This window comes from Uloborus diversus, chromosome 4 (genome assembly GCF_026930045.1).
Source record: "Uloborus diversus isolate 005 chromosome 4, Udiv.v.3.1, whole genome shotgun sequence".
In the NCBI taxonomy this organism is placed as follows: Eukaryota; Metazoa; Arthropoda; class Arachnida; order Araneae; family Uloboridae; genus Uloborus; species Uloborus diversus.
In genome coordinates, this window is record NC_072734.1 from 134,874,661 (window position 1) to 135,018,839 (window position 144,179).

The window sequence follows — 144,179 nt, forward strand, 5'->3', positions numbered from 1 at the left end:
CCTGACGGAATTTCCTTTTCTTACATTAAATTGGGTGCGTCATTACCCTTGATAGGATGGGCAATGAGGTATAACACTGATGGCCATTGAAACTTGATTCCAATAACAAAAATTTCTGGATCCGCCTCTGATCATAATTAACAATAACAATCAATTTATATACTACTAGTGGTACCCGCACGGCTTTGACCGTAGTTGAAAATTGAAAGGTCATTCGATTCGCCTGTATATTTACAAATAATGGATGACGAATTTCTCGCCAATTGGCTATGTTCATTCGCTCTCCCATACCACGTCATGATAATTTCGTAATTTACTCGTCCATCTTATGATAATTTTGCTCCGAATTTTCGAAAAATCGCTTCGAGGTGCACACCCCATGCCACAAACTAACTTTGTGCCAAATTTCATGAAAATCGGCTGAACGGTCAAGGCGCTATGCGCGTCACAGACATCCAGACATCCAGACAGAGAGACTTTCCGCTTTATTATTAGTAAAGATTATTATTTAATATCTTAACAATACAATTATACTTTACCATAATTTAATTACAAATGTTAATTTTAATGAACTCAGAATTCGTATACATTACATTGATGGCAACATATCTGTGTAACGGTATAAATGTTTCGTTTTTCATTTGGTACTTAGTGAGGGATACTTAGTAAGGTTGATTGAAGCCCACCACAGAATAATCACTCTTTATTATTATTTTTTTTCTTTTTTGGTGAATTTGTTTTGCATTCATTTGTTAGCGATCATTTTTGTTCGTAGCAATATTTGTAATTCTTCATTTTGCAATGAGGTGGTTTCCTTCAGTCAAAAGTACTACTTTTAATCATTGAAATGGATAGAATGAGCAAAAAAACAATTACATGGACCCAGAAAATACTTTTATTTTCCTAACACTTTTTTTTAAATTAATGTTTTAAAATGTCCGATATTTCAAACAAGGCGTGGTCTTGATGACATCACAAATGATGCACTTTGCCGCATCTTTCAACTACGTTTCCACGTTATGATAATCAAGCAGCGAATTAAAATTTCGCTCTACGCTTGCTATCAACCATAGCGTTGCCAATGCACGTGAGTAAAATGCGAATTAAATATTTTGTTCTGTGAATGGTAATATTCAATGGCATTTCATCATTTGTGATGTCACACGACAGATAAGTGCAAACAATGAAAACGCACCGATTTAAGTAATTTTTAAAAATTATTAAACTTAAATAAATTATTTAAAAAATGGTCGGATCCTATGTTTTTAAGCATGCTCTTTCAGAAAAAAAATACTTTTAAAATTTTGGAAACGAGCCCATTCTTTTATTACAGGAAAAAAAATATTTACAGAAATCGCAAATATAACTGGCACTTTCGACCTCGGCGCAATCTAAGTGTGCCCACAATGGGGTTGTTTCCTTCAGTCAAAAGTATGACTTTTAGTCACTGAAATTGATAGAATGAGTAAAATAAAATAACATGTATCCAGAAAATACTTTCAACAGTTATTTTTTAATTAATTTTTTAAAATGTCCGATTTTGAAAACAAGGCGTGGTCTTTATAACGTCACAAATGATGCAATTTGGCGCATCTTTCTACCGCATTTCCACGTTATGATAATCAAGCAGCGAATTAAAATTTCGCTCTACGCTTGCTATCAACCATATCGTTGCCAATACACGTGAGTAAAGATGCGAATTAAATATTTTGGACCGTGAATGGCAACGCTGAATGGCATTTCATCATTCGTGATGTTATCAGCAGAAGCGTTAAACGGTAAAAAAGCACCGATTTAAGTTTTTTTTTTTTTAAATATTAAACTTAAAGAAATTATTTTAAAAATGGTCCGATTCTATGTTTTCAAGCATGCTCTTTCAGAAAAAAATACTTTTAAAATTTTGGAAACGACCCCATTGGCACATAACACTTTTCTGACATTCATAACAATGTCTTCAGAAAACTTTTCATCAAGAGACATGCAATTTGCATCGCTTGAATCTGGTTTATCCCCACCGTAGACATCTAGATTGTTGTAATTATGGGCATCCTTTGAATGAGGGCCAATATTTAAGCCAACTTCACCTAAGAAATATGGCTACTATCACATGCGACGTAAAAGCGTTCGTGACTATATTCCAGGCCCCACAATGTATGCCCGTAAAAATTTTTAGGTCCAGAGATTTTCTCTTTAGAATCTTGATCTGTAGGTGTTCTAATGTGAGAATATCTTGGGTAGACATGTTGAATCCTGCGCGAAATAATTTTACAGGCCATCAAAGATAGCGGCCATTTTGGTTCACTTGCTCATTACGTTTTTCGCAACGTGCGTACCTATAAATTTATTTTTAGTTTTGAACTGAAATTTTTGGGCTTTAGAAAGTCAATTAATGTAATAGTTATGTCATAAAAACCGCTCTGGCTTTTTCTACAATTTTTACGTGAGGTATCTCTAACGTTTTTTGTTTAACATTCTAGTTACTTAAAAGTGTACAAAAATTAATAACTCTTAATGAAACCAAACGATTTTAAAAAATAAAACCTTTTGTGTAAAACAATATTTTTCAAGGTCACCAGCGTAGCCAGCAATATCTTCTGTAGGGGTTTTTTTGGTCAAAAATACCTTCTAAAGGGGGGTTTTTTAATAAAAAAACCTTCTGAATGGATTTTTTTCGATAAAAAATACCTTCTGGAGGGGATTCTTTGATTGAAAATACCTTCTGAAGGAGATTTTTTGATCAAAAATACCTTATGAAGGGGATTTTTTGATCAAAACAGCCCTTTCATATGCATAAGGTACTGTATTAAAACTTGCATTCATGTTAAAACCAGTGGCTATAGGGATTCCCCCCCCCCTCGGTCCACGCTGTTCAAGGTTATTTATCGTCTGCTATCAAAGTAATTGTTTTCGAGTAAAAATGTTCCACAGTTCCAAAAACTTTTTGTTTCATGTTTTTCTGTGACAATAACTATTTTAGCAATGGCTGATATTTCTAAACTGAGTTCAGAAAGTTTTGGTAGGCAATTGAAGACATCTTGAAGACAGTTTTAACAAACGAATATGTAGTTTGTCAAAAGGAATCAAGAGAAAAATTATGTTCTTCGACCAAAAACGAGTTCGGGAAGCTGCTGAAATACGCAAAGACGCAATATTGAAAAACGCGGCAAGAAAATATAGTGTGTCATTGCAGCAACTAGTGCTATAAGAAATACACGAGAGGAAAAACGCTAAAAAAAATGGTAGAAAAAAATGCTCAGACAAGTTATTTTGAAAGTGAAAACAATATTTAAGAAAAATCAGAAAGTACTGAAGGAGGTCCAAATCAAGACGAAGTTTTTGACAGAGTAGCAGATCTTAACAGCGATATGAATGTTTCTGCTGCGAATTCATATGCACATCCAAACTGTATAAGTTCTTATGTTCGAAAGTATGAGCGAGAAACCAATACACAGTCTGCGCAACATCTATCCTCAAAATTTGAACTGTTTAAAAAGGCAAATGAAATATTAAAGCCTCTGTTAAATGCTGGGCATGGATTTATTCTTTCAGAAATAAAAGAGTTGATGCTTAATGCTCAATGTAGATGAAAATGCATTGGTTTTTATAAATGAAACAAAACTATTTCTCGTAACAACGTATAATGAAAGGATTCTTTTCTGTGCTTCCAAAAGAAAGAATGACCCTTTGTTGGTTTTTTGTGTAGTCATTTATCTCCAAAAGTACTTGCTGCTGCTTTTAGCTCACAAGAGGCTGTGAAGACTGCAGAAAATCATTGATAATCTTGAGAAAATCATTATAAGGTGTTGATTTTAGACTACAAGAGAAGTTCTGCTAAGCGAGTAAAGACGGTTCATGCTGCTCTTGGCTCAATGGATGGGGAAAAAAGTCAAATAATGATTCAATCGCTACGCACAAATATTGAAAGCTTGAAAACAGAGATTGAGTTTTTGTTAAAGGATGTAGTGACAAATCGGAACTGTGCAAGTGTTGGGAAGTGTTTCGTTCACTGGTATCACTTGTAAAACACTTGATTATTGCTGATCGCGAAGAAAATTACAAATTATACGTTCAAACTGTTGAATTACTGTTTCCAGTCTTTCGTGTATTTGATTGCATCATTTATCTACTACATGAAACATGGTACGTAGAGAGGATAAGGGTGCTAGAAAATGAGTGTCCCTACCTGTAAGAAAAATTCATTCAAGGTAAATTTGTTGTTAAAATTCAATGCTGTGAAGCCAGAGATGAAATTGGAACAAACGATTCAACGGCCACAGAAAAGTGCCGGAGAAATTGCAGAGCAGACGAGAAAAAGTATGTTGCCGAGTGGCATTTAGAGTATCATGAAATTTTAATGATATGCAATGTGTTTCGTGGTCTTACTAGTTCTCATTTAATGGATCACTGTGAGAGTGTCCCGCATCCTTATTTTTATAGGCAATCGTAGCCAGTATTTTGATGAAAATGTCAAAAGACTTGTTGATTTTATCCATCAACATGTAAATCCCTATGATATTTCTGAAACAGAGCAACTTTACAGCTTTCTCACTAAACAACTTGTGAATGGTAGTGTCAAGATTCGCCTTCTCAGCATCATGAATCATTGATCAGAACAGTACCGCCAGTTTAGACTGGATACATTTTGTTTCAAAAATTGTCTGATTTACTTTCCAAAGTCAACCTACCATGCTTTGAGGCATACAGTTCTTCATAAAATATCACTTCTAAGCTAATGGGGAAGAATCAACTTTAACAAGGGTACAGAGACATGGAAATAGCGAAAGAAAGGGGAGAATGCATTAAAAATATTTTAGCTCATGACTTGTTTCCAACGAACACATTATGTGATGGTCAGTGGCGTGCACAGAAAATTTGGGGCCCGTCACAAATGCCCACAAATGTTTCGGCCGCCCTTCCATATTGTTTAAGCACATATTTCATCCCTAGTTTTAAAAATAATAGGCCCCCTTCAGGCTCAGGCCCGGGCAAACAGGTTTCTCTTATCCCCCCCCCCCCGGTGCTCGCCCCTGGCGGTGGTGATTCACCTACCAAGCTAGATTGCAGAAATATCCGTTCCCAGAACATTTTTTATTTAGCAAAGTATCCCCAATAAAAACTGCCCTCGTTATATATTTCATGTCACAAGTCCGCCAAATAAAGAAAACTTTTGGCGAAGTTATCAGCAATGTTCTGCACGGATTCGTTCCTGTATGCTCTTTTCATGACCTTCATCCTGTGTTCGATAGTTATTTGCAGCATGTTGTGAAATAATTCGAAAAGATGAGAAGAGAATTAACTAAGGACAGAACAAACATTGCTGTAATTGACAGAAAAACACTAGTACCTATGCAGGTAGAAAAATTCTGGTGTTCAGTATCAAATAAGGAAAATTTACAGTAACTAGCACGCAAGGAAATAGAAGAAATGTCAAAAATGCTACATTTTCAGCTATTGCTAGTGGTTTAACAGTTAATGAAGAAGCAATCTGCAATACTTTTCATAGCAGATTTGAGACACATCATTGAAGAGCTTAATTAGAATAACTCAAAAGAAGATGCAGATCTACAAATTTTTCCACACATAGACTGGGCTGATAAAAATTGCTCAAAAAGAGTGGCTGCGGCATCAAGTGATACAGACGTCCGTCGTAGTGCATTAACATGCAATGCAAAAACACATCGTAACCTTTTTTAAAAGTAACTAATCTTGTATTTTTCGTTTATTGTGTTGTTGAAGAAACATGTATGTGATAAACAGGAGTTTAAAATGAGCATTTTGGATTATTTATTAATTTTTGTACCCTTTTTAGTAACCAGAATATTCAACAACAAATGTCGGAGATATCTCCACGTAAAATTGAAGAAACAGCTAGACCGGATTTTATGACATAATTAATACATTAATTGACTTCCTTAACTCCAAAAACTGCAGTTCAAAACTAAAAATAAATTTGTAGGTACGCCCGTTGCGAAAAACGTAATGAGCAAGTGAACCAAAATGGCCGCTATCTTTGATGGCCTGTAAAATTATTTCGCGCAGGATTCAACATGTCTACCCAAGATATTCTCACATTAGAACACCTACAGATCAAGATTCTAAAGAGAAAATCTCTGGACCTAAAAATTTTTACGGGACTACATTGTGGGGCCAGGACTAACTAAAGGTGTGCTTGAAAAAGTAGATTAGAATCTCCACTTTCCGGATATAATTTTAAAATTATTTTTAACTACACATAAGAACATGAAATGAAAACGGTTTCACATACCTCTTAAAAGGTTGCAGTCCAGAACAAACACACCCAATTTTCACAATAACTTGCATTTACACTACTTGAAAGCATCTTTAACTGCTCTCTACAGTCCTCGCCGCCAGTCTTTAGTACCTTCCATAGCCACTAGGGAAGGGTGCCCATATTTACACCTGTGCCCGTTTTTTCACCCTCTTCTCTACCGACCACCATGTTATCACATTTAGAGACTTTATTTTCGTCCTTGTTATGAACTCATCAGTCTGGAATAGTGAATAACCGAGCTGGAGGCAGATTTCATCTCAATGAACTGAGAGTGCCAACTAACTGGTTGTTAAATAAATTTAGCTCACCAGAAAAAGAGTCCGAGTAATGGTGTGGTTCAACTCGTAAATGTAAGGCAAATTTTGGGTATTTATCAGTAATTTACCGCCCTTTGTTGGTATATTGCATGTGTTTTTGTCTTAACTCGGTCTTAAGGGCGGTAGCTTAAGGAAGCAGTTGTTGACACTCATGAAAAAAAAAAAAAAAAAAACCTGGATGGTAAAGAATAAGCTGAGTGGTTAACAGTGCTAATTTAAACACCATTTTATAGTTTTGATTAAAAAGTACTTAGTTCTTTGTTTTATGCCATTTTAATCAAAGATATAAAATGGTGTTTTAATTTGCAATGCTTACTTTTCACCTTATCATTAACTAGTGGTACCCGCACGGCTTTACCCGTAGTAGAATATTAAAAGGTCATTTGATTCACCTGTATATTTACAGGTAACGTCCATCCGCTATGCGTTAAGTATTTTTTTTTTTTAAATCTCTTCACATTTTTGGCAGATTTGAAAACTTAGCGTGTAGTTTAACAGAAACCAGCAAAAGCCTTTAAAATATTTTAAAAGTGGAAGGAAGTTACCCTGCCTTGCTTAAAACGCAAAATAAGACATTTTTCCTAAATTAAATAAACGTAATTCCATAAAAACTAAAAAATAAAAGCAGACGAATTTTTCTTAACAGTTGAAATATTTTAATTTAAATCCTTTTCAATAAAAGAAAAGGATTGGTCGCCAAAATAAGCACGTTCTTAAAATTGTTTAAAGCAAAAAAAAAAAAAAAGTAACGAAACAATCAACGGGAGTAAAAGACGTAACCATGGTAACATACAAATTTAATTTCCTCTTCGAAAATAATTTCCATTTATCTTTAATTTTAATCATTTAGAATCGTTTGACTTGCTTAAGCCTTGGACGTTGGTTTCCTCTTAACGAATCCTACAGCTCTCTTAATATTCGTAGAAACTTCAAACAAACTTCGTTTTAAGCAGAAAATTCCAAGCTTTCGAATACCTAAAACTTAAAAATGTGAATGACATATTTCTTCCCCATATTATCAAATTTATGTGAAAAATGAACTTGCAATTGCAATAGAAAAAGAACAAAATGGAATTTTCGAAAAATCACTTCAAGGTGCCAGTTTTCCCCGTCCCTACGCTACAAACTAATTTTACTTCAAATTTCATGAAAATCGGTTGAACCGTCTTGGCGCTATGCGCATCACAGAGATCCAGATATCCAGACATCCTGACATTCAGCTTTAGTAGTAACTAGCGATACCCGCACGGCTTTGTCGTAGTAGAAAATTAAAAGGTCATTTGGTACGCCTGTATATTTACAGATAATGGATGATGAATTTCTCGCCAATTTGCTCGCCCCTGTTATGGCAATTTGCTCGGCCCCATTATGGTAATTTGCTCATCCACGTTACGGTAATTTAGTCATTCATGTTATGATATTTGCTCGATAAAATGTTCCTAAAAATTGAAATAGAAAAAGAACGAAATAGAATTTTCGTAAAATCGCTTCGAGGTGCACATCCTCATGCTGCAAACTAAATTTGTACCAAATTTCATGAAAAGCGGCATAACGGTTTAGGCGCTATGCGCGTCACAGAGATCCAGACAGATATCCAGATATCCAGACAAGCTTAGTACTTTATTATTAGTAAAGATAAAGAAGAAGAAGATAAGTGCTAAATAGTAAATACTACTGCAGCGTCAACTACTAGTGGTTTTTATCTAAAGGCACGGTTAGAGGAATTTTCATAATTAAGAAGCATTCTGATTCTGGCTCACACCGGAAAAGTAACAAATGGTTAAATTTTTCTATGCAAACCCTTTATTCACGAAGTGTATTAACCTCGTCTATAACTTATCATTATTTAACGAATCATTAGTCATTACAATTCTAACTCTGTTCTCTTACCGTTCGACTGTTATAGTGGAATCTGCATTAATAAAGGAGCTTTTCGCTAACGTTGTTTCAGTGTAGAAGTTCCTAAGAAGGTTCTTCCGGTCTTCTCTTTCTCTTTGAAATTATTTTCCGTTTCGTTGAGAATTTCAGTCCATCTGTTTCCGGATGATTAAAGAAAGAAACTGCAACTGCTTCGGAATACTTATTTGTTTATTTTCTCTAGAATTGAATTTAAGTTATGGAAAGTAACAAAGGCTTAAAAATCTGAAATCATTTTGCTTAAAAAGCATTAAATATTAAAAACGCAATGAAACATTTCATTATAAATTCAAATATTTTTGACACATTAGAATAATTCTTATTTTATCCATAAGATTAGAGCCCTTTAAAGATTGCAAGCACCACATCTTAGGAGTTGGAGTGTTTTTCCCATTTTTCAAATATATTTTTTTTTCTGAAAGAACTGGTTCAAAAACATGAGTTGAGTTGCCTTTTTTTCTTAATTTTGACTTATTTTCTCTCTTAAAAAATTTTCTTAAAGGAGGTTCAGTGGCTGTTTCCATTTTCACTGCTAGCCTCATGCGTCACAAGCGAACAAGTCGCTAGGATTATCAGAACGAAGTTTCAAAACGTTGCCAAACTTCGCCAAATGAGTATTTTATTCAACTAACAATTCTCGAATCTCTTAATAATTGCTCGCAGTGAAAAGTCACCAAAAGGCGATGTCTTGCCAGAAAAGAAAACCACGCACTCCGATTCAAGATGGCTGTCTTCACTCGTGACGTCACACGATGAAACAGTTTTCTTTTTTTAGAAATCTGACACTTTAAGAAAATAATTAAGAATTAAATTTTGGGAAAATAAAAGTATTTTTTGTCACCCTGCGCTTTTTTTTTTGCTTATTCTATCAATTTTAGTGACTAAAATTAGAACGTTTGACGCAGGGGCGTGCACAAGGGAGGAGAAGGGACACCTGTTAGTCCGCGCCCGAGCCTGATGGGGGCCCGAGATTTTTAAAATGAGTGGTGAAATATGTATAGGGACGTAGGAGTGAACAATATGGAGAGTGGTCTGTAAAAGTCAATTGTGACCAGCCCCAAAATTTCTGTGCACGCCCCTGGTTTGACTGAAGGAAACACCCCCATTGATGTTTGTATATTGATGTAGCAGAGTGGGGCTCGTTCAGATCCTGATGAAATTCCTGTTGCATTCAACAAAATAGCCTTGCGTTTGCATAATGATGTGACGAGGTTGTTGCATCGTTTGACTTACACGTTTCTGCTTCATTAGTAAGCGGATCTGTAAATACGATGGAAAGAAAAACATGTCATTTCAGATCACATTATTTAAAATTACCCGTGAACCTCTGGAAACGAGAAAGAAAAACAGAGCTCCCCCTCCCACAAACTTCCGAGGCAAGTGTTCTCCGTCAGAATCTTCAAGAGCGGAAGATATTTCTCACCTGTTTACTGAAGACGAATGTCGGAAATGTCAACAGGAAACTTTTCTCAAAGTAGAAACTGTTTATTGAATGCTTCACTCCCCCCCAACTTTCGCCAGAGGATTTATCGTCGCGAGTCCCGTTTCAGAATTTACTTCCATGGAGCGTTTGATCGTTCCATACTCTGTCAGGGATCTACAACCTACGACCCGCAAGCCACAACCGACCCACAAGTAAATTTTGCCAGGCACATAAACGTTTACAAAAAAAAACACACATTTTTTAAATTTGATGATATGTATTTTCTTTTTAGCATTTTTAAAGTAAACTAAGCTCAGAATGTTTTTAAAGACCACGACTGAGTGCTCATTTAAACAAAAAAAAATCGTGCGATTACGAGAGGAGGGGGGTTGGCTAGCGTAAACTAGACCATATGGACTGATATACAATTGAATTCTTGACCCGCCTCGCCTAGAAAAATTTATGTTATGAAGTATCCTAAAATTTTCATTATTTTACAACATATTTTTGTAGAAAAAGGGGAAGTTCTTGCTTAATCGGTTCAAGCTTTTTCTTTTCTAGCATGTGCACTTGTGTGTGGTTGAAATCATTTTTCCTTCAAGAACTGAACATGCTATGATCCAGTGGATTTGTCACTGTGATATGAGCATGCGCATAAGAAATGCAGAACGGTAGACTTGAAAATTGAAAATTTTAATTAATTGGTGCTCAACTGAGTAAAAACAAAATTCTCTTTATTAGTAGTCACTTTATCCAGGACTTAATTCTCTTTAATGGGAAAAAAGGCAATCCTAAGGTCATAGTACTGCACTAAATGGTATAGTGTGAGGAAAAGTACACCCTATAAGACCAGTTACTACATAAAATACATTACAGCAAAATGGAAAAAGGAAACTCATAATTAAAAATTGATTCAAGCATTATATATATATATATATATATATATATATATATATATATATATATATATATATATATATATATATATATATATATATATATATATATATATATATAAAGGGTACCCATAAATTAAAAAAAAAAAAAAAACAGATAATACTTTTAAAAATATGTAGCAAGAGAAAAAGTTTTAAGTTACATGCAAATTGTGAAATGCATACTGCAATGGTATGTATAATCAATGGATTTCCGAACTTTCCCGAATCCGAACAAACCTCAGTACCAGTTAGTTCGGATTTCTAATAGATAAATAGTGAGAGGGGGAAAAAAGATTTGTTCTTTTCAGAGTATTCCATCTGAAGTTATTTTTCGGAGAAGACACATTTCACCATTTCATTCACTATTTCTCCTGGAAAGCTTTGTTTTTGATATTCCATTGAAATAACTTGGCTTTTTCCGAATTGCTTCTGATTTTCCTTTCAGGGAGGAAAAAACAGCAAATAGCTTTTTCATTTTCCTGATATGTTTGTAGGGAGGGGGGAGGGGGCAGCCATTTAGATTTTGTTTTGCAAAACCCAAGATTGAGCTTATAAAATTCCCAAGACCGAGAATGAAAACAGCAGATCATGTAAATAAGAGTTCTTATTCCCTTTTTTGTAAGCTGGTTAATTATTGATCTTAAATGTGATAGATGAAAAAATTGTGATTAAAAATACCAAAACTGGTCTCACAGTAATTATTTATTCGTAACGATTTCTTAAAAAAAATTGTGTAAAAATCATCTACATCAACAAAAAGGTTTTTTTTTTTTTAATGTCTTGACACAACCACACACACACACAAACATTCAGGTAGCGAAAGATAGGCAAAAAAGTTATACGCTATAGAGAACTAACAGGCTTAAAGCGAAGGTGTTTTTTTTTTCTTTTTTGTTCCTGCGACGCCACCATTTTCGAAATATTAAGCATATGCATTCTAGATTGCATAACAGAAAAACTATATTAGCAACTTAGTGTAAATGCTATGTTTTGTCGGTAAAATATTTAATAAATGTGTCTGTTTTGTGAATAAATCCAAAACCCAAGAATTTCGAGCAATATTCCCAAGGTCGGTCTTTATTGAAAACCCAAGCCCTGGTGTGCGTGAGGGTGAGGGAGGCAATCCATATCGGAAGTAGCAAAAATAAAACATATAAGAGAAACACACCAGTTGTGGCCAGTGCTTCAGTAGTAGCCACTTCAAGGTTTAAAACACACTAGTAGTAGCCACAGTGAAGTATATTTTTAAACTGGGAATCTACAACTTGAAATACCTCTCTTGAAACTCAATGAGCGTATTGTAACCCAAGTCTTCCTTAATCGTCCCATTTTCTAAAAATGCCAAAATTTCAGTTTTTTCAATTTTTATCCATTTTTCCCCAAACCTCAAATTTGACCCAGTAGTGGCCACTCCAAAATCTGAAAATTTCAGCAGTGGCCATCTGAAATTCTCCCATCCAAAGAATTTACATTACTTACTTTAATTCAAATAACTGAAGAATAAAATTGGTTTAATATGATACTTACATTAAGTACCAACAAAAAATCACATTACTATTCGTGAAATACACCGCCAGCTCAGTCATTTCCAACCGAGGACTGCAGTTTCGTGCTTATTAGCACTCATCAGCCCGGCATAGGAAAGTGACTGAGCTGGAGATGGAAAACCTCTTAAGGAAGCCAAGAGTGCCAAACAAACTGGTAGCTGACTGAGCTGGCGGTGTATTTCACGTATTTCTGCTTTAGCCCTGGCTAATGGGCGGTAATTTACTGAATATCACATTACTATTGTTCATTTCTTTCTTCAAAGTTATTTGAAGTGTCCACTACTGAAGCTGATGCCACTACTGTTGTTTTACCACTTAAAATAGCAGTGTTCATTTTTGTTAATATTTATTGTCCTGGAAATATCCTAAAGTTCGATCGAAATTGTCTCCCAATTTTTCTTAAATCCAGGCTTCGACCCCCGAGTTGCAGAAAAAGGGAGAGAAACATGTAATGCAAAGCCAACATATTATGAATTAATTCTAAAAAAAGATAAATAAATGCATTTTCCTTTTCTGAACAAAGATATTATCGTGGTAAGAGCACACATGAGTTAAATTTAACTATGCGACTTCTAGTTCAACTGTATATTCTTGGTGGCACTCGGGATACACTGTGATAATAAATAAGTAAATTAATTAACTAAGAGCGAATTTTATGCAAGTAGTACTGTGGCATTAAATTCTTTAATTTTCTATGAGAAAGTTTTTTAATCATTTGCAAAAAAGATAAAAAATGTAAAATGAAAAGTTCATTTAAGTAAATCGTTATTAAAAATAAAACCCTTTAAAACTCTTTCTTTTGTGTGGAAATATGAAGCAATACTTTAGGCGTGTGTAAAATCGTAATTAATGTTAATTATTTTAAGAAGTAATTCTTACTTTTTAGATTACAGTCATTCAGCTTAACTTTGAGCCAATCTAATTAATGCAGCACTCTGCTGTCAACGTTGTTAATTCAGTTTTATCCTCTTTCGTTTAGAAGAAAATAACTTAGAAACACTTTCTTCCGGAAGTAGTTCCGATGGGGTGTTTAATTGTGGAGAAAAAGTGAAAAATTTCGTTTAGAAAATACCTTTTGCAATAAAGCAAAATGACAATAAGAAACGCTAGTTGACAATTTTAATCATGAAATTATCCGGAAACAGTTCGGTTTACGATGACTTTCATGGCGGGTTATTTCTCCGTCTCTTCGCTTTTTAACCCATTTTAAAAAGAAAATCTGTCAATATATTATTTTAAACGCTGTGTTTTATTTAGAATGACATAGAGATGATGAAAATATTGATATTCGAATTCAGTTCCAGCGGATTTTGGTTTTACTACACGTTTTTAAAGTGTACTAGCACTTTTGGGAGCCACCGCAAATTAAATGTTACATTTACTTATAACCGAATGAACTTTATAAACCGCAGTTATTTTCTGCTGTGTTGCAGAAAATAACTTGCAACACTGCAAATTGTAAAATAGTACAACAAACCTAAAGTGACACACTTTGGAAGCTATTTTCTTAGCGCCGAATCGAAGTTGTTGAAATCCTATTGGTCTTTTAAAGTAAGTAATATTATCAGGTATTCTATTTTCTATGTGTGGTGGTTTTTTCAGTCTCTATGTTTGTTTGGTAAAATTTAGTAAAAAAACGAAAAGTAAGACATTATAATTAGTTTCTCTTCCGTTTTAAGGGAAACTTTAAGCCAGTTCCACTTTAATCTAAGATTTATTGTTTAACTACTATGATACATTCTATTTACAAACTAAAATGTTAGTTTTTTGGATATGAGTTCCAAAACTTTCTTTGTTTCGTTTTACGACTAATAAACACAGCCCAAACAATTTTTGAACTACAAACTTAAACACACGTAAAAAATTCTAGCGTAGCTATAGTAACTCAAACGATAAATATTCTTTGATGAATAGATGTCAAGTGAAAAACTTTGAGCCTTAAAATTAGCGGTACCCTCAGGGCTTTACCCATGGTAGAAAATTATTAGGTTATTTGGTTCACCTGCATATTTACAGTTAACGTCTATTATGCGCTTATTATTATATTTTCCCAAGATCTCTACATATTTTTGGCAGATTTGAAAACTATGACTACCAGATGAGTAGCCGCTATTACGACAACAACTGTATAGTTTCGAAAATACTGTAAAAGAAAATAAAAACAAGGTTGCATGGGCTTATGTACGGTAGCCACTGAATTTGGAGCATCATTTTCGGCTTCAAGTTTTTCAATGTCTCTAAAGCCTTGGTTTCCCAGGAGCAAACACGCCGATCGTCGACGTCGCTCCTCGCTGTGGGGAAAACTTGATTCTTCTGCGCACGCGCTCCCGAGCTAAATCGACGTCGTGCATGGCCACGCCGGAATCCACTTGACTTTGATTTCAGCGTCACGGCGAGGAGCGACGTCAAAGATCGGCGATTCGCTCCTAGGAAACCAGGCCTTCAGCTGTAGTCAAATGCTCGCCCATTTATGGCGTCACTTCCGTCCCATTACTTCTGTGATTTTGCCACCGATATAGGTTGAAATTTTACCTTCATCGGGCGATAAGTAGTACAATTTTGTAGTAGATTTGGGAACTTGAAAAACTTTTGCTTTGTTTATTTCATTAAAATGCGATAGAATAGTTCGGTTATAAGTAAATGCAACATTTGATATACAGGAGCTCCCTAAAGTGTTCGTTCACTTTAAAAGCTTGTAGTAAAACCAAAATCCCCAGGAAATGAATTGAATTCTAATATTTTACTCATCTCTATGTCATTCTAATTAAAACCCAGCGTTTAAAAAATATATGTGCTGATTTTCATTTTTAAAGAGAATCAAAAAGCAAAGCGACAGAAAAAACAGACCACAAAAGTCATCGTACACCGAAAGATTTTTTAATAATTCCATGATTAAAATTGTCAACTACCATTTTTACTTATTATTGCATTGTGTTGACACTTTAAAATCATTTTGCTTTATTTTTGTACTATTTCACTCCATAATATTCTACTTGTTATTTAAAAATGGCTCATCTTCGTAAAAAACAATAAACACCATTCTAAATGTGATTTTTTTTTATCATAGTAGCGGGAAATGGGTTCAACATCTAGCTAAATTAGTTAAAGTACACCATTCTACAGTGCAGTATGTGATAAAATGCTTTTAAGGAAAACAATCGGATCAAAACCAAGGTAATACATAATCAACGAGCAAGTCAACAAAACGTGATTTATGCAGTAAAACCTGTAAAGTTGACCACCTTTGTAAGTTGACCACCTGTCTATGTTGACCGCTTTTGTCAGGAACGGAACTAGCCCTATCTCATATAATGAAGGAAAACCTCTGTAACTTGACCACCTCTCTATCTTGACCACCTGTCTATCTTGACCACTAATGAACACCAAATTTGGTCTGAAGTATTGTAAAAAAACCCTTTGTAAGTTGACCACTTGGTTTATTTTTTAAAATTTTATTTAGCAAATTATTTTCTTTATTATTATTTTTTATAGCTTTCCAAGAATATTTTTGATGTCAGACCAGCATTTCACCAACTAAATGAAACAGCAGCATAACTAAACCTCCTTTTGAGTTTGAGTAGATTATCATGGGGTTATAAATGTATATGAGGAAAAAATTAAGCGAAAAATTTGTAATTTTTGATTAGCTATGAATTTTTAGGAACTATTAATATCAAATGAGTAACTTTTCATGAACAATAAGACTTTTTTTTTTGATCAATTTACTGAAATTTTAAATTTGCATGACACATTATATGTCATTCTGGGAAAATAATCTCTAAAAATATTTAAATAACATTTTAAATTATTGTTTCAAAGTAATGCTAAACAACGAAAGTGAGTTGAACAGAAAGAATAAGTGTCAATTAGTCAAAAAATGAATACATGGTGCAAGAAATGACGAAAAAAAAATCATTACCCCCTTTATAAGTTGACCACCTGTCTAAGTTGACCACCTAAGTACTGCACTGCAAGTGGTCAACTTACACAGGTTTCACTGTATTCCGAAAAACTATGAAAAAACTAGTTTTGAGTTCTATAAAGGTTCGCGCAGAATTTAATAAAACGTTTTGTGTTTCAATTTTACCTAAAACTGTTCCAGAGCTCTGCGGTATATTTGCGGACACCCAGACATCCAAACAAACTTTCTGTTTTTTTATTAGTACAGAAAATGTAATTTTAATGTTAAATGTTTATGTTTTTTTTTCTTCTGTGTTATCAACTTTACCAATATAGTTCTGTAAAAAGAGACGTATTTTTTAGTTGTAAAAATTTTTTTCTTCTGCATTTTCATTTCCTGAACCAATATTCAAATGTTTTTTTCCCACCAGCTCCTGATTCTTTTTTTCTTCCACTCTTCCTGCATGTAATATTTCATGCAATATAATAACTTATATAAAGTGTTTGATGCTACAGAGCAAAAATCAGGAGTTTTAAGTATATAGTTTGAGGAATGTGGGGCAAAATGAAATAGTTAGGTTGACTGAGGTTTTTCAAAATGAAGAAATTGAAAATTGGTTTTGAAAACTACAGTATATAAGAAAGAACATTGTATTTTTTCATAAAACTTGAATTGAAGCAGTATTTTTAATTTTTAGCAAATAATTTGTGCCTTCAAAAAACATAAAATTTTCTTCTTCTACTCCTTTTTTTTATGGGGCAAAGTGAAAAATGAAATATTTTCTAATGAAATATTTTCTATCCGATTTAAAAAATATGAATTAGTAAACAAAAGGTTAATTGAGTAATCGAAAAGGTAATGAAACAATAAACGAATAATTTAATTAATTAATTATTATCTGAAAAAAAATTAAATGATTGAGTAAAAGAGTGAATTAATAAGAAAATGAATAAATAAGTGAATTATGAAATGAAGGAATGTAAATGAATTAATTAATTAATGAAAAAGTAAGTGATTTAGTAAATGACTGAGTGAGCAAACGAAATAAATTATTTCACTTCGCCCGCATGTACTTGACTAATTGTACAAAATAATTAAGACACAAATTCCTTTAATATTAACTAAATTAATGCTGCACCGAATTTTTGCCGGAATCAGTTAATATATAAAATACTAATAACAAGAATGTTATCATTTTATAGTAACAAAAATAATTTTTGACTTACAACAAAATATTGCAATACGAGTATCATCACTCTTTTAAAATTGCCTGTATTATCGTATGCTTTAACTTTCGGCGGTATTTTTTCCTGACTGGAATAGACTACACGTGCTACTACATAATTGAAATATTTCCAGATAGGAGGCTAAAAGCAGAGTAAATATTTTATCATTTCACTTTGCCCTACATTCCCCTACTTCTGGTTTATAGATCAACAATTACAATACCTTTTTTAATAATTTATTTTTTCAACACATTTCTTCATTAGACTCAAAGTTACCCTGAGTGTTAGGCAAACTTTGGGTAAGGTTAATAATTTTTTTAAATGGTTTTAATAGTAGTTTTTTCGCAATTTTCGATAACTAAGCAATACTTTAGGAGATTTTATTTCGTTTAATGTCAATAGATGCAACAACCCTATTAAAATATGCGTGCGGTTGTTAAAAGTAGAGGCAATTGGGTGAAAAATTACCTTGCAACTGTACTCATTATGTTTTCCCATAAATATGAAGGGCTTTTTTTCCCCAGCTATTAATGCTTTAATATCTCGAACATTCTTCACTAATTTCACTTCATTATCAGTTTCCGTACTTCAAAACGTGGCTCTGAAAAATTCCCCGAGAAATTGTTGAAACGTTAAAATAATTCTTAAACATTTAGAAATAAAATTCTTAAAAAGGGTCACAAGACATATAGGTATTTTGCCACATCGAAGTTCCTGTCCCTGTAAAACAGCTTTTCTTTAAATAGCGATAGCTTGACTGCATGGTTAACATTTAGGGTAAATTACTGGCGTTCTAATGATGGGAATACAGATTTTAGATAAAGTATTCGATTATGTAGAAACTCTTTTCGCGGGAAAATTTGGAGACCATCATTAACCGTTTCAGTGATTAATCATTAATTAAAAAATTTTTTTTTTTAACTTCTTGTGCGAAAGATTATACTTGATGGGTGAAAAAAAATCGTTCGTTTTGTTAACAATTTTTGTTTTGGGTTTCACACTTTTTTCTTTCTAAGAATATGAGCAATTTATAGTCAAGAGTGAATTCAGTTTTTTACTTGCATTCAAGTGAAAAATAAATATTTTCGTGTAAAGAGTTAAACATGTAGAGAGCAACATTAAGGAAGGAATACATTTGCAAAAAAAAATTCGGACAAATCTTTCAGAATTGCATCAGACAAAATCTTGGTTGAATGTTCAGAGACTCCCTCTTTTTTTGCACCTAATACTTTAAATGCATTCCTTGTTATTCCAAAACACGAATATGATTTTTTTTTTGCAAAGGTATTCTTTTTTTATATATTGTCGTATATACTTTTAGTTATATATAAAGTACTGCACATTTTTTTTCAGTGTAAGATCCCACGATATTAGTCAAACTTTTGTCACAATTAAGGTTTAGCATTATCAATATAATTTTTATGCTTTTTAATAGTTAACTACATTCCCGAAAGGGTACGATTGCCACTGCTCAAAAGTTATTATTTTTGGTTATTGAAAATATTTGTTGTAACTTTTAGTACTACTTTTTTTCGAGTGTGCGTGGGGGGGGGGCGTTTGGAGCATTTTTCTCGTATTTTAACATTGATATTACGCAGCTTAGAAATGCATTGAATAATTAGAGAATGTGTTTGTTTTTTGTTTATTATGGACCTTAAACATTTGTTGTACTTGAGCGGAAGTTATTTCTCACAACCGTATAAAGTGTTAATTAGTATCTTTATCTTTTAATCATATAAAATGTACCTTTGAATGTAAAGTAATTTTAGGCAAAAATGTCTATTGAGAAAAATCTAATAACAGTTAATTTATCATTTTTAAATAAATAAATAATTAGAGTAGAATATCGTTTATCCGGCCTCCGTTTTATCCGAATATCTGGTTTATCCGGAACAAGTTTGTAGAGTTAAAAAAACTATATTCACTTAAATAATAACTCTAAATTGTGATAGAAAGAACGGAGCTTAAATACGCTAAATAATCTCTTTTTATTTTGATTAAATGTAAAACTCCCGCATTGATCGTGCAACTATTTATAGTAATAAAAAACAACAGGGCGTAATTTAGGTAGTCAATCCAACACCGCTGCAGCAGAACTTTAAATGATAAAGGGCCATTCCACAAAAAACTAATTTTGTCCCGCACGTGACGCTCCATATATTTCATAAAAAATAATAATTTAAAAGGATGATGAACAAAATTTTGTTGCTTAAGATATCACCAACACATGTGTGACTTCTTAAGCAAAAACTTTCTTCAAAAATTACTTCTTTTTTTTAATGAAATATAGGAACTGTCACGTGCGGGACAAAATGACCATTTTCAATGGAATGGGCATATACATTTTTTCTGTGGTTTAAATAATTATTTCTAAACGTTCCCTGTAACGCTGAAACACGTGACTGCTGTAATCTGCAATTTGAGATTTTTTGACGTTGTTTTTTCTTACTTTAATGAAACTTTTTTTTTTACGTCAGAACCATAGCTTACAAAATTTACAATTTGTTTCGTCATTGTTGTATTAATAGAGCAAAAATATTAGCTTATTCATAAGCAAGTTACCAGTAGTTGACTTTGGATGTCCCGCACGTGACGCATGTAAATGAATTTTGTTTTAAATAACAAAATTGTTTAATAAAAATATAATTGTGTCAGGAGTATCTTTTCTATCAAATGTAAAGATTAAAAAAATTGCTTACCCCTGTTTCATTAAAATATTAAGAGAAATGACAAAATGTCAATGAAATTTAAGCGTATTTTAGTCCCGCACGTGACGGTGAAATGGCCCTAAAGCGTTAGCGAGAAACGATCAAAGCATTGCTTTCTGCTGTAATAAAAGATCTCATCAAAAACAACCCTGTTGTAAAAATTTCCCCGCCAAGAAAACCTTTAACTTTTCTGCACAAAAAAGAAGGCCTTCATCCTAAACCCCAAAACCCTCAGCCTTAAAAAGTTATGATATCTAGTTTGCCCGCCAAGTATCTGCCAAATTATCATCCTCCCTGTTCTCCTCTTTCATCACATCTACTTCCGTTAGAACCTACTCCCACCTTCAACTCTTCAGAAATATGGATAGATCCTTTAATTTGTTTATCTTGTTTGGCGAAAAGCTTTTCAAAGTGAAGTGGTTAATTGGTAAGCAAAAAGCTTCCCCTCATCATCATCTTTACAGTGAAATAGTATTGTAAGTAAAACAAAATAAAAAAATAACAATTAAGGGGTTTTTTTTCTGAAAAAAAAAATCTTATCAACCCGGCGAAATCTTTTTTAAAGTTTTGCCGGCCTGCAAGCTAAAAAAGGTTAAGAAACATTGAATCAGAACATTTGATGTCAGAAAAGGGAAGAGTGATAATCAATGAGAAATTTTAAAAATTTTTATAACATTCACCAATGACCGATTTCGTTTTAAATGCATATTTGACAATCAAGGAAAAACTATGAAGTTTGAATCAAAATCACTTGCAATCTTTATCATTATCTTCACTAATAATAAATCTGAAAGTCTTTCTGTCTGTCAGGATCTCTCTCTGTCCGGATCTCTGTCTGTCTGTCAGGATCTCTGTGACGCGCATAGCGCCTAGACCGTTCGGCCGATTTTCATGAAATGTGGCACATAGTTAGTTTGTAGCATGGGGGTGCGCACCTCGAAGCGATTTTTCGAAAATTCGATGTGGTTCTTTTTCTATTCCAATTTTAAGAACAAAATTATCATAAGATGAACAAGTAAATTACGATATTGTCATAGCGTGGAACCGTAACATGGGCACAAGCCAATTGGCGAGATACGAAATTATCATAACGTGGAACCGTAACATGGGTACAAGCCAATTGGCGAGAAAATTCACCACACATTATTTGTAAATATGTATACAGGAGAACCAAAAGACCTTTTAATTTTTCTATTACGGGCAAAGCCGTGCGGGTACCATTAGTGAGCAATAAAAGTAGTATGTTGTGGCATCAGGAAACCTTCTCCAAAAAATATCTGATTTTTGGATCTAACGTAAAATTGCTCATGCAATCACTACCACAAAATTATGTTATTCGCAAAAACGGAAAGATTTTCATAGTTGAGAAATTGGAGATCTTAATTCATAGCCTTTAAATTTTTCGCACCAATGCCTGATCGAGGAATGTTTTTCCTTTGCATGCGTAAACAAAGACAAGGGAAATATTTATTTGCATAGAGTTACCACAAAACAGCAGGTCTACTAAAATAAAGTTACGCACTCAAAAATCTGACTACAGTGCCAATTTCAGAATCATCCCAATATCATGGCAAAAGCAGAAGCAAAGAGCCAAAGTTGAAAATTACTATAAAAGCCTTGCTTAAATTTACGACAAACATTTTATTTTTTGGCAAATAGAAGATGGTAACAAATAAAAATTTTAAGTCATAGAGATTTTTCCGATCATTTGCCAACAATTTAATAGCGAGAAATGCACAGATGACATTTTAAAATGATTTATCTTTCTTATTGTTGCACTAATTAAGCTACTTTTATTCGCATAAAAAATAGCAAAAATCAATACCCCTTGAACCGATTGGCGCCAAAGTTGAATCATCTCTTTTTTAACCGACTTCAAAAAGGAGGCGGCTATCAATTCATACCGTATGTATGTATTTTTTTTTTGTTTGTCCACTCATAGCGTCTCACCTAGTGAACCGATTTTGATGATTCTTTTTTTAATGGATAGGGGATGACTCAACTTAGGTCCCATTACTTTGTTTGACCATATTTGTTCTTTAGAAAAAAAAATATGGGCAAAAAACAGTAAATTTTATGCAATTTCCCTATTAAATGATATTGTAGCGAAGTTCGCACTTTTCATCCGTGGATGACGGTGGCTCAGTGGTAGAATTCTCGCCTCCCACACGAGCGACCCGGGTTCAAATCCCGACTAGGACAAAGTGAATTTTACTAAAATTTCGTTTCTACTGTTTCCCGTATTTTCTCGAATCTTCTACTAATTTCTGTATCTTTCCAAGTCTGGAAAGTTCCAGCACTTTCTCAAGTTGTATATAAGGAGATGTAACGTTCATTCGTGGTTCTGAATAAAGATCTCGAGTTGAGACTAACGAGTATTTGCTTCATTTGGCTTTCACATTGTCTTCGCTATCTTCATCTACGCGACAATATGAAACTCATTGTTATAAAAGTTTGGTGCCATATAACAGTAACATTAATAGTAATTGTAATGATAATTTTGAATGAAGGCTTCTCTGAAGCAAGCATCAAATTTCTTCGAGGGATATTTCGATCATAGGGAATCTGGCGTTGTCGTCTCATTTTTGGCGTAAATAATTTTATTTTAGTAATCCTGTTGATTTATAGTAACCCTATGTGAATTATCAAAATCTTCCTTTCTTCAGTAATATTGTTCCATAGTAGGGGTAAACCTAACCTGGAAGCGAGGTGATGCAGTGATTAGGATCTGCTTAGCCTTTACAATGCTACCATTAGGTTTGACTCAACTACTCTGTAGTATTTTTATCGTTATCATCTATGCCGATAACAGATGATCGGGGCTAAGTAAGAAAATACAGGATTGCATCATGAGCAACTTAGATGCTGTGGAATGTAAATTAGTTAGGAAAAACGTAATACTTAAATGGTTATAGTTAAATTAACTACGCATGATTTCCAGAGAGGAACAAAGATAAGTTTTTAGTGCCAATCGCTTAAAGTTTAACGCGTGTCAATAGTTTTTTTTTTTTTTAGTATGGAGCATTTTTAAGAAAAAAATGTGAAGTTTCGTGGTGGTAACTTCTTATTATTTCTGAAATACTTACATTTACACTAAAAAGAATGAAATAAAAAAATTTTGAAAAAAAAAATAGAACCGACTTCAAAATTGCTCTAAAAAGTGAAAAATAATTTTATTCTTTAAACACCATCGATAATGCTTTTAAACATAATTTTTGAAGTTGGCGCAAAAACGATAGATAAAATCATTCACAGCCATAACTCAAATACAACTATAAATTTAAACAGGACCAGTTTCTTCACTATCACATACATTATGCATTGATGACAGCATATTTGAATAGCGATATAAATGTTTCGTTCGTAATTTTGGATGCTTTTCTTAAAAAAAAAAAAAAAAAAATATGAACGAAGCATGGTTACACTGGATTTTACGTTTTGTTTTTGCGCCAACTTCAAAAATTATGTTTAAAAGCATTATCGATGGTGTTTAAAGAATAAAATTATTTTTCACTTTTTAGAGCATTTTTGAAGTCGGTTCTATTTTTTTTTTTCAAAATTTTTTTTCGTATAGGCTCACATTTATTCCAATTTCATCTAAAACGTAGCATTACTTTTTGAGATATCGCAGCTGTAAATGAACAAGAAAGATCGTTCGGTTGCACCACCCACTTTTTGAGCAATTGACGCCAAAATAGAATCAACTCTTGTACGCTCTAAGACCTACCTTTTGATCAATTTTTGATTGATTCCTTTCATTACCTTTTGAGATATAGCTGTTACCAAGAATCAAGAAAACACGTTCGATGTTCACCCTTCTTTCAGCTATTGGCATCAAAGTTGAATCAGCACCTGTACTTTTTAAGGTCAATATATGGACTAAATTTTGTTTGGTTCCGCCAGTTACTTTTTGAATTATAGCATCACGCATAACGGAGAAAACTTTCGAATGCTCCCCCCCCCCTAGAGCAATTGGCGCCCAAAAGTAATGGGCACCAATTCACATAGGGACACATTTGCAGTGGTTTACATAACATGGATGACACCCAGGGTAGCAATTTGTGGTGTCATCCCATCCCCCTACTAAAGCAAAAAAAAAAAAAATGTTGTAATGATTTATAAAAGCATGAATTTCAGAATTTCATAAAATTCTCAGACACAGGGATAAATAATGAGTTTCAGTTTTTTGGTTTTAGAGGAAGTCATTAATAGGTCTAAGTTTTGGCAATATGATCCTAATTTTGAGTATGACATTCACTCCATGATGTGGGGTGGGGGTGGGGAGGATTCCCCCACCTCAGGAAAATTTTCAAATTTATAGTCTTAAAAAATGGATTTAGCGTCATATTTCCCAAAAACTTGCATTTCCTCTTTGGGCGCCATCCCCTTGACGCGTGACCCCCCCCCCCCTCACTCAGAGCCGAATTTTCCTCCACGCCGCCCCTTGGCAGATTTCAAACCTGCCGCCCTCTCCCTCCCCCCTCCTCCCTCAGCATATTTCAAAACGGGTAACTGCGTCAAAATTCGAAAAATTTCACGAAACCAATACTTTCTTCTGTATATTAGGTATAGAAGAAAGTAAAAAGAAAAGAAAATGCAATTCCCCTATAAACGTCAACTTGATCTGTCTTCTCGTACATCTTTTTAAATCGGTCCAACAAATATGCAAAACCGAAATTCCCTTGCATTTTGCAAAACACATTTCATCCAGTAGTGTTTTAAATTGTTCAACTGTGCGGCATTTTTTCTTGTACCTTTTTTTTTTTTTTTTTTTTTGTCCCCCTTCTTTCTTTGTCTTCTAGGCACTAGGATCTGTCGACATCTCATTGTTGCGAGGAGGCATTCTATTTAAAATTTTGGTCAGTAGAAAAGTTTTTATATTTTTAAATCCTGCCTACGTCAATCCTTCGCCTAATGAGTCGCTCGATGCCTTTCCCTTTTGGGAGCTCGCAGCAGACCTTGAGAGAAAGAAGAAAAGAAATTAAAAGAAGCTGTGGAGAGGATCGGGGGAAAAAAGCCCTACAACAATTCCTCCGGCTCGCTCGGATTGTCGCCGCCGGGGACCGCCAGGTGTCGCTGCGTTCGCACCATATAGCGAGCTCGTGTTATCCGTAGGCCCAGACCTCGCAGTGAGCACGAAAGAGGCCTGTGTTATGTGTGTTCGTGTCAACAATTTATCGTGATGTTTCGGCACTAATCAAAACAAGAAAAAATCCACGATCGAATACGAACTGAGAGGACTTTTTTAAACTTTTTTTTTCTCCGTTTTATTTTTTTATATACTTTTTATCTGTGCTGAAAAGGATTTCGTCGGGACCACTATCAAGGTAGGTTTAGAGATATTTTAATTAATTATTTTTTAATTAAACTGATTGACATCTCGATGGGGATGGATTTTTGGAGTTCGTTATCGAAAATAAGCAAAAGAGCAACATGTGATTTTAAAATGTGAAGGGAAATCTTCAATCAAAAGTAAATGTCAGTTTGCACGCTGGTGCCGGGGGGAAAAAAAACTTTTTCAATCTAGTTTTGCATAGCAAACCCGCAATATACATTTTTTTTCTTTTTTTTTAAATTGATATAACTTAATTGCATTGACTACACTCTTCAATTTAGCATTAAAAAAACCCCTTCACATCTACGATTTTCAAGCCGGTTTTTGTAACAATTAATTTTTTGAGTTTAAAATCAATTTGTCTTTTGAAATACCTTAATAGTATACTTAACTAGTAGAACAATAAAGCAAAGAGAAAAAAAAATTCAGTACTTCAAACTAAATCTTCAAATTTAAAACTTCCACATGATAACTATAGTGATGATTTTATATTTTACTTGCAGTGTTATAGACTTACGTTTTAGAATCAAATTTAAGTTGTGAATGTTTTGAAGTAGAAATTTATTTACCATAGATTTAATGACTGTGTAATGAACGAGTAAGTTCATAATAGATTTTAAACAATGCAAAATATTTTCAGCAATTCATGAAATTGCATGTACTATAGCCACAAATGAAAATGCATTTAATATATTTTCACTAAACATTATTTTATGGATTTGTCATCGATTTTAATTTTTTGCTTGCACAAAATTATTAAAAAAATTTTCAATTACTGTATTCTGCGCAGCTTCTTTTGCTTTTCATACAACGTGATAGGTAGTTAAACTAAATTATATTCACTTCTATATTTTACGCACTGAATTTGTTCTGAAAAATATACTAAAAGAAAAAGCATTTCTCTAGCAGAGCAATATTTACTACTCAAATGATACAAAACTGATAATGACTCAGTTTAAAATATTAAAAATCAATTAACATCAGTTTTGAATAAAATGCCCTATTTCGTAACGTAACTGATATCGTTTCTGAACGAGTTATCAAAGAGGAGGAAGGGGAAAAGTCGAGTACTCCCCGTGTCAGATGGATACTTGTTGGAATCCTTGAGCTTTCTAAAAGTGGGAGGCCTTTGGCTGAGGTTGGATCGTCCTCGTCTAAAATAGATCTTGTAAAAGCTCCTTCCGAATGTGTAACAAAAGCTCTTTATTTAGTTGAGAATCGGTACTTCGGCTTCGAGAAAGTAGTTGGTACTTTATAGAACTAGGGTACGAAAGACAATTAGCGTAAGTAAAAAGTTTTTTTTGAATAGTGATTATTAGTAGCGATGGGATTAAGTTCTCGGATTACAATCACTTTACCGTTAGAGAATATTTTTGGATATGAGAAATTTTTTTGATTGCTCATACTTTTTAGAATTAGGGAACTAAAGGTTGTTTTTGTAAATTAAACAATTAATTGAATTGTGTTTGTTAGTAATGATGGGATAAAGTAAACGAATTACTACAACTTAATCAACGAAGAATATTGTTATGTATGATCATTGTTGGAATCAATAATATTTTTGAGTGTTAGTCCATTTTTTGAACTAGAGAACTCAGGACTTAATATAACGATTATTGAATTGCGTTTATTAGTAATCATGAGATAAAGTAATTGGATTACTATTTTTCACACAATCGAGAATATTGTTAAACATGAGTTTCGTTGAGTGTTAGGTGATACTTTTTAGAATTAGGGAACTAAAGGTTATTTTTGTAAATTAAGCAATAAACTGAAATGTGTTTGTTAGTAATGATGAGATACACTAATAGAAGTGGAGAACTAAAGACAATGTAAGTAAAACTGCTATTTGAATTGCGTTTATTAGTAATCATGGGATAAAGTAATTGGATTACTATCACTTACTCAATAGAGAATATTGTTGGGTGTGATTATTAACGGAATCGATAATATTCTTGAGTGTTGGTTGGTACTTTTTTTTTTCGGAATTGGAGCACTCTGGACTTAATGTAAGTAAGACGATCATTTGAATTGCGTTTATTAGTAAACATTGGATAAAGTAAAGTAATTGGGTTACTATTCCCAATCGAGAATACTGTCGGATATGAGAGTTTTGTTGAGTGTTATTTGATATTTTTTAGAACTACCGAGCTAAACACAGTATAAGTGAAACTGACATTCGAATAGTGTTCATTAGCATTATGGGACAAAGTAATCGGATTACTAATACCCAATCGAGCATATTTTGGGTATGAGAGTTTTGCTGAGTAATAGTTGATTCTTTTTAGAACAAATTAACTAAAGAGACAATCAATCTAAGTAAAACGACTGCTCGAATTGTATTTATTAGTAATAATAGAATGAAGCAATCTGCTTACTAACTCTAACCATTTGAGACTACTGTTAAGCATTATTTGAAACATTTAGAAGTGGGTTTAATTAGTAATGATGGGGGGGGGGATAAAGTAGTCGGATTACAATGACTTTACCAGTCGAGAATATTGTTGGGTATGAGAATATTGTTGACTGTGTTCATTGATACTTTTTAGATTTAGGGCAAAGAAGACATTTAATGCAAATAAAACGATGAATTGAATTTTGTTTATTATAGTAATGAGATAAAGTTATCTAATTACTTTCACTTACCCAATTAAGAATACTTTTGAAGGTTAGTTGATACTTTATAGAACTAGGACATTATAGTTAACGTAAAGCATTGGATTAATGCAATTTCGCCAATTGATAATACGTTAACTCATTTTAATTGTTTCATTTATTTTAAACAAATGATACTTGTGTGATAAAATTTAAAATGATAAAATACATACGAGGAAAGTTAATTTGTTATGCCTTAATTAAACTAAGTTCTGAAATTGATTTTGCATGATTCCAGTCTGAATATTTTTTAATACATCAGTTATTTATTTTCAGAATGTTTTATTGCATTTTTATTTTGTTTAGAGATCAGAAATTTATTTAAAGCTGCAACAAAATTAGCATTAGATGTATTGTACACCCTTCATAAAATACTTTGGCCTATTTCTCCCATTAAAGGAAGTTCAGAGTGATTTTCGTAACGCCAATATATTTTCATTCAGGATTTCACTTTTTGTTCAGCAAACAAACAGAATATAAATTTACTAGGCTATTATTCTTATTGACGTAACTGCATTTTTCTTACAATACAATAATTGCTAACATAAAGTAATTGTGTCTCTATCACTTCAAAATGCATAAAATTATGTTAAGTAGCTAATGGAACATAAATATCGTTACTCACTATTATTTTATGAAAGGTATTATTATTTCAAAATGTCAATCATGAATGAATATCGTATGCCCTTGCATAAATGATTCATTTTTATTTTCAGTAGGATTAATATGAAAATTTTCTTAATTCAAATTGCTCAGACTCAACGATATTAAACAAATTTGACAGAATGAAAGTAAAATGCGCAGCAACAATTGCCATATTTTTTGCAATTAGAAATTCTTATCGCAGTTGAATTGAAAGTATTAAAAACTTAGTGCTTTAATGTTAAAAACTTTTCCTTTAGACAATTCATGAATTTATATTAAATTAAAAGTTAGAAAACAGTGATTTAAAAGTCTTGCCGTTCCTACTATTCATTACAAACAAGCATTAAAGTCTTTCGAAAAAGAATTCTTAAAAGCACTTATAGGAAAAACTTCAAAATAAAATTGTTTTTTACTAAAGTTGGATGGAAGCAGGCCATTTTATTCATTTGTTTATTTAGTTTTACTTTTTAAAAATGATTTGATAGTTGCGTTTTTGGTTGACATTTACTTTATTCTTGAAGCATTTCGGTCTATACTGTAGTTCTTAATTACGTTTTTAACAAATATTTTAGCCGGCCTGAAGGATAAAACCCAAGTTATGCGATTAATTTAATTTAAACTATTATGAAGCAGCATATTACAGAAAGCCGAAGTCGTAAAAATACGTGTATTTTCTCAATTCTTAGCGCAGCTAAAGTTGAATATGTTTTAAGTAACTTCTTACTTGAAATGTTGTATTCAACGTCCAGACATGATTATAGCTCATCAATAAGTCACATAACAAACAAATACGGTTCAGCAGAAAACATAGCGTTTCAGTTTGACGAGTCTTCATAATATTGGTTTTGAATAAAATATTCCCCTTCCTGACAACTCTTATTCAACAAAACGCTTTGAAATGCTTTTAATTAGATGTTATTAATTTCAACGGCAAATGTTTTACATAGGACTTTCCTTGTTTTAAGTGCTCTACATACGGCTGGTAAATAAGTTTGCAATGAAATTTAATATAAATTATTTAAGTTTTTTTTGCAAGATGTACCCAACCTATGTCTAGCCCGAAAATACTATTCGCAACTCCATAGCTCTAATCCGCTACCTTCCGGTGATTAACAATACTAAAGAAAAAGGTAAAACATTCCACTCCACGTGTTTTCTTTGGGGTAAATTACAGGCTTCAGACCGATTGTGGTGTGATGTAGTTTCAGAAGAATATAAAAGAAAACTTCCTCCAAACACGATGAAAAATTACTGTCATTCACTAAGCGTCAAAGCAAGATATAAGTTACGACATTTGCTTGCTTTACCCTTTTCATCCACCATTAGACTGTGACTGTAGCGCCCCCTATAGTTTATTGGAGTTGCGAACTGATGAAATGTCAAGAATGTGAAATGTGCGAGCGACACAAAAAGTATTTTTAAATAGTGACAAGTATTGTTGAAACTTTCCAAAAAATGTCAGGTTTCATAAAATTTCAAATCAACTATTTCACATGCAAATTTTCATGCCATTCCATGTCCACCGCATGAATACGACATGTCTTCTAAATTTAAACATCTTAGAATCGTACGCAAGATCGTTCTTTTCAACTCTTTGGGCCACCGTACTGGAAATTCAAAAAACTTTTAAAACTGAAGAATGCATTTCTTTTTCGATAACTAAAATGTATTTAAATTAATTTTTAAGTAATTTTCTGATGAATTATTTTAAAAAAACTAATAAATTTGTGATAGAGGATTTGTGATTACATTTGGAAAGTAGTTTAAAATCTCAAATTTCCTTAAGTCAGCTTTTAAAACTTGCTTAAGTTATGTTTAAAACCACTACTAATACTTAGTCCGATTTTTTATTTTTTATTTATTATTGCACGTTACACGGTGTACCCGTGCAATTATATGCCCGTGAACGGGACTCGTTTGTGTCCCGTTCCGTCACAGGTTTTACTGCATGTCGTTCAATTATTTTCTTGAAACTGACTAACTTTTGATGTTCTACATAGTTCTTACTGTGACAATTCTTACTGTTGCATCAAAAGAGAAATTTCTAGCTTGCATAATTTGTTTTTATGAAACAAAATCTTATGACGAAACTACTCAAAATGTCCCGTTCCGTCAAATGGAATGGCCCTACTATGTCTTCAGAACTGATGCTAAACACTTGGTGACCGAAGTGTCCCTCCAATGGCAATGACAATTTCATTATGGGAATTCTGTACAATATTATAAAATTCAAACGTACAGAAATTAGCATAGGATTTTTTAAAAAGTATAAGTTGAAAAAGATTAGATTTTCTTTCTCAATTACGAGAGTATGCAATGCTTTTGATAATTTGGGCTCCTAGTGATTTGTTTTACTTCAGAAAAAGCGCTAAAATCCTTCACATTTGCAATAATTGAAAACGTCAGGGCTCAAGTCAGATTTTTACAAATAGTTTCAGAAAAGAGCATTTTAAAATCTCATTTGGCACGTTTTTGCTACATCTAAATGCTTCTTATCTTCTTTTCTTTAAACAGGTCTGATTAAACAATTTGATTTACATTCAGTATTTCGAATGGGGTTGTTTCCATCAGTCGAAAATACTACTTTCAGTCACTGAAGTTGATAGAATGAGCAAAAAATAAATAAATAACATGGATCGGGGAAAAACTTTTTTCAAAACCTTTAATTTTTAAAATGTCCGATTTTTCAAATAAGGCGTAGTCTTTATAACGTCACAAGTGCTGAACTTTGGCGCGCTATTCCACTGGTTTGCTGATTACTTACGCTTACTGTCTATCGTGTTTCCACGATATAATAACCAAGAAGCGAATTAAATTTTGCACTCGGCGCTTGCTGTCATCCATATCGTTGCCAGAACATGTGAATAAAAAAGCGAATTAAATATTGCGCTTTACGCTAATGGCATCAGTGAATGGCATTTCAGCACTTGTGATGTCATGTACCGAAGCGTAAGAAATGAAATTTAATCTGCGCACCAATTAAAATAACTGTTACAAAATATTAAACTTTGTCAAATTATTTTTTAAATGGCCAAATCCTATGTTTTTAAACATGCTCTTTCAGAAAAAAAAAACAATTTTAAAATTTCGGAAATGACCCAATTGAAAACGTCAGGGCTCAAGTCAGATTTTTACGAATAGTTTCAGAAAAGAGCATTTTAAAATCTCATTTGGCATGTTTTAAACTACATCTTTGCTTTTTTTTGGGGGGGGGGGAGAGGGGTAAACAGGTCTCTTTAAACAATTTTATTTACATTCAGTACTATTTCAAACTATGCAACATCTAACAAAAATTAGTTTCTTACCTTTTCATAGCAATGTAATATTTCCTTTGAAGCAATCAATATTGTTTATTGGTGTTATGGTTCGTCGTTGTTTCACTGTCTATTGTCTCTTATTGGTAGCTAGGGTATTGCAGGATCCAATACTTTGTGGTCTTTTTTTTATAGTTACATTTTTTGCAGACGATTTTTTTTTACATCTTATTTAAATTTTTTGTCTTTTAAGTTTGAAATTTTTTTCGAATTAGAATTTTTTTGGGGTTATTATATATTATTATTTTACTTTAAATACTTATATACGGTAGTTATGAATAATTATTGTTTCAAGAATATCAAAATAAGAATTTATTTTACCAAAGGTAGATACATGCAGGATTTTAGAATAAAATTTTCCTCTTTATCTTGTCTGCTTTTAAAACAAATATTCGTTTATTTTTCAAAAAATGCCATCATTTTTTAACAGTATCTTTATTTAACATTACAATTCTATAACAGTCACCTCTTACTGCGTAAATAATTTTGTATTTGTTTCATGTATTACAGCACAAAATATTAATATTCTATAGTGTTCTTTTCATATATCAATTATAAAATAAACAGTCAGAAAACATAGACGGACATTCGCACAAAATTACAATAAATTTAAGAAAGAGAAAAATCTTGCTGTAATCTTTGGTTGCGAAAACTTAAATTTGTCAGAAACAAATTCAATTATTTGGATTGTTTTTCCCAGCGTAAAAATGCAATTGTTAGGAAATTTTGAGTTTGTCTTCAGATTCTCATTTTTGTAATCGAAGACTTCGGCAAATCAAATTGATGTTTCGCAATGCAGTTTTTGTGAAAGAGTTTTTTTTCCCCCTAAATATAGCAGTAACGTAAAGCTTTAATCTGTCCTACTCTCGATTCAGTGTGGGAAAAGTGATAAAAGGCGCGGTGAGTACAATTCGCTTATCAAATGAAAGCAGTGAAAACACTGGCACATAACAGCTCTCAAGATTTGTCCCTATCACTTATTGTTTCATCTGAAGAAAGCTATTATCTCGTTTTTTCTGATATCTCTTTACTGATTCTGCGTTAGTTTAAGTGAGATCTTTTGAAGATATTTTTTTCAATCTCTCAATTAAGTTTTTGCATAGGACATTGAATTTTAAGCATACAAGATTCATATTTTTTGGCATTAAAGCTAAAAACCTTTAAAGGCTAAAATCGTCAAAAAGAAAAAAAAAAGGGGGGGGAGGGGGGGAGGTATGAAAAAAATGGCAGAAGTCGCAGCCAAGGTCCACGCCGTAGAGTTTCCGTAAAAACTTCAGTTCAAAGTCATAAGTGTTTTGCATAAATACTGGGTTTTTGGAACTCCTTTTGATGCAAGCATTCCTTTGATTTACGTTTTTTATAATTCCAAACGTTTTTACGATTCATACATCTTTAGATCTTTGTGCAATTTTCAATTAAATACCTATTTTCACATAGATTCGGGAAAATATTTTTATTTATTCGCTCAAGTTATTTGTTGTGCTGTTAAACAAGAAAGATAAACTCATTCTAAATTGTTTTATAAAATTAGTAATGTTGTAAATGTTTTTAATTTAAAGATATCAGCTTTAAGAACTCCCTGTTTTTTTGTATCAGTTTTATGGTTCTTTACCCCCCCCCCCCCTTGCCCAAAAAAAAAGCAGTTGTAGATTCTATATTTGACATCGTTTTTGCCACATCCTCATCACAATCTTATCATAATAAATTAAAAAGAGTTAACTAGGTGCTTAACTACGTTTTGCGCTTGACTGAAAGTTAGACTATTCCCCTTGCCAAACTGTTTTTATCAAAGCCACTTTCGTCCGTACAGCCAAATAAGCGCAGCGCACTCTAGTTTTATTATTACTCAGTGAACTCTCAAATTATTTAAGTTTCGGCAATGATATATTTGCTCTCCGTGTCCACCTCTACGGCCGTCCCTACCTACAGCACTATCATCGTCAGTACATTCTGTAAGTGGCTGTCATTGGAGGATTCCACTGTTCCTAATATCCTACAATTTGAATCTCCGATGCTTGTAGATAATGGTTGTGCAAAAACACGCTCCTTCACATATAACACCCACTCAAAAAAACGGGGGGGGGGGAGGGCGCACGGGGTAATTAGAAGCAACTGCATCTATCTATGTCATCACTTTAAAGACAGTTATTTTGGGTAATTTGGATTTATGTGGGCTAACTTACCATTATTTCGTAAGTTTTAGTATATTTGGCTTCAAAAGAAACTGTCGAAGGTCAAATTTTGCATTAAATTGGCAAGGCTATATCAGTTTTCCTTTTTTTTTTTAAATGGGTAGTTTGGAAGCTATATTTTTACGCGTTGATTTCAAGTAGCACTCGTTTCACATAGTACTAACATTCTATGCAAATAGAAATTTTGTAGTGCTATAAAATAAAAGAGGGAGTTTTAAACATTTAGTTTTTGAGTTCAAAGTTGCACTACTTCAGTCAAAATTATTTGACATTGTGACACAACTCCAAAAAAAAAAAAAAAAAAACAGCATTAGATAAAATAAAGGTTTTAACAGTAGTTTTAAGCGATTTAGTCTCAAATGTTACAATACTAGTAAAACAATCATATTGTGATGTTAACTGGTTTTTTTTTTTTTTTTGCTGCCTAAATTCATAATGCGTTCTTTAGTTTCAAAACCGTTCCTTTAAATTATACAATTTTAATGTTGTGTCACTTCTGATTACAGCCTTTTCACGCCACTACGCAGCAGTTGTGTAAGCTCACCTTGTGCGAGTTTTTTTTTTTTTTTTGGAGAAGGGGGGGGGGGGGCAAGAAAAAGCATTGAATTTAGATTTTGAATCTAAAGCCAGAGTGCGATATGGTTGCAAATGTAATGCGCAGTACTTGCACACGAAGCCAGAAACTGACGGGTGCGAAACAGGTCAAAAATTTATTATGCAAAGAGGATTTCATATAGCATTTTAAATTTTAAGACGGGATTAAAGCGTTTGTCAAAAGCTGCGATTTGTAGCTCTAATACATGCGTCGCAACGGCAATGCAGAGATCGTCGAAGACTCATAATGGCTCATCATTGCGATGATTAGGTGCGTTGTCGTTCCGACGCATGTTCTACACGTGCGCACTGCACCAATGTGCAAAGTTTAACAACTGCTTTCAACCCTTTTCAAAAACTAAAATTTTCCGCACAGTTAACGCACGCAACTTGTGCATTAAGTTTGTGACCAATCCATCCAAAAAGTGATTTTGGCTTGTGTGCATGTAGTGCGTCGTCATTACATTTGCGACCATATGATAATATGGATCCGCTAGATGTGTACTATCATCCCTCTAAGTTTGTTGAATCACTTCAGTTATACTGTATTTTTAAACTTTTACTACTTTGACGGTTTCTCTTAACCATCCTACCGGCAAGCCCGAGTATACTCGGGCTGGTCTATGGAGTTAAACATTATGTTTGCCTGGTCCTGCATCCAAGAGGATTAAATTCTCTAACACTAATAAAATGTGATTGGAGCAGTTGTAAATATATAAACTGCAGATGCAAGTTTGACTGAATCACTTTTATGTTTGAGAATTTAAGTTGTTGTCTTGTTGCTGTAGAAAGTTTCTTATACTACTAATGAAAGTTTAATACTTGATGAGGGTTTGCACTTTGATCCAAAATATTTTTAATGTTACTGTCATCACCACTGACTAAACTGCCCAGATATGGGCCAATGCCTTCCTTTGAAGATTTTTCCATCTTGACTTCCGGTTAATCTTTGATACTTGAACGTTACCGTCAAAAAATAAATATATTAAAATAAATAAAATAAAATTAGATCTTCTCGTTCAGATTAATGTTACACACTCCTGTTTCCCCTTTTCTTTTCACTGTCTGCGATTGTTAAATGAATGAAATTTTGCAGCGTAGAATTTACATATTTTCTTTCTCGCAGAACAAGGCTAAGTAATAATACTGAAAACAATAATTAAAATGAAATAAAATAAAAATAAGAGTACGAGACAACAACAAAACTTTACATGGCAAATGGCACGTGGAATTTATTTCCGTGTCGAATGTTATTTTGTGAACTGAAGCCAATTTGAATAATGTTTTCGACAGTCTAATATTTATTCAATTGTATAATTATTGCTTATTATAATTGAAAACTGGATTTAAATTCTAAAAATAAAGTTTTTGGGAGCTTTATAGTCTTTAAGGGTTATTTTCATAAGTAAAAAAAAAAATTCAAAATTACATAACATATGTAAAAATTCGCAAAAAATGGAAAAGAAATGAGAGTTCTGTTCTTCTGAACACTCATGCAAATTAAGTCCTGATTGAAAGAGTTTTTTAAATTGTATCCTGTTGTGTTGCAAAATGATAAAAGAATGCTCCTCAAATTGCTTTAAACCGCAAAAACGCTTAGTTAAAGCAAAAGGAAAAAATATTCAAAAAATGGAAAATTTTGTCCAGACAGCAAAAGTGCGTCAAGACTTTGAAATATTTTTATATTCTAATGAGTATAACGACGCGAAAATGAAACCAACTTATTTTTGAAAGAAAGAAAGCAGTCATTGTGTTTTATAACTGCTAATTCTTTTCAGAAGATTTATGGTTGGTTTTTCCTTTTATTTCTCATAAAAACTTTTATGCCTTTGAACAATACATTTTAACGTATTGGTAAGGTCCTAAATTTATTTTGCTTGCTTCTTCGTATTTTTTTTCCACAAGTATATAAAGCTTTTAACTTTCTAAAGATATAATTAGTCAAGTTTAGTTTCAGTTATTTTACCGAAAAAAAATCTCTTTTTAGATGAACACCTCAAAAAAAAAAAAGTAAAAAAGAATATTGAAATTTTAGTGATTGCACAAAAGATAAAATCTTTATAAACACGTAAACGAATCTTCAAAAAAAAAAAAAAAATGATACGACTTGAATGCAAACTAAGTGTGAGAATTTAAATTTTGCAATCAATTTTTGCCTCGTAGATTGTTTCACTTATTACTTATTTGTTACAAATTAAGCGTTTTTTAAATTTACTTTAATCAACATAAATGTTTAGTAATAACAGTAATCAATGCAAAAGTAACACCGTTATGAGTCATCCTCTTTTACGTTTATGTACTTTTAATGCAAAGAACCCCACAAATGTTTAAAATAAAATAATTTTAATTTTAAAAGCATTCTCTTTGGTAAAACACAGCGTTCATAAAAGTAAACCCTTCATAAAAATATTAGTATTTATCAAAAAAAAAAAAACATCAGCATCTCTATAAATTAATGGATTTAAGTATTATATCATTTTCTTGCAGTTAATTTTGTATATCTTTTAATACTGAGTCATTATTTCCTTTTAAATTTCCTCTTTTTCATTTATTAATTCCTCCACATTTTTTACGAATAAGTAACAATGTTTTCAAGAATAAGACATAACTTTCAAACCCAGCCTAGGAAAAAAAATGGACAGATCTCCTTACACATTAATATTCATCTAAAAATTATTCGCATTTAATTAATTTAAGCTGACTTTAAAGCTTATCAGGTAAACTTATTTAAAGTCATCTCTTTCTGGAAGAAAGTTCTGCTCAAGTTTTTCAGCCAAAATTTAACTTTTGTACTGCCTAATATAAAATCTACTAATCATATGTCTGATTTAGTTTTGCCATTTATAAATTACATGAATGGCAGATAATTTATCACAACCATCAAGTGAATATTTGATCAACGCGTATTGTCCTTTACAAATCTATTGAAGTAAATGTGATAAGTTTAAGACGTTCTTATCTTAGGGTGAAGAAGTTTCTTCACCTATTGCAAGCGTTCCACTTGTTCGAGTTTTTCACAATCGAACCAATTTGCAAAAATATCTGTGATCATACAGTTTGATGTTCTTGATTCTGTGAACTTTTGTCGAGATTATTGTAAGGCATTTTATCAGTTTCGCAATACAGTCTTAAACGACCCTTGCGTTTGAATTTCTGTATTTACCATGGTCTATGCTTTAAATTCGTAATCATACTCTTACCTGAGGAAAAAAATCACCCGTAGGTGAATAAATATTGTAATCGTACCCCCCGGCTTATATATATATATATATATATATATATATATATATATATATATATATATATATATATATATATATATATAGAAAGAGAGGGAGAGAGAGAGAGAGAATTCATCAAAAGATGTAAAATCGTAGGAACCAGCAAAACATTTTAGGCGAGAGCTAAATTATTTCTCAGTATTTAGATTTAAACTCAGTGTAACATGGTTTCTAAAAACTTCGTGTTCTGAAAGAAGTAGCCGCCAAGATATATTTATAATCGCTCGGGATTTGTCAGACCCTATATTTATATGTTTATTTAAAATAAGTTTTTGTTTACCTTTTTGAAAACGTGTATGAAGCAGTTATTATTTTTATTTTTCTAACATCAATTGTTTACACTGCCGTGGGCTGGCAAAAGGCAGTACCTGTAGAATTGAGTTTTCGAGATATTTGAAGAAATGTGTGGTGTATTCAATACTGACAATAGAAAAATGTTGGAATTAGACTTTTTTTTCGCGCAATTTTTTCCGCTTAAAACAAATAAGCAAGATTGTAAAACAAAACTAACGTACAATAATGATGACAAAAATGATGAAAAATGATAAATTTGCGGTTACTGCTCTTTACCTGCCAAGGCAGTACAATGAGTTGACTTTGAGATGAATAATTCTTGATAGTTTTTCAGTTAAATGACAGAAGTGAGAAATAAATGGATTAAATCTTCCTTAGCTTCAGAAAAATGTTCATGTGTTTCGCCTTAATTATCTCTATAATTTAATGTTGTCCAATCAATTTTTTTATCACGTAAATTAAACCGTGTTATTTCTCGGCCTCAAGTAAAATGTGAATTTATTTCTTCATACTAAAGCAGCGAAGTTTTACAATCGAAATTTTTACCTTTTTTAAACAGTTTCTGTTCATTCTGAAATCACTTTGCATTCAATAAGTGAATTTTAACCACAATCAAGAGCTACACTTAATTTTTATCGATTATAACGATGTTGAATGAATTACGGTGAACACGTTAGTATTAAAAGTTATATAATAACCTTAATGTAACTTTAAATTGATTTTATTAAACCCGTAAGTTCATTTCATGAACAATAACATTCGCTAGTCTTTTGTCACACCATTGACAGGCATTATTTGCAACGAATATTTTATAGCATGAATTTAAAATTTTCCTAAATTTCTAAAAACTCGTAGTTTCTGTAATCATCCCATCATTTTTGCAGAATAACAAACATTGCTATGATTTCAAATAACTTCCTAAAACGTAACAGTGATTTTCTAACATTTGAAGAGCGATCGTAAATTTCTTCTTAGTTTCGGAGTGTATGTTTTTTTTAAATATATAACATCTACGGAGAGTAAAACAGTGGTTAAAATTATTTTATCTTTTTTTATTATTTTCTGTAATTTGTTTTTTCCTTTTTCTTTCGTATCTTCCGTTACATATTTTCTTCTGTTTCTAGTGTGCATCAATGTTTTACGAATAATGCTAGATTGAATAAAATAAGCTTCATAAAATCCAAACTTCGGTCCACATAGTGATAAGGCACAGATAGGTTCGATGTATTTCTTCAAAACATTAGAATAGGCACTCTTGGAAAGGAAAGCTCAATTTTATGTTCTCTGTTGGGGGCCACTGAAAACATGAGGTTTTCCCACGCAATGGGTCAAGCGTACCTTATCACCACAAGTGATTAGCTATACGAAGGTTAGTCAAGATAGAATGAAAAAATGACAGTCACCTATCCTGTATCGCAATCCTAAGACTAACAGGTAGAGAATAGAGAAGATTGAATAAAAAAAAACCTATAGAATGAAAAAAAAATATGTTCCGATATTGTGAAATGCGAAAATGTGTAGAACGTGGCCTTAAAAAAGGTCACTTAACCCACTGTTTGGTGATTAATTTCGCCTCTTAGTTCTTTATAACTTTTAACACTTTTATGGTTTACCTCCAAAAAGCTTGTCTCCGTTACGAAGTTATTTGCATTCCAGAGGGAATCAATGAAATATTCTGCAAACTTTCCCTGATTCCTTTATTATCGTCTCAGGTCGATCGAACATCCCATTGATTCTAGAATTTAACTTTAAAATTTAAAACGACCTGCGCTAGAATGATTAGACACAATAAAAACAGAAAAACTTCGCAATCATTGGCAGCTTGGAACAGGAATCTGCAACATCATTAATGGAATCTTCTGTGGCATACCTGTTTGGGAGTAACTACTACATCTCCGTCCCTCAAAATTCCAGGGGCGAAGAAAATTGGGTTACCCCTTCGTTTTTGGCACAAAGGATGGTCGCCCGTCAAGGCTAGGCCCAAATTTGGCCCCTGCACAATGGATATTCCATTGCAGTTCCAATCCCTCGCCAAATAAACCAGACGCTAATGATAGCACCGGAATAGAATAAATAGGTGAGGCTAGGAAGTGTGCGCTGCCTCCGAATGAAAATAAAACGCACATCACACAAGTTCCGTCGAAATTGTTTCTTTAAATACATCCCTTGGATCGCAGCCTCCAGCCAAATTTCCACCGAATCAGAAATAGGATCAGCGTTATGCAATCTTAATTTATAAGGGCGATAAACATTCCGTCAGATGAATCGGTTGCATTTTTAAGAAGGGATCTGGCAGCATCGAGACCCATTGTTCTTTCGGCCTTGTGGGTTAAATTTTATGCCGATTGTTTTAACTCATTTAATCTAAACATTCTTTGATTTTTCGAAATTTAATTTTTTTGCTAACTTCTTTTTAAATTTGAATGATTTTTTTTATCTAGAATTTTTTAAAAGTTAAAATGTCAGTACTGATTGAAAAAAATAAAATAATTCTTTACTTTTTTGTTCACTTTTAAATTTATACACCTTGCAGTATGTGGAATAGTCGCAGAAAAATAGTCGCACAACGTGATAACTCAGATCATTTTATAGGATCTTGTACGAAGTTTGTTTTAAACTAAAAGTACGTTACAGTGAAAGTATCCCTATTTGTTAGTTTTATCTCCTCAAGTTGAAATATCACTCTTCGGTATTGGAAATACTAAAATTGATCTGAAAGAAGGTATATTTTTCACTGATTAACTTTTACTAGCACAATTCTGGACAAGGTGTTTATTTATTTATTTTGTTTTTATTTAGTAACTTATTTAATTTGGGAAAACAATTATAAGTTTATTGAGATAAAATATAAGCGTATGATATACTGTTACAAATGTGTTTTCGAGATGAATACCAAAACTTATTTATTACTGAAATGAAACCGGGCCATTTTAAACACGGATTGAGTGAAAATATTATTTGAAGAAAATAAATATATTGCGCATTTAGTTGTGTTGAATGTTTAAAAACATAGGATCTGACCATTTTTTAAAGAATTTCTTTCAGTTTAATATTTTTAAAAAAATACTTAAATTGGTGCTCTTTCATCGTTAACGCTTCTTGCCGATGGCATCACAAATGACGAAATGCTGTTCAGTGTTGCCATTCACGGGGCAAAATATTTAATTCACATCTTTATTCACGAGCATTGCCAACGATATGGTTGATAGCAAGCGTAGAGCGCAATTGTAATTCGCTGCTTGATTATCATAACGTGGAAATGCGGTAGAAAGATGCGCCATAGCGCATCATTTGTGACGTCATAAAGACCACGCCTTGTTTTAAGAATCGGACATTTTAAAAAATTAATTAAAAAAATAACTGTTGGGAAAATAAAAGTATTTTCTGATTCCATGTTATTAATATTTTATTTATTATTATTATTATTATTTGAGCAATCACGATTGCTTATTGTTCTCATTTGACAGTCTTTGATGTTCCGTGCCTTTTTCAACCACCACCGTCACCTTCAGACGCGACTCCGTCCTCCGGTAGCCGCTCCTAGTCGGTGGCGTCCATGTCCTAGAATCTAGACACACGCGCGCTCATACGCACTCACACACATACACACACGCCAACGTGCATACACACAGGTCTACGCACACACAAAAGCCTACACATACACAACTAATACACACGTCTCCGTTCAACAGGAGGGAAGACTTGGAGGGACAGGAGCCGTGTCTAGAAACAAGTGAGTAGAGCAGTAACCAATGAGTACGGTCCTGTCGCCACTCGTGATTGCGAAAAACATAATTTGAATTCAAAATTTAAGAAATCAAATTAATTTTTCTTAATTTTTTTGAATATTGTGCCTATTTAGTGGTGTTCATAATTGAACTGTACGAAGTTGTAGCAAATAAAAGGAATTTTTTTTCCCCGTTTTGAAGTAGTTTTAAAATTTCGTTATGTATTCAAATGTGTGTGCTAAAATGCCAAACATTACTTGGAAAACGCGTTTTACTTCCACTGTAAATGTGAGATCATCAAATAATTTTCAATATACGTATTCATATTGTGCTTTCATGTTGATGAAGAATTCTAATAGTTTGATGCATTTTATTAAACGTAGATAAGAATAATGAAACATGTGTTTTAAATTGTCAAAAATTACTTAGAAAACATGCTTTATTTCCGTCGTAAATGTGAAATCCTCAAATAATTTTCATTATATTCACGTTGACGTGTTTTCATGTTGATGAATAAAAATAGATTAATGCATTTTATTAAACGTAGGTAAGATGAATCAAACGTGTGTCCTAAAATGCCAAACATTACTTACAAAACGTGTTTTATTTCCGACGTAAATGTGAGGTCACCAAATAATTTTCAATTTATTCACGTTGACGTGTTTCATGTTAATGAAGAATTCTAATAGACAAATGTATTTTATCAAACTTAGATAAGTAACTATTTTCAAGTGAAGATTATTCAAATCAAAGGGGAAAAAAGCGATTTAAAAACTTCTGGAATTATAAGTTGCATGAACATAATTTTGCATTTTAGTTAAGTATGAAAATAATTTCAAACTATTGATTTTGGTAGAAGATTGTAACATGATTACAAAATTTTTCATGCTTTGTTCTAACGCTAATGCGGCATTTGCTAGTCCATTAAAACACTAAATATTCTCTTTTCTAGTAATGACATTTTGTTCAACGACTGTGTGTATTTAAAGAGAGAGAGAGAGAGTGCTGGCAGGATATAAATAAAATCTTCATTCTGATGCACAATACACTAAGCAGCTTTTGTAAAAGACCGATTCATTACGTTCGGTTGCCTTGGTTACCATTTCTATTCTTTCTCCCTTTTTTCCTTTCATTATTCCATCAAAATGCAACAGGTTGTTCTGCGCGCAGATGATTTTCGCGCGGCACAGTCGTCGAAATTTTATCACAGGTGTTTGTTGCCGTTTAATTTTTCAGGAACTTTCTCTCCTCCCCCACTCCCCTTATTTTTTCCTCTTTTTTCGAGTTATTTTATTTACATAAAATGACAATATAACGACAGCCTTTTCTCGAAGAAATTAAATAGACCAGCTTTAGTTAAAATTTGTCAATGTGAAATGTGAGATTTTTCTTTTTATCGATAATTTTTTTTCTTTTTTTTTTGTTGTTGTTGCTTAAAACTTTCCGTTTTAATCAGATTTTTAGAATAGTAATAGTTACATGTCTCTTTCGCTCTCTCTCTCTATTTCCGATGTTTCTGCGCTGTTCTTTAGATTAACTTTAGATTTTTGCCATTGTGGATTTCGTCCTTCTCTCTTTTTAGTTTTAATCTGCAGCTTAAACAAAGAATCTTTACCTCGTGTTTGTACACATGGGCCCTAAATGCGCAATTTTGCTAAAATTATTTCTTTAAATTTACATTGTTTTTTATTTATTTTCTAAAGAATATTTACTCATTTTTGAAATTAATTTTTTGGCAACGGGGGAAAAACAAACGATTTTTTTCTCTCGCTATAAATGTGTTTATTTTAATGAACTTATTATTTTAGTTCTTTTTTTTCTTTTTGAAAGCGGTTAAAGGATTTATTTAATGGAAAAAATGTATCAGTTGCTTTGTTTAAAATGTGCTACTAATTTATTCGTTCGTTTATTTATTTATTTATTTTTTTACGTATCTATTTCTTTAAATGAGCGAGTCATATTTTGTTTCTAGAAATCAGCTGAAAATGTTCAAAAATTTAAAGAATTTTCATTGATTAGATACTAGAAAGTCGATGGTGGTATACGGGAAAGTAGGCTCGTTCAGTTCTTGGCGGAACTTCTTGTTTAAAACAAAAACATATTCGCATCTTCATCTCAAAATCACACTTAAGGAACCAAGTGGAACATAGTAGTGGTGTTGTGAATGCTACTGTCTTCCACCCTATGTTATCCAGTTGGATTACTTCCGTGATGTTTTAAAGCAGAGCAATTTAGGTGGCAATAGAAAGAGCATTTTGAGACACATTACTGACGCAAAAGTAATTCGCACTCGTCCGCTCGTTATCAAGATAATAAGGTAGTAAAGTCTGAAGAAATTTTAAGAAAAACGCCAAAGACTTGGCGAGAAACTGATCACTCAATTCAACCATCTGCATCCATCTACAAACCGTGTGAAAAGATGTCTTCATTATTCAATGAATCTCACTAAATTTGGCGACTTTTCTTAAAATTTCTGCAGACTTTGACCTCATATTTTGATAAAAGGGACACAAGGACGAGTAATTTATGTATCCAATAAACATGTTTTCCATTGCTTATTCGGTATTCTACTTTTTAATTTTTTCTGCCTTATTACGATATTGTAGGGTTTTCTGGTACAGGTAATTGCCCTGCATTTGCGTATTATATAGGAAAAAACATGAAAACTCCCATCATTTGCTCGATGAAGCTCAGAGGCAATGTGTCCATACAAACGCTCCACAGTCCTCCTTTCTCTAAGGCTCCTATAAAGGGGAAGCTGATTTATCCGACATTTTGACTCCAAAAGTGATTCACCTTAAGTGACATTTTACTCAACTTAACATCAATTTTTTACGAAATAGCATCCAGCGAATATTATAACGTATTTATAAATACTAGAAACGAGGCTGGATCCAATTTTTACCTTTCTCAAAGCAATGCGACTGCAGTCCTAAGATTGGAACCCGAGCAGGATGATTCGTTACCGCAAAGCACGTTATTGATGGGCCACAAAATGAGCGGGACGACAATCCAGTTGTACAGCTCAGTGGTTTTTACCGTGGATTTTTCCTGGGGTACATTCGAATCGAATTACTGGTTGCACCGGTTAGTTGATTTAATGACGTCATTAGTGAGGTGAGCGTCCATAGAAGGTTCACGCTATCACGTGATTTCCCGCAATAGTTTCCAAAATCTCCCTTAAAAAAATCCGTTTGCATGCTGTTTCTACACAAATTCCCCTTAACAATTTGGTTTGAGTAAAAAAATTCCACCTTGGAATTTTTATCAGTGTGAACCTGTACCCATAGGATGTTTCTATTAGTTTTCATTAACAGGTAGCTCTATAAAAGTGAACCTGGTTAGTCAAAGAACACAATCTGTGAAAGTAATATAGTTTCATTGTTTACATTACTCATGTAGTGCAAAGTAAGTTTTAAATTGCCACGTAATTACTTTTTCGTATCAGACACATAGTATATATGTTAGTTACGTATTTTAATTACTTTATTTTTATTTCATCCCGATAAATTATTTTGATGTGCTTGACAACACGATAATTCTATGCAATCTAATATAAAAACCAAATATATGCAAAAAAAAGAAGAAAAAAAAGATTCCTTTTAGAATTACGATTTTAAGTTGCGGAAGTCTGGTATATATTTTAAAACTTTTAGATAGAATTCTTCGAAACAACGGATGGCTGTCAATTATTTAAGTGAAAATTAGAAAAAACAAGATGAAAGTTTACATGATAAAGAACAAGGAAAATTACAAGGTCCTTTCCTCTAAGTAGGAACATTTAAAATATATATATATTTCTAAAATTTCTATAAAACAACTCTTTTTACTTCCTTTTACAAAAAAGGAAGTATTGTATTCGCGAAAAAATTTTCACTCAAAAATCGGCCTTAATTTCTACTTTTCTCACCCCCGAATGAATGTTGAGTTTTTTTTTCTACCGCACCACACGTGGATATATGCCTAGGTACCTACAGACACACGAAATATCCATTTTGACGACCCCCGAGTTAATTACAACGAATTTTCTCGTGACGTCTGTATGTACGTATTTATGTGCGTATGTGTGTATGTATCTCGCATAACTCAAAAACGGTATGTCTTAGAAAGTTGAAATTTGGTACGTAGATTCCTAGTGGGGTCTAGTTGTGCACCTTCAGTTTTGGTTGCATTCGGATGTTCCTAAGGGGGTCTTTTGCCCCTTTTTGGGGAGAAATCATTATTAATTTCGATGAAAACTCAAGTGGAGTTATAATTTGTCGGACACTTGGCGATACATCGCCAGTATTTTGGTCGCCAAGTTTTGTCGCCAACTTGGCGACAAATTTTGCGATGTTTTTTTTTTTTTAATTTGGTTTCAATATGGCCACTGTTGGTGATATTTAGAAAGTAAATAATTGAATCACATTAAAATTGCCAATAATGAGGAATGACATTAAATTGGAGTAAAAGGAAGTCATGTGATGCACACATCAGCTCGTTTAATTTAGTCTCATCACAAAGTTTCACGTCCTTAGCTTTAAAAATGTTTAAATTTTTGCTGAGGTAAAAACAGCCACATTCCTGTCACGAACTAAGTGTCTTGATCACGTGGTAGCTAAATATGGATTTCAGTTGGTTTACCTGTGTGGCGCCTATTTCGGGCAGTGTCGATTTGCGGCTGAAAGAAAAATTGGGGAAGTGTTCGAAGAGTGCCGCAACCGTAAGTATTCCAAGCGAAGATTTTCCCGGTAAAAAAGATTCTAGATAAGGTGCCAAAAACCGTTTACCTCGCAAGAAGTATACGACAGGTGGATCGCGTCGAGACAAACGCAGAAGAAAAATTGTCCTGCTCTGCGAAAAAAAGGAATGCTGATATTTTTTTGGTTTTACATAAGGTACCTTCCTTGCTTACAGGTACAGTTCAGACAAAATTTTTAAAATAATGCAGTGAGGAAGGAAAAGTTAAAATAAATTTTTCATAGTACAGGTATCTCTCGTATAACGCGGTTAATTCGTACCGTGTGGTATCAAGCCGTGTTACACGAGACGTTTTTTATAAATCGCTCATTTTTAAGAAGAATGCCACAATACGAAGAAATGGGGGAAGGAGAAGCGTTCGAAGTTTAACTCTTCAGGAAATTTGCTGCAAGAAAAGTAAATTTGCTGTGCTCTCCATAGTGGTTAATATTAGAACAAAAAACTCTCTCATTATTTTCCAAAGAAGATAACGTGATTTGAAGCCCTTTAAGCGGAAAAATAAAATAAAAATTTCGTATTGTGGCGCTCTTCTTCCAAACGAGCAATAAATGTTTTTACTTTTTTTTTTTTTTGAATCAATTAATCATGTACATAATAACATAATATAAATCAGTTCGTGTTTGTTCGTGTTGAATATGTTTCGTGTTGTGTCGAGACCGTGTTTCGTGTTAAATCGAAAGTGTTACACGAGATTTTGAAATAATATGAATCAAGCAATGTGTAACTTGTTATATCGAAAATGTCTCCGAAAACTAAAGTGATTAACTAATAAGAAAATCAACTTGAAAATATCACATAAAGTTGTTATCGTTTTTCCCCTTTTTATGCGGTTAGGTGAAAATGCGGGCTGGACCGCGGTCTTCGACCAGTCGTCCGGTCGAAATTTTCCATGGACAGGCATTTCAGCATAACTGCCTGTAGAGCTGAACTTTTCAACCTTTCTACTGGAGAGAACCCCTTGGTACCTTTCCGAATTCTAATCGGATCGCATAAGATAGAAATAATATTTTCACAACAATTATATCAGATGAAATGAGATGACCCCAAAAGAGTTTCATTTAATAAAGTTAATTACAACTGTTAAATTGATTTAGATTTTCACTAGCTGTTTGTGGACCTCATGAAAATTTGCTCGCGGATCTCAGGATTAGAATAACTACTTTCGAGAACAACTGAGGTGGGAGGAAGATCAATTCATTCTTTGTACCGTTATAGAACCTAAAGTGTCAGTGTTTAAGTAAAATAGATTGTGCATAAAACAGAGAAAAACTACTTTTGCAACAGATTAATTTAGGTGATATTTAGGTTAAAAAAAAAAAAAACTTTGGAAGAAAGCTAACGTTACGAGATTGTGCAGCCCCGCCTATACCCACGTGATACAAACTTACGTTATGCCACACCCCTGCTGCACTCTGCGTCAAATGGCTGTACCCAGCTAAAAATAGAAATAAGATCTCTTCATAAACAATTATTTCATAGCAGCAGAGATAATAGGAAAATAATATTTTAATGTCTGAATGTTTTCTCCATTCCTAACAATGTCTGTCCAAACTCCGATCCTCAATTTGCGTAGGTTGACGTCAAAGGCTTGCTCGCGATATCGACTGCTCAAGCTAAGATCCCAAAAAAGCTCTCAATATCTTAGTTTATCTATCTCTTTTTTCGTAGATATGATTTGATGTCAATTGTTAAAAGTAATGGGGATTCTTTAAGTTTTACTGTAAATAAATTGGTAGTTTATTATACGGGTATCTCTGGTCGTAGTAGTGTTCTTAATCTTGGAAGCAGATAATTTGTAGTGTGTGCTGAAGTGAAACAATGAGTTCGCGAGTTCTGGAATGAGCGAAGAATAGAAATTTTGAATATGAACTCGAGTGCTTCAAGGATCTCTTCATCGTAATTCTCGACAAGATAGTAGCGAAGAAGCTGGATTCAAGAGGTAATTCATCTTCTGGGTTGCGGGTGGGAAATTTCATGTTCGAAAATAAGTGTTTTATGATTGTTCTTTTGGCTTTTTTTTTACTTTTCACAATTTATGCGAAATTTTTTTTGAGTACAGTTTTCTGTGTTTATAAATGTTTAGGTATAAAAGCTGAATACAGTATAATCCCGATTTAACGATTGTCAAGAGACTGAAAAAAGATATCGTAAAATCAAGGATATCGTTAAATTGAGGAGAATAGACGTTCAATTCAGTCAAATCTGGACCAATGAAATGTATCATTAAGTTGAGGAAATCGTTAAATCGAGTATCGTTATATCAAAGTTATGAAATGCGTATTTTTCTTCATTCATCTCAAGCAAGTGGCTACCTAATTGAAGTACCCTTTGAGTTCTTTTGAACTGTTTGCGTTGGATAAAACGCCAGCTCATTGCAGGCACGTCGAAACGGCGATAAAAAAATTCCCTAAAAATGGAAAAGCAAATGGTTCATTTCGGATAGAATTCGCTCCTCACCAAGTGCAAAGTGTTTTGTAATGTAAATTAGTATTGTCGAAAATCCTTGATGGTTGGTATATCCACAGAAGATCAAATAAAACCAAAGGTGGCAAGTACACTAGAAGCAATCTCTATGCTCTCAGAGTAGAGTCGCTCTTGGTCAAAGGGAAGGAATTCTCAAAGGAGAGCTAGTTGTGCGTAAAATTGGCAAGACACTCAAACGCATGAAAAGGTGTTAGTGGTGTGTCTGGGCAGTTGCTGCAAAGATATGTTCTTGCTCCATCCTTATGGATTTTCTTGCATCTGAAGTGTCCGGTTCTTAAACGTGTGATGGTTTTTATAAGGTTTCTTTTAGCGTTGATTTCGCAGATTTGTAAACCTTTTTCTTATATCGAAAATCCTTATTCCCGGCAATAAGCCGGGTCGATGCATTTCCTTTGTAAACGCTCTAATACTGTTGTTTATGTCCTCTTATCCTGAAGTTTTTCTCCTAAATCTCAGCCCGTGCTATTTCTGCTGTTCGTGAAGGGATATTTATTAATTAATACTTTTATGACATCGTTTTTGTCTTACTCCTGACCACCAATTTCTAGTGTGATACCGATAGTAAAAATTACAATTTATTTGTAAGTTGAGAACGCTGTCTGAATTAAAAATTCCAGATCTGTAAGAGGAGAGAAAAAAGGAGATTGTATTCATAGATTGTTTTAACTAATTCCTTATATCATTTAATTACAGTTAGTATCAATTGAAAGAGCATTCTAAAACATGTTTATGGATGCATAAAATCTTTGCCCTCGTGTCCACCGTGATCGAAATATAAGGTGTTACAGTCAGGCGAAATTTTAAAAGTCACAAAATTTAGCGAGGGCTACGTTGGAATAGTTTGGTACTGAGTATTGATTCTTATGATTTTCTTTTATTTTTTTTAGGGTTCTATGCTATCAATTAACAATACTTACTTAAGAAGGATTCCCTCCTTAATTCAGTTCCATATTAGCTTCAAAAATCCAGGGGTGGCACACTCTTAAGCCCTGCCCCATTTTGTGTTTCTTCCACCAATAATCAAAAAAAAAAAAAAAAACTTTCATCCATCAAATTAGTCGTGAATTCATTAAAAAAAAATCTTTGTGGTATACTGGGGGTAGAGTCCTTACGAAATGAGGCGAGGCTTTAGAATGTACAAACCCTGAATTTTTGAAACTTTGGTTATGATTTGAAAAGGGAATTCTTGTTTATTACATGTTGTTATTGATAGCGTAGCACCCTAGATTCTCTAAAAAAAATATTTAAATCAAGTCATAAAACCATCAGTTTGAATATTTAGTACAAAAATATTCAAATGTAGCAACTAATATGGTACACAATTTTCAACCTAAATGTAGTGACTACTTTGAGACGGAAAGAGCACTGAGACAGTGCAATTTAGCTTCTGACTTTTCCCAAAGAAATGCAGTTAACACTTTCAAAGAGATCTTTTAAGTTGGTTGCTATCATGTCCTAAAAGAAACAATTAATTTGACAGTAGTTTAAAGAGCTGTTGTTCTAGGATCCAGTTGATCTAATAAGTCAACCCCATTTATTTTCTTATAATTACACACTAAACCCTTGACATTTGACGATGAGCAGACATTGTTCGCGAAGAATAAAGTGAATCTGACAGAGCCGTTATGAAAAGGTGCGAAAGTTCCTGAAGCGTAGGTATTGCCATTAAAAATGTTAAAGGTCAGTAGGTCTTTCTCGTAAAGCACAGGCGATCGAATGGCGGGGAAATTAGAATGATGAAGAAAAATTATGTCACCAAGGCGAAGGGAATTCGACCGTTTTAAGCTATTTCGTGAGCAAATAAACGATAGAATTTGTCGTAAAATAGCAACGCATGTGTATTTAGACTTTAAAGATGTTTCATATTGTAAAATTGTGAATAATGTTAAGTGTGCATTTTATGCTTTTGTTTTTATTTTCGTTCGTTTGTTTCGATAAAAATTTTTTACTAAAGTTAAGTAATAGTGGTGGTACAAAGTTATTTTATGAGCAATTAAAAAACAATGGTGTATGTTTAGATCTGTCATGTTTTTGACAGAGTGTAATCAGTAACATTTTGAATTCAGTATTTTTATTTATTTATTTTTGTTCAACACATTGTACTAATGTTTTTTTTTATTTGTAAATTTCTTTTTCCCGCAGTCTCTTCGTTCCATATTAGCTGAAATATACAACTTGTATATCAGCTTTCAATGATTTACGTCTAATAGTATGAGCTATACGTATTTCTTAACAGGGTAACTAATTATAAAAACCCAGCGGTTAAACTTTCTTGTTGGAAGCTTGTATTAAATTGTGCTGGGTTTCTCCTTTGTCTTCACTCAGTAGTTTCCAAACGTATTATACCTTTTTTCATACAAATATTATTCTGCCTCCCCCCTCCCCTCCCACTCAATTTTCGTAATAACCTGATTGTATGAATGCGATCAAGGCGTTACTATTTACTTGATGAACTAACAAAACCAATATCATTTTTTTGTTTCGTATTTTTTGTGCACTAAAACATATTAAGTTATTATATTATATTGTAATATTAGCATTGTTAGTTTCACTACATTTTTCAAATCGTACAAGTTACAGAAAAAATGCTGTTTAAAACACAACATTAGTGAAACATTAAATGCAATATTAATGCGATGGGTGGGCTTGTTTTTGTGCGAAAATTTTCTCAAACCGTGGGGATATTGAAGAAGCTATCGCTGCTCTAAATACGGGAGATTCAACTCGAATACCACGTAGCGATGACCTTATGCTGATTCCTATTTCCTGACCTTAAGATATATTTAAGCTATAAATTTCAAAGAAAATGGAACACAAAATTGAGACAAGGGCGCAGTACATGTGCACTTAGGGTAAATTTTACATAAAAAGTGTTCATAGTATATTCTGGTATTTTAATGTAAACTTTCGTTACAACATAGAATTTTTTTAAAAACTCTGAAAATTGTATGAACTATCTCGGAAGCAAAGACAACCACTCAGGAAAGATTCCATTTCAAAAAGGGACGATAGGTTGCGGATAAGCACTTACCGCTCGCACTTGCTATCTTTGAACACGTTAATTTTGAACCTTTTACTTCCGGGTTTCCCTCCCTATTTTGATAAAATCAGAACAGACCTGACGCATGCGCAAATTGGCGCTAAGTCTCGGCTTAGGAAAACGAACAGTACATGTATATGTATTTTTTTTTGTTTGTTTGTGGTGGTGAGGGATGGAGGGGGGGGGGGGTTGACATCACAAATTATCGTTCCGAGTGGCACCCGAAGTTTCGGGTTATACTGTTCTTTTTTTTCTTTCATCGATGAGCCGAGATTTGCCCCATAACGTATTTTCTGGAGCACTTTCGTAGTGCTGCAAAATATCGGGACCTCCTATTTCGTTTGAAAAATCACGTTCTTCGAACTGATTAAAAGTCTGCCGATCACACCATTCTCTTGGCCTAGCCCACCGTTGACGTCAAACGGTTATTGACGAACGCTCTCGATCCGTTCCGAGCAAAGTGCGCCAAGGATTCCTGCTTCGTGTAAAATCAGGCACGATAATAGGCGATAAGAAAGCTTTTGTGTTCTATTATTTCAGGGCTGTAATCGATATTGGAATAAGCAAATACTTTGAATGTCGTTTGCATAAGATAAGTTCAATTGTTCGTGTCTATCAACTTTTCGTCAACTTTGGCTTTGTTACTTAACACCGGACGAGTGTTCTAAGATATTGAAGTGAGAAGAAAAAGGAAATTTTATATTTTTTTATGGAACGCATTTTGTAAAATAAATACTCAGAGATAGGGCGGACCGATCAGTGAATAGACTCCCCCTAGTAAATAAACAGTTTGTAATTTGTTTTAAAAGATGAAGATTTCAGAAGTTTTCTTTGATGAAATGGCAACAGTAAGTCCCTGCTATATACAATTCCAAAAGGAAAATAACGAGAAAATATTATTATCTACAGGTTGCGGGAGTTCCTTTATTGAGTTGGTGCGTTTTTCCCATTTAACCCCCCTAAAAAAATCTAGAGACATAACCTTGAAACTTACGCACATCTGTAAAAATGTTAACTCTCATGTACTAAATGCTAGTTTTTAATGACATTATAAATTTCTGAAAATGAAAATAAGTTTTCATTAACTCGTCGAAATAAGCTATGTCATTATCAATGTTCTACTCGAAACATATTTGGAAAAAAAATAGTTTTTATATTTTTGGAGAACTTCCTGACACTAGATATATAGATATGACGCATTATTGGTGAATTCTGTGCATTCAAATGTAGTCACATGTTGAATGTTAACAAGAAAGACATTTTATTTTTTGCAATTATTTGTAAGTACATAACTTGTATTTCATTAATGTTGCATTAGTTATGTTTTTAATTCTTCGTCAAAAAAAGTTTCCCTTTTTATTTTCTCTTAAAAATAAACATAAAACAAGGACGTTAGAGTAGGACATTTTTAATGTCATATTCTAATTAAGAATTTAATGGATATATCAATTGGATTACTAGTCAACTGTATTATGTGCAAAACTATATTGCTCTTTTGTACCTCTCAAAAATTCAACAAATTTTCCTAGTTTTCGTCATTTTTTTCCTGGTTTCACCCCTGTCTTTGCAAAAATACCATTTTTCCGGAAAGATGACCAACCCTATCCCAGGGAAAACTTTCTAAGAAAAAAGCAGTACCCAAAGCCTTTTGTTTTAAACTGTGAAGTCAAATATAGTATGTTATTGTATCAGGAACTGATTCCTTCTCAATTTTAGCTAAGTAGCGACTAGGTTCTGTGCTCACGTATCGCATCTCTCGCCAACAGCAGTGGCATATCTCAAAAAAAAAAAAAAAAAAAGTAAAAATCAAAGCTTTAAGCAATATGTCATGATTTTAACTGATTTATTTTCGAAGTTGATATGCGAGTCTCGAATACTACAATAACGTTCTGTGCTACGCCAATTACAGACACACACATACTAAATAAATAAATGAAATAAAATATCAGCAAAATAAAATAAAATAAATAATTTAAATTAAAAATTAATGATTCAGCTTAAAAATTAATTTAAAAATTAAAAAATCCCCTTCCCCGTCTCAAATTTTGATGGTGTCCAACTTGCGCCATAATCTCCCCCCCCCCAAACCCTTGGGCAGCCCTGTTTGAGAATATTTCCTCTAAACTATGAAATTTTATTGATGTACCATTATTGATTTTTCCATTTGTATGCCACCATGCTCTAGTTACGCAGATTAAATTTGTGCTTGTATTGTGGTAGGAAAGAGCATTAAATTTGGATTTTAAAACAAAAATATATTTTTGATTTTTCTAATGTTTGAGATGTGCCACGATTGTCGCCACTGAGCGAAATTTTTACATTACATTAGTCGTTCCAGTTGTAAGATTTATTTTCCTTGCATATTATAACACATCTTAGTAAAACCATGTTCTTACTCTCTATTAGCACTTTTATAAAATGTGAAAAGCTACTGTGCATTTCTTTAAAAGCATATAACGCATTTAAAACTAAAATTGTAAAATGCAATTAAAGTGTGTCGTACATAAAAAAAAATTACTTTCAGAAATTAATCGAATTTTGATGAAAAGTGTTTATAGAATCATTGGCACAATATTTACATGGTATCTGAACTGTAAAAGACCGGAGCCTCAAACAGTTCAAACTTTATAATTTGATCAAGCTTGATTCTGACGAAATAACAAATGTCTTATTATAAAGTTTATTCGTAAAAGATTGCAACATTTGCCAAGTTATTATTTTTATTTTTTCAACCGTATTTTATTTATTCATTTATTTTTGAGAGTATTGTATACTTTAGTGATAATTTTTCTTGAACAAACTTTAACTTTCAAAATCATTCACCATTATGTTCATACCACATTTCGTAATGCAGAAGTGCCATATGTATTTCGAATTTAATAATTACTGGTGACGAAAGAAGCCATGGTAATAATTTCGCTTATTCCTCTGGTATTTTGAGATTGCAAAATCTAAATAGCACATTCAGATGCCATTACTACGCTAGTGTGTTGTGTCATTACTGCGTGTACTTCTACGTCAACATATATTCAGAGTTTTAGCAGATGTTATTCCATTTACGCAAAACGCGTAATATAATGACGCGTGATTCTCAGTGCAGTTGTTTGGAAGCGTTTGCTTTCTTTGTAGGTCTATCTTTTGACAACTCTTATCTTAGACATGAAATTGTGCTGTAAAAACATCTGAGTTAGTGCCTTTTCTATTAAAATTCCTTTTTAAGTTTCACATGCGACTAATTTGTGATATTTCTGTATTTGTCATTTAAAAGCATAAATCTCTAATTATTAAAGATACATCTAGTACGCCGTTACTGAAATAACTTTCGTTTGACAGTTATATGCAAAGACATTTTACAAATGCCTTTAGAATCCTATTTCATGAATCAGAAGTATGCCTCCAGAATTCAGTCAAGCGCATTTTTTCGTTATAGCGGTTTGAATAAAAATTTAGCTTCTTAAAAAAGGAAGAAATGCAATTGGAGTTTTTAAAACATTGCATTTGAATATTTATTTTTTAAACAAAAAGTGGCAAAATATCTAACTGATAAAAAAGATAAGACTGCGTATCTTTTGTTTCCCCGCCATCTTCCATTTTATTCTTAAAATGTCTATTTATTTTTTAAATATTGAACCTAATTTCGTACATTTCTCCAAGAATATCATCTGAGTTGTTCAATGAACCTATCCGAATACCTCCTTTTCCCCCAAGCAGAAATGAACTCTGTCAAGACCATACGTCTTGCTATCAAAACCATACTATCGATGGTCTCTATGAGGTCGTTTTGATACTCTTATTCTATGATACTTTCTTATACTGTGGCAATACATGGTCCCAACAGAATTAATTCCCGCCCATTTCTCATGTTTAGTTCAACAAAGCCATTTACCTCCACATTGAAAAATTCCAATGTTGTCGTTTCAACACAAAATTGTATTCCTCAAATGTCGGGAGCTGCTAAACTAGTGGAATAATTTTGGCGCAAGTACCTGGACTCGATAGAATCATTATGGCGCAAATTTCTGGCCACTGCAGAATTGGTGCGGTACTAGTCTCTCGTTCCGATTAAGTCGTTTTAATGCGAGTCTCTGGTACCCAAAGAATCCTTTCTGAAAGTCTGTTACTCAGTTTAACTATTCCATTTGCATCCACATAAAAATATCCCGACGGGGTCAGCTTGGACACGACCCTACCTATTCGAGAAATTACGTTTCCAGATGTTAATGGGATCGCATTGGCATATAAATGAAAAATATGTGTAAACTAATTGTCTTAAAATTATGCTTTTTACACTTGTCTAAGATTAATGACATTTTCATTTTCTATTAAAGGGAGTCAATACCCTAAATTTTTTTCAACAATTCGATTTTTTGATTTTTATATATCTTTGAACTCCTTTTAATACCTTTTTAGTGATACAAACTTCTTGATCGTGCTCATATTAGAAGTAAGTTAAAATAAGCTTTGAAAAATGTAAACTTATTTTGATGAGGTATGATTTTTCAATTTAAATTTCATAATCTGGAAATGGTATTTTTGAAACTTAATGTTCCTTTTTCTCAGAAACTAAATTGCGTTAGGCTTTGAAATTTTTTTACCAACTATCCCATACATCTAATTGCATATACTAAAGTAATTTTTTTCTCATATTCGAAAAATATTTTTTTATAGAGCTGATTTCATGTTGCAAAATGGCATTTTTTGAAAAAAATACAGTGACTTATACATTAGAATTAAAAAAAAAAAAAACTAAGCTTTTATCCGTAAAATTTTACCTCAGTATAGAGGAAAGAGTCTACTTAAGGTACAGGAAAATTTCATAATTGTATCTTTAAAATATTTTCAGAAAAAGGTACGTGCACATGTGCAAATTAATATTGACAGTATAGGGGGTACTAAATCCCTTTAAGTAGAACATGTCTAAGAACATTTTGACGTAAAGTTTTTTTTTCGACATTTTTTTAATTTTGTTGCGAGTTGATACTCTCGATAGGACCGTTTCAATCGTCATGTCTACTATTTGATTTAATTATGAGTGGCTTCGAGCGTTACCTTTAACTTAAAGATTCAGATATTTTCTGCATACAAGTGTTCAAAGGCAAAATGTCTTACATTCATTTTTTCTTTCCTTTCTTCTTTTTTTTTGTTCATCTTGTTTCCAGATTTGGAAATTAAACTGAATCCAACAGGTGATAAGAAATCAATCGTGACAATTAAAATTCCGTTATTACTTCTTGCAGCAATTAAAAGTTTTTTTTTTTTTTACTTTGTGTGCCATAAGGCGATCATTGTATTTTGTTCCTTTAAAGCAATGAAAACATAGCTATGTGACAAACTACTTTTTTACTGGCATTCTTTAAAAATGTAATAGATAATTTTTAAAAAAACAGTATTTTTCAATCAGTTAAATCTGTTATCGCCCAAACTTTAAATCCGAGACACACTTTTCCAATTAATTGCTTCTATCAGTAAACTTAGAAGTCTGCTTCTCGAAGAATGTTAGATGCTAGACACATTGCAGTGTTAACTACTTTTTGTTGCAAAATTCCAAGACGTGTAGTAGTTATCTTTCCTCAGAGCTTGTGCGTGAACAGCGATTTTCATTTATCTTCAAAATTTTCCCATGCTTCAATTCCATGAATGAAGACAAGAAAACACGACACCACAACAACTAAAGTTTCCTGACGTAAAAACAGCTGCTTAAACACATTTGTGTTCTGATGTCACCATTTTTGCTATGCGGGATATGCGGTAAACTGTTAAGATCGCTTGCAGTTTGCTACTGAAGATCGTCTGGTGTGCACGATGAGTGTCGAAGATCGAGTATGCTTTTGATGGCGTGCCTTGTTCTTTGAATTAGTTAAAACTATGATAGAAACTGATTTTTTATTGCAACTTATTAACAAAACCGTTGAACATTGTATCATGATGTTTGGTGAGTATCACATCCAAAGAAATTTATTTTGAACTTTTCTTCGGGAAAATGACTTCTTATCTTTCAATCCTGATTGATTTTTGAAATTGCAGTTACTTGAATTTTGATTTAATCAGCAGCAGCAAATAGTATTTTTTAGAGCTTGAAAATTTAATTGATAGTTTATTTCTTACATTTAGTTTTTAAAAAGTATATTTATTATAAAGCAAGTATTATTTTTGTTTTATGTTAAAATTTTAAAGCAAGATATGCCATGGGTAGGTAAAAGGGCTGTATGTGCAGAGATGTGTTTCTGAGATACTTGAAGAAACGTGTTTTGGATTCAATATTAGCAATAGGGAAATGTTGAAATTTGGCTTTTTTTTTTTCGTGCTTTGTATTCAGCGGAAACCAAATAAGTAAGCTTGTACGATAAAGTTCAAGTGCAATAGATGAAAAAAAACAAAGAAAGAAAAGGAAAATTTGCAGGTACTGCTCTTTTCTTTCCCAGGGCAACATATTTCTTAAAATACTGTCAGTAATGCTATGAGATTTGGGCTTTTAATTGATGAAAAGAATTCTTTTAATAATTACTACAGCACGATATTTTTTATACATTAAGAAATTGATTTTTTTTGCAATAAAATAAATAAAGTAAAATCAAAATAAATAAATAAACAAAAAGAATCGAACAAGTAATTAAAAATAAATAAACAAACAAAAAGAAATAAATAGGTAAAATAAAAATAAATAAATGAATTAAAATTCAATTTTTAATTGTAATGTTCACTGTGTCGCATTTTTTCTGTTTTCAATTGCGTGATTAATGTGCTGTGTAATATCCTTATAGGTTAAGCTCTCAGTTTATTAAATTTTTCCCTGACAATTTTCAACGGAATGCGGTTTCAACGCGTTTTATGTTTCTCCGTTTCCAAATCCTTCTTGACATTGCTAATGCGGGCTTGAACTTAGAACTCAATTTTGATATAAGGGGTCGATTCCAGTCAATGGGTTATTCATTTGATTCTGCCAATTACCAATTTACTGAACGTGAACACTATATTTTAGAATAATAAGCTTTTTCCATTCGGGATTTTTCAACTATTAGTGAACCTTGTAAAAGCACTTATTTCCACTTGCCGCACTTTTCGAGAAAATGAAGATATCGGTGATTTCGAGAGCTGAAAATGTTGGGAATTTTATATGAACAGAACCAAAAGTTAATTATCTATATTAAGTTTAAATATTTTGTAAGGCATAAATTTTTCGTGATTACAACGGAATAGTGAAAATCACGAAAATGTCGAAAAAATAAGTTCTTTCACAATACATAAAACATTTTTCACTTCGGTTTTTGGCACATTAGTTTATACTCTTAAAGTTGGACTTCCTACACTTTACACTTTTTTAAACTTAACTAAGCACTTGTTTCCAAGTGTTCATCTTTTTTAAAGCTTGTCCCTTTTCAAATTATTGTCATCAGTATGAGGTCACTTGGTCACTGAACACAACTAAATCTGAGTTGAATAGTTATATAATTTTAGCTACTCGATATTTATTCACTTTTTCACTTAAGTAGTGGACATTACGTTATAACAATAGTAAAAGCTTTGGTTTTCAAATATCATAGTTGCACCAAAAAAATCTGCAAATTTTTAGTAGCACTTTCTGCTTCTTAGACGCTGATACGTTTAGAAGATTAAATCACTGATGCTCATGTTTAGTACTTTCATTTTTAGCTTTTTGAATATGACTGTTTTTTTAAGTCTAATAGATCATTTCATTATTCCTGTTGCATTATATATTTCGATAAAAATCACTCATAGTAACAAGTACGTTTTAAAATTTCTAAAATCACTTAAAAATATATGAACGATGTTTAAAAAACATTTTATGGCTATCTTTAAAAAATACATTCATTGCTTTTAGGAGATTTAAAAAAAAAAAAAAAAAACTGTGGTTGTTTGAATTTGACGAGCTCTCAATGTACTAGCAAAATTTAAATTTCATTTATTTCCAACTACTACAGTAGGAACAAAAATAAAGTTCATAACGGAAGAATTCCAACAAAATATCTAAATGAAAAATGTTTTCAAATGTATAATTAGTTAAAGAGAGTTATACACGAGATATCTTTCTTAATTTTCCCACACACAGAGAAGGAAATGTTTTTTCTCCCCTATTTTCTTGCTGAAAAGGAAAAAGCAAATTGAAAGAAGTCGAAACTGTCAAGAAAGTTAAGCAAACGGTTTCGTGATACGAAAAATTAAATTCCATCTCGTGATGTCCTCAAACGAGAGCTATCAAACACATTTCAAACAATGAACAACTGCAGCTTCCTTTTAAAAGCAATGGTTTCTTTATTTTCCCGGAGCCACATGCTTTTGCAAATTTCAGCCGGAAGTGCATCACTCTGACGTCAAAGCATCTCCAGAGCTCTTTCAAAGGGCCGGGCATGACTATGTTTCTCTACTGGGATCGCTCGGAAGGAGTCCTGCATTTGGCGCGTTATTGCCTGGGATTAGCTTTGATCAGCTGATCGTGCACCCAAATCGTATCGTAGCTTCAGTTGTCTCAACTGAAAAAAAAAAAAAATTGGCGTTTTGATTTTGAAGTAAAATTCTGTTTACTATCAATCAAGACGTGTGTTTCGTAACTGCTAGTGCGCATTTCCGCATATAAATGCACTTCAGGTCTCTCATTTAGAAGTATAAAAAAGGGGCATCTGCCCCCATCCACTGGATTCGGGAAACTTGATGCATGTGGGCGTGGTTTTTGTTGTTGTATTCTTTTAATTTGTATGCATTGAATAAAATTCATTTGCTCCCCTCACCCCTGTAAAACTTTGAAATGACGAGTCAGTCTACCCTCTTATTTTGATTAATTTATATTGGCACCGTTGGTGGTACAAGAAAGGTGGTAGTGATTTTCATTTTCCTGTGTTTGCAGCGGCTGGAAAACTTTTCCAATGAATCAAAATTAGGAAATAGTGAAAAAAGCCTTTAAAAATGATCTGTTCTTCATTTTTGAGCAAAGCAACCTTATAAACTACATTTAGAAGTAGAGAAAGGATCAACTCATGTTAAAGATTTCATTTTTGTAATAGAAAAGAGAAAAAAATCTTGTTCGGGAAAAATCCCCTTCATTTAAAGATTTATATCGTTGTTATTTTAAAGACATATTTTGTTTATATAGAGATGCCTCCTTGTGAATTCATCTAATAAAATTCAGAAAACATTCTCGGATTTTCCCTCCCCCCCCCCTGTATCTGGTAAATGTCGACATTAGCCACCAAAGACATGGGTGAAGGACCAGATATTTCTATTGAACCAGCGGTGAAAATCGACATTACCCAATTTTAGTTATTTACGGTAGCATTTATATATATATATATATATATATATATATATATATATATATATATATATATATATATATATATATATATATATATATATATATATATATATATATATATATATATATATATATATATATATATATATACGTAGACCGATAAAAACTGTAAATTCTTTATAGCTAGAAAAAAAGGAACCTGACAAATTATTTCTCTTCTCATGCAAAAATGGAAGGCTTTTTAAGTTTAACGACTATTCTTTTTTTTTTTTAACATGAAGCAATTTTCTCAGTACGTATAATTCCTTCTTATTAAATCGAAGGAAGAAAAAAGATATTTCTGCTCCAAACTCTTGGCGAAATACTTCCTACTTTTGGTTGGCTCAAAACTCGGAGATAAACTGGCAAACCTTACCTCCACCTGTAATCTGCACTGCTCCCAGGCTTTGTAGCGCTTTATCCATTCCTACAGATATTTTCTCAAATTCCGTTCCAAACATTAAATATAAAGGGAGGACGGAAAAACGATAATCAAAGAAAACGAATTGTATGCTATACATGTCATGCGTTTTGTGCATTCTGTTCAAATTTCCACTGTGCAAGGAATGTACATCGTCTTCTAAGTTCTACTATTAGTCTATGTATTAACTGAATGCGGCGAACTGTTCTTAGGCAATTTTAACACTCTCGTTTTGCATTTAAAAACATATTAACTATTTATTTGCAATACTTTTTGTTTTATATCATTTCGTTCTATTTATCATTCGTGACAAAAATTTGGGTACCGATAAAAAAAAAACTTTTATTGGTTAATTTTATTGTGGATAAAAAATGCTTTGTTTTAATACATTAAATACGTATTTTATTTATTAATGTGGTTAGAACTTTAAGAATTTCCGTTTTGAAGTTGATACGTTTTTTCCCTTTTGATTTTGTTTTTGCAGTTAAAATTTGAAACTAAGAAAAATTCAAGTTTGAAATTTAATATATTATTCTCCCTTTGCCTTTGCAAGATCTTTTTCGTTTAATTTATCATCATTAAGGATGAACCGATTACTTTCACACTCCATCAAGAGTGGTCCGATTAAAGTCCCATACATTCGTTTGACGATATTTGTCCTTTCTAAAAAGTCACTTGTAAAAATCAAGTAATTCCAAAGGAAATTTTGTTAATCTTACCTTTTTTTTACTAAATCTAATTAAACTCAATGTTTAAAACTAATAATTGCCATGGAACAGTACGTCAATAGCAATTACAAAAAGTGTTTCAAAAAAACCATATTTAAAATTCATCAATTTTATCGTCACATGCAAGTATAGTGAGGAAGATTAGTTTTACGACGTAATGAAGTTTTAGAAAATATTTCAATCAATAACAATGGATCATGGCTTGCTATCTACGAATAATAAAGCGAAGAAAACACATTTTCTTTTTTAATTATTGATAGAAAATGTGAAAATTAATTTTAAGTCATGGATTAATTTTAAACGAAAGTTGTTCAAAAATGCTTTGGGACAAAATGACAATTAAATGAAATATAAAATGAAAAAAAAAAGTAAATAAAGTAAATCGTCGCACTTGCCATGTTTACTTATCAACTTCACTTCATTTACTTTTTTCTCTTTCCTTTTTTCCCCGTCTTATTTATTTATTTTTAATTATATGCATTTTATTAAAATAGACTAATTTTTCTGAAAGCTTTTTACTGTTACATTGGAAAAAAAATCTAAAACAGTAGCTGCAGTCCATTAAAATAATTGACAACACCAATGAAGGTTGAAAATGTAAAAGAAGTTTCGTAAATTTATTATTCTTAGTTGGATTATAAAATTATGCTGCAACCTTATGCAAAGAAGCAAGACTTGAAAATACTCAAACTCTAAGTACTCAAAATGCAGTTTGCAAATGATGCGACTCTTGAGTGTTGACATATTTCTGGGTGACACATGGTAGCTGTCACATGTCCGTTAATCTGCCTGTGGAAACAGGGAATGGGGTGGAAAAATAAGCTCTTCAATGTAGGTGACATCTGCTGATTTTAGACCCGCATACATAACTTTCTTCCAAAGCGAGAATATTTGCGTTCTATTTTTACCTCTAGTTAAAAACACTGCTAGTGAATATTTAGCGCTGTCTCGTAAACATTAGTGGAAACCATTTCGCATGGGAGCTGGATCTGACCTGTTGATGTACCCTATTTCTTACGTGTATAAGATTTTTAGCACGTTGACTTAATGATGTTTCCGTTTTCTTAAATATCTGTGTACATTCAGTGTGTATTTTCGTAAGAAAATACAATTATTTTCGTAAGAAAATACAATTATTTTCGTAAGAAAATACGATGGAATCTTGGTAACTTTTTTCATGTATGCAGGGCATTTTTCAGATATAATTTATCGCAATTTGATCATTGCATTTTAATTTGTAATGGATGCTTGTGGTAGTATGTAAAAATATTTTGGTACATTTTTTAGAAATTTTGCATTAAGTTTTTCATTACATATAGTTAGGTTTTATTTTCCTTCTATTCCTTTCCTAAAAAAAATAACTTTATAGCTTTATTTTTATTGGCATGAAGTCCCTACTTGTTTACATTTTAGTTTGTAAATTTATGTATGCTAATTTTTATTTCAAAAGTTTAATTCAATTTTTATTATTTTGGTTTAAATTTGACTACTAATGTTGCTTTATTTAATTTTTTTTTGGTAGATCAGGGTGATTTTTTAAAAATTATTTTGAAACTAAATCTTTTTTTTTTTAATACATAAACGTTCTATTTTAATGCACCTTATTTAAGAATGATATGGTTTGAGATCATTTGGATAATGATGATGATTTTTTTACTATCTTAAATTTCTGATTTTTTACTTTTTTTCTCCTTTTCCCCCCATTTAAATCTCATTTTGATTTCAAGTAAACAATAAATAAAAGAAGCAAAGAGTTTATTATCCTAATTATTTTGTTCTTGAATCAGTTAATATTAACTTCTGTTATTTTAAGAAGACAAATGCTCCCATTTAAATCAAATTTAGAAATGGTAGTTTAATAAAATTTAAATCAAGTCTTCGAATTCTCCAAATATGATGAAAAATCATTAATTTGTTGGGTTTTCTCCAAGCAGTTTGAAAAAAAAAAAACTGAATTGCAGTTACCTAGGTGTAGTTTTCACCCCACGGTATAAATGTGAATATTATTTTACGTAGTTTTTGAATTGACTGTCAGTTTTCGCGACTGTATATTGTTAGAACTTCATTGATCGATGGTCGTTACATAAAAACCTTTAATCTGGGAAGGCACATAGAATAATCAAGAAAAATATGCACTTTTTATCCTGCACTAATAAAACTGCCCACATGGTCGTTATTAAAGATTAGGAATAAAATGAATTTTTTTCTTTTTCTTTTTTTTTTTGATTTTACACGTTGTAAAAAAAAGTTTACAAAGCCTGTACTATGTATATGGGTTTTATGACGTTTATTTTGTTCTTCTCTAACCTGCGCTAATCCTTAATCTTCTTCCTGAGCGCACTAAAATCTGAACTCTCATTGCTTCATTATATAAGACGTTTCGTCTGTCACGACAAAATTCAAGTTCTAAACCTTTTTCTACTTGAAAAAAAGATAAACCTTTTGCACCGTAACAGAAAAGTAAGTTTATTAATTTGAAGTGAGAAAAGAAACTGAAAAACCACCAGATGCTTGGATCGAAGCAGACAGTTTTCGTTTATCATTCGAATGATATCATTTGAGCTATCCAGCCGCAGGCATGCTTTTGTATTTGAACGGGGGAAATTGTTGTTTGTTTTGATCTGATGGAGAGCACTGGGAGAACGTCTCGTTTAATGAACTAATTGGTACTAAAGATCCTTCATCTTCAAGAAATTCCGTTAGTAGAATGCTATCTCAATTTCAACGGGTGGGGCATTTTTACGCTTATATTTGCACTTTCCTCCCGGAATTTTGAAATTTGGCAGAGTTGTGTTGTTGCATTAAAATCATACAAGCAAACGATTTTTTAGCAGGGTAAATCGCAGTATCAAAAATTGTATTTCTTATGAAGCGTGTTTCTTTCTTTTTTTTTTTTTCGCCTTGTTTTCGCTTCCGTAATGCTTTATAAAACTACAAATGGAAGGCATCATTTTAATTCTTTTTCACCACCGTGAGCGAACAATAAGTAAGTAATTCCCAATTTAGTTGTTTCTCGAAAGGTTATTAGGAAAACATTTGGACTTTTGAATTACCGCTTTGAGAGCGAATGCTTCGTACGGGTCAGCTAAAAAATATACATTGTTGTGATTTATACAATGTATCTACCGATGTAATAATGAATACAGATTTATAAATATAGACGGTACAGATAATTAGCTAAATATAGAAATAGATACAAAAATATACAGATAGATACAAAGATATACAGATAGATAGATACAAAAATATACAGATAAATACAAAGATATACAGATATAGACTGATAAATATAGTTATGTATAGATACAAAAATTTGCAAATAGATATAGATTAATAAATATAAAGATTAGTTAAACATAGATGGATTTTTCTGTATGGATAAATATACAGGAACATAAAATTTGAGCTCAAGTTACTTTGTATAAATAGATAGATTCAACAAATAACCCTTTTTTTTTCTTCTGGAAGACCATAGTAGACGAAAATAGCGAAGCTAAATGCTATATGATGTTAATGAACGGGAATAATTTCATAATAAAAAAAAGTTATGAACTTAGTTTGATACTTGTTATGCGAAATGTAACTAGAATTGTTGTTAAGAGAACACTGTTCTCCGAATTATTTTTTTTTTTTGTTTCATTATAAAAATGATGCAAAAGTAATGTAAATTGATTTAACTACTTTATTTTTGGAAAGCTCCCCCAATTTTTTCCCCCAACTACAGCGATAAATGTAACACAAAATTTATGTACCTGAATTTGGGCAAAAAACTAGTTTGCGTACTTAAGATGAAGAAAAAATCTTGCAACTTTGTTTCTTTCGACTTTGTTGTTCCGATTTGATATTAACGAAGAGGTTTTTTTTTGTTAAGTTTTTTTGTCAAAAGGTTTAAATTTTGCTTCTTTTTCCAAGAAAACAAAAGGGTATTGACATTTACGTTGTAAATTTTCAAGAAAGTAACTTACGGTTCTGATATTCGCATCAATCGACTAATTTGTTTTCAATAATGCATTGTTTAAGTAAATAAGTTCAAACAATACTTCGAATTAATTTCACTACACAAAACATGTAGGCATAATATTGAAGTACTTTAAATCAACTTAATGAACATCAAACTTACTGCTTAATCTTTTCTTGAAGTAAGAGCTTTATTCTATTCCGGCATTTTTGTTAGTTTCCGGGACACGTGTTGAAAGGGGAAGTTAGGAAATGACTTCCTGTTTACCTTTATTCGGTTAATATATTGAAGATAAAATAGTTTTGGAATATATAAGTAATCTTTGAAAACTGAAATAATTTTGATTTTATTTAATGTTTAGTATTATTGCAAATGCATTCAATGTTTACAACACTATTTTATGTTTATGTTTAAAATGTTAGCAGACGATTAATCTTAGTTACGGAGTTCTTATTAACAGAGTTTTTGGAAATGCAAAGCAATTTATGTGAGTAATTAATATCTAATTTAGTTAATGTAGCGGAAATTTTACTTTGAAAGGATTTTTAGTTGCTTATTTGTGTGTGAACATTAATAAAGAGCATGTTTAAAAACATTAGAAACATTGTTGGATCAAATTCTTAGAATTTCCGTCTTAGCATCTTATTCTGTTGTTGCATCTTTACTGCTGCTTTCACACAAATGCACAATCGAAAATTCATAAAAAGTAAAAATCACCTCTGCGTAATATAAAACAGAGAAAACGAATGAGTATAAACAACAAAATAAAATCTTATATTTTACGTGATTCAAAAATCAAAAGAGTTTTTAGACCTTAAGAAACGTTTTTTTTTTTTAAATTATTTTTACAAATGTTTCATAAGTAATTTTTTATTAAACTTTCTATTGAGATCTGTCAGTGTCATAGTGTGTTTATTATCTTGTAATTATATGTATGAATTAAACTTTCAGTATTCAAACTTGGCTTCCTTTCTTGTTATTCTCAGAAAGCATTATTCTATGTGCCAGAAACTGCCATTTTTGTTTGAAATTAATGAGCGTTTTGTTCTTAAAGTTAAAAAAACTAGACTTTAATGCATGTCAATGTTTGAACATCACTCATGTTTAAAAAATAATAATCATTCCCGTATTAATATTTCTATTATCCTGTGGTAGTATTTTCTTACTAAGCATGTTCTTAATATGTATCGCTTTCTTATCTAACAAATTTGATTTCAACGGCAATATTTACATGGCAGCTAAAAGCCTATTATTAAATTAAAATGACTTTGAATATTTTCTTTAACCTTCTAAAGGAAAAAAAACTACTATGTAAGATAAATGCACCTATAGTGGATACTACACCAGAGGCGGATAATATCTTCGAAAAATAAAGAAAATGGCATTTTTTTCCTAGATATTGTGGTCCGAAAAATTACCCCCTTATTTTTAGGCGGGTCACCTAACTAGCCAAAAAGTCTTATTTTCTTTATTTTTATCTTTCCTTTCCTAATTTCTTACAAATCAAAGTTGTTTCATACATGTAATTTTTATTAAGACTTGATAACATATTATGAGTTCACTGTCATTATTATTAATAAATTTTTCTTTTATTTACAGAACTGACTTCTGATTGAAGTCGCTTTTGCAAATCGACCAGGCGCTTACACACGCTGAATCATGGATCTAGCTCATACTAAAACATATCAAGAAACGTTAGACTATTTTAACACAGACCCTGATAAAGGTCTTTCACTTGACCAAGTGAAGAAATATCAAGAAAAATATGGCCCAAACGGTAAGTCTTTAGCTATTGTATTTAAGATTTTTTTTTTTTTTTTTTTTTTTTTTGCGTGACATTGCAAATGATTCAAAAGGTTGTGAAAAATATTAAATTGTGATTCAAACTCAATTACAATGGGGTCGTTTCCGAAATTTTAAAAGTATTTTTTTTTTTCTGAAAGAGCATGCTTAAAAACATAGGATTTGGCCATTTAAAAATAATTTAACACAGTTTAATATTTTTTTAACAATTATTTTAATCGGTGCGCAGATTCAATTTCATTTCTTACGCTTCGGCACATGACATCACAAGTGATGAAATGCCATTCACTGATGCCATTAGCGCAGAGAGTAATATTTAATTTGCTTCTTTACTCACATGTACTGGAAACGATATGGTTGATAGCAAGCGTCGAGCGCAATATTTAACTTGCTTCTTGATTATCATATCGTGAAAACGCGGTAGACAGTAAACGTACGCATTCAGTGGAATAGCGCGCCAAAGTTCATCTCTTGTGACGTCATGAAGAGATCAAGCCTGTTTGAAAAATCTGAATTTTAAAAAATAATTAAAAATTAAACGTTTTGAAAATAAAAGATTTTTTCGCTCCATGGTATTTTATTTTTATTTATTTATTTTGCTCATTCTACCAATTCTAGTGACTAAAAGTAGTAATTTTGACTGATGGAAACAACCCCATTTTCAGATAAGAAATTTACGTTAAGAAAAGTGAGATATCATCTCACTTTGCAGATGGTTCAATGTTTGATAAAGAACATTAAATTATACTTTGAAAACCCCACAGTTTAAATGAATCAATATTAGGTTTTAAAATATATCGTGGTTGTGGAGAAGATTTAAGGGTAGATTTAAAAAAAAGTAATAATCACTGCCCAGTTAGAGAAAACCGATATTTTTACAATGATGATTATTGTGATCTGTAGAAGCATTGTGTCATTGTGTAGATGATTTACTATTGAATCAAGAGCAATTGTAATTTTCTGTTCAAAGTTTGCATGTGTATATCTGTAGTAGAAGAAACCTAACTTTGCAGCGCCGTAATGCTGCTATTAGGATTTGCGTAGTCTTCACAATGCTGCCAGGTTAGGTTTGCCCTATGGTTGACCCACAAGTTTTACTGAGTGTTTTTAGTTTAATAACGTTAATGAAAAAATTTTCAATAACCACACAAAAAATTAACATTCAGCCCTGTTCATCATATATTTTCCTAAAAATGCCAACAATCACAAATTTTCATTCTCTTTAATAATAGTTTGTGCTGTTTTAAGAAGGAGCATTTAGGCACAACACTTCTTAGATAAGACTTATTTTAAATGATACATTAGTATTTAGTTTCATGTTTAAGAAAATAATGGAGCCATTTTTTTCTGTTTGAGTTATAATTTATTGTACTTTTATTTTTCGCATAAAAATTAGATTGCAATCAGGTGCATTATTATTATCTACTTCAAAAAGCTATAGGGCTCGTTTTCTTTAAAGGAAAAAATTTTCGCCGATTTTTATGTTTCTTGTAATTATGATTTTTAAATCATTATTTGAGGAATTTTTATTGCATTAAAAAGTAAAATATAATGATTTTTGAAAATAATATAATAAGCTTTTTAATGTTTAGACCAATTAGAGTACATGTTCTCTCTCTCTCTCTCTCTCTTTCTCCCTTTCTTTTTTTGAAAAATTGAATTTCAAAATTACGATTATTATAAAGAACTGCTTTTTGGTCATATTAGGTAATTTACTATTTCGTGATAAAGTCAAATGGCATGACATTGTTATTAATTATAAAAATTTTAAGGAGATTATTAGTATATTGCCGAATATTTAGAGAGTAGACCGTCAAATGCTGCTGTTGATATTCTTCATTTCTTCTTCATTATGCAATAGCTGAACTTTTTTTCATGAACGATCACACTTTGATACAGGGTACTGTTTTTTTTTTATTAAATTTATTTTAAACATAAACAGAAATGAGTTTAAAAGGATGAAGTTTCTTTTTGGTGATATAAATCAAGAAGCTTTTTAATGATTTCATGAAGTACTGTGCATTTCTATTTGTTTTTGTACTAGAGGACTGCAATGTTGAGTTTAAAAAAAAACTTATATTTCATCCAATGTATGAGACGATTTGTTGTTGTTTGGTTTACTGCAACGACGCATGACTTTCTGTGATAAGTGTAGACCGACCGGTGAATGAACATCTCGTAGTTTTTATGAAAAAATAAAGTTAAATTTTTTTCTTTAGATGGGAATTGGCAGCAATTGCTTATACATTTTCAGAAAGAGTCCGATTAGAAAATGATGTGTTTGTCCACTGGTTGGGGTATTAATTTAGTGGGTTCGGGCACATTTTTTCAGAACGTATTATAAAATACATCATGACGTATTATAAAATTTTGTGATTAAATGCATCAAATTCCCAAAAATTCCTTGTAAATGATGTTATCAGTACTAAAAGCTCTCACAGAAGAATTTATGATTATTGTTCATTAACTATAAAATTAGTTGTTATCATAAATTCCCATAATAGTTTTTAAGTCAGTTTTATACTACAAATAGATTACAAACTTATAAAATTTGAGTATTTGGAAGTGCACATTATATTAATTCATTCATGTGTTATTTTATTTCTCATTTCCAACACCAGTTTTATGTGCGCAATTTATTTGTATTGAAATAATATCGATTTAAATGTAATATGTAAAGCTTTCTTTCTTTGTATTTAAAGCAAAACTCATCTTTCCTCTCATTACATTTTATTAGTTTCAAAATCTAACCGTAGTTCGTAATATGTGAGTTTCTATACTGTCATTTAGAATATTCATTATTAGACTTTAAAGGTAAAATATACTGTCTCTCACACAAGAACAACTCTCTCACAAGAGATACGCATGCGCTTTATTGGCAGCGTAAGACAGATATTTTTTGCCACATTTGCCAAAATAATAGATTTGAAACAAACAAAAAAAAAAAAAAAAAGCGCAAATATTTAAAAGCACTTCACATCATGTCTATCGCGTTTCTGATGCAATTAAATGTGTCACGTCAACTTTAATATTAATTTTACATCTCCCCGAATAGTATCTTACTCTGCCAATTTTGTCTGACCACTCGGTACATTTGAAGATTTGAAGACAGTATTGCATTATTGCATTTTTTTTAATGATACCTATTGTCTGATGTATTTTTTTTTATTGTTTTCAATAGATGTAGGTTATAGGCATTCTTGTCTCTTATCGTTCACTTTAATTTAGAGTTTCATTCGGTAAATTGCGAATTTTCTGTCTCCCAAAAGTTGAAGTTCGGGGCCTTCCTTATTATTTTTAAAGTTTTCCAAGCGTTTTGAATTATTGAGAGCTTTAAACCAGAGCTGCGGAGTCGAAGAATCGGAGTCGGGCATACTTTGGGGTAAAGGAGTCGGAGTTGAGCGTTGAAAGTTTAAAACTCCAAATGTCGGAGTCAAGGTCGGCCATTTTCCCTTAAACTAAGCAACTCTGCCAGTGCTTGAAGTATCAGAGTCGGACTAATTTCGAAGTAAAGGAGTCGGAATCGAAGGCTCTAAAATTCCTACAGTCGGAGGCGGAGCTAGTCATTTTCCTTCCGACTCCGCAGCCCTGCTTTAAACACCATCAGTGTACAATGCATGCACCAATTGTCAAGCATTAATCAAAACATAAAAGGTCATTTTGTGAAAGAATATTCAAAAGCGAGTTATAATTTTAAAGCATCCTTTTACTTCACCTCTCCATTTTTCTTCCACCATTTGCTCACATTTTAAGTACCTTATTATAATCCAAACACATCGATAAGTAAACAGGTTGAACGTGAAATACATTTATGTTGTCATTTTAAACAATTATAACAAAACCCTGCACCGCGCGAAGAACCGTTTCAGTGATTCAATTTTAACTATTTGCTTTGAGGACAAAGTTATAATCTGATAAATCTTTCCATGCTTGATGCGTGTCTTAACTTTATATTTTCTTTTCTCTTTTCAGAACTTCCCGCCGAAGAAGGTGAGTTGTTTTTAAGCTTATTCTGGAATGAAATTTTTGCATGGAAATCGATTTAAGGAATTTTTTTTCCCTGCTTAACATCACTCCCATTTCTTTTAATCTTTACCAAATTCGATTTTAAGCAGACTTTCTTGGAAGTTGTAAAGTGTGAATGTATGAAAAACTAAGCAGAAAAAGTGGATTTCGTCTTTGCTGTTAAAGCTCCTTTGAGGAGACGTCATCCTGCCTTTTTCATTTTCCTTTTGATGTGCCATAGCTTTCTTCGTTTTAATTACTTTATAACATTAACTCTTATACTAAAATTTATCAGTTATTTTAATCTTTTGGTATGCTTTATCATGTCATGAAAATAATATTTTTTAGACAGTGATTTGAACTTCTCTTACTAGTTTAAAAGGATTTGTTGAGTAAAACGAAAAAAAAGACATCTTTGACATTTTTCGGTGTTTATTTCTGACTAGTGGTACCCGCACGGTTTTGCCCGTAATAGAAAAATTAAAAGGTTTTTTGGTTCGCCTGTATATTTACAAATAATGTATGGTGAGTTTTCTCGCCAATTGGCTTGTACCCATGTTACAGTTCCACGTTATGATAATTTCGTATCTCGCCAATTGGCTTGTGCCCATGTTACGGTTCCACGTTATGATAATTTCGTAATTTACTCGTCCATCTTAGGGTAGTTTTGTTCTTAAAATTGGAATGGAAAATGAACCACATCGATTTTTCGAAAAATTGCTTCGAGGTGCACACCGCCATGCTACAAACTAATTTTGTGCCAAATTTCATGAAAATCGGCCGAACGGTCTATGCGCTATGCGCGTCACAGGTCACAGAGATCCAGACATCCTACAGACATCCTCCGGATAGAGAGACTTTCAGCTTTATTACAGTATTAGTATAGAAAACAGGTTGATAAATACCTACACATGTGTTTTATGGTAAAATTTCTCAACTCATCTGAAACAGCATATTGTGGTCAAGAGGCAACACTTGCTTAGTGACAGTAGAGCAGTTCTTTCATTTCCCTAAACTAGCCCTAAAAAAAGTTGAAAGTTTAAACTCGTTGTGCGCATTAATGTTGCTATTCACCGTCCTGTTCTTTGTTAAACCGAACAATAGCTAAGCAATGTCATTCTAACGAAGCGTTGCGGATGTGGTTTAAAGATTCTCTTTACTTACTTCGCGTTGAAGTTCATTAATTTAGCTATCCGAAAAATGCTTCTGCAAACTAACGGATAATAAATTATGCAAGTCAAGAGTTTTAAACTTGTGTCGCTTAAAATTATAAAAATGTATGATTGGGTAATTTGCTAATTGTATGTCAAACTTTGAAATTTTATTGCAACAATGCTTCTTTATTTACCCCACATTAAATTATTCAGGTGCTTCAAATTCTGTTCTTCAAAGAGTAAAATTTAAGCAGCAAATATTTACTTGTACTAACTAATTTTTTTTTTAATGTTTTTGAAAAAATGTTCGTTGTTGAAAGAGTACATAACAAATTATTTATTATTTAAAATGTTCTAAATGTTTTTCTTTTCCTATCAGGAGTTTTTTTTTTCTTTTTTTTTTAATTTAGTCTTTTTGTGGGTGTGTGTGTGAGAAAGTTTAGGATTATACATTTTCCATACGGAAACAGTATAATAATTTAAATATCTTTAACACTAGAACTTTTAATCCAATTATAGATAAGTATTTTTATTCCAATAAGATTTAAGAAGTAAAATCATTTTACGTCAAGTACAAAAACTTTTGAATGAAATTAAACTGTTTTATAAGATCAAACTATAATACATCTTATTTCCTTAGAGTTATGCGAACATAAACAGTTGAAAAAGACAAGTGTAAATTAATGTAAAATACTTTCATTGTAATTCCAGAAACGTGATCATCGGACAACCATAATAAGAAATGAATCAAAACCTTTGTGCTACAAGGTAACCATAAGAAGAACAACGTAATAAATATACAATGAATTAATACTTTTGTGCAAAAAAAGGAACTGTAGTACGTTGAGAGAGATAAAACAAAAATTAGCTACTTATTGCAGACGTGTTTCGGAGTTTTCTCGGATGAATTAACATTCAAAAGCTCACACTCCTTTGCATTGAAAAAGAGGTTCCTTGAAACCTCGAAACACGTCTGCAATTATTTGGAAATTTGTGCATTTATTACGTTAAGTAACAGTAGTAAACAAGGTTGATAAAACAAAAAATAGCAACTTATTGCGGACATGTTTCAGGGTTTTCTTTCAGGGTTTTCTCGGATGATTACACCTCAAGCTCCCTTTTCCGTACTGAAAAAGGGGTTCCTTGAAACTCCGAAACACGCGTCAGCAATCAGACAATAATTTGTGCTTTATCAACGTTGTTTACGTAATAAATGCAATACTTAACGTAATAAATACACAAATTTCCAAATATTAGCGGATATGTGTTTCGGAGTTTCAAGGAATCCTTTTTTCGGGTGCAGAAAAGTGAGCTTTGAGCTCTAAAGTCATCCGAAAAAAAGCAACGAGATTGAACAATAGACAGCTTAAATAGTATAAATACATCAACGCAACACCCAAATCAACGAAACTATGAACCGAGATCAATTACATGATTATCGTCAAGAAAAAAACCGTTAAGCAGTAAAATTTCTCAAAAAATCCTTTAAAGGAATTTTACAAATTAAAGGAAATAAATTGTAAGTGAAAAGAGGAAAATTTTGAAGTTTCCTTTAATTTAACGTAGAATTTTTGCTGTTAAAAGTTTTATTTTTTACCATACTGTTCATTAACGCATCTTTGGTGTGTGCGCAATATTAGTAACATTCAACATGTGTGTGCATGACTACCTGTACATTGACCTACCTGTACATTAAATTATTTACACATTACATTTTATAAACACATTCAACTATGTGCTTATAAATGCCCCTAAAATCAAAATAAATGGAAAAAATTATTTATTTGCATGTTGAAATGCCTGAATTTAGACTGTTATAAAGTAGCTGTGTAAAAAGTGAACTACAAATATTTTGCCAAGGGTCGTTAATATTTGTAATGCAATTTCAGGCAAGTCCCTACTACAGCTTATTTTGGAACAGTTTGATGATCTCTTAGTAAAAATCTTACTTTTAGCAGCCATCATTTCATTTGTAAGTCATGCTTTTTGTTTTCGTTTTATTATTTTATGACATTAAGTTTTTTTATCATACCATTATTGTTTTGTAAAAGTAAAACTTTTATGTTACATATTTACCATTGTTTGTAAGTTATTTAGTGTTTTCAAAGATTTTTTTTTTTTTTTTTTGATGTTTTAATATATGCTCTTTTTTCCCTTAATTTTCTTTGTGTATATGTTTAAGCTTCTGAAACCAGTTTCAGTTTTGTCTGCTTATGAATTTTGATTTTCTCTCTCTATTAAAAAAAACTTAAGTTTTTTAATGTGATTTTACTCACAATTACGTATTTTTAAAACTAACTTTTGAAATGGTGTTACTGAGGGCTATGAAATTAGGCATTTTTTTTAAATTACAATTTACTTTAGATTCCTTCTTACTAGAATAGGTAAAGGGGAAAAAAATATTTTAATTTCGTTGAGTAGTACATATTTTCAAAAAGTGTTTAAGATTCATTTCAACGTTTTTTAAAAGTTAAAGAATGGTTTTAAATATTTATTATCTTTAAAAAAAAAAATAACTTCTTTAGGTGTATTTTCTGACTTTTTAAAAAAAAACGGGGGAAAATGGCAAGTCCTACAATTAGCTAAAAATTTTGAGTGAAAAAATTTTCGCCATCGTAATGCTTTCTTCTACTATGTAAAAATAAGTAAAAGTGGAAATGTAAGAGTTAATATTCCTTCAACCATCAATTTTTGTTTAAAAAAAAATAGTCTGAAATGTAAGTACGATTTTCAAAACTGAAGCTTATGGAATACCGTGCGAGTACTTGGGATCGTTTTGGCGTCACAAAAAAATGTACGACGATACAGAAATGATTTGTTGAACAATATCAATAAAGTGATAATGGGGTCGTTTCCGAAATTTCAAAAGTACTTTTTTCTTCAAGAGCATGCTTTAAAAACATAGGATTTGGCCATTTTTAAACAATTTGACAAAGTTTAATATTAAAAAAAATATATTTTAATCGGTGCGCTTTCATTGTTTACGCTTCTGCCGATGACATCACAAAGGATGAAATGCCATTCACGGATACTATTCGCAGAGTACAATATTTAACTCGCTTCTTTACTCACATGAGTTGGTAACGATATGGTTGATAGCAAGCATAGAGCGGAATATTTAATTCGCTTTTTGATGATCATAACTTGGAAACGCGGTAGGCAGATGCGCCAAAGTACATCATTTGTGGCGTCATAAAGACCACGCTTTGTTTTCAAAAACAGACATTTAAAAAATTAATTAAAAATTAAGCGTTGTGAAGATGAAAATTTTCTCGCTCCGTTTTATTAATTTACCTTTTTTTTTTTTATTCTATCAATTTCAGTGACTAAAAGTAGTACTTTTGATTGAAGGAAACAACCCCATTATCTATATCCTTTGGGTTTTTAGAAAGTGGCCAGTTGTGTACTTTATTTATTCTACGAAGTAAGACCTTTAGTCGCGAGGCGGCTAATGATTACTTTCCGTTATATTAGTGACAATAATTTGCGTTTAAAAGTTTTGTGAACTAATCGTTTGTGATTTATTCGTGAAGCCAAAGTGGTATTTTGTGTGTATTTTAGTATACTCGTGCAATGACTTTGATTTCTTTCAGGTATTAGCTTTATTTGAGGAACATGAAGACGAGAGCTCTAAGGTCACAGCTTTCGTCGAGCCTTTTGTCATTCTTCTCATTCTCATCGCTAACGCTATTGTCGGTGTATGGCAGGTAAGCCCTTGCTCTCTCGATGTCTGTGCTGCGTTTATGGGAAAGATAGACTGGATGTAAACAAAGAAGTGCACTATCTGGAGTCGTCAGTCACGTGTTTGGCATGGACTAAAACAAAGTGGGGCGAAACAGGCGGCGAATCATAATGTTTTGTTGTTTTTTTTTAATTCCAGAAAAAATCTCCAAAACTAGTCATAGTGGCAAGCCTTCACACAACTTGTTTGTTTACTTCTGTTCTATCTTTCCCGTGAGCGCAATGTAATTTGTAATGTTAGAATATGGCATGTTCATTAGCTCATTCTCTGTTAATTTTTGAACCAAAAAAGCTTTTTAAACAGAACATGGGGCAGTTTCATTTTAACAGACGTACCGGTTGTTGCACTAAACACTTTAAAAAGACTCCAAATATGTGAGATCCCTATTTTATTGCATAAACTTGACGCAGAATTTGGACTCTATTTCTATATAAATGCACGAACATTTCGAAATTAATGATGGATGTTTTAGTTGCTTATTGGTACAGACCTTGGATCTCAATTCCACTTATTTGATGCTAAATAGTGTACTTTTCAAGTATTTAGAGTACATTATATAAAAACTGATATTTTGGTCGATAGTGTGTGAAAGGAAGTGACAAAATGCTTACAACGTACTGCCGTGGGCAGGTAACTGCAATTTTTTTAATTTTTTACACTTCTGTCATATATTGCTCTTAGCTTTATTGTACAAGCTTGCTTGTTTGGTTTCCGTTGGAAAAAAAAGTGCGAAAAAACCCCCTGAAATTCCAACATTTCCCTAGTGTTGGTATTGAATGCAAAATGCGTTTCTTCAAATGTCTCAGAAAACTCTTTTCTGCAGATACTACCGTTTAGCTGACCATGGCAGAATATAATACTTGCTCTTCATTTAAATTTAATTCATTACTAGTTCTCTCAACTAATGAGCTGCTGTTGTTGCTGCTAGTCTATCGTGTTTCCCCGGTGGTGTCTCTCCGTCATGTCCTTATTTAGGTCAGCACCCCTTGCCAAAAGTCCTTTGGCGAATGTGCAAAATATTACCTCCTTCCCGATCCAAAACCTACAATTAATGCCTGTTGCCCCAGCTGTCTATTTATATGCCGTTTCCCGGGGAAAAGTATGTCTCTTTCGGTGACTTTAGCTCCGAATGTTCGCGCGCTAGAGTTCTTTCTTTTTGTTCCACCCATTCCCCTTCATGTCCTTGAAAAACATTCTGCCTCCTGTCCTGTCGCCTTGCCAGAATTCTGGAATCCTTTAGTTCTGGAAATGTTCAGCGTCCCAAAATTAGGTTCTTTTTTTTCCCCTCGGAATAGTTCTCCTTTATTTTTTCTCAAACTTAATGACTTTGTTGCTTCGAAACAAAACAGCGGCCATTTGTTAAAAGACGGGTCCAAGCAATCATTCAATGCTGGCAGGGCTTTTCTACGTCGAGTATAAACGAATATCGTAAACAGTTGCAGAAATTCGCCTACTGAGGCAGTTTTTTTTTTACGTCTGTTTTCTACTTTTAGGACCTTGTAACAATTCAGATAAGACATGACATTTGTTTGTTTCCATTTGGTTCTTTATTTATTTTAACACCTAAAACGTTTCAATACCAAGGTCATTTGTATTCAGTTTTGGGCATTATGATCAAGACTCAAAATGTTAAATTACTCCTCTCCATTCCCTTGGAAATGATTTTTTTTAAAAAGGGTCCTGATTATTTGCATCCTTTACAGTAGCAAAAAACATCTATTTTCCTTTCATATACTAAGTCAGGGTTTCCCAAACTTTTCCAAATCGTTGCACCGTTTGAAAAATTAAAATTTTTTACTGTGCCTTTGCTCATCTCTTGTACATATATGTTACTGTAAAAGTCTGATATCTGGTAAATTCAAGGACGGATTCAGAAATTTTTCAAGGAAGGGGCGATAGCTTTTTTTTTAGCTTACCTCTTACTACGTATCTTATTTACACCTGCGGGGGGGGGGGGGGGTACCACATCATTTTTTTCTGAAACAACTAAAATTTAGAGATTTATCCAAAGAGATGAAAGAACCCATTTCTTTCCTTTTCTGCTCATAGAGGTATTCTAAAATTACGTTTTAGAAATTCAAGAATATAATATTTCCGAAGGAATGTTCCGAAACCCACTACACTTAATATCATCGAAAGTCGCCTAAAATTGCACTTTTTGGAACTTCAGTTTCCAAAAATTACAGATGGAAAAAAAGTCACTAAACCCATTCCTTCCTCTAACACTACCTGAGATGTCTACAATCGCGTCTTTAAAACTTAAATTTTGAACAATGCCCGGGGAAAGTCCAATATACTCCGTCTCCAAACATCACCAAAAAACGTCTAAAATTGACATTTTGAAACTTCAATTTCAAAAAGTTTCCGGGAGGGAGATTCGGACCCAGTTCCTTTCCTTCACGTCAAATCACGATTGGCATTCACTTTCGTTTTAGACCTCAGTTCAGAAAAAAATGCTGGGTGAGGATCCCTCAAGGGAGCGGTGTCCCCCCCCCCACCTGGTATTCGTCCTTGGGTACATGTCAACATTAAATGGTGAATATCAACATTCACATATCAAAAATATTGGCGAAATCCCAAATATTTCTGATAGATCAAGTCTTCCAACGTAACATATTTTGATTCCTTGAATACTTCGTGGCACCCACTTAGGGACAGCGCGCGATGGTCTTTGTAACTTTATACTCAACCATAGATAGTGAAATCTTTTATTTTTTCTGAAAGTATTTAGGCAAATTAACTCAAATGCTCTTCACCTTATCCTTCTTGGGATCTAAATAGTTTGTAGTTGCAAGTTTTGTTCTGTATTTCATATTTATATCTACGTATTTTGCATCACATATTTGCTGTCTCATAATTAAACTCTTAAAGAATAATCTATTTAATCATTCACTTGTTCATTCATCTTTACAAATTTGTTCACGCATTTATTTGTTCATTCATTAATTCATTTATTTTGTATTAATTCACAATTTTTATTTTCAATTAATTTTTTCGTGTGTTCACTTTTTTTTAACTTATCAGAAAAAAAAATAATCAAATAGAAAATATTTCATTAGAAAAAATATTTTAACTCGCACTTTGCCCCTTGGCATGGGTAAAATTAATTTTTTTTTTTTGGAAAGTGCAAATTTACAGCCAAAAATTAAAAGTTAAAATTCAATGCTGCAGTTGGGAAAAACTCAACCTGGCAGCATTGTGAAGGCTATGCAGATCCTAATCACAGCACTGCAAAGCTGCCAGGTTAAGTTTGCCCCAACTATAGCTCTGTTTAAAATGCATTGTCCTCCCTTTATGTACTGTAGTTTTCAGCTTAAATTTTCAATTTGCTTATTTTGAAAAAATATTTATCTTAACTATCTCACTTTGCCTCACAGTCCTCTACTTTTACTATTAAAAAAAAGTTATGCGGAAGCGTGCAATACAATTCTGCTATTTGAAAAATGTAAATAGAAGCAGTCACATAATTTCATCAAAATTTTACATCGGCATTCATGTACATAAAATGGATTAGATTGGGAAAACATCTTCAAACAGCGGAGAGAAACTTGAGTTTTCTATGTAGGAATTAATTTTATAGGAACTTATATTTTGTAGGATCCAATTAATTGATTTCGAACTTCATGCTAGGGGTCTGCATCTGGGCACCATCCCCTTTTCTTACGCTGCTAAATAAATAACAAAGCAGATAACATTATGGCAGGATTTTTATAAATGGTCAAAAGCAGTGGTTGGAAAAACTACATTTTTTTGTTTGCGAACTACAATAAGTTTACTACAAATGCAGTTAACTACAATTCCAACTACTTTTTTTTTAATGTAGCTACTACAAACTACTTTTGAAATGTAGTAGCGACTTCACTACTTTTTAAAAAATAAATAAATTAAAATACACACACACACACACCATTTGAGGATTAAGCAAAAAAATTCGAAAAGTTGCTCAGATCAATAAATTAGCTCATTCGAACAAAGAATATTACTTTGAATTGTCATATCTTTCTTCCTTTTCTTTTTTAAATTTTTTTTACGAATACTCGTTGAAGAAAGCATTAAAAAGTTGAAAGATTCAAGGTTTTACAATTCTGCTATTTGAAAAATGTAAATAGAAGCAGTCACATAATTTCATTAAAATTTTACATCGGCATACATGTACATAAAATGGATTAGATTGGGAAAACATCTTCAAACAGCGGAGAGAAACTTGAGTTTTCTATGTAGGAATTAATTTTATAGGAACTTATATTTTGTAGGATCCAATTAATTGATTTCGAACATCATGCTAGGGGTCTGCATCTGGACACCATCCCCTTTTCTTACGCAGCTGAATAAAATGTTTTTTTTTATACTTAAGTTTAAAGTAGTTTCCAGAAACCGCTACAAACTACCATTTATTTATTTATTTATTTATTTATTTTTTGTCGAACTACGCGCTACTCTACTTTTAAAAAAAAGTAGTGCGCTACGCTACAAGCTACGAAAAATGTAGCTACTACAGCAGCGCCGCTACTTGTAGCACGCTACTTCCGACCACTGGTCAAAAGTAATCGTTTATGCATTGTTCCATACTACCAGGTGTGTTTGTTCAAGAACATATTGGACTAAAATTGTATATTTATTTCCACAGGAGAGGAATGCCGAAAGTGCGATTGAAGCCTTAAAAGAATACGAACCAGAAATGGGCAAAGTGGTCAGGCTAGATAAAGCTGGTGTTCAAAAAATTAAAGCCAGGGAAATCGTGCCTGGTGACATTGTTGAAATTTCCGGTAAGTTTGCTTCACAAAACTTGGAACTATATAATCATGAAAATCTCATAAACAATGGAACTATTTAGTTCAAATTATCTTTGCAACATTATTCGAACTTTTCCACCTTAGGGTATAATTTTTGTTGTTGCCACTTTTTGCAATGTAATTTTCTTTCATTGTTATCATTTGTTTGTGTATGTTATTTCCTCAAGAACAGCCGGGGGTTACGGGTCAAGCCATGTATGAAAAAAGCAAGAATTTTTCAATAAACTTATTTTTCTGGGTTAATTCTTTATATAAGTGAAATTAACGGAGATATTAATTAAAAAAGGGAGGGGGGGGGGCAAGCAGCATTCTATCACAAATATAGAGCGGAAAAAAAATTGCATACTTAAAATTTTATAACCAATCGAAAGAGCGAACATGGAATTTGGTTTAAGCTTCTGAAATAGTTCGAATTTGAATTATTACTGTTTTAGGTCGAATTCGAAAGACTTCCCTTAAATCTAATTATTAACTAGTTCTTTTTCTTTTGCAAAATAATAATTTTTCTCCCGTTCGCCAACGGATGTTTTTTTTTTTAACGAGAAATATTTTCTAATCGTATTGGTTCTTTTTTTCCTGCAAATGTTATTTACGGGTGTTTTGTTGCATTTTACGGGCGATCGGGCTCAATTTTTTACTACTAATTAATGATTTTATTTTTCTTTGTACATATATATTTAGAGTTTTTTAAATTGTATGTTTCATTTAATATTACAATTGTGCACTTTATTGCTACATAGGTAATTTACTTGTTTGAAGATTACACAATGTATAATGGAATAATTTTCAAAGTATTCTGATTCATTGGGGATCCTTTATATCTAGTGTGAGTAAAAACTCTCAAAAGATAGGCTGAAATTTTGTGAAATTATAACTTCTGGAAGCATTGAGGTGTTAAACTACATATAAAAATTATAAAAAAAGAACAAGAAAAGATGTTTTCAGAGAAATGATTTTATAAATGTTCCAAAACTGCAGAAAATAAATAAATAGATATTTTCCCCCTATTTTCAGTCGGAGACAAAGTTCCAGCCGACATTAGGTTAATGAAAATTTATTCCACTACTCTGAGGGTTGATCAGTCCATTTTGACTGGTGAGTACATTCTTAGCCAAAGTAAACTTTTCAACGTCTTCTTGTTTCTGTGTCTGACTCTCTCCTTTCTCCACTTGCAGGTGAATCTGTTTCCGTCATCAAGCACACAGACCCCATTCCAGATCCCAGGGCTGTCAATCAAGACAAGAAAAATCTCCTTTTCTCAGTAAGTCGAAGAAAATAAATCTCATCAATCCATCCCGTCCACGTTTAGATGTGTTCTGTTTTCTGTCTCATTCTCTTAAAAGGGAGATAAATTTTAGTTTGGTTAATGAACTAAATGAAAGCAAATCATTTGAAGATTAACTTATTTTGGTAGTTGGAAATAAAATGTTAATTATTTATTTTATTATTTTTGCTTTGTATTGTTTTATTTTTCAAAAAATAAATAAATAAATAAATTACTTAGAAAATACTTTAAAAATGCTTAGAAAATGCTTGGAATATACTTTAAAAATACTTTTAAAAGAATACTGAAAAATGCACTTTAAAACACTTTTAAAAAATACTTTAACTTAAAAATATGCTTAAAAATACTTTAAACTTAAAAATGTACTAAGAATGTATAAAAAGTACTTTTAAGAAATACTAGTTTAAATAAATGTACCCCACTTATTCTTGAAAAATAGGATTTTCAAAAAAAAATTCTGTATTTGTGTTGCTACAGTTGCCTTTCTGTAGACAAACTACATATTGATGGAAATTCGTTAATTGTTAAGAAAAGAAAAAGAAAAGCCAAATCGTCAAATCGGTGTTGAAAAATAATAGTCAGTATGTCATTCGGGTTTGAGCGACCGCGCTAAGAACAGCTTCAGTGACATTATGGTTTCAAAAATCTTGCTTTCAAAAATAAACCCTTTTGTTGCATCAATATTATATTAATGTTTCACTAATGTTGTATTTTAAGCATCGTTATTTCTGTAACTTTTACGATTTACGTTGTTATACGTAGGAGAACTATCAGTTATCATATTATAATCAAAATGATATCTAAACATGTTTTTTTACAAAAATGTTGTTGTTGATTTTTTTGACCCGTAAAATAGAAACATCAGGATACCTCATTTCAAAGAAATCAGATTATTACAAAAATTGAAGGGGGAAGAACAATTTTTGTATTAAAATGTACATTATTAAAATCTACGTGGATTTCTGTGTCCATTATTGAAAACTAATTTTTCAAATATGCCTTTCTCTGTATTCAACATGTGTTGTTTTAATATTTATTTTAATTTTGCTCTAGATTATTAAGTTGCATAGGTTTTTCTCTTTAGTGAAAATGTTTCTTTCATATTGTGTTTTTTAAAAAATAAGCATTTACAGTAGTTAATATCTAATACTTGATATTTGGAGAACCATTTTTTTTTAAAATCACAGTGGGTTGTATCGTAGTCTGGTTCCAAACCCTCACCGAACATTCTGATTTTCATAAAATTCCATAGATATTCAGTTAATAAGCAAAATGTTTTTGAAATTCAAGCGTTATTTATTTTATTTAGTAAAATAAGGAAACATGAAAAGTGTTGTATTGTACGTCAACTAACTTAAATCTTGTTTTTCTAAAAATCTAGGGTACCAATATTGCCGCCGGCAAGGCTCGTGGTATTGTTATTGGAACTGGCTTGGACACTGCTATTGGTAAATATACTTTTCAATTCCTGTTTCTATTCAATGAAATATAGAAATTAAAATATGCCAAAATTAAATGAAGGTAAATCTCATTTAGCAAATTGTAAAGAAGCAATGACTTCTAAAAGGCTCAAAGAATATGTTCTAGATTTTAAATTTAAGTTTTATTTAAATACGTTATAAAACCTGCAATATAATTTACAGATGATAATGTTTACTTATCCAAAATCTTGCTTAGTTTTGCGAAGGAAAAAAAGTATCTGAAATAAGTTGTGACTAAAGAATAAAAAGTAAATAAACTAAAAAATTGAAATAAAAGTTTTTTTTTTCTAATGGGGGCTGCGTTCTAACGCTATTTAGCCTTTAAATGGCACGGATAATTTGGACGCCCACTTTCCACCAGATGGAGGCACCTGGGCTCTCTTTTGATACGAAATTGCATTAAGAATTTAATTTATCCGAGGGATATTCTAAGCCAAACGAATACCCAAGGGATCTTTTACATGCCGCATAATCATACGATGGGCGTTGATGATTTTCTGCATCTCGAAAATCCACCGATTGGCCACTCCAGGCCAAAACTTGAGTCCACAGGCGTAGAAGGCCAGCGCCTAACCATCACGCCACCAGCAGGGCGAAATAAAAGTATAATTTTAAATAAAATGGATGTATATATATACACCAAGTATGGCTAATCCGCGGAACATCCTGACACTTGGGAGGTCTTGACATGTTCGAGAAAATCCCTTAGAATGGTACGGAAACCACTGCATTAGAATAATTTTAAGAGTGCTCTTATGTTATTAACGCTCAATTTTTACGCTCTAAGCTCGTTCGAGCTTAAAAATTGAAATAATATTTAAATCATTAGGTAGTGTTAGAAAATTTTAAGACACGGGAGTTTTGACAAAGTCATTTTCTTCCCTAATCAGGTAAGATCAGGACTGAGATGACAGAGACCGAGGAAGTGAAGACCCCTCTTCAACAAAAGCTTGACGAGTTCGGTGAGCAGCTGTCCAAGGTCATTTCCATCATCTGCGTCGCTGTCTGGGCCATCAACATCGGACACTTCAACGATCCCGCTCACGGAGGATCATGGATTAAGGTGAAGATATATCTAGCTTTATGTTATAACTTAGAGCAGACATCTGATACATATGACGCAGGGCTGCCTATCAATCGCCAACAAAAAACAGGTTTTTGTTTAATTGTTATAAGACATAACATAGCGCCCATTAGTTTATTGGAATTAAGATGCTATTTGTTGATTTTTTGGCGAGAAGTGCTTTGTACAACTCTGGCATAACTAAACCAATAGTAACAAAGTATCACTTATGAATTATTGCGCCACGGAAAATGTAAAGGCTTGTCACGTGACAATGAAGAAAGGGTCGGTCTTCATGGAGCTTTTCTCGCGAGCTCAAATTGAATCCCAACGAAAATATTTCCGTTAAGTCATAGCATCAGCGGAATCATGCAGCTGATTAATCAGCGGAATTGTGCGGTTCAGATCATGCATAATCTATCTTTCTATAAACACTACTTTTGTTCAAAATGGCGCATTTATTAATTAAGAAAAACATTTTCGAATGAAATTTGACGTTTAATAGACTATGTTGTTAAGCCAAGAGTCGGATATATTCTAAACCGTTAACTCAAAGATGATTGATGATAGTATGTCAAAATGGTCAACTCCCTAAGTGTGATTGTTCAAAAAAAGAAAAAAAAAGGAAGTGATAGTAAGGCGTAATTATTTGCAATAAAATCGCAAAAGAATCCATAAAGTGTTGGATTATCCCGATGGGCAAATTCTTCGATTAAAAATGAGCGAGTGGTTTTACCTTCTAATGTGAAAAGACCATTTTATCTTCTTTTAGAAAACTTAATCTTGTGTCCAAAAGTTACTTTTAAAGTTTGCTTTATTACCTGTGTCAAATGCATTGAAATACTGCGTCTACTTTATTCTATCAGAAAAAAATATGTATTTTAAGTACTTATCCTTAAAACTATACAGTGTAGTTCTAGTTTTCTTCCTTTGCCTCATCAATGGCATGTTTTCTCGTAGGGTGCTGTATACTACTTCAAGATTGCTGTAGCCCTGGCTGTAGCTGCCATTCCAGAGGGTCTGCCAGCTGTCATCACAACTTGCTTAGCTTTAGGTACTTGAAACTCCTCTAATTCTCTTCATAATCTCCTTTAAAGTAATCTTGCAATTTACAGTGTCTATGCTGATTTTGAATCTCTACTATTTCTTTTACACAACCTCGTCAATTCAAGTATTATATAGCATCTCCTTAACTCCTTCAACACCACGAACATTCCTGTTGCACATTAAGCTATTATCTGTTAAAATAACATAAATTTACCATAAGTTAGTAGTCTCTATGCTAAAGATATTTAATTTTATATAATTTTTAAAACTTTCCACATGTAATATTAGGGAGCATGCTGGTCCATGTTCCTATCAGGTGCAGAAGGAGATAGATAAATTAGATTCGATTCTGCTAGAAAACTTTGTGGTGTCATTTGCAGCACCAAGATATCAGTCACACCTCCAAACTTTATGCTTTAATGTTATTCCTATTAAGAAATTTATGACAAGTAGAAGGATAACTGTAGTTCCAATATGATGAGGTGATTCAGATAGTCTGAACGACTACCTGATTCACTATCACGTGACGTTTGAAAGTATAGTTTTTTCATCAAAACGTCATTTTTTTCAGCAGAGAAATATTAATTTTAGAATAGAGTAAGTGTCCAATACATATTTGATTGAGCTATACCACCAATGTCATCGACCAAAAATGTATTTTACGAAAGAGTTTTACAAGTTATTGGTTGATTTCCGATTCAGCACTTCTAATTCTCAGTGTTTTTGCATTGATGAAGATTCTCCATTGTACCATTTAAACAGTTATTTGCTGTAATTTATTGGCGGTTTGGGCTTTATTTACGGCAGTATTCATATTTTCACACAGAGAAATATTGATAATTTTTCACACAATATAAAATTAAGCTAAAATTATTTTTAAACCCTAAACTTCAGAAGGTCATGTTCTACTGTTACGTTCTTCATTCCAGTCTTATCCTTTGCTTGCACATTTACTGTACGCTAAGTTCGATATCTGCTTTTCTTCCAGGTACCCGGCGTATGGCCAAGAAAAATGCCATTGTGAGGTCTCTTCCCTCTGTAGAAACCCTAGGTTGCACATCTGTCATTTGCTCTGACAAGACTGGCACACTCACCACCAACCAGATGTCTGTCAGCAGGGTAAGTGCTGACTTGGAAGTCTTTGCTCGCTTGGGGGCGGAATAATTGACAGTTCAAATAAGCATGGGTTACGTCTGTATTAGTTGCAACTGACCTTGTACTTCCAGCCTCACTTCTTAGAGAATTCTTTTAAGTTGAGTGATGAATTTGGTGGCAATTTTCAATGAAACACATTAGAGTACAGGTGTATTTTCTCTGCCAGTTTGTTTCAACCTATTTCTAGATTTTGAAGACATTCATCAGAAATTTTTAAAAAATACCTTGTTTTTAAAACTGAAAATTTTAATAATATAAATTTCAAAAAGCGTGCTATTCTTCCCGTTATGTAAGCGCTCCATTTGTTACAGGCTTGCGAACCTTAGAGAAACTATTTGAGGAGCATTTTTAAATTTTGCGGAGCAGTTCAGTATTTCGTTTCAAAATCAACATAAAAAATCAAACCTCTTATCTAAAAAATTTTTTCAGCTGTGATAATCAATTTAAGCACAAGCATATTTTTTTTAAATAATAAAACAGCTTTAAATATCATGTCATGCTTTGAATATAAGCATCTTTGATTTCCTATATTTACATGCTTGTCATAATAATGAAAGAAAATATAATAATAAATTTAATTTTATTAAAATCTTTGATAACCCTGGTCAGAATGAAGGTCGAACGAAAAATGCGGAGCAAATAACTTCTTTGCGGAGCTGCGGAGTTTCGCTATTTTTGCGGAGCAGTTGGCAACCCTCCTTTTTATAAAGTCAATTTCAAAAGGGTGTACTTTTTGTACCCCGAAATAAAGAGTACAACTCTTTGCAAAAATTCATTTTTCAGGTGTGTTTTTTTTCTATTACATAACAAATGAGATTAAATTATTAATCTCATTATCTAATCGCATTTTCTACACGTAAAACACGCTGAATTACCTCATAATACAGAAAGCGTCTTAAACTTAGTGATTAATCGCTGCATTTAACAGTTTAGCCCCCCTTTTTGTGTGAAACGCTCGTTGCGAAGCTTTTAATTTTGCCTGTCGTTCAGTTTTTTTTTTTTTTGTTGGTTTTTTTATACTTTATTTATATTTTCGTAACTAATGCCACTATACGTTGTTTCAAATTTCTAAAATATGACGAATGATGTTCAACAGCGTAACGCTCTCTTTTCAGTCTTCATTTTATTGCGCAAGACATAATTCAAAATTGCAAATTTACTTATGTTTGACAACTAAGTTTATTAAGTTCATTCGAGGCCCGTTTTACATGATATAATCTCCAAGATTTTCGTAATGAAAGCATTCCAGCCGAAGAACAGCGTCTGAAAACGTTCATCATTTCTAGAGAATGACACAAATTAATTAAAAGTTTAGCAATAAGGAGTTAAATTTCTTTCTAAAAGCGTTACCCGTACGAGTGTCAGTTGTTTTCTCTGTCTGAATACTCCGTTGGCGGAAAAACAACTTTTACAGAATTTATTCTTTTTTTTTTTTATTGCTAATTGACACAAAAGGGGATTTTTGTAAGTGTCTAGCATAGTATACAAAGAATGAATAATTCCACTTTCGTGAAGATTTATTATATTTCTATTTTAACCCTTCATGACCTTAATTCCTTTATATTTTGAAAAAGAGTTGAATACTTATTTTTTACATATCTTAATGCGTTAGAAACTCTCTATTATTTTTTTTATTAAAAATTTGGAGGTGAGAAATAAATTTAAGGCGAGAAAAATAGGACGTGAAAAAGTCCTAATTACTGAAAATTTAGGCATTTTTTATGGGTCTTTTGATTTGCTTTGGGTCATAAAGGGTTAAAGTAGTTTACAATATTTTGGTAATATCTGATTTAAAAAAAATCATTCAAAAAAAGTCTTTACTTGTTGCTAATTCTCGCATCACATTCTTATAGGATCCAAGTTATACTCTTCGGAAGAAGCCCCATGTCTACAATATTTTCTCTCTCTTTCTCTCTTTTTTTTCCATTTCAATGCTTTAAAAACGCAATAGCCGCACTAATTCTTTGTTTCTGAATTATTTCCGTAATTGCTGAAAACTGCAATGCAGAAATCTATATGGATAAAATTAATCCATCGAAATAGATTATGAAACGAGTGAAAACGCGACGGACATAAAGAAATATTGGTAACCCATTGTAAGTAACCTTCTGTGTAGTTGAGAAAAAAATCTCAGTGGAATCGGAAAATTCCGTTCGAAGTAGGGGTGCGACATCGATGTCGATGTTTTGGAAACATCGATGTTTTGGTTTCGATGTTTTTTCGATGTTGATGTTTTTGTATTATAATTAAAAATTATAGTAAAATTTGCTCCAATTTTCTCGCCAAGTAATTAAGTTTACGTATGGAATTGCTACAAAAATTTCATTTATTTGCGCACATTTAAAAATATCGATTTTTCTGTGTAAAGGATGATCTTTGGGATGATCACTACAAGATGGTAAAAGATAACTGGAGGGTGAAGAAGAGGTCAAAGCTATTGGAAGAACTCGACACTGGTAGTCTGTTGCCAGAACTTGCAATCGATTCTATAACTACAATTCTTAAACTAAAGGAGAATCCTAATATATTACTACGGTGAATATTATAACTGTACAAATTCAGAACTGTTAAAAGTTGTGTCGAAGTATTTGATAGTGATGGCGACTTTTGTTTTTTCTCTGCCTGGTGGAATAGTCAGCGAAAAGAGAAATGCGCTTAACCACCAAATATTGGGGGTTACTTATCGTCTACCCAGGAGCGGATACAGACTAACATTTTAGGGGGGCTCATGCTAACCTTCACCCCTCTTCCATGAATACACTTATGGTTTTTGGTAAGAAAAATTTCTGAAACAGCTTAGGTGTTTAAAAAATACCACATCGGTCAGGGATATGGCACCGAATAGGACAAAACCCTCACGAATAAATTTTATAAACAATTAAAAGAAGTAGTATTTCAAGTATTTACTTTAAAAAAAAATTCAAAAACTGAAACAAAAACTGAAATCATTTACATTTTATCCATAAAGTGTTTGAATACAATGCGAACGGATAATATTGTCGACGTTTTAGGGGGGGGGGGTCATGACCCCTATGACCCTCTTTTTGTATCCGCCATTGCCTAGGTGGGCACCCCTGCAAGAACCTATGTATAATGAGGTCTAACACGACACTCAAAAGTTTACATTTCTTGCACGATAATAAATCCTAAACACTGATTTAAACTAATAAACTATTTACAGCACATTTAAAAATAAACTCAGCACGACTAAAAACTGAATTATCAAAAAATTACAACAGAAAGAAATTCTAATCTATAGAGACTTTACAGAAAAAAAATATTTACGGACTCAAATGTTTTATCGATTGAAGCGATGCCTGAAGCTTTGGATATGGTTTTACAAAAACTATCGTTGATTAAATTTGTTGCTTATAAAAAGCAAACGGGCGTCAGACACTTCTTTATTATTTTTCATTATACTGGCTCCTGAAGTCAGCGCCGCAGACTAAATGTCTCAAGAAAAGCTATCTTTACTGTCTACATATTTTAAATACATACGCCATAAATAGAAAAGTGACAGTTAATACCCCTCTCCCCCCCCCAAAAAAATCGAGAACCATTTACTGTTTCTTATTATGGTTTCGGTCCTGCTTTTTTTTTCAAGCAGTCATTTTCACTACTCAAATGCAATGAACCTTGAAACAGATTACAAAGTATTGTCGCAGATTTTGATGAGAGGAGGGGGCCATGACCCCCATGATCCCCCCCTCCTCCTTGTATACACTTCTTACGATTTCGATCAAGTTTTTTATTTTTTCGAGCAAACATTCAAATACTGTTGGGGGGGGGGGGGTTATGACCCCCTTGACCCCCTCACTTGTATCCGCCACTGCGTCTAACCTCAACAAGCCGTCCCTCAATTACTCACAATTTGTGTTTAATTATATTGCACTAACAGTTCAAAACATATTTCTTGCTCTTAATAATAATTGTCAGAATTATTTTTGTACTTTTAATATAATTTGCACAACTCTTTCTCATCATACAACTGACTGTAAGTGCTATGATATATTTTTTCACAGATTTAACTAGTTTGTATTAATTGTTGCATGTCTTATCATTTTTTGTCTTATTATAGTACCAAGATGTTGCGAAATTATTCCTATTAAATTGTGTTTATGATTTGCAGTTCAATAGTTTCAATATATTCGTGGGGTTCGTATTCTTTTGTATTGCTTAAATTAGACGCAATGCCAAAAGAATTCCCTGATCCATTAAGAAACATTTGTTAGAGATTATCATCTATGTAAGTTTGTAGTGTAGTATACTAAAAAATGTAAGTTAAATATCGACAAAAAGATCGTTGTTTTAAAACATCGATGTTCAGAAACATCGATGTTTTTTGGTCGATGTATCAATACCATCGATGTTTTAATTTCCAACATCGATGTTTTGAAACATCGATGTTTTGCCATCGATGTCGCACCACTAGTTCGAAGTTGACATAGAACGTAGTTGAAGGTGCGATTGCTTATACATTTCTTTCGTGTGTTAAACCTATTGAAATAGCTTTTTGCTGCATAATACGTAGTCTAACAATCACATTCAGAATTTTAATATCAATGCAGATGGTTTAACGATGTATTTTTCTTTCAGTTTTTCATTGTTGAAAAGGCTGATGACCCCAAATTCTTTGAATTTGAAGCTACTGGATCAACTTATGAACCCATTGGCGATGTGTGAGTATTAGCCCTGCAATATTGGGAAGTTGTATGACATAATATATCATATTGACGCATTTAGGAAAAAAGTCGAGCTAAATAAAGTAATGCGAAGTACTTTTTTTTTGCATTAAATAGTAAAACCTCAACTGATAAATAACTGATAAATAAACGTACGTGAGACGGCGACACACCTATATTTTAACCGTTTTATCATTGTTGAGCTTTTTTTGTAGATAAAACTGCTAATTCAGATATTGAATATTTGAGACCAACAAAAAGTTCGTCTGAAACGAAACAAGCCTAATTTTTCGCATTAAAACATCGGTTTTTAACATCCGTTATTTTTTTCTCTCAATTAACTATGTTGCAACTTATTTCTTATACATCTTACATCTTTTCAACAATTTAAACTTTTCTGAAAAAAAAACGTAAAAAAAACTATTAGTTAATATGAAAGAAATAATTAAAGTTAATCTTTCAAACATTTTGCGGATACTTTTATTGAAATTCGAAACCTGTTATTTTTTCCGGAACTTTGAACTAGAAACACTTTTTCCCCCTAATACTTGAGCTTTCAAAGTCAGAAACAACAAACTAAAACTGAGTTATAGTCAAAATTTGCCTCATCATAAAAATTACAATCTGAATAGGAAAAGATAAATAAAGAAAGATTAACTTTGCAACCGCGTCTAAGCTTTTTCATTAGAAAATATGTTCACTTTTTAATCGCTACCAAATACAAACATACAGATCAATAAATCATTACTAAGGGAAATAATATCGGTTGCAGATATTTCTGTTGCACGGGAAACTAAGAATTTTGAATTCTCTTCATTTTGGTTTAATCAGCCAGCCATTTTTTGTCTTTCGTGAACAATAAGTCTACATAAAAATGCGTTTCGGTTTTTGTCGACTTTTTAAATTAAATTTTGTAAATAAATTGCATCAATTGCCAAGAATTAACTTAGCTACCTAAACTTCATCGCTTCCTCTCATTTTCACTTCTCACAAAGAACTAACTCTTTAAAGAAGTGTGTTTCAGAAGTCTATGCACACTATTCTCGTTCCGTAATGCAATGCAATCGGCAATGACCGAAATAAAAGCTATTTGCCAATCTAACTAGGTAGCCAACGTACTTCTCCCTCTCTGTTAATGACCCAAAAGTTGGTCTAGGACTATTTTTTTTAATTAATTTTGAAAAACAAAAGCATTTAATGCTCATAATGATTCTCATTTCAGCTTCATTAATGGAGCCAAGGCTAAGACCTCTGACTATGAAGCTTTGTATGAGTTGGCCACTATTTGCTCCTTGTGCAATGATTCCAGCATCGATTTCAATGAGGTAAAATTATCACTAAAAATACTCATACTAATGCTTGCTTGCTCAAGCGTTGATCATAAAATTTAAAGAATTCAACTTCCACTTGCTGCATTCACTGCGGAAAGTGATAAGTGTATTTTGTTCTTTTCGCAGTACAAACAAGCCTTCGAAAAAGTAGGTGAAGCTACTGAGACTGCCTTGATTGTTTTGGCCGAGAAACTGAACCCATGGAATTTCGATAAGAGTGGCAAATCCAGACGCGATGCTGCCCTCACCGTCAACCATGGAATCCAGAGCATGTGGAAGAAGGAATTCACTCTTGAATTCTCAAGAGATCGCAAATCCATGAGCTCCTATTGCATCCCCACCAAGGTCTCTCGACTCGGATCTGGACCAAAGATGTTCGTCAAGGTATGAAATATATTGTAGTTGGATGATACCATTTTGAATCGTCTGAATGTTTACAAATACATATGTATTAGGGTGGTTCGAAAAAATCGATTTTTTTTTTTAAATTTCGGAATCGCGTTACCTCTCAAAAGTTGTAGTTTGGTATCCTTAATTAGGAAAAAATATAGAAAAAATTCTAAGTTTGATATCTTCAGTTCGCGCATGAGGCTGAAAGTTTGAAAAAATATGCTAAAAACTGAATTTTTCAAAAAGTAATAAAATTAGTTTATTTATATTTTTGTAAGGCAACAGCCATTTGTCAGGACATACGTAATTTGAACCTAAAGAAATATTTTATAGCTTTTAAATAAGATCTTACGTTTGCGCATATGCCTTCAAATGGACAAAAATCTCCTGCCCAATCTAAGGCATATGCAAAGATCTTATTTCAAAGCTATAAAATATTTTTTAGGTTCAAACTACGCTATATACTGATAATTTATGGCTGTTGCGTTGTGAAGAAATAGAAAAAAAAAACTAATTTCATTATTCTCGGAAAATATCAATTTTTGCCATATTTTTTCAAATTTTCATGCGCGAACTGAAGCTATCAACTGAGAATTTTTTAAAAAATTTCCCAATTGAGGATGCTAAACTACAACTTTTGAGAGGTAACGCGATTCTGAAATAAAAAAAATCTTTTTCGAACCACCCTACTATGTATCTAATTGGAGTCATGATCAGTGATTACAGCTTTAGTCATATTGAAGCATTTATCCAGCGTGTAATCATCTCTAACAAAATGCTTACAGTTTCAATTTCTACGTGACAAAACTAACTTAGCCGACTTCCAGGTAACAACTTACAACTTGCATCAATAATTTTTTTACAGGGTGCCCCTGAGGGAGTGTTGGACAGGTGCAGCCACGTTCGTGTTGGAAACACCAAAGTACCAATGACATCTGCCATGATGAATAAAATTATTGACACCACTAAAATTTATGGTACTGGACGCGACACTCTGCGATGCTTGGCTCTTGCTACCATCGACAATCCACCCAAAATTGAGGAAATGGACTTGGCTGATTCCACCAAATTCATTAACTATGAGGTATGTTGGTTTTTGCATACATATTGTAAAGAGATTTAATAATATTCATTAACTATGAGGTATGTTGATTTTTGAATACATATTGTAATGAGCTTTACTAATATAATGGACATATCGATAGATTGTGACATAATGTACGTGGCTGTGAAATGGCATTGTTTAACTTGAAATCGATAGGCTTTTCAACCAGAGAAACTTAGTTTTATAACAGCACTTAAGAATTAGTATGTTGTGGCCATCACGAAACTTTCTTCTATATTTTTCTTTTTTTTTTCTGATCCCTCCCCATGCTTGACGAGGAAGCAATATTCCCAACAAAAACAAAATTACACATGCAAAAACTTGACGACTATCCCAATGTCTAAATTATTTCAAAAGCAAAGCAAAGAGCGAAAATTGAAAGTTATTTTAAAAGCCTTGCTTGAATTAATTACAAATATTTTATTTGTTAACAAACATAAGATGGCAACAGTTAAAAATTTTAAATCATTGAGATAATATTTCCGATCATTTCCATACAATTAAAATCACGAGAAATACGCAGACGACAATCTATTACGATTTATCTTTCTTATTGTTGCATTAATAAAGCTATTTTTATTCGCAAAAAAAAAAAAAAAATAATAATAATTCTATTTGAATTCCGAAACTTTGAATTCAAATTATGTTTTTCGCAATCACGAGTTGCGACAAGACCCTACTGATTAGAGTTATTGTTTCTAGAAATGGTTCCCCCCCCCAAACATGTCCTTCCTCCTGTGTGGTTAAGTGTGTATAGTTGTGTGTGTAGGCTTATGTGTGTGCACGTAGGCGCGTGTATGTGTGTAAAGGCGTGCGCACGTAGGGGAGTGTATATGACCATGCGTGTGTAGGACATGGCCCAGCAAAAGTGGATTCCAGTGGACAGTGCTCAGGACCAGCTGCGCCGCCGCCGGTGGACGGTGGTGCTGCAGCCCTGGTCCAAGCTGAAAAAGGAACCACAACGCCAAAGACTGTCAAATGAAAGCAATAAGCAATCGTGATTGCTCAAAAAAAAAAAAAAAAAAAAAAATTAACACCTCTTGGAGCGATTGGCGTCAAAATTGAACCAAAACCTGTTTACATATGGATTCACATATATTCCAAATTTCAACCAGAACGTAGCATTACTTCTTGAGATAGGGCACTCACAATGGAAAAAAAGAACGGGCGATTGCGCTACCCCATTTTTAGCTGTTGACACCAAAATAAAATCAGCTCTTATACCCACTAAGGGCTACTTGCCGATAAATTTTTCTTTCATTCCGTTCATTATTTCTTGAGATACAGCTGTCACAATTGACGACAAAAAACGTTCTATAGCTAAACCCCCGTTTGAGTTATTGACACCAAAATTGAATCAGCACCTGTTCCTGTTAATGGCAACATATGGACTAAATTTTGTTTGATTCCGTCAGTTACTTCCTGAAGAATAGCAAGCACGCGTAACTCAAAAAACGTTCCATTGCTCCATCCCCCCCCCTTGGAGGAATTCACGCCAAAAACCAATTGGCACAAGTTCACATAAGGGCACATATGTGTACCAAATTTCGTTCGATTTCATGCGGTAGTTTTTGCTGTAGAGCGGCCACAAAAAACTGGTCACCTATAGACGTGACACACGGACACATACACAGACAGACAGACATTTTCCAAAAATAGTCGAAATGGACTCAGCACACCTCAAAACGTTCGAATCCTTCGAAATTCGAAAATTTGCACGAATCCAATACTTTCTTCTATATATTAGATATAGAAGAAAGTAAAAACGTAGCTTAATATTATCTGGGTATGCGAAAATATACAAACACAGTGAAGAAAAAATGTCGAATAATATTTTCGTTTATCCCGTGTAAAAGATTTTACAGAAGATTTACAGCGGGTACGTATACACATGTGATGAATAAAATAATCACACCTTAGATGTTCTCTGCTAAAAATTAAATCTTCTTAACAATATAAGGGATTTTAACTAACGTAAGAATTGTATTGAATTATAATAACCAGCTAATTAGGATAAAACTCATAACGCGCTAAAATCAACTCTGTTAACTAATTAATCGAAATAAATACATCTAAAGAAGGTTGTGGATATTTTAATAGGGAGCTGTTGTGTAAGTGTAATTTCGTGATAGCCGAATTCCTGCTGAATAAATTTCGAAAAATGATGACGAAAGCTTATTTAATTGATTAAATAGAATAACTTCTGCACATGCTAATCACTATACTGGATTAACGAGAAAGATAGACTAGATCTAAACAAAAAAAACCGGCTTCAACCACGTTTTTAATGTAAACAATAGCAAATCGGGGCCATGCAGACTGCTTTTATTCGTTTCTTTTTTTTTAATTCTTTTTTTTATTCCAGAAAAAATCCCCAAAAATTGCTACAGTGGTAGCCGCCAAAGGTGTTTAGTTTACTGATTTACTGATACCTCGCACTTCCGTGTATTGGAACTTGCCACTTTTTAAGCGTGCTATTAAAAGACGTAACAAGATGATAAAGATCCATGTTTTAGCCTAGGTATCAAACTGTAATCCGACGTTTTTAAAACGTAAATAACTTGCTAAGTGATGGCCAAAGCATGGAAAATAAGTTTTTTTTTTTTTTTTTGTCATGCTATAATGGAGTGCTATACTGCCGTGCTAAGCCCAGAAGTCGTATCTGCACTTTTTATCAAAATTGTGTTACGGTTACCAAGTGATTCTTTGTCACATATTTTGCCTAAATACAATGTCTGATGGTCATTCGTGAATGGGAAATATTTTTTGTGAAAAATTCTGAAAAAGTTGCATCCGTATCAAATACATGGAGGCACACAACTTTAAACGGCAGTCTCCTCATTTTGAACTCAGATGCAGATACGACTTTTGTGCTGATCACGGCAGTATACATCTCTTGACTATGCCATAGACAAGTGTCGATTGGCAATTACATTTGAAGCATCCTTCCTGTGATTACTTCTAAGGGTTCATTCACATTAAGTCTAAATCATCCGGAATGAAACCATCCACCCGTTTTTCCCTGAGAGGGGGATATAAAATATAAATAGGGGGAGTCAGTGTAAGATGCAGCCATCTTTTATTTATCGTAACTTGTCTTTGTGAATAAGTGTGTTGTGGTGAAGGTTAGAATTTGCATTCGCTGTGTGCATCGATGAGCCGCATTCTTTGACTAGGACTTGTGAGCTCTGAAGCATTAGTCAACAGAATTTATAAAGGGATAGTAAGTATTGAAGACTTAGCATCAATGCACATGGATAGCATTCGTTATAGTTGGAGCCGCGTTATTGTGACAGTGGAAATTATTTTCGAAACTCGTATTAAGTAGATTAGGAAAATATGTCATTAATGCATGTTATCTGAGACAACATCGTATTTTAAATAGTTTGAAGTTAGTGTAAAACCTTGTTGAATCGTCTCTTCTTTTTTTCTAGGTCAACATGACTTTCGTTGGAGTTGTTGGTATGTTGGATCCACCAAGGAAAGAGGTCTTTGATTCCATTGTGCGATGCAGGGCCGCTGGTATCCGTGTCATTGTCATCACCGGTGACAACAAGGTGAGGACTTCTTGTGAGCTCAAAGGCGCGTTTCACATTAAATAATCTCATAAATGCGGTTAAAATTGGTGGAGCACAAAGAATCGCTTTTAATTGCCTTTCTGAAAACTTATTTGTTAAATTAACTTAGTAGGGCAGTTGACGCTCGATTTTACAAACCTCTAATCAACGAACTTTCGCCGTTTTACAAACCATTCACTAGTCCCGAAAAATCTTCGATTTGAAACGACATAATTTTAAATTCTTTTTTACAAACTATAGAAATGGCAAAAATATATTTCTTACAAACGCGACGTAAAGTCAAAAAAGTTCTTTCCTAAAAATTTAAAACTGGTTAGCAGATCTGGATCTTACGAGCTAAATTTCCTGATGTCTGTGTTCAAACTTTTTTTTTTCACTTTGCGCACAACAAAAAACTAAGTACCTATTAATATTGATGGACGTTTCCATGGAGATATACGTACCGTACGTAGTACATAGTTCTCGATGCGTTTCTCTTTTACGAACTACCGTTTTTACGAACATTTTTCGTGGTTTCAGGGAGTTCATAAAGTCAAGCGTCAACTGTATTAATATTCCTTGTGCTTTGTTCTTTAATTCTTTAAGGACTATAATGGGACATATATGTTCCCTAAGTTCATGTTCATTTTATGAATTATCAATTACAAATTATTTATAAATCACATTTTATTCATGTTGTTGAAACATCATAAGAATTTTAATTATTACCTAAAAAGTTATTGTTTAAAAATATACTATTTTTTAAAGAAGACCGCAAACTTCAATTTCTCCTTTAGAGCTTGTGGTCCTCAAAACTTTCAGATTTATTTCCAGCTCGTTTTGAAGTAAAATGCCTAGAAGTGGGGTTTTTAATACGACCTCATGCCTTATGGTTTGAACAACAGTTATTTGTATGTACTAACTATTTAGTAAAATACTGTATGTCGCGGCATTTTTTGTGAAAAAAAATACTAAAAAAGAATTAAATCAGTAACATGTTTCAATTTTTTTAATCAAATCAGTGCGAAATACAGAAAATCCTTGCGAATTTTCTGTAAAAAAAATATTGAGATTGAGATTAAGGCTGTGTTTTTCGTCCGGTTGCTATGCCATTTCAATGAATATTCAATTGCATGAAACAGACAAACTGGTAGCTAATATAAGAATTAGCACTGACACTATATACACTGTTAAAACCAAAAGTGCCACAGGGGTAAAGAATTTCACCCGAGGGTGAACAAATGGTACCTCATGGTGCAACGGAGGCTAGGAAGTGTCAAGGTGCTTTTGATTCCTCAGTGGGTGAACGACGTTAACAAAAGTGCTAAAAGACCATTCAATAGGAAAGCGACTCATTGCGCATGCGCTCTGACTCATCGTCCAACGACAACTTCAGTTTGAATGACGAACGAAGGAAGTTGCAACGAAATTTACTTTCTCATTGAATGAAGTACAAAACTGAAAATTTCGTGGATTAATCTTCGAAATCTCGCGTAAGAAAGGCATTTGATCATATTGTAGCTCTTAGAGCTTTCGAACATATTTAAAGTGTTTAAAGTATGTTGACAACTGCTTATTGTTCCGTTTACCTTATTTAACATTTAATGTCTTGTTATTTATATTCTGCAAAACTGTTACCTAAAACTATCTATTAGTACTATTTTGAACAACGACAACTTTAAAAATAAAAACGTTTAAATCAGCTGATAATTGAATAGCTAATTCCGGAATAAAAATGCATCGACGTGAGCTGCCTATTATATACCAATGTCTATTTCTTCTCAATGAAATAACTACGTAGTGGAAACGAACAGAGCAGCAAAGGGGGGGGGGGGGGAACGCATGAAAAGAAATCTTCAGTGTTTGACTCATGAGTTTCATATCGTGTTTTGGTTAACGTATCTTTCTTAGGCATTATTGCATGAAGCGAATGTAGTTATCTACTCGTTTTTATTTTTAATCTGACGGAAAACTTGACATTGGAAAGAAGGGCTTTTAAATTAGTATTTATCTTGTACGCACAAGGATACTCAAATATCGAATTTTATAATAAGTATTGATATGTAACGCTCGATTAAAATTTTAAACGTTAATGAAACGCTTTTATTTTTCCATGATTCTAATCTAATGTTACCTAATAATTCTGGTTGTTCCGGCAAATGATTGATAAATACCTTCCCTGTTCATTTTCAGTAGGGATCATGCAGTAAAAGTTGTCAACAACATATTAATTACTGAGCAGTCCAAGTGTGAATGTAAGAAAGTTAGTGCACGAACAGACAAAATAAAGTCATGAACACTTCTAAACTATGTTCGAAAGTTGAAATGTGATGAAATGCCTTCGTAATATATAAATCAAAATAAATGAAACACAATTGTATTCAAAAACGCACACAACACGGGGGGGGGGGGATAATCGCTATAGGAAGCAATAAAGGTGCCATTTTTCCCACCTATGGTTCCATTTTTCACCTCCAGTGCACGTTGGGTGAAGGGAGCCAGTTTTTCACCCTTGCTAAGGGTGCAATTTCGGCTCTCTATCGGGTGCCGCTGGTGAACAAGCGTTTCACCCCTGAAAGGTGCCAAACGCAACCTGTAGTTTTAACAGTGTACTACTACTAGTTTGTTTGGCACTCTTGGCTTCCTTAAGAGGTTTTCCACCTCCAGCTCAGTCACTTCCTATGCCGGGCTGATGAGTGCTAATAAGCACGAAACTGCAGTCCTCGGCTTTAATGACTGAGTTGGCGGCGTATTTCATGTATTTCTGCCTTAGCCCTGGCTATAGGGCGGTAACTTACTGAAAATATTCAATTGGTTTGAACTGGAAATTTCCGTTGTGCTCGAATGAGGAAATCTTCTTGATGTGCCTATATCTATCACATAGAGTGATTTCTTTGAAACTTATATGTGTCATTAAAAAAATTCTCATTTTTGATTGTTTTTATTATTTATAGGCTACAGCTGAAGCTATTTGCCGAAGGATTGGTGTATTTGGAGAAGATGAAGATACTACTGGTAATTTCTTTTTGCATTCCAACAATACAAAAAATATCTCTTAAAAAATTGTTTATAAATGAATAGCGAACTATTAATTCCTTCTCTGGTTTGACGTTTAAGTGGCAGAAAAAGCTACCGAACGCACTTGTGATTATTCAGATGACAAACTTTGGTGACGTCACTATCCTGGATTACACTCAGAAAGTTATATTTACAACTGTGATGAAATTAATTGTAGTTGTTGTTTCTAATCCCTAGTTGGCATGACACAAACTCAAACTCATGAGCCCCAAAAACCACAGAAAATCCAAAAAGTCCAGAGATTTTAAAAACACCTTGTCCGATTTAAAACATACTCAGGTGAAGTCTGAGCAATCTTATAATTGGTGCAAGTCTTGAAAACTATGTCCTTGTTCAAAAGAGACACTTCAAATGACCACTGGCAAAACGTGAAATACAAGCCTGCTGGCATCTGTTGCCCTCGAAAAACATAGCACCACCAGGGAGCTTTTTTGAATACCAGTCGTGTTCCAGAGGAGGTTTTCCACAAATCTCTATCCGTTTTCTTTCTCTCTTTCAAGATGATCAAACAAAAAGAAAAGTTGTTGACTGCCTATAGCGTGGTCTCCCACTGCCAGCCTCATACTATGATTCTTATAGCATCGAGGAAGCTTAAATATTATTTGGGCTGGATTGTCCATACTTTTGGTTTTTTTTATTTTGAAGTTTTCAGTTTTTCGATGTTCTAGCGAAATAATTCTTTCACTTCAGTAAAATTGTCCTAAAAAAGACTCACAAAAAAATAAAGATAAAAAGAAAAATGACTTAAGTTAAACTCAAATCATTTTTTCTCACCTATTTTTCATTTTAAATTTGTTTTATAAATGTTTTCCCTCTATTGTAGTCAACCTACTTTTAATGCAATCGTAACCGTTGACGACAAAACTTGTAAAACAATTTAATCCAATAAAATACTACATTTTTCGTCACCTAGGTATGTCTTTCTCTGGAAGGGAATTTGACGATCTGCCCTTAAGTGAACAGAGGAAAGCAGTACAGAGATCCAGGTTATTCTCCAGGGTCGAGCCTTCTCACAAAAGCAAAATCGTCGAATTTTTGCAAGCTGATGGTGAAATTTCAGCTATGGTAAATTATTTAACAATCATTTCAACTTCTTAATCCCAGCTGCGACACATAATCAGACACTTCAAAACATCCCATAGGAAGGTTATTTTCTTGTGGAAATCATCACCAAATATTGTCTTTATTTACGAAATTTTAACGTGAGCAGAGTCTGATAGATCCTGGGCGCCAAGTTCCACCGCGCGAGTAAAAGAATAATATGGCGACGAGCTTTTCAGAACAAGAGAATCTTTCAAAAGCCATCTTACACTGAATTTTCCTATAAAATATGAGAAATGATTTGTCTGGCGCCTAAAAAAATTTTTCCTGACACCTAAGATTTCCCGATTTTGGTCGGTGTCTAAAATTGAGTAATAACATTAATTTTTCTCTATTTAAGAATCATTTTAGACATTTTCTCATCCTTTCTGGCTTCAAGTTAACTTATCAAAAGTGAGTCGTACTTTCTTCTATACTTTCCTTTCAAATGAGTTGTGCAGTATCGTTAGTTATAAAACTCAACTGAGACGATTCCCCTTTTACATAAAACAATCAAAACTGCTTAAGAATCTCTTAATTATTTACTAGTTATAGCGAATAGTTCGGGTTTCTTTCTTTCTTTTTTTACTTCTCAATTATTCTCAAGGAATAGATAAGTGAATTTTGTTCAACATCTGGCCGAAAAATACAAATGCTATCTCTATCTTTTTAAATTTCTCCATTACTAACTTAATGATAACACTTGCGTTTTTCAAGATTTCGCATTGTAGGCATTTATATAAGAATTTATACGGATTGGGTTCCAACATCACTTAAAATATGGGAGCCAAGCCTTAATTAAAGCTATAGGCGACGATAAAGTAAAACTTTATACAACAGACAGTACAAAGATTGTACTGTCTATTGTATTAGAACGAATGTATTGTACATCGACCATTATAAATCTAACACAATCATTTGTTCATGCAAAAGGAAGTAAACACGCTTAAACAAAATACTTTTTCAATTAGATACTTATTAATTACCAGTCTTGACGCTACATTGATATAGTATTAAGCATAAGTGGAACGTTTGCTTCAGTCAAAGTGTCTTAACGAACATTTTTCTATGGGTTCAAGTAACTAATTTATTTCTTGTTATGATTGGTAAATTTCATCACGAATGAAACGTTTGAGAGCAACAATGAACCATATATGTGATGCCCAAATTATTCACTTTCCAGACTGGTGATGGTGTCAATGATGCTCCTGCCCTTAAGAAAGCCGAAATCGGGATTGCTATGGGATCTGGAACCGCCGTTGCCAAGTCTGCTTCTGAGATGGTGTTGGCCGATGACAACTTCTCCACCATCGTCGCCGCCGTTGAAGAAGGCCGAGCCATCTACAACAACATGAAACAGTTCATCCGATACCTGATCTCTTCCAACGTCGGTGAAGTCGTCAGTATCTTCTTGACCGCCGCTCTTGGTTTGCCTGAAGCTCTCATTCCAGTACAACTCTTGTGGGTCAACTTGGTAACTGATGGTCTTCCAGCTACCGCCTTGGGCTTCAATCCTCCAGATTTGGACATCATGGACAGGCCACCAAGGAAGGCTGACGAAGGTCTCATCACCGGATGGTTGTTCTTCAGGTACATGGCCATTGGAGGTAAGTCACATCAAAGTTTTTTAAAGCTGTTGATCGATGAGTACTACAAATATAAATCGTGTTTTCTTTTTGCTAACAAAGGAACATCTGACGCAGCCTGTTAAAAGAATTTAGGAGTTTTTCGCTAGCGTTTACGATTTTTCTTTGATCATTAGAGGCTTTCACAGTCGCATTAGGTATTTTCCTTATCCATTAGAATTGTTTCCTAAATCATTATTTTTCCCCTTCATTGTTAAAATGGTTAGGAAATGGAACCGTTTGTTAAAATGGTTCCATTTCCCAATCATCAAGCTCTTATGCCTTATATGGCTTCTCTCCCTAATTGTAAGTTTCTATTTATTTAAAATTTCACCCTTCGAAAATACAATTTTCTTGTAGTCATAAGTTTTTACCTAAGTGATTGGGTTTTGCCTTTGATTTTATATTCGATTTCTACGTTTTTCCTTTACATTTTTCACTTTTAAGCAACTTCTCTTTAAGACCGTTTATGATAGTGAGCTTAGATACGGGCCATCTAATGTATACTGTTCAGTTATTATTTCAGTAAAGATATTTTAAGTTGTTAATTAAAAGTAAGATTTAAATGAACCCCAGCTTTAACACGATTCTATACACTTGTCCGTTTTAGAACATGGAACTTAAATGCTTTTTTACTGAGAGCTAATTATGACGCGTTAAAAAAATAGTTTTCAGTATTTCGTAGAGCACTTAATCTAGAATAGCTTATATATTTATTTCTGAAATATCATCACTACTTACCTGATTTTCTCTTTTTTGTAAAACTTTTGCATTCATAAAATACAGTTCAATATGTCTTTTTTTAGCCTACTTTCCCAGTAAAAGTCAGAAAAAGAAGAAAAAAGCATGAAAGAAGGCTTAATGCATCTTAAAAATATCGTGAAAAACAAAAAAAAGTCAAAAATAAATAAAATAATTAAATAAATATTGAAAAATTAAAAGTTGGAAAGTAGGGTATTGAGATGGGGAAAAATGTCTGTCGGTCTGTCTGTCGGTCTGTCTGTCTGTCCCCCCCTAATAACTTTTGAATGAATAGTCCGATTCGAACAAACTTTTTTTTGTTCGAAAGATCTCGGCGAGGACACCTCAGTCCCATATTTCACTTTTTGATTTAAACTATTTTTTGTTCATTTTTGAACAGTTCAAAAAAACTTAACATTAGCGCCTACGGGGAAATTCAAAGCAATTCCGAACTGTGAGGCGAATTTGCTTCAAACCAACTTTGTAGGAAAAAGCTTTTGATAAAAAACTTGTATGTAAGATATCTTTTTGATTTGAACAATTTTCCGTTCAATTTTGAACAGTTCAAATCCCTTGACATTAGTGCCTACGGGGAAAATGAAAGTCAATGTAGATTCCGTACTTGAAGGCGGATTTACTTCAAACAAACTTTGTTGGAAATAGCTCTTGACGACCTACTCCCGACTCCGACTCCGAGAATTTAGGGGGACCTGACACCGACTCTGACTCCTGTTCCCGACAATTAATCTGACTCCGACTCCCCGACTTCGACTCTGACTTCGTAGCTTTGGCAAACATTTATACACGGAGGACAAATGACTGACTCCGATTCTTGGATATTCGACTCCGACTCTTTTATCCCAAAATGAGATTGACTCCGACTCCGACTCCGTTGCTGTGGTTTTAACTGTGAAATAATTATTGTTGATATGATTTGTTTTTATTTTCATGCTAAAGTTTTAATTTAGGTATTTAGTTTTCGGTGAATAAACTCGAAAAATATGCGCAGACGATTTTTTTTTTTTTTTTTTTTGACAATGAAAATTATTTCTTTAAGTTGACATTTTATTGTTTTTTTTATTTTGGTAAGTGCATTAATTCGTTTAAAAAATTATTTTCGGCAACAGGGGAAAAAGAAACGATTTTTTTTTATATGATGTATTTATTTTAATGAACTTATTATTTTTTCGTTTTGAAAGCTGTTAAAAAAATTTTTTAATGGAAAGAAGTGTATTAGCTGCTTTGTTTAAAAGGTGCTGCTATTTTATTTGTTCGTTTTTTTTGAAGAAAAGTAAGGAATATTTTATTCCTAGAAATCAGCTTAAAATATTAAAAAAAATATGTTTGAAAAAATTTGCGATTTTAGCTATTTTTGAGAATATTGATCAGGTACTAGAAAGTAGTATGGGTATACGGGAAAGTAGGCTCGTCTAGTTCTAGACGGAACTTCTTGTTTATTTTTACTCAAAGATGATGTCGATAGAAGTTTTCCTCTTCCCTATACTCGGTCAGCTATTTTGTTTCTATGATTATTATTATCACTCCGTTTCTCACTCGAGAAAATTATTTTATTTACAAAAAAAATATTTAAAGTATCTAAATATCTTTGACACAGAAGCCAATTGATTACATTGAATTGCTAAGTCGCTTGAGGTTTACTACAACGATGTTTAGATTGCATTACGACATTGAAATCTGCGTATGATGGTCTATTTAAGCATGTGTTACACTCTCTTAAAATGGCCAGCTCATATCATTACTCATTTCATTAAAGAACACTTCTTTTTCCACATTCAGGATATGTCGGAATGGCCACTGTCGGTGCCTCCACCTGGTGGTTTATGTACTCACCCGAAGGTCCTCATCTCACTTACTGGCAGCTGACTCACCATCTCACCTGCTTCACCGAACCCGAGAAGTTTAGCGGCTACGAGTGCTCGATCTTCAAGGATCCTCACCCCATGACTATGGCTCTGTCCGTATTGGTCACCATTGAGATGTTGAACGCCATGAACAGGTACGTTGTGGAAATCTGAAAGAGTCACCTGACCTATGCTTTCCTAGATAGATTCTAAAGACTAAAAATGCTTGACTGCCCCGTAGAGACTACGGCACAATGGTGTTCCCATAGGGTATATTCCATATACGCCGTATATTCTCAAACATTTTTTAGACATGGTGTATACCCTCAAGCTTCATAAATATGACATACTATGTATGACATTCTATGACATACTATGTATATGATCACATACACAAATTGTGCGTAATGGATTACTGGAAGTATACCCTCAGACAAATCGATGGAAACATCGCTGCTACGGCGAGCTGCTTTTTATATTTTTCTCCTCGTTTTAGGGTGAAGTGTGGCCAATGACTAACTCGACCTTATGTGCTAGTTCTAGTTGCCAATTTCTTGATAACCCTCGACGGGAGTACTTCTTTGAAGCCATGCATTCACATTACGAAGATAGTCTTAACATGAACACAACTGGAATTGGAGCGAACCTAATTCGAGTGAATATGAGTTTGAACAGCAAAGTAAAGTCATTGTTATTGGTCTAAGCAGTAACTGTTGCAGTTTAAGTACTTCACTTTGATTGGGTTGAACAAATAGGTCATTAGAATCTATTGAATCCGTTCGTCCTTAATGGTCCGAAGATGACAAAATCTGGCACTACGTGTTTATCTTATCGTCAACAGAATTTCTCTCCCCGGAACTCATTTTGTGTTTGCCACGAAGTGCATTGAGGGCAACGTACCTATATTTATCCATGTTAGTCTTCATAAAATCGGTTTTGGAACATAAGGTAGTTTGCATCAACGCTTTTACTCCAATCTTGGCAGGGACGAAAATATGGACATCATATTCACCAATATGGTGGCTTCCTGCTCTACTTAACGAACTTAAACGTAGCAAAACACTAAGATCTTTCATTTTACAGCTTGCTCTAAACGAATATGGCATATACAACAAAAGAAAATACATCTTAAAAAATCCAAAATAGCATTTTTAAATAGTATTATCAAGTTTTCAAAATTCAGAATAAGTACTCCCAAACGGCAAAGCAGTGGACTAGCCTCGCCAAACTTCGACAAATAAATAGTTTTCTTTCCTGCAACTAGAAAAAATATTACAGGTGGCGACACCTAGTGTCAGACCAGAGAAACTAAGGTGGGGGAGGGGGGGCGAAATTGGGCACGGAGACGAAATATTGCTATTTTATCCTACTCGTTTGATTTAAAAAAAATATTTTGCTTATTTCTTATTTAAATTGCTATAATTTTTGAATTAGCTTGTCATGTTACAAATGCACTGTTTAAAAATTACATAAAGTTCTATAAAATATAAAAATAGTTAAAATGTGTGAAGCCGAAATTCAATCCGCGAAACGTTATAGTAATACTACCGCACGTCTTCTCGTGAAAGGTTCCGGACTTGGCCTATGTAAGTTATGATAACCCTCTATATGGAGTTCCGTCTGAGATATGAAATACGTATTACCCACCCAGTATTTGAAATAACAAACTTGTTTTCTTTTTAGCTTATCTGAAAATCAGTCCTTGACTGTGATGCCACCTTGGATCAACATGTGGTTGTTGGCAGCCATGGCCCTCTCCATGACTCTTCACTTCGTCATTTTGTACATTGACATCTTGTCTGTAAGTTCGCTGACATTATTTGCTTACATGAGCTAAAGCAGCATTTTTATGGGGAGATGGGGGGAGGGGCACGATATCGCCGTGAAATCGTCTTCAGATGATCCGCGGGTGAAATTGCTGCGAGAAAAATAACTGTATGTTGGAACAACATTTCGCAACCAAATGAAGAAGTCGATGATATATGTTTGGCTAAATTGCAACTCAACTTTGGGTTGCAACAACTTGTTAACTAACTTTGGGTTGGTTAACAATTGAGTTGAAATTTGTCCGTGTTTTTGCGCAGTTTCATGTGTTAAGAGTAAGGCAGCATAATAAATTAGCGTAATTAGTCACAATGACTTAAAAAAAACTCCAATATTATGAAAAGCAACAAAGAATAATTTCGTCCTTTCTTCATAGCCGAGTCTATTGCCCGAACTTCGGAAAATTCATGAAGAAACTTCCATTTAATGAAGAAATCATTATCTCCCGAAACTTTTTTTTTTCTGTCTGTAGAATAATAGACTGAATCTACTGAATTCTATATAAAATGCTTACGATTACGTCACACTCTTAGCTCGCATTTAAACTCTTTTATTATCATCACAGTTAATCACATCTAGAACGAACGATTTTAAAACACGCTGCTGTGTTATTACTAAACGTCATTATTATTTCCGCACACTCTGTAAACTCCCTAATGATAAATTCAGTTAAGTTAATGGGTATTCTACTCGAAGGCTAACTGGGGAGCTAAACGTAGTGTAAATTGCGAATGAAATTTAAAGTTTAAAAACTCATACACTTATTAGTAAATCTCAGTTATATAATAAAGAGCCGTTTGAATTAAATATTTCCAAAATCTTGATTTAAAGAAAAGCATAATTCGAGTTGTCTTACAGTTAGAACGCCGCCAATTTTTTAAAACTATTAAAAGTGTACTGTGACGAAAAATAGGACCAATTGATTACTAGAATAAATAAGGTAAACACACCAGCAGTGACCATTGCTTAGTAATGCTTCAGTAGTGACCATTCAAGGTTTATATTTGAAAAAATAGGATTCCAAGTTTCCCAAGGGATTCAAACGTGCTGGAGGTGATACCTCCTGCACGTTTGATGCACTTTTGAATCCATTGGGAGACCTGTAATCCTATTTTCTCAAATATAAACCTTGAAATGGCCACTTCTGAAGCACGGGCCACTACTGGTGTGTTTACCTTCGATGATGATAAAATTTAAGATTGGTTTTTGTCTACCTGTGTTTAAGATTTTTCTATGAACGATTTTTAAAAAGAACGATTGCTTCATTTCTGGGTACGAATCTGCATCTTACTTGCAGAAACTATGTGAAAACTCTTTTTCTACTATGCTCTAACATTTCTTTTTTTCTTTTCAGTCTGTATTTTCCGTAACACCTCTTAATGTGGAGGAGTGGTTTGCTGTGATGAAAATGTCCATACCAGTCGTTCTACTGGACGAAGTCCTGAAGTTCGTCGCCAGGAAATACATTGATGGTAGTAAAGAATCTAATGCTGGCCAATCGGTCATAATAGCTTGGGCGATTTATTTTGCATACATGTGGTACTTCGGTATCTAAACGAGTTGTGCACGAACCAAAATGGAAAAGAATGCGTTTGCCTTGTGAATGCGGAGGTTCCAAAACAGAAACTATCCTCACCTTCCTGAAATTAAGAGCTGATGAAGAAAGTTACTGACTCATTTTGTACCTTGCTGTTGGCATCGGATATTTCAAACCCAATCGTTCCTTTTTACCCCAGTAACTGCATTTATTGACCACTTAATCTCATCATTCTAGGCGAGTCACTATAAACAGTCAGAAGAAACTGCCATTTTTTTTAGCCCAATTCTTCTCAACTTCTAACTTACACTAATAAAATACGCCCAAAACTTTTCAAAAGTAATTGTTTTCTTATGTTAGGAATGAATGTATATATATCGCTTACTTTTGAAGAGTCGTTATCAATTTCAGCTGGTAAAATGCTGTTTAATGCAGCAAGTTTTAACATAGAATATCTTTCCCTGTGCCTACGTTTTGCGAGTTTTGAGGTTCTAACTTAATTGTGAAGTAAAAATTAAGTATTTCTAGGTAACAAGGGGTTTCCTTTAAATTTATCAGCAATGTTGAGATTTTAATCAAATTTCAAGCACAATATTTTTTCAACTGCGTTCAATTTCGCGAAGTATCATATAGAGCTGAAATGTGACTCTTAATGATCGAAGTTTCTTATAAAAACGTTTTTCTTTTTCAGTAACCATTGATCAATGTTTATTAATATTAATTATCCGCTATTTCTCATTTAGACTTTTTAGTTGGACTACCGATTAAGTGGTTGTAATTTACGATTCCCCAGTTGTTACTTAATATTTTTCTCTCCTCTAACCAATATTACGAGGTTTTGACCTGATTTTTAACCTTTATTCCCAATAATAATTCAAATCATATTTGATATTAAGCGCTGTGATTATTAACACATTATTTTTCCTGTTAAAAAAATACATTCATTTTTGACATTGCTAAAAATTTTAAGAGAGATTTTAAAGAATGCATGATGTTTTTGAATTAAACATTTTATCCCAAAGTTATTTTTATTTTGAGCATTTTCTTTTTTGAAGATTCATTAAAAAGAATTTTCATAAAAAATGAACTTGCATGAATTGTAAATAATTGCATGTGTTTGACTTCTTTTGTTCACAGACTGCTGAAATCGACATGAAGTTTTTTGCATGTAAATGTTTTAAGGTATAATATCCAATTTCTTTTTTTTGAATATTGCATTTAAATAATGAAATAGTTTATTTTTGATTTAGTTTTGCTTCATTATCATTAAATGCTTTAATTATAGATGTAGCTCTGACCAGGAAAATTTCTTTATGTAATGAACGAAAATCCTATAAACTTTAAAGTATATGAGTCATAAAACATAAGTAAAGAAATTTTTCTGTCAAAATTGTGCAATTTAGTGCTATTATATTTTGTTTAGTTGTGCCCAGATCATGTTTCTCTTTTTCTATTGTAATTTTTATCTTTATATTTTTAATGCATCCCTTTCATATTACTAACATCTACTACAAAATTCTTAATGTTTCCTGCGTAGCTTTTCTTCGTGATATATTTTTGAAAATTTTAGTTCTTTTTGTTATAGTGCCAGTTTTTGCCTTTTTATTTTGCTTAGCAGTATTCTTTTCTGCTGAATTAGCCTTAGTCTATATAGCTTAGTATATGGTGTTTTGCAACAAAAATCTCTCTTTTCGTTTTGGAGAGTTTCCCTGAAAACTTGTTGAGTTGTCCTTTCGGCTTTACATATACCCACAGTTTGAAAAGAAATCTTGATGCTGATAATATTCTTGTCATCATTAATGATTTGAAGTTATTCTTTACTAAGGTAAAAAGGTACGCCTCGATTTTTAAACCATTTGAGAAAACAGTTAAAATATAATTCAGCCAACTTTTTTGCCAAATCCTTCAGTAGCTTTAAAAAGTTACAACAAGATTCCAAAATGCTTTTTTTCCTGCCATTGCGTGACTTTGAAGAAAAGCTCTTAAAGATTACAATACTTACAGAAAATTCAAAACCTTCTTTCATGTATTCAGTGTGTGTGTACGTATTTTCTCTTGTTCTCTGTACCTCTGTCCACCGCAACCTATGTAACTTCCGAACCTCTTATGATCCAAGCACCACCACGGAAAACCTCTTGGGCACAACAAATCTTCTTTTATTCTTTCCCCCATACTGACTTTCGGTTTTGTTTCCGCTTTGTTTACAGTTAACCCCAACAAAGACGACAAGAAGAAGCACTAAGCTGCTTGTACTTGCCTCCACCATTCATTTTCTAGATTTTACTGTTGACCCTGTAAAAAAGTATATCTATGCACAATTCAGAGAGAAGATGTATCCACAAAGTTTTTCAAGTGTTCTGTTGTGCTGACTTCTACGGAAGGCCTCGACTCCGGAGGAATATACTGAAGCGCATTCAATCTTTTTTGTCATTTCTCCCCTTCTAATTCGAGATTAAAATTTCTGCAACTGGAGTTCTACCGATCTTTGTGAGGCTTCCTCCCTATTTATTGCCTTGCATCAGTTCTTTCAAAGCTCTTGGAGATTGTCGATGCCGTCCACAAAGTAAAAGCCGTACTATGGGGCCTTGTCGTCCAGGACAATTTGGATTGTGATACTAGAACCGGCTTCGTAATGGCCTCGTCAGCGTCCAAGGAGCCAAATATACTCTGCATGATTGTCGTGAAAACTATATTAAAAAACTTTGTATTTTTTTCTCTGAGTATTATCTGGTCAAGCAAAAAATTATATTGCAGAGAGGTGCCTGATTCTCTCAAATTTGAGTGTTTTCTTTTTCCTAGAGCATATTTAGATAGAGTTTCAGGGTTTAATTTTTTTATTAAAAAATCATTGTACAGTGATGTTATAAAAAGATTGTTACTAGTAACAAATCCTTGGCATTTAGATCCTAGATTAGTTTGTGTAAATCACTTTGTGAAATAAATTAAAAAAAGAAAAAAAACTCAATTTCGTGGAATGTACGGTGAGTGTTTCGTCTTCGAGTTTGATTAGTCGTGATTCGAAGAATTAAACAGTATTTAAGTTGAAGGATATCATTAAATTATTTACAATTTGCTCATTAGTGTTGAAAACGAAGAGATATTTTAAGATTTTAATGAAATTTACAAAGGTTATGATGTAATTTTTCTCACTGTTATACATGAAGCATCACCCATGGGGGAAAAACCCCGACATCAAAGTTTCTAAATAAGTGCTTTGCGCCAAATATCAACAACGAAGTGCTCAATGTTTAGAGAGGACAAAATCGACAAGACACTCTACATCCACGGCCTCGTTCTGGACTTGGCCGGCGAGTAGCCGCTTCGGAAGCGGCGTCAGCTTTCTGCGTCATTGGCTCAAGTGAGGTGACGTACAGATGACGTCATTTTCGAATGGTCACCTGCCTGTCGTGTTGGGAATGGGGCTGCCAATCGGCTGAGAATCACCCGTACGGTTTTCTTCAAAATCATCCCTCTGTGGAATCACCGGTGATGATCCCGATGGCCCGACAAGTTGTTCGATGTCAACGGGACTGCTCTCATCGACTGCCTGAACTGAACGTCCCGTCATCCTACCTACTTGCACAAAGTCCTCTTTCCTGTGGCTGTCACCGAAGCCCGTGATCAAATTTTGTACATTAATCCCTGTACAGTAGAAATACATTAAAATTATACATATGATCGTCATTGGATCTCTGTTTTCTTCTCTTTCCTGTGTGCCTTCTTTGAACTTTCACTTCACATAAACTTTTAGCTCCTATTACCCTAGAATAGTAATTCTCAAACTAATGAATCAGTCCATGGGAAGTGATATGTCTTTTACGTTTATGCAATAATACTTGAATAAAAGGGTTAAATGCTAGCACAAGGAAACGATTAAAAGCTGCGCTATACATTGTAAAATCTGTCCACGAAAAGTTGACACTTGGCTCCGCCTCGTTTCAGAATTGTCCATTTTCGGGAAGGGGCGATATGGAGAGAAATATTGGAACGGAATTTGCCAGTGCGTCATTGATTCTAGAGATTATGAATACGTCACCTTGAAATTTAAGAAAATAGCCAAAGAGGTAAAACATTTTAATTTTGTGCGGTAAAGGCAGATGTCTCATTGGACAGGTCACATCCTACGTAAGTAGGTGGGACTTGGTTTTACTTCTTTCAGCAGCCATTGGTAGGTTATAAAGAATGCAAGGCTTGTCATTTATACTTTTCCGCCAACTCAATGCATTTATTTCTGCAACTAACTTTTCAGATCTAAATAATCACACGAGAAAAATATACTAGGAGAATTTTCCGTTTTTTATTCATATCGCCAAAATGTTGCTTAACTTTAAAATATGACACGCGTCCTTGCTTCCTTCTCTACTTACTCTACTCGTTTTCTCATTTGATTGACAAGGGTCATTTGTTCGCAGTCAGACTATGTTTTATCCATTTCAAAATATTCGTTGTGTAGCAAATAATTGCCCAACATATCAATACTTAATTGACTATTGTACAACGTTCTCTTCAAATTTTTTGTACGAAATCTCAAAAGATTTCACTAAAGGAAAAGCCCGTGCCAACGTATGCATAAGAAATCCTCCTTCTATAATGCACGAATAGATAGGTGGCGGCTTAACATAAGGCTCAACTGATTTAATGATAGCTGCCACTCTTGATTTTTTTTTTATCCTTTCTCTGAGAAACCCAATTAAAAAGAGGGGGAAGTTGAGGGGCAAATTCATATTTGAGATGATTTTGTAAATTTGTGCTTTATTTGAGAACAGCTGCAATTCTGGCAAAAATCTGTAGAAGACTGAGTAAAACATCCATTTCTTAATAAAATTAACCCTTTTTTAACAAAGGTTTAACTTCCAACTCCCCCAAAGAACTTCCTAAAGTTGAAAGCAGTAATTTTTCACCGACATATTTTTCCATTGTCACATAATTATATGAAAATATATTTTTAAAATATCATACTTAAGTAACTATTTGCTACTTAAAATGCACAAAAAATGCGATTTGGAGATAACAATGATCCTTTTTGTTAAAAAAAAAGTTTTGAACCATTTTTGACAAGTTTTTATCGTTACTATAAGTGTTTCTTCACTTAATATTGAAAAAGGAATTAGGAACCATTTTACGATTTATGGTAGTTTTAAGGAGCTAAGCAGATCAGCAATGAATTTTTCAAAAGGAAAATCATGCATTTCAGATTTAAAAAAAAACACACACACACACACACAATATGCAGATCATTTATGTTTTTTTTTTTTTTTTTTTTTTTTTTTTAAATGGGGAAATGTCAGTAAAACACAAGTATCAATTTAAACGAAGTACGTAGCATGTTTCAAAATCGAATAATAAAGACTAATGACTAAGATACAAGTAAAAATATTTTTAAAAAAATACCACAAAAAATTATTTATTTTAGTAGCTTATGTGTTTTGCACCATGTTACGTAGAACACAGAAATTTCAGTTTTTGGCGTCAAAACAAATATTTGAAATTTTTTATTGGTTATTCTAGGTTATGTATCGAAACAATATTACTTCTAGAACCTACAGGTTTTTTCAGAACGGAAAAATCTTCATTTTTGACTTAGATATTAGGGAGGCAAAGTGTACCATGCGGCCATCTTTGATCCACCATTTGGGATAGAAGCTCACATGGGAACTTAGGGGACTTTTCAGGATTCGTTCTGCACATGCTCAGGAACTTGTTCTGAAAAATTTAGCTAATTATTAATTTGTGGTGCATCGACCCCCAATTTTTGACCTAAATTTACTGGGCTTATGTTCATAACGAAATTTTTTTTAATGTTTCTTTGTGGTTTAGACTTAGATCTTTTTTTTTCCGCGAAAATTTTCAATTGCATTACATTTAATAATTTATTATATTTTAAGGAACGTCATCCAGCGATTAATCGTTAAAAGTTTCTTTAAATACTGGAATAGGGAATGAACTACCCCTTTGGTGATTTTTCAGGAGCAAGTTTTCCGTACATTAACTTATTTCTTTAAGCGCACAGTAACCTAACTTTTAAGTTAACGTTTAATAAAGTAAGTTAACTTATTTATTTGAGAAAGAGGGTCTTGGACGAACAATTAAGGGAGATCTGTTGTTCAACGATCTACAAGTTTATTACTGCTGAAAACCTAATCGCCGAAAAGATGAATTTCGGAGAATTTTAAAGGGAGGAATTGAAAAAGCGGAGAATTCCCACTTCCTTCTTTTGTCACCAAAGATTGCTTAAAAGTGCATTTTTTGAGCTCTAATTTCAAAGCATTTCTGTTGGATTATTTTTTTTTTTTTTTAATGAATTCAACTCTTCACCCCTAACTTGGCTAAACATGGAATACAATGGAGCTTTTGACACTTCAGTTTCAAACAACATTCGATAGGGGACTTCTATTCCCTCTCCATTTTTTAATGTCACTGAAGTGAGATTCAAAATATGCTTTTAGTGTAAAAGGGCTTCCAAATCGTAAAAAAGCTGCGTCGAATAGTTATTATTTTGAGTCAAATTTTGTATACTAGTGCGGAGGAAATTTTCTCCTAAGCCTGAAAGTTTGATCTCAGCATGCCATATTGTTAAATTTTCCCCTGAAGAGGGAGGAGGTTAGTAACAAAACCAGTACACTCCATTTTTTAAAATGTTACAGGAAAACAAACGGTTTAACTTTTTTTATGAAGGAAAACCGGTTTGCGATTGGCCTGATTTGACCTGGATGCGTTTCAAATCGCTTTGCAGCGGGACAGTATCCAACAAACAGCTTCGAATTTGCAAAATAAAAAAGAAATTTTGAAAATGTGTAGATTGAGCAAATTTTGATTCTTAACTCCTAAAATTGACTTAGTATTATTGGCAACACTACCGTGCATCGCAGAAAAGTCGTATCTGCAGCTGAGCTCAAAATCACAAACTTCTTTTAAGTTTTACAAGACTCCATACATTTTATTTAGATTCCACTTTTTCAGACTTTCTTTAAAAAAAATTCCCAGTCACTAATGACCATAAAATGGTGCATATAGTAGGTTAAATATGTTACAAAAATGAAACAAGACATTGTTTTCAATGAAATTACTAGATGTCTCACTTGTATATCTTCACGTACATTTGGATTATTGAAAAGTTTGTTGAACGCGTCATCACAGACCTAAATTACAATTTAGCTTTATTTCTCTTAACTAGAAAAAGGGTGATAAAAATTGGCTGTTGACATGGGAAAAAAGCATTTATTATCACGAAGTTTAAGAAGTTTAAAACTAAAATAACCAAATACGAAATTTCAAAAAAAATAAGAATTAAACCTTCCACGGGTGAGTTGATTTTTCTGAAACGCGAGTGGTGAGGTAAGGTGCATTTAACTATAACCATATATTTCTTGTACATATTACAAAATTTAGCAAATTAAAGGAGAGAAACTTCTTATGATTTTCTAATCAAATATTTATACAACGAGTCCCTTGCAAAACCTCTATTTTCGCTACCGTTAGTCGTAGATCCTAGAGGAATACTTCTAATTGCAAAAATGGTCAAAATTTGATGAAGAGTTAAGATATGAAAAGTTTGAAGCAGGAAAAAAATTAGAGAAAAAATAATCATTCTAACTTTTTATTCGGTCCCCGAGCACTTTACTTAGCATTTTGGGAAGTATAATCTCCATTGAAAAATAATAACACAAAACAATTTGAGACTAAAATTTTAGGAGATATTCCAGTTCAAAGTTAGAAGTCACCGTGCAGATGAGATTGGAACACATTACCCTTTCGAAAGAATGATATCTTGTCGAAGTAAAAAAAAAATACCATTTTTCATTGCTATTCAAAAATAAATGTTAATGGTATGCTGAAGTACGTAAAAACACACTATAAAAGCTCGTACAATTTTAAAAATCGCATTCTATTTGCACATATAAATTTAAAACCTCGTTTGTCGCTATATTTTTCACCCAAAAGGTGTAATTAACTATGAGTGTAAAAAGGTATGAGTCACAAAACGCTGCGTTTTCTATCTCGATGAATATTGGTTGCACTAATGTCAAATTTTTTGTGTACGAATTGTTTTTTCTCGCTTATGATTACCCTAAATGTAATGTAGGGTACTTGAAAACCATAAAAAGTTAAATTTCACATTTTTTCACTTTTTTTTTTTTTTTTTTTTTTGCATCCAACTATTCATATCTTAAACTTGAATCTGATTTCGTGTCCATTTTTGCAATTTTAAGTATGCATTTGGACCAACGGTTGAGAAAATGAAGGTCTTGCAGGTGAAAGGGGAACACGCTGCATGAGTACAACTAAACAGTACTGTTGAAGCGTGCACACACATAAGCACGAAGCCATACATTTAAGCATTAGAAAACTGTTAAATGCAAATATAGAGAACTTGAAGATACTATTATAAAACTATTTGAAGACAATATTTACAAACTAACTGCGTCATATGAAAGAAAATAGTTGATTTTAATATAAAATAACAACTACAAAAAGTTAAAAGAAAAATGCATATTTGAAAATTTTCTATGGGAAACTTCCTTCACTTCAACTGAAGTAGAGATTATTAAACCTTTGACCGATCACTGCATTCAACATTAATTTACGCTACTATTCTCCTTCACTTGCTATTCGGCTTGAAAAAAGGCAGATGGCATCACAGCGCAATCTGGTGAAATAAAAGAACAATATTTTAGAATTTAATTTCCTCCGGGATGATTAGTTAAGGGTATGGTGTAAGTCAGCTAAGGGCCAAAACGTAATCTATACTCACCAAAATCACTAAAAAATGTTGAACAGCCTTTATTCAGAAACAGCAAAGCGTATTGAGTAAAGTTATTTGAGTACTAAATTTGCTAGAATGTTAACAGCATGGAATGTCTGGCAAGACCAAATCTGTTAAGTACCTTTTTCTGCTATAGACCGTTACAGACGTATTTCGTTGTCTGTTGTTTTTGATAAAGTTAGGCTTTAAAACCTAGTCACACTGTGTAATCCAGATAACACTTATTATGTTAAAAATGCAGGTTGATTCAAATTTGCTGCTCAAAAATATAAAAAATTGGTAGCATTTTTCACGTAACTGTTATCTTGGAAAATCCATTGTGCAGTTTGGCTTAAATAAAAAATTATCGCACCTTATGTTCTCTTCGATTTCATCAATGTCATTACAGAACTTCTGTAATGACATTGATGAAATCGAAGAGTCAAAAGCGTTTAAAATTCTTGGTGCGTTAACTTTTGACCATCACAAATTGATTTTTAAAAAAAGAAGAGCTCTGTTGAGTGTTTTGAAATACTATTGTTATTTACGATGGCTTTGCTTTTATTTTTTAACTATAACCACTTTACCCTACGCAGTTCATGTACAAAAGAAAATGTCACAAAACTACCTACACCATTTTTTTTCTGCCTAAAACTCAGTGAAGTATGCTTTTTATATACGTAATGTGAATAACAATGCAAAAAACTTGAAGTTTTCAAAAAAATTCTGTTATTTATTATCCACCAGGGCTCAAAAACCTGAATTCTCTGACCTCTTTCCCCCAAAATTCCAACTCGATACGTTGTATTTAAAAAAAATAATTAAAAAAAATTTAAAAAAAATGTCATAAATGCATAATTACACTAGGGTTCCAAAATCTGGTGGGGGGAGTCAACTGACCACCTGATCCCAAAACCTGGCAGCTGAGCCCCCATGAGCTCCCGTGCAAATTAAGCCCTGATAGACCCCAAAAACCACTGGTTCTATCGGCAACCTCTGTAAAACCATAGCCTCTGCTTCGCCTCAAACTACAAGACCACTAAACATTTTTCTCTTCACTCTTAAGAAAGCACTTTTATTTAAGTATTTTCGATTTTATGAAGATATAGTTATTGCAAGGAAGATTTCAAATGCATACTGATGCTTTTGAAAATATAAATTTGTAGTTGCAAGTTTGTATAATATTTTAGAACATATTTAAAAGGCGCTTAAGTGACTTGCCTTTTAAAAATGACAAACTAAGTTTCGGCTTGGGGGAAAAGGAAATAATGTCAACGGGAGAAATTGCTATGACAATGTCAATAAACTTCATTACATTTTTGGCTGAGTGGTAGGCTAACTCTATTTCGATATTTCTGCTGTCGGGAAGACATCTTTTGTACAAAATCAGTGATTGTTTCTTCTGCAGATATTCTGAAGTGAATATTCTGAAGAATGTACTAGAGAGGTAGAGGGAACCTGCGGCCTCCGAGTGTTTTTCGTGCGGCCTTAATAAAAGCTGGATTTTTTATTAGTTAATGTTTAACTGTTTTAGTAGTGTAAACTTGAATATCAATTTCAAAATCGTAACACACGAAATAATCCTAAACGTGCAAAATATGACATACGGTAGAACTCCGACCATCCAAATCAGTTGACACCGGACCCCATTCGAATGATCAAAAATTTGGATAATGGGGTTGATTCCGAAATTTTAAAAGTATTTTTTTCTGAAAGAGAATTCTTAAAAACGTAGGATTTAACCATTTTAAAACTAATTTGACGAAGTTTAATATTTTTCAACTTTTATTGGTGCGTAGATTGAAGTTCATTTTTTACGCTTCTGTACATGACATCACATGTGATGAAGTGCTATTCACCGAAGCTGTTAGCGTACAGCGCAAATTATCATAACCTGGCAACGCGGTTGACAGCAAAGCGTAAACATTTAGCGCGGCAATGGAGTAATTAGCGCGCCAAAGTACATTACTTGTGACGTCATAAAGAATACGACTTATTTCCAAAACCGAACATTAAAAAAAATTAAATAAAAATTATTATTTTTACTAAACACTATATGTGTGTATGTGTGTTGAAAATTGGAGTAAAAAATGTTTTTAATGTAAAAGAGTTTTTAGTTCATTTATTTTTAGAATAACGTTCACATGGCTCGATGCAAAATACGATTTTACATACAATGCGCAAAAAAAAAAAAAAAGAAAGAAAGAAAGAAAGGCGAATTGCAATTTTTGAACTTAGGTTAGTCCGGTTCTGAGTTACAGATATGTGCCTATATCTATGTGTGCCGCTTACTGTCCTGCTGGAGAAATACGCTACAAAAAGGCACCATTTTATTTCATGAAAAATTCTACTTTTATAATGCAAATTACGGATGCTGATTTAGATGACCAATTAAAACTTTTCATTTCGAAGCTTAGGCCGAATATTCATTAACTTTCAACCAAGAAATTAATAAGTTTAATTGCTTAAGTGAATAAATGAAGATATTATTACTTTATTAGTTTTATTTGAAATGGTATTGAAGTATGTAGTTGTTTCTATTATGTATTAAATAAAAAAAGTAACGTGAAAGAAATTGTGAAAGGATAAGGCGAGCCTGCGCCCAGGAGACCCTATAGTACTTTCAGCCTTGAAATTTTATGCAAAATTACTTCGTGCCCCGGGGCTTTCCCCTAAGGTTTCATATTTTGAATTTCATTTTTTTTTTTTTTTTTTTTTTTTCAGACTAAAATTTCAAATGGAAGATTTCCCACAGCCCTTAATACTCGATTTTGTCGGAAAGAGATTTCTTTTCTGCATCAAATAAAGCTTAATCCAATTTTCTCAATCAATTAGAACAACAGATATAAGGGTTTCTACTTTAGCGAAAAGTCCTAAGCTCGACTCAATTCAAGCCCTGTAAAGAGCAAAATATATTACTTATGACCACGAATTTGAAAGCGACTTTTCAATCGTAAAAAAAATGCTGCTTTTAAATGCTCAGGAGTCCTTTAGCAGTTATAGTTGTAAAAGTTGGTACAAGTTAGTTCGGAATCCGGGAAAGGGGTTGCAAACTAATGCTTTTCAAAGCTGTTTTTTTTTTTTTTTTTTTTTTCTTATATTTCGACTATGCTTTTTTTCTATCAAGCTCTTTTTGTCTTCATGCGGGAGCGAGATTTTGTTCTTATTCTGAGCTTTTTACTTAAATTCTATTTTCTACGAGAGGAAGAGGGGGAATTTCATTTTGTTCGAAACGGAACCCGTAAACCGTTTTTTGATGTGATTCCTCCTAATACACGATTTAAATCTTTGCGAATCAAATAAGAGCGCGAAGCAATCTTCGGGGCTGGTGAGCGTCAGGAAGCAGTGTCGGGGCCTCCAAATCTATTTTTAAAAAAATGTTATCTCATCAAAAACAACCCTGTTGTAAAAATTTCCCCGCAAGAAAACCTTTAACTTTTCGCACAAAAAAGAAAACCTGCATCCTAAACCCAAAAACCCTTAGCCATAAAAAGTTATGATATCTAGTTTGCCCGCCAAGTATCTGCCAAACTATCATCCTCCCTCTTCTCCTTTTTCATCACAGCTACTTCCATTAGAACCTCCTTCCACCTTCAACTCAGAAATATGGATAGATCTTTTAAATTGTTTATCTTGTTTGGCGGGAAGCTTTTTGCTCACCAAGCAATCACTTCACTTTGAAAAGCTTCTTGCCAAACAAGATAAGCAATTTAAAAGATCTATCCATATTTCTGAGGAGTTGAAGGTGGAAGGAGGTTCTAATGGAAGTGGCTGTGATGAAAAAGGAGAAGAGTGAGGATGATAGTTTGGCAGATACTTGGCGGGCAAACTAGATATAACTTTTTATGGCTGAGGGTTTTTGGGTTTAGGATGCAGGTTTTCTTTTTTGTGCGGAAAAGTTAAAGGTTTTCTTGGCAGGGAAATTTTTACAACAGGGTTGTTTTTGATGAGATATCACATCTTTTTGCATTGATATTATTACTTTGTCTGTATTTTTAGAATTGAGAACTTCAAGTCAGAAAATTTTCAATTGAAACAACGCTGTTTTGTGTTTTTAAGGAACAATAATGGATAGCGTAATTTTACGTCAAGTTATTTTCTGACTATTAAGATTCTATGTTCATTTTGCGAGAATTGGGCGGTTTAAATTTTATTGCAATCTTTATCCTCTCTGTTGCAAAGAAAACTTCTTGGATAATAAAATACTATATTTTAAATTATATTGTTTTCGAATATTTTACAACTTCGCAATAAATTCTATTACAGTTTCTTTATTTGACAGATTATTCAACATTTTCATGAAGGTTTCTTTAAATGTTTTACAGCTTGAGGGCCATTTTAATCTAGCTTTTAACTTTTTGTTTAATTACATTTTTCCTTAAATCGTGGATTATTTTACGTTTTGTGGGATAATTTTAATTGTTTGGTGATTCATCTTTTTCTTAATTTTCTTGTCTTTGTCTTGTTTAATACCTAGTTTTGTTTAAAAGTTTATTTAAAAAACGAAAAAACGCATGTTATCACCAAGCAAAAAAAAAAAAAAAAAACTAAGCCATTAAATATTTTAAATTTGATTGTGTCAGAAGATCTGTACAACTTTACTCGATGTCAAATCGCGGATATCCCAAATTTGCCATAGCGAATGCGCATGTTGCGCGCGGACTAAGCTCATTAAAAGTCTTGCTTAAATTAATTGCAAAAATTTTTTCAGCTAACAAATTACTGCAAAGCACGGATATCTACACACGTATTTCATATATTTTCAATTCATTATGTGTTGTTTGTGAAAAATCCATTAATTTAGAAAATAAGCAAACCAATAAAAAAGTGCTATTTTTCGCTTTCAATTAAAAAGTTATATGTGCCGTATTCATATGCGTACAGTTTCATATAATTTGTCACGTGAAATATTGTTATGGTTTAACCCCAGTTTCGCGCCGACATTTAAAATTTCTTCCCTCCATAAATATATCAAAACTGAAAAACTGGAGGAAGGAAATTTCGTATCGGCAAAACTTGGGGGCATTTTCTCTGCTTAAGTATAAACAAACAACATAGAATCTGAAAACAGAAAGCCCAATGAGCTAAGTCTGCGCGCATGCGCAGTCGCTGTGGCAAATTTGTGATATCCGCGATTTAACGTCTAGTTGCAACTGTTGGATATGTTTTAATCTTGATTGAATTTCATTTCCTGAGACAAATTTGGAATGACTGTTAGATCTGTTCTAACCTTGAAATTGCAGTCCGAGATAAACAAACCCTATGAGCTGAGAGTAACTACGTAAGAATTTAGGGAAAATTAGCGATTTTCAAACTTCAATTACTCCGGCCCATGATGTCCCTGGGGTTGAATTTTTGTATATGTACTCAATGGCCCCCCAAGAATATATATACAAAAAATCATTACCGTAGCCCCCCGGAGGGCTGTGATAGAAGCCCGGGAAGGTACAATTTGGGGGGTAAAAACGAGGGGGGAAGGGGAGGGGGGGTCAAATGGCACAAAAGGCTCATCAGCAGGGCACAAGGAATGTGTGCGCAAAATTTCAGCTTGATTCCTTTTTTCGTCTGGGCTGTAGCCCTGTCAAAGAAAGCGAAAACTTTTTTGAAAAGCGATTTTATAACTTTAATACCTCCTCCCCCTGATGGTCCAGGGGATTGTATTTTGGTTTACGGCGTCAGGCACCACCAGAGATTGAGTGTACCAAAAATCAACTCTGGGGGGTCTTCATGGGGCTGAGATACAGAGGGGTGAAAAACCCAAAAAACCCCAACTTGTTCTGTCGTGTAATCTTGTTCTTGGTCGCTTTTATTTTCTTTCGTCTTTGGTGGTGGATTTGCTTCTGTTGGCTGCTGACGTTTGGTTTCTTTGGCGGGGCGGGACGCTCCCGCGTCTCGTGATAAAATAATAAACTTGTAACAAATTATTATCCTTTTGCAAAGACCGAAATATTTTTTATTGTAGCTTGTGTTTAATATTTAATTATTATTATCATTATTATAATTTTAATACTTAAGAATCGCCTGTCAACACATGACGGGTGAAAATCGCTTCTACATTTGAACGAAGCAACTGCCTGTTTGATGATATTTGGACAGTTGAAATTTTAACCCTAATGCCACTGGATTAACCCTAAACTCCAGTAGATAGCTTTCATTGTTGACTACTTTTTTGTTTCTTCATTCTCCTGAAATGACACAATCTTAGCAGTAAAACAGTCAAGTTACCGGATCCAGTTCAGCCTCGTCACAATAAAGCCTTTCCCTGCTTGTCAAACATTATCAAAACATATTATCAAATTATCATGCGATGGCGCGAGTTTCATTGTTGATGACGTCAAGAGCGTTACTCGATCATTGGCTATTATATATTTATAAGGATTATTATTTCTGCATAATGTAATGAAGTGATAAAACTGCACAAAAACTAATATAATTGTTTAAAAGTTAAATTTGGAGGTTTTTCACTTTATTCGACCCCCTTTATTACTCCGTAATTCAATTACGGTTTCCGGTGACAAAAAAATTCCCCATCTCGGTACTAGACAATAAACTTCATCCTTCACTTTGTTTTACCCTAATTACAGTAAATATTGATTTAAAATTCAGGTAAAAATTGCATTTAATGCGTATCTGCTAAAGTATTAATAATTAAATATTAGATCGTCTTATATTAGTTTTAAAAAATAATAAAATTAATTGAAATGTTTTTTGCTTTTAATCGTTAAGAAATACTGCCAAATTTAAAGAAGAATTCTGAAGAAAATATAAAAGAGCCTTTTTAATCCAGAGACTATTTCTAATAACTTCGTTCACACAGAAAAGTATGGAATAAAGTAGTTTTATTTTATGACGACTTGATTACAATACTTAAAAATTGTAGTTGCTCTTAATATCTTAAAATTTATGTTTAAAGTAACCATCCCAATGAAATTCAAATTACAATTCCGAGAAAAGAAATTGACAGTGTACAACTTTCTGTAATAATAAGGTTTTACTTCGGGTTTTCAATCCCGTATTCCCGATCCCAAATCCCGCATGATATTTAGCGGAATTAATCCAGCGGGATTGAGAGCCAAATCCTGCATGATTTCCAATCTCGCAAAGATTTTCCATGCAAATGTTTTCTATTTTTCGCCGCTCTTAAAAGGAATATTTTTACAAGTATCAGCTGAAGTTTGAATCACCTTCCCGTAATTTGCAACATGAGCAAGAAGCACTTTGTGTCTCATGTTATAAACGGTGGATTCACCATTTACACTCCTGTCTGAAAATTGCAACACCATGAAGGAAGCATCATAGTTGAATGAAATTTAATACACAGTTGAGTGGTAATGGTTCAAATAAATGACTACATTTTCAAACCAAACAAACGATAAAAAGAGATAGAAATTAGTATTTTGTGTGGCCACCACTCGCTGCAATAAGAGCTGCTACACGACTTGGCATGGAGTGAAACAAAGTTTGAATATCTGCCTGCGGAAGAGTATTCCATATTGTTTGTATGCGTAACCATAGTTCATCTGTCGAAGCAACAGGACGAGGATCACGAGCGAGACGCCGCCCAACGAAATAATCCCACACATGTTCAATCGGTGACATATCCGGGGAATATGCAGGCCAAGGAGGAAGCTGTACCTGCTGCGAATCAAGGAAAGATTTGACAGACCTGGCGGCATATGGACAGGCATCATCCTGCTGGAGTACAGCTCTTGGCAATAATTGCAGGAAAGGAATAGCTTGGGGTTGCAAAACTTCGTTTATGTATCGGGTACTGTTCAAATTGCCCACAATTCGTAGCAATTGTGATCGTCCATGATATGCTATGGCACCCCAGACCATAACTCCGGGTGTTCGATAATGCACTCGGAAATGTGCCGTTCACCGGCATAGCGCCTGACACGAATTCGGCCATCACGGTGCCACAAATTGAAGCGCGATTCGTCAGAAAAGACGACCTGCTGCCAATCAGAACGTCAGCTCCTATGCACACTGGCCCATTGTAGCCGCAAGCGGCGATGATTTTTCGTAAGAGGAATCCTGTATAAAGGAATCCTTGCGCGCAGCCCACGCTGCAGCAGACGTCTCCGAATTGATGAAGCACACAATAAAACACTTGTAGCTGTTTAACACTGTGCTGCCAATTGTCTAGAAGAAGCTGTGCGGTCCGTCAGCGCCATACGCACCAGGTGTCTGTCATCGCGAGCTGACGTCAACTTTCGGAGTCCACTCCCGGATTTCCGAGCTGTCCGACCCTCGTCCGTCCACTGCTTCCAAACACGCATGATTGTGCTGCTGTTACACTGCACACGGGCGGCTACTGCATGATAAGACAATCCAGCTTCACGAAGGCCGACGATTCTGCCCCGTTCAAACTCCGAAATTTGCTCAAATTTCGCTTTCTTTCGTCGAAGAGGCATAGTGAAGATTCAGTTAACGTTTACTCTAGCATATAACCACGGATAATCATACACGCCTCGCTACAGCCGTCTATTTATATTCGGTTTGATCAGCCGTTTAGAGGGCGCTGCTCAGCATACGCATGCGCTACCGGTCTGCAATTCTAATCATTTGCATATCATGCCCTACTTTACATTTCCTGAAATTTTCAGCTCACTCGCGTAAGTCCTTCGTGGTGTTGCAATTTTCACAAACAGGAGTGTAGACACACAATATAAGTAGAGTTATATTTGTCTGAGAATAAATTGGTATTCTCATTTGGGGGGGAGGTTTCAGTTCTCATACGTTCAGCCATTGAGAACATGCGTGAAAATTATAAACGTTTTCGAAAATCATCACTAAAATTTAAAATCCAAAAAGTTGCGCTTTAGAAAAAATTGAAAAAGTGTATCACATATTAGAAAACCCGTTGGAGTAACCTGAATGCAATGTTGGTACGCTTCTGGAAGCTTAAGGAATGCACTGACAACCTTTATAACTTACTAAAAGTGCACAATATTCTTCTCTGAAGAAGAAAGCAATCAAAAACCTGGTATTATTATGCTCTCTAACCTGTAGAAAGTGAAAGCCGGTGTCTTTGTCACCATGAACCTAACATTATAAATGCGGTTGGTATCTTGAAAATAATGTTAGATGAATTAGCTAAGCAATCTGCAATGTTCGGCACAACTCTAAAAGAGGCGACAGGAATGGAAGATGACTCGCATGCAGTGCAGTTCGTTAATCTGCTCAAGTCTTCGAATGTCTCTTTAAAATGAGAGGTAAAATTAGCGAAGTTATCCAAAAACCAGGCCCGCGCCGTCGTACAAATATCTTTTGAGCATCTTTATGCAGTGCCATTCGGGGAAAATATAGTGAACACCTGAAGTTTTGGAGTGAGATTTGTAGACAACTATAATATGGGAAAAATATGTTTGGCACTTAATTTATTTAAAAAACAATGGGTAAATATTTTCAATAAGTTACTGCCTTGACTTCAATCTACGGGTTGAACCGAACCATTGCTTCGGTCACTCGTCTGGTCAGCGCTAATTCTATATTAGCTACCAGTTTGTTTGGCACTCTTGACTTCCTTAAGAAGTTTTCCTCCTCCAGCTCAGTCTCTTCCTAAGCGGGGCTGATGAGTGCTAATAAGCACGAAACAGCAATCCTCGGCTGGAATGACTGAGTTGGCGGTGTATTTCATGAATGGGTAAATACAGTGGCTCCCAAAAGTGTTCGTACATCTTGAAATTTTGTAGTAAAACCAAAATAACGCAAAACTAAATTGGAATATGAAGTCCAATTTTTTTTTTTTTTTTTTCACACCATTCCTATGCCATTCTGAATAAAACCCAGTAATTTTTTTCAAAATATTGCCTGATTTTATTTTTGAAATTTGTCAAAAAACGAAGAGAAAGAGAAAAGATACGCCACAAAAGTCATCGTACACTGAAATATTTTCGAATAAATTCATGATTAAAGTTATCACATGTCGTTTTTTTATTATTTTTGCATTGTGTTGACTCTTAAATGTCATTTGGCTTTAATTTTTTGTGTATTTATTCCTTAATATTTTGCTTATTACTTTAAAATGGCTGGTATTCGAAAAGAACCACAAACACCATTCGAAAGTTGAATTTTTTCCCCACAGTAGCGGTAAATTGGTTTGAAATGTGTCTAAATTAGTTAATTTATTCCATTCTATAGTAAAGTGCTTGATAAAATGCTTTAAAGAAAGGAATCGGGTCGAAAACAAGGTAAGAAAAGGTCAACTGGCAAAGTTAACAATGCGTGATCGGAAATTTAAAGTTAAAAAATTTATGAAAAATACACATTTGAGTCTTGTAAAAGTTTCTGCAGAATTGAATGAAACATTTTACGTTTAATTTTCACCTAAAATTGTTCGCCAAGTTCTCTGATTAGCTGGATTAAATGGGACCTCATCCCGCAGAAATTTTCTTGTTCGTGCGAAAAGCAGTAAGCTTACGCTTTCCGTCGTAATATCAATGATAAATAAGCTCAAAACGTTTTGGAACAACGTCTTACTTATAGATAAAAATAAATTCAACACTTTGGGTTAATTTGTTGTATAATTGTAAATAGAAGAAAAAATGAGGAATTTAATCTTAGGAACTTAGTTTGATCAGTTAATCAGGACAGTGAAGGTGTTATAGTGTAAGGGTGCATTACAGCATCAGGACTTGGAAATTTGGAATATTTTGATGAAATAACGAATCATTCTGTTTATTTAAATATTTTAAAACACAATTTTAAACTATTAGCCCAAAATTTGGTAATCGGATACAACTTTGTTTTTTTTATCAAGATAACGACAAGAAGCACACGTTTGCGTTTAGTGCCTCAAAAATTGTCCTTAAGCTTAGAAATATCTCCTCAATCGCCAGATTTAAACTTAATGGAACATATTTGGAGATATCTGGTAGCTGGATAACGAAAATACACCATTGAAACGAAAAGCAAACTAGAAACAGTAAGACTCGAAGTGCGTCTGAACACTTACTCATAAATCACACAAAAAAAGAAATAAAAAAACAACGAAATCTATTCCCATACGTTTAAAAGCTGTTGTTGATACTGCATGATATTCTGCTAAATAATAACTTTGTAAAAAGTTAGATTATTTACTAATTTTTTGACATTTTTTCAAAGTGTACGAAGACTCTTGTGAGATAAAATTTCCGGCAATTTTTGGTTTTTGATTTTTTAAAAATTATGTTTTAATGTTTTATAAAAAATTTTCATGTAGTTTTGTTAAGAATAGATCATCGATCTTATAATAAAATACCTATTCCGAAATATTAATTCTAACCAATGGATAATGGCCTATTTCATTGAAAGTCGTAGGTGTACGAACACTTTTGGGAGCCACTGTATATAATTTTGAAATACAGTACGTTTTTACTTCATATCTCGAAGTTATTTCGAGTTCAGGAGCTCCTTGGATTTGCTAAATGCGTTTTAGATAGAACAAGAAAATATTTTAAGCATCAAAGATAAAGCCGCTTTGAATGTCTCTCTATTTTCTAATTGATGAATAACTAAGCAAAACTTTATGCCTATCAAAACATGACAACAGAGTACTAATTAATAGGGTGGTTCAAAAAAATCGATTTCTTTATTTCGGAATCGCGTTACCTCTTAAAAGTTGTAGTTTGACATCCTCTATTGGGGGGGGGATCTGAGTTACCATCTTCAGTTCGCGCATAAGGCTAAAAGTTTGAAAAAATATGTTAAAAATTAAATTTTTCAAAATTTAAAAAATTATTATTATTTTTTTAAATTTTTATAATGCAACAACCATAAATTGTCAGTATTAGAGTGTCCCCCCCCCCCCCCAAAAAAAAACGAAAGTAGGTTTTTCAAGTCCTTTTAGGTCAAAACAATTATTGTAAAAAAGAGTTTCATTTGATTTGAACAACCGCAACCCGTACCGATTTACGCTTGAAAGTGTGAACCAGCAGTGTACTAAATGGACCAATTTGAAAAAAAAAAAAAAAAAAAAAATTTTTTTGGAAGTTCGAAATTTTATGTTGATAAAACGTTGTCAATACAGCCCCACATGTAACACAAAATTATTTATCCGAATCAGAAAATATTTAGATATCTAGCAGGTAGCAGGAGGCCTAAAATTTATAATTTTCCACAAAAAAATGATTTTTTCGATTATCTTAAAAAATCACATATGCATTCAAATAAAAAGTCAAGTTCAAAAATTACTAGTGAACACATTTTCAAATCAAAATTTGCAAAGGAGTAATAAAAAAATAACATTAAAAATAATAAATTTAACTTAAAATTGAAAAAAAAAAAAAAAAAAAAAAAAAACATATTTTGAGTACATGCGGGAGACTTAAAAATTTCTATTTAACGTAATTATCGACTCTACTTTTTATATTTTTCGGCTTGATAACTTCTTAAAATTTACCTTACATTTTTTTTAAAAAATGTATAGAAAAAAAAATAAGTATTTTGAAGAAAAGTACAAATTTTTGGTCACCAGCAGCCAGCAGGACACCTGAATACGTCCTGATTTGGATATACAGTGGACTCTCTCTATTCTGAATACCCATGGAACCGAACAAAAGTGTTCAGGTTGTTGTTCAGGTTGTGGGGGTTTTCATTATAGAGAGAGACTGGATAATGCATGGAGGTAGGGGAAAAGGGGGCACATGTGAGCACGGGGCACATGTGAACATGGTATGTTTTACTATTATAAAGCCAAGCAAAAAATCTTTAAAATTTTTCAAGTAATGGCAGTATCAGCCCTACTTCTTAACCCAACTTTCAGAGCAAGGAGTCAGTTTATGTTCTGTGGTGACAGCTTCATTGTTTTAGCAGATGCTGATGTACTTTTATCACTGTCTTCTTCGTGTAAAAACATATTTAAAACTAATTAAAGAGCTAAATTTGATTATTGTGAACCATTATATGAACATTCACGTAAGTTTATGCCAATGTTTAAATTTTGTAATTAAATTGAAAGTTCTTGATTTTTGAAAATTATTTCTCAGGTAGTTGACGGGGCACTTGTGAACACAACATGTAGGGGCACATGTGAACAGTTCCCATATCCTCTCCGCAATATAAATATTAGTGTAGGCTTATTATAAGTGTTAAAAGAGATGAAAAGATCTATAATCATTATTTTGCTGCAAGCAGTTTGTAAATTTATTTTTAATTATTATTACATAATTATTTATTATTTATTATATTATTATTATTTTTAAATTCATAAATTACTAAATAGCTGCCAAGAAATTTAGTGATATATAATATTAGGAAGGAAAATCAAGATAAAATATTCTCCTTTTATTAAAAACGGAAGTTTAGAATAATTTTTAAATTCATCATCATATTCTGTACGAAACTGAAACGCACTACACATATAACAATAAACTTTACGTAATAAAATATTCTTTGTATTGTTTAGTCTTATAAGATTTTTTCTTGTCGATCCAGTGATTTGAACATGCAATTAAACTTTAAAATTTGACAATGAGCAGAGTTATATAATTCAGAAAAAATATTTTCCAGTTACAGTACAATTCAAACTGACACAGTATAGGTTACAAACCCTTGAATGTAATTGATATATACGTATCTGCTTCATTAAAACGAATTTTTCGTTGAAATATGATGCTCGTATAGCATTTTTCAATCGTATTCACATGTGCCCCAAGCTTGTTCACATGTCCCCCCCTAAGTGGCACATAGGAACAATTGTTTTTTTTTTTTTTTTCAAATTCCATAAAGAATAGAAATATTTTTTTTTAAAAATCTGAATCAAATCCATGGCACAAAAAAAACGAGCTGATGTGTGCATCACATGACTTCCTTTTACACCAATTTAATGCTATTTCCCTATTATTGCAATTTTAATGGGATTCTCTCTCTAACTCTTTAAATATCACTAGCAATGGCCACATTGAAAGCAGATTTTAAAAAAAAAATCGCCAAATTTTTCGCCAAGTTGGCGACAAAACTTGGCAACCAAAAGACTGGCGATATGTCGCCAAGTGACCGCCAAATTATAACACCACTTGAGTTTGCATCGAAATTAACAATGATTTCCCCCCAAAAAGGTGCAAAAGACCCCTTTAGAAACACCCGAATGCAACCAAAATAGGAGGTGCACAACTAGACCCCACTACGAGTCTATGTACCAAATTTCAACTTTCTAGGACATACCATTTTTGATTTATGCGAGATACATACGCACATACGCACATACGCACATACACACATACGCACATACATACAGACGTCACGAGAAAAGTCGTTGTAATTACCTCGGTGATGGTCAAAATGGATATTTCGCGTGTCTATACATTCTTAGGCACTTTTCCGCATGTGGTCGAATCGAAAAAAAAACTCAACATTCATTTGGGGGTGAGCAAAATGGAAATTAAGGGCGATTTTTGAGTGAAAATTTTTTCGCGAATACAATACTTCCTTTTTTGTAAAAGGAAGTAAAAAAGACTATTCAATCATAGGGACCTTTTTTTTGTGAGAAATTGATAATATTTTCTAAGAAATTAAGAAATGAAAAAATAAGTTTACATGTGCCCCCTTTTTCCCTACATGTATTATATTGCGTTGGAGGACTAAGTTCAGTACTTTGCCTAGGTGAGCTATTCCAGTAACTGAGAAAGAGATGTTGAATTTTTGATTGGTGGCTAGTGCAATGTCTAGTTCAACTGGGTAGGATCTAAACTCTTGCTTTTTTTTTTCTTAGTTTAAAAAGTTTAACGTAACATTCAACATTAAAATATTACAATACAGCTACCGGTACAATACCTGAAAAAAAAAGGAATTTTTTATTTTGTTTTTGCATTGTGTATTCTCATGCAAGGCACGTGTTATCATCCAATTGTTTAGTGAAAAGGTTTCCGGGTGATTCTCAACCGCATATTGCTTGAAGGTAATCGTACTTTTAAGGTCTTGAATGATTGGCTTTTTGAAATACGCACTTCAGTGGCAGAAACTTCAGGCTCATATTGTCTAACTGAATAATTTTATGCATGAAATGCAGCAATATCCGCAAAAATAATTTTTCTTTTTATTTTCTTTATTCTCTTAATACTCTTCAAAAAATTGTGAAGGTTTTAAGGTTTTCCAATTTGCTTCATAGGAATTCCAAAGTTCCGATTGTGATCATGTTTAGTATATGCAGAGGTAATTATTGAACGAGGTTAAAAATAGCGTTCATAATATTGGAGTTCTGAACAATAGTATCACAATACCCGACAATATTCGTCAAGCTCTTTCGCATCCATCTGGTTCAAATTCCATCCATAATTTAATTAGCGAACTGACTACCCGCAACTACGAGTTCCAAGAAGTTAGCTGATTTTCCAGTCTGTTTTCAATTCTTCCAGGTATATATTGGTAAAGGATGTGGACTTACGTTTCTGTTCAAGCTGAACCCACTAAGACGCTTCCTTTCCATTGATGCTTTACATGATTGTGTGTCTCAAAAATGTGTGCTATCAAGCACTCTAGCTAGGGTATCCTATTATTAACCTCGTTTTTTTTTAAATTTTGTATATATAAAGTATATATTTTACTTTATTACTGTTATTACTATAATATTTCAAAGAAAAGGGAGAAAAAGAGAAAGCCCGTCGTAGTATCTCGAGTACTCTTGCTACAACCGGTTTGCTCTTTTACATAATATGCCTTTTATTGTAACTCTTTTCGTCACTATTATATTATATAACTAGCAAAAGTACCCGGCGTTGCCTGGGTCAGTAATAATTATTAGAAAAAATCGTTATTTGCTTTTATTTTCTGTTTTAAGTGAAAGAATTTAAAACACATCTTTTTGACGTGATTAAAAATCGAGTTTCTTCCTTACCAATAAAACTAAAATAGCAATAAGTATAAAGAACAAAGTAGTATTAATTTAGAACCGAAAGCACTATATTTAAGCATATACAAATTTAAAAAACATGAAATTAATCTTCTCATGTTTAAAAAGATTAATCTGTTAATACTTTTTTTTTAACATGGAGTCTAAAACCTTCTCTGTATGGCTAATGAAGTACGAAGTGATTAAAAAAAAGTAGCTGCGCTCGTAATCCCCTTATACTTGCTTTAGTTATTTCGGGAAATTTCAATCATTGTGGCTCTTGGTGCGATTTTGCCGAATTTGCGAAAGTCGTTTCGGGGTACCTTCGATGATGCTCCCCCATTCTTTCCTTACTTTGTAAAACGATATGATATTAATTTTCGTTACAGAGATATCGTCGCCAGATGCTGAGATATTTTTGGTCACCATAAAATGGCGCTAAACAGTTTCATCTGAAATGTTACCAAAATAAGTAATAAAATTTGGTGATTGTTTGAAATTGTGCAAAAAGGAAAATTAATGGAAGTTTTTGCGCTGTTTATGGATTTGCCTAATTTAGTTGCTGGATTATTTAACACAGTAAAAAAAGTCTTTTGAAAATTCTTTGATTGGCGATATTTCGTTTACATGGTGAAAGCTGAGAAACATTATGACGTAGTCTTCGGCTGCAAAAACAGCAATGTTGAAAAAACTGCCAAATGCATCAGCTACGGAAATCTTTCTGCAAAAATTTTGGCGATCTGCTGGTTGTTTGGATAATGAGAAAGTGTTCAATCAGCATAAATAATAATAAAAACTATTAATTGCATTAAAGTTCCGTTTAAATGGAAAATCATCAGCCAAATCATGTATTATTTGCCAATCTTGTGCAAAAATCTTACTTCAAGATTTGACTTGAGAAAAGCCTTGAACAGTCATGAAAAGCAAAGAAAGTCAACAATACAACAATTGTCGCTATCGACAGGGAGTTGAGATGATACACTAAATACTGTATTGAGTTGAGGAAAGCCTTCGAACATGGATCTAAAAAGCTCATAACTCGTTTTTTATTCTACTTAGAAATTTCGAACAGGTGCCATCTTCAGCAGAAAAATCAGAGCTTTCGATAGACATATAATGTAAATATGTGCAAGTATTTTTTCATCCCAATATTAGAGAATTTATACAAAAATTGTGTTTTATTGACCCCCTAAGGGGGTTTTGCCCCCCATAACGGGACGAAAACTACCCTATGTGTTATTCTGATGCATAAGCTATATTATTGTAAAGTTTCATCAAAATCCGTTCAGTAGTTTTTGCGTGAAAGAGTAACAAACATCCATACATCCATACATCCATCCATACAGACAAACTTTCGCATATATAATATTAGTAAGATTCCTGTTTTCGTACTTAATTTCCAAAATGAAAGCCGATTTTTGGCCCTTCTTCTCATCCTCTTCTGAAAATATCCGAGGAAGAAACAGATACGCGTATTAGGATTCACTAAGCCGTTTCTTCCTCTTTTTTTTTTTGAGCAATCACGATTGCTTATTGCTTTCATTTGACTGTTTTTGACGTTCCTTTGGTTTTTCCCACCGCCACCCTCTGCACCATCACCGTGGACAGGCGGGCTCCTCACGCTGCTGCTCCTCTAGCGAAAGCCGTCTCCAGGTTGCATCCATGTCCTACACACACGCGCATACATACACAACTACACACACACGTGCACACACACACAAACACATACACACATACACCTACACACATATACACCTACACACAAACACATACACACACAAACATACACACACATACACACAACTACCCACACATTCATGCCTGCACACATACACAAACACATATGCCGACATACACATACGCATACATACACATACACACAACTACCCACACATTCATGCCTGCACACACACAAACACATATGCCTACACAAATACACATACCCCCCCCCCCACACACATACACATTCCCCCCCCCCACACTTATGCCAGCACACAGACACAAACACACATACCCCGTACACACAACCCCCCCCCCACACACACAAACACACACGCCTACATACACACACTCGTGTTTGCGAAAAACATAATTTGAATTCAAGATGTCAAAATTCAAATTAATTTTTTTTTTTTTTTTTTTGAAAATGTTGTTACTGGGGATGTTTACAGTGGGCCGTTACCAGGCATTTCAACTTGGATGTATACAACCTTTTAACCAAGAGTCTTTTGACTATAAGTATTTTTGTATATTTACTTTTTAGTTAATATTTTTATTTTATACGAGGATATATATGTAACAGCATTCTCTCTCATTAATTCCTAGTAACTCGGTTCCAATATAGCACCTCGAGCCTACTAACTTTTTCAAGCATTTTCCCCCTTATATATAAATATATATTGTAACGGATTCGGTGCGACTTCCACTTTCTTGAAATGAAGACACAATTCTTGATAAAAACACAGGAAATTTATTTACACTATGTACAGGAAAGATCTTCAACAACTGCTAAATTATTCATCAGCAATTAAGCAATTATCACACAACACCGTAAACTCAACGTTTACACACGTATTTACTTCCAAATACGAAAACAACACAGCGAAATGCCTCGCTATAAACAGAGCAAAAATCTTCTCAGTTCGAAATATCAATCGAAACTAACTCTTTATCCAGCGTAACCGTTTATATAAACACCGAAAAGAAATCTCTCAAATATTCCACACGCTTCTGGAAAAAAAAGTAGACCGTTATCAAATTTTATCAATGAACAAAAAGGAAATAGGGGGATCGTATCCTTTCGCCATATGTTAAGGGGTTGTATATTCATTACGGGAAACTATTTACAGGTTACGTTACTACAATAATTACTATTTACAGGATTTGTAACATTGCCCCCTTCCCAAGGACTGCACGTCCCGGGCAGTACAATCCCCAGAAAGGGTGCCAAACTTCTATCACATGTTCACAAATACACACATTAAATAATAACCAATAATGCATAGGAAACACAATAATAACAAGAAATATTACTAAACATTAAAAGCAAAAAAATTATCTACAACTTTTATGTTATCAACCATGGTTGTTCACGTAATACTCATGAACTATGGCCATAGTATGGGGCTAACCGATCATAATGTACCACCCTAGGTTTTGCATTAGGTGATTTTTGGATCCTCACTACGACGTCATTCAGTCGGTTAAGGACTTTGTAGGGTCCATCCCAATGCGACTGCAATTTGGGTGACAGACCTTTCCGTCGGATGGGATTCCATAACCAAACCTTGTCGCCTTCGTTGAATTCATGCCCAGTAGACCTTGTGTCGTATCGGGTCTTCATCTTCTCCGCCGCGATGTTGATTCGCTCTCGTGCGAAGTTATGAACGTCTTCCAACCGGGCCTGGAGATCCTGGATGTACTCCTCAGGCGATGAAGGCGCATCAGGAGGACGACCGAAGACGAGATCACAAGGTAGCCGAAGCTCTCGTCCGAAGAGCATCTGAGATGGGGCATATCCGGTAGTCTCGTGGACAGCACTGCGGTAGGCCAGCAGGAACAAAGGTAGCTTCTTGTCCCAATCCTGTTGATTTCTGGATACCATAAGCGAGAGATTATTCAGGATTGTGCGGTTAAATCTCTCCACCATGCCGTCCGATTGTGGGTGTAGTGGTGTTGTCCTAGTTTTCTCAATTCCGAAAATTTGACATAGGCCCTTAAACACAGCAGAGATGAAATTCCTCCCTTGATCGGAATGAATCTGCAAAGGTGTTCCATATCTCGAGATCCAATTTTGGACTAGAGTCTCTGCTACGGTGGAAGCCTCTTGATCTGGAATGGGATATGCTTCCGGCCATTTGGTGAAGTAGTCGATGGAAACAAGAATGTATTTGTTCCCATCAGCAGTTCTTGGTAGAGGACCCAGGATATCGATCCCAATTCGTTCGAAAGGAGCTCCAACGTTGTACAGATGTAGCTTCCCTCTGCTTCTTTTCTTCGGTCCTTTACGAGCAGAACAGGCGTCACAAGAATGGCACCACTTCTCCACGTCATCCTTCGCCTTGCTCCAGAAGAAGCGCTCCCGAACTTTATTAAGGGTTTTCAAGACACCAAAATGTCCTCCAGTCGCACTATTATGTATTTCTTTCAGAAAATCTGAAATCCTTGATCGGGGAAGTAGTAACTGCCACCTAGACGTTTTGCCGTCATCAGATTCCCATTTTCGGTACAGTACGCCGTTCCGTAAATAGAGTGAATTCCATATAGCCCAGTATCTTTTGTTGCAGGACTAAAGATGGAAACGTCCTGCCAGCTAGGTTGCCGATTGTCACTTTCCATGAACTCCAAAATTGGTTTTATGTCGGGGTCTTCAAGTTGATCTTTTCGAACTTGGTCGTCACTCCATGGATCAGGTTCTGATGATATTGGAGTCACTGTCACCTGATAGGCGGTAGGGCCAGTCGTTCCATACTGTTTCTCGATTCGGGAACAATAGTGGCAGTTCTCAGGACAGGGTCTCCTTGATAAAGCGCCAGTATTACCGTGAGATAACCCTTTTCGATGCTTGATCCCCATGTCATATTCCTGGAGCCGCTGTATCCATCTGGCTATCTGGCCTTCCGGAATTTTGAAGTTCAAAAGCCAAGTTAATGAGGCATGATCTGTCCGAAGCAGAAATTTTCGGCCGTAGAGGTAATGATGGAAGTGTTCTACAGCTTTCACTATGGCCAGTAACTCCTTTCTGGTGACGCAGTAATTTCGCTCCGACTTTGATAAGCATTTGCTCCAGTAAGCGATGACATATTCATTTCCGTCAATTTCTTGGGATAAAACAGCTCCGATGCCCCCATTGCTCGCATCAGTGTTCAGGATGAAGGGTTTTTCAGGCTGAGGATAGGCGTTGATGTTAAAGCCTCCTTCAGTCGTAGAAATGCATCTTCGCATTCTTTGGACCATTCAAACTTTTGCTTGATCTCCGTCAGCTTATGCAAAGGTCGTGCAATGTTGGAAAAACCCTTCACAAACTTCCTATAGTACGTGCAGAGCCCCAGGAAACTTCGCAGCTGATGGATGTTTTCGGGACGACTCCAAATCTTGACCGCAGATACCTTCTCTGGATCGGTTTGCACACCCTCAGAAGAGATGATGTGACCAAGATAGTTCACTTCCCGGCGGAACAAATTACATTTGGACGGACTTAACTTCAGATTGGCTTCCTTAAGCCTTTGAAGCACCTTCCTAAGATTTGCCAGATGTTCTTCAAAGCTGCGTCCCACGATGATGATATCGTCTAAGTAGACCAGACAGGATTCGTAAGAGAGTCCTCTTAACACTGTCTCCATAAGACGCTCGAACGTAGCTGGTGCATTGCAGAGGCCGAAGGGCATCACTTTAAACTGCCATAAGGCTTGTCCAGTTGTAAACGCTGTCTTCTCTCGGTCATCAGGGTGTATCTCAAAATGCCAGTAGCCGCTCTTCAAGTCCAGGGTTGAAAACCACTTGTGTCCGGAAAGAGTGTCCAAGGTGTCGTCTATCCGTGGAAGAGGGTAACTGTCTTTCTTGGTGATTTCATTCAGCCGTCGGTAATCGACACAAAATCTGGTGGAGCCATCTTTCTTTCGGACTAAGACGATGGGAGAAGCCCAAGGACTGGATAACGGTTCGATAACATCATTCTCCTTCATCTCTTTCAGGAGGGTCTCAACCTCTTCCTTCTTGGCGAACGGTAGTCGTCTTGGATGCTGTTTAATAGGGGGTGTTCTCCAGTGTAGATCCGATGCTGCGTTAAATTCGTCCTGCCCACATCCTCCGATGTAGATGACAACAGATGCTTGAAGGCGTCCACCAATTGTTCCGCAGCAGTTCTTTGATCTTTCGATAATGGCGCACTCCCAATTAACTTCGATGTCAAGGACTCAGAAGACACAGTTTCGGGGGAATTGATTCTTCTAATGATGCAGTTTACTGGAGTACAAGTTGCTAACACTTCACCTTTCCGAATATTCCTTGGCCTTTCACTCACGTTGGCGACTCTTACAGGAATTACATCCTTAGAAAGGTCCACAAGCGTAGATGCTACCAGCACTCCTTTTAGGTTATTGTTTAGGTTGGGGTATTCAACGAGTCCAAATCGAAAACTATTGCTTTCTTCAATGGAGCCAGGTATTAATGATTCTGACCTTGAGGGAATCGATAAATCTGTTTGGGCTATTATTTGATGAGCGAATTTTACATCACTTTCTGCGGGGAAAACGGCTATGTCTTCTCTTATCGAGTGCAGCTCATTAGTCTTGAAGTCGAGGTTGAAGTCATATTTCTTTAAAAGTCCAATCCGAGAATGAAGGGGTCTGTGATAGCAGCAACGAATGCCGTATGATGGTAAGTGGCATTTTCAAACACAATTTCTAAGTTCACTTTACCTTCAATCTCGATCTTGTCACCTGTCACAGTTTGGAGGGTAACGCAGGGCGGCGTCCATAGAATGTTGAGTCCAAATTGACGAGCCACATCTGTTCTAATGATTGTAACATTGGCTCCAGTGTCAATAATCAATTCGCAGGGAAACCCGTTTACATATGCGTAAACAAACAGTCCATTACTGCCGCCACTCGTCGATGAAATCTGGAAAACTTTAAGATGGGGCTCATTCCAATTTGGCGACCTCCGCCCCGCGAGATTGCCATGGCTTAGTTTTCCTGGACCTGCGAGGGAGAGGTGCTTTTCCGTCTGGCTTCTTGGCGAGCTTCACAGTTTCTTCGTAAGTGACCCTCGCCACCACATTTCCAGCACTTAAGTGATTGTCCATTTTGGTCCTTGGGAGCCGAAGTCCTTTTGAGGATTCCTGCAATTTCTTTTATTTGCTTTTCCAGTTCAGCAAAGCGTGACGAAACCGGATCAGGCTCATCAGTTTTCACGCCGCGGATTGAATGACGATCCTTGCGGGTTGCTTGCTGGGCGGCCTCCAACTTCATCGCATACACAACAGCAGAGTTCAGGTCTTTGACATCCGCCATCCGTAGAGCTTTCTGGATTTCCGGATCTCGAACTCCGTCGATGTAGTAGTTGAGTGCCAGGTTGTCCCGAACATCCGCAGGACAGTCGCAAAAAGCAAGATGAGACAGTCTCTCGACGTCCGCCGCTAGCTCTTGCAGGGTTTCCCCGGTTTTCTGGAAACGGGACTTCAACTGGAGTCGGCTGAAATCTTTCTGGCACTTCTCACCGAAGCGAAGCTCCAACGCAGCTGTGAGGGCGGCGAAATCCAGGCGCTGGCTGTCCGGAAGGGTCTGAAGAATGTCCGCTGCGTCACCTCTCAGGGATGCTGCAAGATGGCAGGCCTTGGTAGCAGAGTCCCATCCGTTCGCTTCCGCCACTATCATGAATTGAGTTTTGTAAACCTGCCACGAAGTTTTCCCATCAAATGTGGCAAGTTTAATGGACGGTCGAGCAACCGATGTGGGAGCGCCAAACTGTACAGAACTGCTTTCCGCGGTCGCCAATCTCCTTTCCATGTTTTTAATTTTCTCATCCACATGATTTTCAACTGTTGCGATACGGTTTTCTACTGTTTCAAGTTTTTCATCAAAAGCATCAACTCGATGCTCTATCTCATTAAATTTATTTTCCATCACAGTCTTTACCGAAGTAAGGTCGTTTTTAATTTCCTCTTGGTTAGAAGCTAAATCATTTCTCAGTACCATTAAATCACTTTTCAATTGTTCTTGATTAGCCGCAATGTCATTTTTTAATTGTTCTTGATTTGCAGTAAAACTTGCAGTCAAATCACTTTTTAATTGTTCTTGATTAGCCGCCATATTTTCAGTCAAGTAGCTTTTCACAGCATTAATTGCTTCCAGAAGTTGTTTTAATTGGTCATCCATTGCGCGAGTAATCACCATAAAAACAAAGTCTATAAATTCAAACAGTCTTTATGAAAAAATGTCCAAAGTCACACTTACTCCAAGAAAGTCCAGAAGAAGCCCCACGTTGGGCGCCAAATTGTAACGGATTCGGTGCGACTTCCACTTTCTTGAAATGAAGACACAGTTCTTGATAAAAACACAGGAAATTTATTTACATTATGTACAGGAAAGATCTTCAACAACTGCTAAATTATTCATCAGCAATTAAGCAATTATCACACAACACCGTAAACTCAACGTTTTCACACGTATTTACTTCCAAATACGAAAACAACACAGCGAAATGCCTCGCTATAAACAGAGCAAAAATCTTCTCAGTTCGAATTATCAATCGTAACTAACTCTTTATCCAGCGTAACCGTTTATATAAACACCGAAAAG

The 144,179-nt window shown here is 33.6% G+C and overlaps 1 protein-coding gene across 1 annotated transcript; it reads left to right on the plus strand.

The window, feature by feature from the left end:
* The first annotated feature begins 25,393 nt into the window (after positions 1 to 25,393).
* On the plus strand, positions 25,394 to 115,009 carry LOC129221361 (calcium-transporting ATPase sarcoplasmic/endoplasmic reticulum type-like). The gene is made up of 24 exons (XM_054855831.1): positions 25,394 to 25,596; positions 68,585 to 68,762; positions 72,761 to 72,778; positions 75,837 to 75,919; positions 77,541 to 77,654; positions 82,317 to 82,455; positions 83,497 to 83,577; positions 83,658 to 83,743; positions 85,149 to 85,215; positions 86,139 to 86,311; positions 87,272 to 87,365; positions 88,347 to 88,477; positions 93,110 to 93,192; positions 94,418 to 94,520; positions 94,653 to 94,910; positions 95,782 to 96,000; positions 99,456 to 99,578; positions 102,533 to 102,593; positions 103,570 to 103,721; positions 104,920 to 105,343; positions 107,900 to 108,119; positions 109,648 to 109,765; positions 111,143 to 111,260; positions 113,533 to 115,009. The coding sequence occupies exons 2-24, from the start codon at positions 68,645 to 68,647 to the stop codon at positions 113,565 to 113,567; spliced, it is 3,018 nt and encodes a 1,005-aa protein (XP_054711806.1). The 5' UTR covers positions 25,394 to 25,596; positions 68,585 to 68,644; the 3' UTR covers positions 113,568 to 115,009.
* Positions 115,010 to 144,179: the final 29,170 nt, after the last annotated feature.

Bases quoted from the DNA above. Each gene is read 5' to 3' on its own strand.
- LOC129221361 (XM_054855831.1), top strand. From the start codon at position 68,645: ATGGATCTAGCTCATACTAAAACATATCAAGAAACGTTAGACTATTTT. The intron at 83,578-83,657 runs GTGAGTACATTC...CTCCACTTGCAG, and splicing joins TGATCAGTCCATTTTGACTG to GTGAATCTGTTTCCGTCATC. The intron at 111,261-113,532 runs GTAGTAAAGAAT...CTTTGTTTACAG, and splicing joins CGCCAGGAAATACATTGATG to TTAACCCCAACAAAGACGAC.